The 124,255-nt window shown below is 39.4% G+C and overlaps 10 protein-coding genes across 24 annotated transcripts in view; 1 reads left to right on the top strand and 9 right to left on the bottom strand.

Annotated features, from left to right (window-relative positions):
- Positions 1-15,023: 15,023 nt before the first annotated feature.
- LOC122879282 (protein FAM181B) lies at positions 15,024-20,415 on the bottom strand. The gene is given in 3 exon segments (XM_044203211.1): positions 15,024-16,977; positions 16,980-17,050; positions 17,052-20,415. Coding segments are annotated over 3 exon segments (1,227 nt in total). The 5' UTR covers positions 17,084-20,415; the 3' UTR covers positions 15,024-15,853.
- Positions 20,416-20,564: 149 nt separating this feature from the next.
- On the bottom strand, positions 20,565-32,268 carry LOC122879281 (prolylcarboxypeptidase (angiotensinase C)). 2 transcript variants are annotated; one of them, XM_044203209.1, is made up of 10 exons: positions 32,054-32,268; positions 31,582-31,846; positions 27,720-27,860; positions 27,527-27,628; positions 27,105-27,286; positions 26,652-26,809; positions 24,989-25,161; positions 22,917-23,084; positions 22,611-22,798; positions 20,565-21,677 (listed from the first exon to the last, which is right to left on the bottom strand). In XM_044203209.1, exons 2-10 carry the CDS (start codon positions 31,759-31,761, stop codon positions 21,455-21,457), a joined length of 1,515 nt encoding a protein of 504 aa, XP_044059144.1. In that variant the 5' UTR covers positions 31,762-31,846; positions 32,054-32,268; the 3' UTR covers positions 20,565-21,454. The 2 variants fall into 2 exon arrangements, with proteins under 2 accessions (XP_044059144.1, XP_044059145.1); XM_044203210.1 differs by having other exon boundaries at positions 31,582-32,268.
- Positions 32,269-34,054: 1,786 nt separating this feature from the next.
- rab30 (RAB30, member RAS oncogene family) lies at positions 34,055-39,027 on the bottom strand. The gene is made up of 6 exons (XM_044203203.1): positions 38,891-39,027; positions 38,143-38,272; positions 36,670-36,768; positions 36,498-36,581; positions 36,213-36,396; positions 34,055-35,765 (listed from the first exon to the last, which is right to left on the bottom strand). The coding sequence occupies exons 3-6, from the start codon at positions 36,760-36,762 to the stop codon at positions 35,515-35,517; spliced, it is 612 nt and encodes a 203-aa protein (XP_044059138.1). The 5' UTR covers positions 36,763-36,768; positions 38,143-38,272; positions 38,891-39,027; the 3' UTR covers positions 34,055-35,514.
- An 85-nt stretch (positions 39,028-39,112) lies between these two features.
- On the top strand, positions 39,113-40,856 carry ndufc2 (NADH:ubiquinone oxidoreductase subunit C2). The gene is made up of 3 exons (XM_044203208.1): positions 39,113-39,359; positions 40,067-40,210; positions 40,661-40,856. The coding sequence occupies exons 1-3, from the start codon at positions 39,221-39,223 to the stop codon at positions 40,708-40,710; spliced, it is 333 nt and encodes a 110-aa protein (XP_044059143.1). The 5' UTR covers positions 39,113-39,220; the 3' UTR covers positions 40,711-40,856.
- Positions 40,857-40,954: 98 nt separating this feature from the next.
- Positions 40,955-41,674, bottom strand: LOC122879279 (thyroid hormone responsive). The gene has a single exon (XM_044203207.1). It carries the CDS (start codon positions 41,583-41,585, stop codon positions 41,166-41,168), a length of 420 nt encoding a protein of 139 aa, XP_044059142.1. The 5' UTR covers positions 41,586-41,674; the 3' UTR covers positions 40,955-41,165.
- Positions 41,675-41,763: 89 nt separating this feature from the next.
- On the bottom strand, positions 41,764-49,835 carry guca1c (guanylate cyclase activator 1C). Of its 2 annotated transcripts, XM_044203206.1 has the most exons (5): positions 48,206-49,835; positions 46,245-46,471; positions 45,564-45,713; positions 44,056-44,143; positions 41,764-43,808 (listed from the first exon to the last, which is right to left on the bottom strand). In XM_044203206.1, exons 2-5 carry the CDS (start codon positions 46,437-46,439, stop codon positions 43,672-43,674), a joined length of 570 nt encoding a protein of 189 aa, XP_044059141.1. In that variant the 5' UTR covers positions 46,440-46,471; positions 48,206-49,835; the 3' UTR covers positions 41,764-43,671. The 2 variants fall into 2 exon arrangements, with proteins under 2 accessions (XP_044059141.1, XP_044059140.1); XM_044203205.1 differs by lacking the exon at positions 48,206-49,835 and having other exon boundaries at positions 46,245-48,129.
- A 146-nt stretch (positions 49,836-49,981) lies between these two features.
- On the bottom strand, positions 49,982-53,836 carry LOC122879276 (TPA-induced transmembrane protein homolog). The gene is made up of 7 exons (XM_044203202.1): positions 53,256-53,836; positions 52,499-52,576; positions 52,132-52,218; positions 51,638-51,770; positions 51,108-51,268; positions 50,380-50,450; positions 49,982-50,272 (listed from the first exon to the last, which is right to left on the bottom strand). The coding sequence occupies exons 1-7, from the start codon at positions 53,322-53,324 to the stop codon at positions 50,077-50,079; spliced, it is 795 nt and encodes a 264-aa protein (XP_044059137.1). The 5' UTR covers positions 53,325-53,836; the 3' UTR covers positions 49,982-50,076.
- A 997-nt stretch (positions 53,837-54,833) lies between these two features.
- Positions 54,834-71,555, bottom strand: zgc:153184 (uncharacterized protein LOC751652 homolog). Of its 2 annotated transcripts, none has more exons than XM_044203201.1 (6): positions 71,382-71,555; positions 60,275-60,358; positions 60,014-60,085; positions 59,454-59,522; positions 57,931-58,134; positions 54,834-57,240 (listed from the first exon to the last, which is right to left on the bottom strand). In XM_044203201.1, the coding sequence occupies exons 1-6, from the start codon at positions 71,385-71,387 to the stop codon at positions 56,797-56,799; spliced, it is 879 nt and encodes a 292-aa protein (XP_044059136.1). In that variant the 5' UTR covers positions 71,388-71,555; the 3' UTR covers positions 54,834-56,796. The 2 variants fall into 2 exon arrangements, with proteins under 2 accessions (XP_044059136.1, XP_044059135.1); XM_044203200.1 differs by having other exon boundaries at positions 60,275-60,361; positions 71,382-71,553.
- A 3,650-nt stretch (positions 71,556-75,205) lies between these two features.
- On the bottom strand, positions 75,206-81,410 carry mlnr (motilin receptor). 2 transcript variants are annotated; one of them, XM_044203494.1, is made up of 3 exons: positions 80,860-81,410; positions 79,522-80,359; positions 75,206-76,730 (listed from the first exon to the last, which is right to left on the bottom strand). In XM_044203494.1, exons 2-3 carry the CDS (start codon positions 80,303-80,305, stop codon positions 76,423-76,425), a joined length of 1,092 nt encoding a protein of 363 aa, XP_044059429.1. In that variant the 5' UTR covers positions 80,306-80,359; positions 80,860-81,410; the 3' UTR covers positions 75,206-76,422. The 2 variants fall into 2 exon arrangements, with proteins under 2 accessions (XP_044059429.1, XP_044059430.1); XM_044203495.1 differs by lacking the exon at positions 80,860-81,410 and having other exon boundaries at positions 79,522-80,501.
- Positions 81,411-83,970: 2,560 nt separating this feature from the next.
- Positions 83,971-124,255, bottom strand: part of fndc3a (fibronectin type III domain containing 3A) — a 53,162-nt gene continuing 12,877 nt past the window's right edge. For 5 of the 11 annotated variants that reach the window (XM_044202060.1, XM_044202062.1, XM_044202064.1 and 2 more), the window contains 24 exons: positions 118,435-118,510; positions 105,786-105,862; positions 105,436-105,679; positions 104,831-105,124; positions 103,663-103,721; positions 102,223-102,389; positions 102,052-102,111; positions 101,823-101,961; positions 100,694-100,747; positions 100,452-100,576; positions 100,085-100,259; positions 99,350-99,436; positions 95,572-95,710; positions 94,831-94,899; positions 94,587-94,705; positions 93,410-93,515; positions 93,007-93,182; positions 92,746-92,859; positions 92,439-92,588; positions 90,695-91,041; positions 89,687-89,899; positions 89,211-89,377; positions 87,756-87,880; positions 83,971-86,471 (listed from right to left, as the gene is read on the bottom strand). In XM_044202060.1, coding sequence (XP_044057995.1) covers positions 86,148-86,471; positions 87,756-87,880; positions 89,211-89,377; positions 89,687-89,899; positions 90,695-91,041; positions 92,439-92,588; positions 92,746-92,859; positions 93,007-93,182; positions 93,410-93,515; positions 94,587-94,705; positions 94,831-94,899; positions 95,572-95,710; positions 99,350-99,436; positions 100,085-100,259; positions 100,452-100,576; positions 100,694-100,747; positions 101,823-101,961; positions 102,052-102,111; positions 102,223-102,389; positions 103,663-103,721; positions 104,831-105,124; positions 105,436-105,679; positions 105,786-105,862; positions 118,435-118,510 — 3,606 coding nt within the window. In that variant the 3' untranslated portion in view covers positions 83,971-86,147. Of the gene's footprint in view, positions 86,472-87,755; positions 87,881-89,210; positions 89,378-89,686; positions 89,900-90,694; positions 91,042-92,438; positions 92,589-92,745; positions 92,860-93,006; positions 93,183-93,409; positions 93,516-94,586; positions 94,706-94,830; positions 94,900-95,571; positions 95,711-99,349; positions 99,437-100,084; positions 100,260-100,451; positions 100,577-100,693; positions 100,748-101,822; positions 101,962-102,051; positions 102,112-102,222; positions 102,390-103,662; positions 103,722-104,830; positions 105,125-105,435; positions 105,680-105,785; positions 105,863-107,003; positions 107,100-110,076; positions 110,160-110,497; positions 110,602-118,434; positions 118,511-120,181; positions 120,311-120,690; positions 120,825-124,255 lie in introns of those variants that run through there. The other 6 variants (XM_044202057.1, XM_044202058.1, XM_044202056.1 and 3 more) reach the window with 6 other exon arrangements.

The following is a 124,255-nucleotide window of genomic DNA, read 5'->3' as shown; positions in this document are numbered from 1 at the left end:
TGATCATTCATTTTCATCTGCTGAGTTGATGAAGCATTATTTGTTCATGCTATTATTAGTTCACGCTTTCAGTTTCATCAGTAACTCCAAAGCTATTTCACGATAATCTCTGGGATGACATTGAGATGATGTTACACAGTGTGTTTCTTCACTTGCACATTGCCAAAGCCTCTACAGCAAAGCAGTACCAATGCATTACAGTGCATAGCATGCACAGCATGGATATCACTGAGAGATTACATTCTTATACATGTGGTTCATTAAATTGTAATTGTATATGTATGGACAATTCTTTGAAGTGAAACTGTCCACTTTTGATACTGTCTTCACCTCCTGGGGCTGAGGTTTGTGCGAGAACACTAATGGTCCGTTACTTTGATTTAAATCTGTGTGACAAAAGCACCTTTCCCATTATTACCTTTTCTAGAAATATGCAGTGCAATTGTCCTGTGTCTACTATAACTGTATAATTTCTATCAATCATGATAGCGGGAGTGTCAAGTTAGGCAAAAGAATATGAGAGAAAGGGATCAGGCAAAATCCTGGGAGGACAAAGTCATGTTCATTGTTTTTTATCTTATTTCTTTAACCCATTACATGTCAAACATCACCTGCAGTGAAATACATTACAGACATACAGCATCTGTTGAATGAATTTGTTTGTAGCGTTTAGTTTTACATTATTAATGCATGATCTTTTGATTTTCATTAAAGGAGAGGCATGTTCATTTTGCCCTGCCCACTGCATTTATCAGACAAAGAGTGATAGTGGCATGTCCCATTACAGTTTTAAAATAGCCCTTAATTAAAATCAACGCAATTCAATTAAGATGAGCTTAAGATTCATGTCTGTTAATTGCAAAATTAAACAGTATGCCAAAAAAAAGCCTCTAGTGCTATTCTGTTATCACTACCTGTACTTTGATTATTACTGGAGACATTAAATGTCATGATAACACCTACACAATACGAGAATAGTCAATGTGCAAATATCACATTATCACATATTCAAGCACAGGACAAGCCATAACAAAGGATTCCCCAGTGTTATCATTAGGAAAATGTTCTTTTTATGAGGTTGACATTTTACCAATATAATTACAATTTATCTCCAAATAATAATAGTTAAAAAGCAATCTCCGGCAAAACTGCTCAAAATGAATTGCAGTGGAATATGCTCCTTTAATACCTTTGACTATGTCTAACAGGATGCAACCGTCTCATGCAAATAACATGAATTTTATATGCATATCCAGCAAATGGTGACATAAAAACTGACTCATGCTCAAGGGTGTAGGTTTCGTTTCAACAATGGGGGGGACACATATGAAGCGAGGGGTCGGGGGGGATCCTCCCCCAGGAAATTTTGAGCATCAAACACTCAAATTTCCTGCATTCTGGTGAATTTGTATGCACCAATTTGTGCCTTTTCTGCATCAATTTATGGTGGAAATGTCTTTATTTATGTGAAGGAAAACACAAAATTCAGGCACCAGGTGACAATTCAAAATATAATGGAATGTAACAGCCCATTCACATTCCTAGGGTGTCAAATACCGGTGTTTTGTCATGCCCCTCCAGAGGCACAAGGTACCCTTTAGCGTTTGTATGAGATGCACAGGGCTGCCAGAAAGCCTTAAGGAAGTCAGGTGACGTAGTATAATGAGCGACATAAAGAGCGAGAAAGTAGGTGGATGGATGAATGAGTCAAACAACACAGGACCCAGGAGACTGGGGTTTGTGTCCTGTGCGAAAATGTAGATTCTGTAGATTTTGTATGTTCCCCACATGTCTGAATGGGTTTCTTCTCACTGTCACTGCTGTTGAATTGGAAACTGAGTGTGAGTGTGTTGGGATAGACTCGGGCCTCCTTAGATCATAACATAGAACAAGCATGTATAGCTAATGGATGGATGGTTATAAAATAAGCCTCATCACATAGTCTTCTTTTACCTCTGTGTATCATTTTAAGATCAAACTCATATATACAAGCTGTTACAACATTGTGTTTCTTTCTGAGTATATCTCTGATAGACAGGCAAATTGAAATTCATTTCATCAGCCCAAGGCTCTTCTTTCCATATTTGTATTATATTTGCCCAAACATACACCAGCAGCCTATTCAGCCACTGTTCTGCAATCAATACAAAGTCCCAGAGAAATTAATTAATAAGGTCATAGCTGGGGTTGTTTCGAGTTCAGCCTTACCTGACCAGAATTAAGTGGCTGAGGTGAGTCAGAGCTCTCAGTTTGTTCCATATATGGAGTTGTTGCAGAAGCTGACAATCTGGTGTTGGAGTTTAGATGGTGAGTCACAGCAAAACTCTCATACTCTCCAAGTTTTTAGCCTATTAATGAGTTGTAAAATCTTGCCTTTTCAAAACAATCAGGAAAACAAACTGTCGGTGAGATTATTTCACTTGTGCAGTCTTGACACTCATTTCTAGAAAAATCCTGACATGTTTCAGGATTTTTCAGGAATTCAAATATAAGGTTTCAATCGGAAATAAAAATTCTTATTTTTATAAGTCATAAATATAGTCATACATATAAGTCATGAAGGCTGAATATAAGACTGTTGACTTATTAAGATGATTCTTTTTTACAATCTATCAAGAGATAAAGCAAAACAGTACAAGGTAAAGTCTGCCTTGACTTTTATAATTCATGCCCATTTGTAGCTGCATGACTTTATTTGGCATGTAATAGTCAAAAGTGCAGTCTTAGATAACAAACATATGTTTCTGTAGAGTGTCAGCTGTATATTCTTTGTTTATGGGCCTTTCCTCACCAGCATGTTCCTAAATCCTTCCTGTAAAATCTAAATCAGAGCAGCTCACATTGTGCCATGCCTCCTCCTTAGTACAGAGAGGACACTTGCTGACCTTCTCACTGTGTTCACTATCATAATGTGATCTGAAAAGGTCACAGAGGACTACACTCATACTAATGATATTTGTCTTGATTGATATGATTGGAGCTGTAGTCACACATGAAGCTAAAATGCTATCCAGTAAATATTTAATGAGAAAAGATTATCTTTTGTTACTATTATGTACATAAAAATCTCAGGTAGGCTGTCACTTAAACTAGTCTCCATTATGGCAGTAATCGTTTATTGATAGTTTTTTAAATGTAGTGCTTTGCATGTGAATATTTAACCGGAATACTGCAGGTAGGCCTTGATTGAACCAGCATTAAATTGGCATCATTTGCATGCAAATTTGCATGTTGCGTTAATGTCAATAGAACACATTAATGCGCCCTCAGGTTGAGGATTAGATGCTGTGCGTTTGGGATTTTATTTGATTAAGCATTTGACAGATTTACTGGTTTGGGATGAAGGTTTATTGATGAGTCAATAATCTTGTTGCTGTGCATGTAAATAAATGCCTTGTCTTACTACTTATAGCCAATTTTTCCATATTCATCACACCGTAAATCCTGTGCACAGGAATGTATGAGGTCTTTGACTGGGCTGTGCTGCAAAGCTGTGCATGTTTTTATGTGACTGCAACCTTCATCCACAGAGTTTTGTTTGATGTGTTTCATCATAACAGTAAGAGCATTATAGGAAGAGGTAAAACGGGGGAGTTGAGATGAGACACACCAGTTTCATTTTCAGTTTAACTACTGCAACATCTGTTAGATTTACTATATTAAATAGAGCTGGATTATGAGGCCCGAAACATGTCACAACTGGTAGTTGTTTTACAACAATAACCTAGAATCAAATCTGACTTATTTATCTTATTACGTTTAGTTTTTCCCCATAACAGTTATCTACAAAGTGGGCATCTGGTGTCTTGTTGCTATGAAGATAAGACAAGTTTTCAAACTGAGAGTGACTTTGCATACTGGTGACAATGAGTTTCAGAGTATATACTGTATATCTGTATCTACATATGTAGATATATACCTTTGACAAGTCTACTGTTTATTTATACTTTTTTTAAAAATACTTGCTGTTGGTCATGTACTCATAACTGCAAATGTAAAGTAAATAAATAAATTAAAAAAAATTCAATTAAAAAAAGAAAGAAAACATGTTTGATTGAATTTATTTTTTTCTGGTGAGTGTGTAGTCTTGTTCTTTTGGACAGAGTTTATCATTTTTAAAACTCTCTTTTTCTTTTCAAATATTTTCCTGTGTTTTTTTATAAAACAAGCCTGCCTACTTGTCTTTTCCAAGTTGATTTCCAACCCTAGTTCTGACTGGAAGTCTATAGCTATGATGAATCAGCACAAAACGGTCCTATCAATAACAGAGACAGAGAGATATATAAAACTGTGTGAGGAAACACCCTATATCAGGGAACTGTCCTGACAGATAAACACCATTTTTATATACCTTGTCTTGTTACCACTCCAGAACCCTGAAAAAAAGCTCAGTATGCAATGAAGGCTCTGCTGAAATGAGCCCTGTTCTCGAGCTTGTTCCACTTAATACTAGCAATCAGACATTTAAGAAATATAAGTTAATTATGATGCCTGTCATTTTCAGTGCATGGTCTAAGCTCTATGATAACGATGTACAATGCAGTTGGTTGGTTTGTGTGTTGTGACTGAGCTGGTTGTGGGAGTGTTAGAGGGCAGAATGCATACTGTTGAATACAGTAGATAGATACAGTAAAAGAAGGAAATGCACCTTCTGAGAATGTGACTGCTGCTAGTAACCCAGCTGTTAGTCATTTGTCTTTGTATGGTCAATGAACCAGTATTGAATGCAGCTGCTCGAGAAGATTTCACCTATTATGCAAATCTGCTTTGGAGTTGGTCTTGCACTTTGTAAGTCAGCATAATTTCTGTGTAAGAGTTTGAGATATTTGCAAACTTTTGAGACGATGCCATTATGCACAGAGATTTCGACCTGAGGAAATTCTACCTGTTATATGACTGAAATAAAATAAATAAAGCTGATTTACTTTGCACCCCTCATGGAGAAAATAGATTCTCTTGCGAACTGTATTCCACAGCACTGAGCACTTATGAAGCATATCTTTCCAACATGTAATTGTGTTGTCGGAAACTAGTAATAATTATTGATATCGCTGTAGAATAGGCTGTCTGGTTATTTGGAAAGCCTACAATTATTTTTCGGAGGAAAGCTAATGGAACAATTTACCAGACGAGGGGGGGGGAATTGGCTGGTCTATATGATTTTTTTGGCCCCAGAAATACAATCAGTACATGCACACATCTCCTGGGACAAAGATGCTAATGGACTCTTAATCTGCATACATTAGCATATCACAAAAACGAACAAGGACATAAAGAGGCACTGTGTCTTTATAACTTCATTGCTTTAACTCTGGATGGAAATTGTGATTGACTAAATGTGACTGAACATTTATGGAAGACACATTGTTCCCTTGCAGTACACTTACAGTAGAAAAATATTATAACAAATATGTATTATTGTCATATAAAGAAGCTGTGATAGAAAATTTACTTACAGGAAAGAATTCAGATAGCATGTTAATTAAGAAGTAGCTGTGGCGTTTCTTTAATTAGTTAACATAATTATGACATAATAACCAATCCCCAATAGGTGTTGATTTGGTGATTTGGTCAAAATTGACCTAAATTTGGTTGAAAAATCTATCAGATGTAGGTTACATGTAACCTCTGTTTTAACAGCATTTAACTAACTATTTAATTTCAAAGCAGCTCCTAACTAGATGTCGAATTATAGCCATTGAAAGGCTGTTGAAATATCAATTATATATTTAACCTACTGCATGTATCTAAAAAACTTTTAAGTCAGTTTTAGCCCAGTGTTAACCTAAATGTCTAGATGTCTTTAGATCTAAAAAAACACTAATGCTTACTGTGTACCTCAGCAAATCTCCCCTAATCAAGTAACCTAAAGTTGGAGTAAAATATTTTCTGCAGGCATAAGAAATGCACAGATTACAAGAACATCATATAGCTCATTATTCAAAGCAGAGTTTATTAAGTTTGTTTCTAAATTGTTGGACTAAATTGCCTGAATTTCTTGAAGGTCAGAGTACAAATAATGTTCTTCATCAATGGACAGTAAGCATGCTATCGCTGCCAGATTTTCTGCTGCTGCAATTACACGATTTCTCCTCAATAATCACTAAACTTTATTTTATCTTAATCTGTACAGTAACACATTGAGAGATGACCTAACTTACAGGCGAGGTTACAAAACACAACTTGATACCCTCAGAGTCAATGTCTTAGCCTATCCTCCTATAAATTAATTGAGATCATTCTTCCTTTTATCTTGTATTGTTCTTTTAAAGTTTACAGAAATCACACACATTTCAAAAGAGACAAAACAAAATGTCACAAGTAGGGGTTGTCACACTCTCTCGCTGTCTTTTTATGAGCAAACATCAAACACTGCAAGCAACCAGACACAAGACAAACAGTTCATTAAAAATGGGGGCAAGCCATCATTCCCAGAGTCGCATTGCTGAACCTGCACCACGATGCAGAAGAAATAACAAGGCAAACAAACAAAGCAGTCTCATCCAAGGATACACCTGGACAGAAGAATTTCTTGGACATTAGTCAAATCAGCATTAAGGGATGAATGCCAAAAACACAACAGAAATTTGCTCCAGTAGAGGACACAAAAAATTAAAACCTAAAAAAAAGACAGTGTTGTTGCATGAAATAAGAATAAGTTGCTCAAATATGATTTACGCTACTACCATATTTAGATTTTTAGCAGCTTGATATACTGTACATTTAATACATTTGTATTCTTGTGAAGAGACTGAGGGTTATATATTGTCTGCATTAGTGGCTTATGATTCTTACATAACTTGCAGATGATTATGTTTTCATAGGCTTACTTTTTTTTCTGTTGAATTACAACCAGATCTTGTCAGGGGAAGAAAGAAAAACTAAGAGCAATTTAGTGGACAGGAAGACCCCAGGTATTTTGATACTTGTAATTGGGTTGACTTAGATGTAAAGCAGAACAAACAGAGCTGGGGGAGCAGAACAAACAACCGTCTGGGCCGTGTGATCTTTGGTGACAAAGAGTACGACATTATGTCTCTAATGTCGGTCGTGCTGCTCCTGAGGGGGATCTGTGAACCAAGGTAATTAACTTCACCTGTTTTGGCTTGGTGTGGTTAACTGTTTATTCTGTGATGTGTGGGGTTTGCTCCTTTGAAAGTTTCTTTCTGTAGTGTGTGTGTGGGTGTGAGATGCGGGCCAGTACCAAATACAATAGATGTAGCTGGGCTTGCCACTCCATGCAGCACTGGGAGTTGGCCCATCCAATCTACTTGTACTTTGTGGACTTGGAGTAGGCTTATGGCTGTGTCTCTTGGGCACCTTGCATTGTGGCACTGTAAGAATATTGGGTGAAGGTGCTACAACCTCCAACCCTCACCAAAAGGTCACCTATAGGTGACCAAAAAAGAATGAGATTGTAGACACAAGACTTGAGGCCTTCCTTGCAGGTACCTCAAATATCTTGGGCAATACCTGGAATACCATGGGCAATTACAATTAGGAGGAGACATAGCCCTCCTGGCCCAGGAACACCCAGTAGTCCCTTGGAAGAAGTTTTTGCTGAGCCTGCTCCCAGCATGACCTGGACCTAAGAAAGAATGGATAGATGGATGGATGAATAAATGGATGGAAGAATCAATGGATGGATGGATAGAGGTCCAATGCCAATATACCATACTAGAATAATATGTATTACCTTAAATCATAGCATTTCCATCTTAAAAATAATAATAAATATAATTTTTGTCAAGATAGCATTTATACGATCATATTGAACCTAAACCCAAAAAAATGAATACTGATGAAACTCATTTTGGGTTAGTGGCTCTTTAAATGACCAGTTGTCAGTTTTTGGACATTAAAATGACAGATATAATAATATATAGAATTGGAGTTCTTGACTTACAGATGTACTATCAATGCACCAAAAAACTTGGTCTATTGCCTAACTTTCAAACTAATTTCACTGATATCTTTCAACAAGTTGTTGAGATATTTCACTAAATAATACACACAAAAAACAAACAAGACCGTAAACATAACCTCTCTGGTCCAGAGAATTACAATTTTGCTTTTTTTTTTTTATTAAAGCTTCAACATATTAGTGATACATAGCAGCAACTGGCCTATGTTAAATTCTAAATCAAAGACAATGACATTAACAAACCAATATTTCAGTCTAACACTAGTTTACACATGCAAACAGTTATTGGTACACAGCCTCAAGGTTTGTGGGTCTGTAGTGTCAAATGATGATGCAGTGGTGTCATTGCAGTAATGTTTTATATCTAAACTCTTCTTCAAGGGTTGAGAAAGGCCAAACCTTACTATGGGAATGACAAGACAAAAATAGATGTCCCCTAGATTTTACCTGAAGATAGTCTGATATCAGTGTGTCTGGCGTCCTTCACCCCCCATCCCTCCCAAAGGGGAGGCTCCGGCAATTATGAGGGAATAAATTTGTGACAGGTAATGGGATTTTCTCTGCTTTTAAAGATTATTATGCTTCTCAAGGGATGTGCAGGTGGTATAATACAACTTCCTCTCCTTCAGATGATAGGCACATCATTTATATCTTTAAATCAGATCCTGCCCTCGATATGATACAAAGACAGCGAGGCTTCACAACGAACTTCCGTCCTAACATCCTTGAACATTTGCACCTGACAGTAGGTAGGGAGGAATTTTCTTTTACAGGATGTTATGAGTCACAAGTAACGACATTCAACAGAGAGATAATTGCAGCAAAAAGCTACATAACTGAACAGCTCTGTGGGCCTTGTTGGCAGCAGATTTTTGATGATTTTCACAAAGTAACATCTATTTTGAGGTGAGAATGTTACTCATGTTCCCACTTTGCATGAAGACAAGCAGAATTCATAAAAAGAAGTGTTATCATGCCATGTGCAGTGGCAGACTTGGTTGCATTAAATTACCACTGACAGACTATACATATCCAGCCCTCAGAAGATGTGTTATTCAACAATCTTGTTTCTCAAGTCTGTCGCTACCTAAAGCCAGTAAATGATAATAATGGAAATGAAATGCCGTTTTTTGTTTTGTTGTTTGCTCTAAGGTATTGGACACAACCATAAATGGATTGCATTTCAGACAAAAAACTGAAAACGGCTGCAGGGTAAGTGTCAGAGCCTGCTGATTAAGAACTCTTTTCATTGCTCAGTGTCATGGTTTGAGGGTTTATGTATGTTATTTCCTGTTTTATTTTGTAATATTCTCCTTCTCTCATGGATTTTGCCTGCTCCCTGTTGGACTTGTTTGCATCATTTGGACTGCTTCTCTGTTCTGACCACTGCCTGCCTGGTAACCTGTGTAATCCTTGTTATATTTTCATTAAGCTACTGAGCTGCACCTGCTTACGTGTCTACGTTTTAATGTTTCTTTAAAATTTTGTAATGGCAATAGTATTCTTAATTGGGTGGTGCAGGGTGTGTAACAGGCCATGCAGAGAATATCATGTAAACAATGTCAGTATAGTTCATTCCAACTCATGTTGTTTTAGAAGTATCCGGACAGAATTTGGCTCACTGAACCACTGGACATCAACTGCCACCCAAATTAATTTTGATGGGAATTAACAGCAAGCACTCCCACACGGTGCTGGAATACAGCAGAGAAACAAAACAGTCATAATTTGTTTTATTTGTAAGCACTCGGGTGAGGCAGTGCACAGTTGCTTGGACTGGATCGTATTAAGAGGCTTTGCTAATTGTTAATATATTCGAAACTATCTTTGTGCTAGCTGCTCACACCTGCTTTTGAAATGTCAAGTCATTCTGGGCAACTGTAAAGATGAAAACAAATGAACATTTCTAATGCATCAAATTACAGAGGTTATATCTTTAGTTTATAAGAATCCTGCACTGTTGGTTTATCCACAGAAAGCCAATGCCTAAGTGGTGGGGAAAGACTAATTCAAGCAATTATTAAACTTAACATTTCTGCCTTGCTTATGGAACATGGACACACTCATGAAGATAATCGTGGGCTTATGGGAATATGCAAATTCTGCTTACATGTACTTGGAGGATTTGGAAAAGGCTAATGACCATGTCCCCTGAGGTGCTGTAGGAATATGGCGTGCTGAGATCTCCAACAGTTACGCTCTGTCCCATCTCCTGTTTCTGTTATTCAAAGAAAGGAAATTGAGTTTGGGAATTCAATGCACAGCAGCAGCACATGCTCAGTTCTGTGATCAAATAATGCTGTGCTGCTGTTTTGCAGATGATGTCATCCTTCTGAAGTTAACCATCAGCATTATTGTGGACTCAAAAGTTTTGCAGCAGAAAGTCATCAAAACGATGATGCTCAGTGGTTCTCTCCCAAATAAAGGTCACCTGCCTCATCCAGGTGAGAGACCATGGAGCTGTGACAAGGCTAAGGTTTTGTAGTTTGACTGCCAGTTAGGAACACTATATTAGAAACATAATGAAGAAGCACAACGCAAGGCTCTTGATTTACCAACTGACTAACCTTCACCAGAGGTCACATGCTTTCAATAGTGACTGAATGGTAGTGGCAAATGGCAGAAGTTGAATGGATGACGGGGTCATCAATAAGAGTTGACCTCGGTAGGAAGCCAGAGTCACCACTCTTTGGAGTAGTTTCTCTCATAGTGAAAGAGCCTCAACAGACTCAGGTTAAAAAAAGCTTTTCCCAATTTTCACTTTCCTGACCTCTCAAACCTCAAAGTGGTAAATATTACTTTATTAGATCTCTTACAACTAAATTAATGGTTTTGTAGCCTGTTTAGTATAACTCCTTCACAACAGCATTGGAGTCTATCATCAGGCCCTTCCCTACAAATTTAAAACATCAGATTAAATTTACTACAGTGACATTTTTATTTGTCTTTCCTAGACCCTTGTTAATAGTTCAGGTTTCATCATTCAACCATGCTGAAGTTAAAGGAGTTGTCTTTCTTGAAGTCGTAACAGGAGCGACTGCACCTATTAAAATCTGTCATTTGAGTAGGGAATGGCTTTTAGATTGATATTTATTAATGTGATTTGCATGAGAGAGTTGTCTGTCAATATGGGTAGCATCAGCTGCATATGAAAAATCTCCAATATCTTTAATCTAGCCAAGACTTTTGTCAGCTGCGCAGCTTGCAATTGTTATCACACTGACAAAAACACACAGATGTAAGCAAGCATACCCACAACACCCTGAGGAGGAAAACAGTGCATCATAGCTGCTGAAAATGAATGCAGACTTAAATGGAAAGCGGTGAGACATGAAATGCATATGGAAAGAAATATACTGTGCTGTAAGCAAATTGTCTTTTGGGGTAATCTCACTACGAGACACAAGAAAAGGATCAGGCAGGGATACATTATTCATTTAGAATTAATGTTCACTGATACTAACTGCTGTCACTGGTTGAGGCCTTGCAAAAATGTTAGAAATGCAGGGTGTACTGTTAAGTCATAACTATTTTACAGTCCTTAAAGACCCTGCAGTAGGAGGTCCTTGAAAGGTGGGGATCAGCCTACAACACCTTTTATGATGAAATAACATTTCTGAATTTAAGGACTTTAAGTTCAGTTTGGAGTTGACAAAGGACCTATCTGAATAGGAAATCTTTGGAAGAATGTAGGAAAAAACAAAGCAATGCATAAATTGCTCTATGGGCTGAAAGGCACTATTACTAAACACAGTCGAAATTATCGGCCAATATTGGGTTATGATGACATATTACTACATATTGTATTAGCATGTATGTTAGCAAATAAACAAAAAGAAATGTCAAGTTTTGAAGATTAATGTAGTCTTATTAAGCAGATAAACTATAATCAGTAGATTGAATCATGAGCAATTCACAGCTGATTTTATTAAGTCAAGCATGACCCTGTTGTAATGTGTAATTTTACCTGCAAAGCAATTAAAGATAATGGTAAGGCCATGCTTTGATAGCCTACATGTGCATTATTTCTATCATAGCATATATTTGCCCTCCATAAAACAAACATGTAAAAATTATTCTTTGACTTGAGCTCAGAATTGCATGTCACTGAGAGAGGTTACAAAGGCTTGTGAATATCATCTGGCACGGTGCTTCGACCCCGTGGTGTTAACAAGACATGAAATCTAGCTGTGAAAGGTCAATTTCCAGTGTAAAATAATGACGCAAAACAGTCTAAAATGTATAACTTTCTGCAGTGGAGCTCATTTCAGTACTGATTGTATTTTTACCACGCTCCTGTGTTTGCATTCTATATATGCATATGCAACACATTATATCATCTGTGTGTACACATCTTTTTTGCATTATTGGATACCATGCCAGAGAAAAACTGCTGTATATTATCTAGTTTACCTAGATATCTGGCTCTTGTTATTCAGGTCTGCGCCAACGCAGCTCTTGTTAATCGCTTTGACAAACATTGCATCTCCAGTGTGCCATAAATCAAAGCAGGATACAGTTGTGGCTCCATCAGTAGGTCCTAATCTGAATGTATCAGCTGGTGTCAACTCTGGGAAAGAAAATCCATATGTCTTCTGTGTGTATGGTTTGCTGTATTGCAAATTGCCAGATATTGTTTTGTACTGCATATGACATAGGGTAGTGTTGACCAATCTGCAAACAATGTCAGCTGGTAGAGGTAAGAAAAAACCCTGGCAGACAGTCTTAGCTTCAAAGTAGAGCATATATTACAATGAATATGTACACCATCATATAATATGCTTACAGGAGTAAGCATCGTAACACTAGTGAGTGGAAATACATTTAAACAAAAAAGACTGAGAGATTAAAAATCATAGTTTCCAAGCATTCATTCCCCTCCACCTTACTAAATTCAGGACAAATTCATTTTATGGAAATACATCTGAAGAACCACTCAGTTCTTACTACATAAGGCTACAATTTCATACATAATCTCATACATCAGATACAAATGCCTTTCTGTCTGAAAGGGAGTGGTAGACATTGGGTTTTCAATGGAACATTACTGCCATCTGGTGTGTTTGTTGAGCAACTGCTTGCAGGCCTGAAGATAACATCACTGACAGGCATATTTCCATCCATATATCCTCTGCCATTTTATATTGTGTCTTGATTGAACATTGAGGAAAGGAGTAAGCTATAGGTCAATAAATCGTGGAAACTGAAAATAGCTCTTGCCTTCTTCAACAACAAGCCAAGGCACTTAACCCCCAGTAAACCTAATCTGAGCTGCCAAATGCTGAACAACTGAAGACTGCTGGTCAGATCTCAGTATGAATGTGTGTACATGGGTTACTGTAATGTGAAGGATAGGATAGTTGTATTTATAAAAGATTTGAAAAAACAGATAAGTTAAAATATATAATACTCCGGTGCAATATACTCTGTTTTCAGTTTAATTTATTGATATTTATTCATACTTCTATTACTGCTGTGCAATATCCACCGTCTCATAATAATCTTAATAAGCTACACTTAACTTGACAGTACATGCACTATTACTTATTACTTATATTATTACATTGTATTATTATACCGTACATACTTATCATCAACCGGTAAATCCACTTTGTACTTTACACTTATTTTAATTTTAGACTTATATCCACTTTATACTTAATGTATCTTGCCTATATTATAGTGTATTATATTTTGATTTGCTTCTAACTTCTATTCCTGTGTGCACTGACGTGATAGTGAGCAGCTGTAACGAAAGAGTTTCCCCTCGGGGATCAATAAAGTATTTCTGATTCTGATTCTGATTCTGATAAAGAGCGGGTTTGAGGACTTGCCTTGATTTGAAATTGAAACAGCTGGATATAACAGGAAAAGTCTCTTTGTGTCATTGGAAAATACTTAAATAATGTTCTCGTTAGAAAGGCTTTAATATGTGTAACAACAACCAGGATGTTCTCCATGCTTTTACGTGAAATGTATTCAGGTTTGCAGGCCCTAACATGCAGATTTAGTTTGACTGACCCTCCACAGTCTCATATGATGTGTATCATTTTTTCACCTACTGCGCTTTTGAGAGTTCACCATGCAGACTTTACATTGATATTTCTGCACCATGACGAGATTTCCCTCAGTGTTAGAAGGTAAATGAATTAACCTACAACAGCCAGCAGAGGGAGATAATAAAGTATACTGTTAGTAAGGTCATGGTACTCCAATCTCCAGGGAGAGATCTCCTGTGAGAAGGTTATACTGTGGGAGGTTTCAAGTTTAAATCCCCAGCCAAAAGTATGAGTTTAACTGAAATTAATGTCACACTTCCTCCATCTTTCCTCCTTAGTGGAAATAAGAACATGTTTGCTGAAAACTCGAGAAGTTAATTAAGGGTAATGATGTTAAGAGGTTTAACATTTGCATTAACTTTATTTTTTTTATCTCAGAACACTTTGATGTGTTTTACGTAGCACAGGGTGACAGCTGTCTGGCCCAGAAGAAATGTACAATTAATCATGCAGTGCTGAATTATTTTCTCCAATGTGCTAAACGGAGTGGGGGGGGGGGCAATTACATCATTGCATGTCACCACTGCAGTAAATACTACTTAAACTGTTCAGATTTTCTTGAGGGCACTATTGTTTGTGTGTTGACTCAATTCAGTCACAGTTCATTACAGGACAGTTGCATCAGATTGTATTCTAATAGTAAATAAGTAAATAAAACTTTATTTATATAGCACTTGTCAAACCCAGGGATACAAAGTGCTTCACAGTTCCAAAAAGATGATAAAAGCATTTGAATAAAAAAATACAACAAACACAAGCAAAAATTATTTAACCAATTAAGAACAAATCAGGGCACTGAAACATCAATAAAATGCCTTTGAGAATAAATAGGTTTTGAGATGAGATTTAAAACACAGAGTTTGCTGATCTGACCCCCAGAGGAGGTACGAGTTTCTATCTTTATTTATTTATTTGCATATTGCCATATGCAAATTACTTTACACCTTCTTCCATGCAGTGTTTTTGCTTTGTGCCCTCTTGTATTCTGATAATTACACATCAACATCCGTGATAAGCGATGAACACAAAAACAGGCACTGTTACAGTAATAAAGACCAGCTTTATTTTGTCTTCTTACAATAGCTAGATACATTAAAGGCTTTTCCACCAAAATGGATACAAGTGGTAAATCTGCCAGCTGAAAATTATTTCTGAGCTGTAAAATGTTGTAAAACAAACATGGCATCACACATTGTAATCATTGTTTCAGCAAAGTGAGTTTTCCCCTCTACGTCTGCACAGAACTGTTACTAACAGGAACGAAAAAGTGCCTCGCTGAGAGATTGTTGCAGCATGTTTTGTCAAATGTGACAAACAGTTCTATAATATCATTTTCTGGCAATAAGTGATGTTTAGTGGGCTTAACCAACAACTATTTCTGCACCTTGTATGTTTTCTTTTTGTAAAATGTGAAAATGATTGAATGAATTGTCTTCATTAATAAATTCCCAAATTAATAAGATACATCCTAATGAACACGTTCGCTCTGGTGGCAAAACTGAAGCATACCCAAAATCAGATGTATTTTCATTCAGAATGTCATTAGAAATTGCCTGAGATAAAGAAAATCATATCCACATGTGAAACAATTTAACAGTGTAGCAAATGAAACTGGGATGTTGAAAAGTATATGATATCCAGTTACTTGAAAAGCTTTGGACATTTTTTATGACAAAACATTTTAAGTTCCTTGTATTCTCAGGGAAAAGGACACACATTGTTGTTGAGAGGAGATGGTACAAAATGTTTCAATCCAGTCCAATGTTACTTCCACAACAGATAAACAAATATGATACAGTAATATCAAACTCTTGGACTAGTATTAAACTTGTCATGCCAATTTTATCTGCTTTTAAACAACACAGTTTTGTCATAGAGATGAATAATTAGCTCTGTTATAACCACCACTTAAATCATAAGTGACCTGAGGTATGGAGCAGTCTGTGAAGAAGTTCGGGAAGGCCAAAGTGCACAGTGCGTTGTCCTCTATGGGCCCAGCTGCTTCAGAGGGACAGTAGACAGGAGGCTGAGCTGGGCTTGTACGAAGGCTCCCCCCTAGTTTCTTAGAGGGTCCTGAGCAGCTAGTCCAGGGCTCAGAGTAGAGGAGACCACCAACTACATGGTGAGCATCGTAGGACGCAGGATCTGGGCCTCCCATCTCTGTCTGCACCCGGAGAGGCATGCTTTGATAAAGGTCCTGGTCACTGACCATGTTGCTGTAATCAGGCCCCAAGAGTTCGAAGAACTCTGCAGCCTCAGGATTGCCTCGTTCCAAGTCCTTCAGTGTCATCCCAGATGTGGAGCTGACTTTGGAGCAGTTAGCAGGCTCAGTAAAGAAAGAGGGGGGCAGATTGCGATGCCTCAGGGGTGGTTTCTTGGCTTTTTCACCCCTTATATCCTTCACAGGGCTGAAGAGGGCTGCCAAGCTCTTGCTCTGTAAGTTGGCCTGGACCCCATCACGCTTAGGTAGAGTTTTACTCTGCAAAGGGCTGGGCTGAGCCAGGGGGGAACCCTGTCTTTTAACTGGGGCTTCTGCTACGTTTCCTGGTGTTATAATGCCAGTGCACCTCTTGATCTGCTTCTGTAGATACTTCCGGTGATTGACTTTCCTCTTGGATTTCACTGGCTTGTCCAGAGCCAGCTTGATATTGCTGGAGGCTGAGTCTATGAAGCTCAGCAAGTCCCTAGTGGTCTCTTTGTAGTCCTCTTCATTTTCTGCCTCACCGAGGAGACTCCCATCCAGACTTTTCTCCATGTCGTACTCCATCACAGAACCAGGGAAGCAGAAATTCATGAACTGAGGGTTCATGATTGCAGTCTGAACAGCCATTACTCTGTTGAGCCCAGCAGCTACACCTGTGGCGTCTGCTGTGATCCCTGAACCAAAAGTTTCTTCAGAGCATGTCTTTTTTCCTCTGACAAACACTTGGTCCTGATGCTGCTCATTAAGTTCCTGTAAACATTCCAGAGTAGAAGTGACGGGCTCTGAGGAAAGCAAGGAGATCTTTCAGGGGGCTGGACTAATGATGTCAGAACATCAAAGAGGAGGGGCAAAGAGACCGCAGGACTTAACTCTTTGCTTGTGCCTGACCACCTGCATCTAAGAGGGATTTGTCTGAAATTCCCTGCTGAGTTGAAGACAATAACCTCTGTCAGAACTCTCCCCCTCTAGTTTAACTGTTTGTGTGTGCTCTGAACCAAAAACGCTTTCATGAAACTGGAGGTTATTACTGTAACAGTGAGCTGAAAAGCCTTTAAAATCCTGATAGGTCGAGTATTTTTGCTGGTCAGAATTGTTATATGAAAATGTTCTCTAAAGTGTTAAACTTAAAACAAAAATATCCTGTTTTGTTAAGCATGATTATCAGGCAAACAATATTTAAACGAAAAAAGGTTTAAGTTAAATATCCCACAAAAATCCTCAACTAATCAGTGGCATTATTCATGTGATTCCTGCTTGCTTTTCAAAACATTTTAACCACTATTCAATCATCATGCCTATGTATGTGTTTCCTGTCTGGATTACCAAATGTTCGTTAACTTGTAATCTAATTACTGTTAATTTAGGCACTGAAACAAACCCAACTATCAAATCAAGGCCATACAGTAGTGAGAAAGGCTTCTTTTCTGTGGGAAAATCTTTGTGCCCAAACAGATGCCACAATTTGGGAGGATCTCCCCAACTGCTTGCTTGTGTCTTAATCTGCTCATGGCAAAAGTTGATTTCTAGTGCATTCCCAGGCCAGTGGGAATTTCTGCCCTGGCCTGACAACTATTATGGGCTGCCTTTGACATAAAGCCCTACAGGGTCTAAATAGCCTCTATTCTTCGCCCGGCAGTGAAAGGGAGCTTTGTGCCAGAGATTCATTAAATTGCACCTCACAGCCCCTTCGTAAAATGGGTCTCAATAATGAACAGTCGATTTAACTAGAAAAGCTGCCGGAGCTGTTAAATTAAAGGGGAATAAAGTGCAGTTCAGACTCAGTGTGCCAGAAGAAATGTTGACCTTAAGAAATCCTGGGTATGAAACTTCTGTTGTAAACAATAACGTATTTACAGGAAGTTTCTTGGCCAGCAGTGAATACAATGAAGGATGTGTCCAAGAGCCAGATTGTTATGTTGCCAGCACTTATATTTAAGTGGAATTTCAAGTGAATTTTGAGTGAATGGACTGTTAGACATAGTTTAACTATACACTAAAAATGTGTAACTTACTGTTACACTCTGCACATATTTTCTATTTGTTTACCGGAGAATGCAGAAGTCTGATTACATTAAACATTCATGTATTATTCTTATTTGATGTTGAGATGCTGCAGCTGAAATATTGAAAGAAGGTCACTCCTCTTACAAAAGTGCATGTTGAGGTGAAGCAGCGACTCATTTAAGAGTTGGAGGGATGAAAAATAAAGTCTGAAGCACCGAGGGAGCGAGGCTGTTAAAAAATTCTTTCTTATGTTAATTTCTTGGGGAAAAAAGGGACAGTGAAACTGATAGCACTGATCTAATTATCTGTGGCCCAACACAAGTCTGTGACTGAAAAGAAATCCAGAAAAACTCAAATCTATGGTAACAAATGGTTACAAAACAAAGAATATCTTTCTGTTTATACAGCTGGCCATGAAAGACCTTCTGATATTACCTAGAAAAAACAAGAATCCATTTCGGGAGACTGCAGACTACAGTTGTTACTTGTTTCTCCTGGCATTACAGTCATTTATTCGTAAATTCAAAACTTTCAGTTCATTACAGTGATAACAGTTGGAGGACATAGAGGTCAGCCTCAGCCATATTACGACATCTCATGGATTCAGTGGAGGAGTACTGAGCTTTAAAACGCCTGCCCGAAGTGAATTTGCCTCCCTCTCTTTGCTAGAGGCACAATTTTGGCAAAGTGACATCATCACAGTCACAGCAGACATATCCCCCTTTTTTCCCCAGTCAAGGGGCTTTGGCTTTTGTGCTGGTGGGGTCATTCACATCCCAGAGCCTGACGCACAGATCCCGGAAACAAGTTTCTATTGTTGTATAAAAGCTGAGAGGGCGAGAGGGGATGGGCTGTGGCAGACCAGCTCGGAAAAAATGTATGAGCTGAGAGCACAACTGAGGAGCTTTTGACTTGTTTCCACTCTCATAAAATTAAGTGTGAGGTTAATTATAAGTTCTTTTTTTAAATTCCTATAATAGTATTAGTGTTTCTGTTAGCGTTAATCACAGGAGGTCAAAATATTGATTGAATTTTCAAAAACTCATTATGTTTGGACCTTTGGGGAATTTAAATTTGGAGAAAAACATTGGTAATCTGCTGTGCCTTTTCCCACAACCAGCAAGTTGTTAAGTATACAGATCCATATTGTTGAGATATTGTTAAACATTACCAGCACACCCTCTGTCCCTGAGAATTTACTTATTCAGCAGGACCCAACCACAAGGGAGAAGGGTGCTCAGTGCAATGTGATGTGACACACACAGGCTTAATCTCTTCCTACTAGTGTGTGGTCCCTGTCTGAGCAGGGACATACTCAGAGTTTGGGGTCGAGCGAATACTAATAACACCTTTGATTGATGGCCAGTGTCAGAAACTAAGAAAAGGCTAGCAAAATTAATGACCTCTCAAAGTCCTGAGAAAAGTTTAAAGACGGCATTTAGTGGCGTAGACCCCGTCCTCCCCCATGTTTATCTATGTTTCTTTCTACTGGGGTGTCTGAAATCCAGTCAAGCCTGTGACAAAATGTTGAGAAGTCAGGCTTTGTGTCTCCTGGTAGAAAATCAACCCACATACCAGTGCAGGACATGTTCCCCATCTGCTTCACAAAGTCATGTCATGTCAGGAACGCTTGCTTTAAAAGAAGAGGGGGAGAAAAAGAACTGGCCAGAATAGTTCAAAGAAAATTACAAAGCAAGATGTGTTTCCATTGCCAGTAAAAGTGTTTTAGTTTATTTTCATGACATCTGAGTCTTTTAGCTTGACATAAAAAAAAAAAAAAAAAACTGACTTCATGGTGAACTACAAAAGGCTTCTTGGTCCCTGCCGATTCCTGCATCCACTCACCACCTCACTCTTAACCTTCCATCAACCCTTCTCAACCCCTCTGGCACCCCAGGAGTTGTATTAATAATATTACTAGCAGGGGGGAACAAACCAGGCTCTATGGGCTGCCTTGGTGCCACAATTTAGAGCTTTAATGGCAGCCAGTGAATGAATGTGTGCCAGGGGGAATCCCACAGGTTGGTCCACAGGGGTGAGGTCAGCAGGCGTAGCTGCAATAACCTCCCACCACTTACTTTATTGGCCTCCTCCGATTGGGTTTTTATTAAATCTCAAGCACATGCAATTGTTCCTGCTAGGTGGAAGTAACTTAAAAGCCTCAGTCTCTCTAAAACATGACAAAGAGTCTGCTCGACAGAACAACGCTACATCCTTATATGATTAAAAGACAATTAGAAAGATTATATGACAATATCATTCGTAGCATTTTAATTAGTTTAACTGGAAGACGTGTTTCTTGGGAATGAAAGCATGTTAAATAAAAGGTGATATAAGACATAAATAGAAAACTTGAAAAGCGAGGAAGGCACTGTTCTGTGAACAATAACAAATCAAGTTTAATATTACACTCAATGCAGTGGACATTTTCAAAGGAATTGAATTTCTTTATATTTGGTGCCAAGCTTTTCTCCTGAGACTCATTTAAATCTTAAGATGCATATTACAATGTACATTAATTTTGAAAAAACAAATACACCTGAATGACAGCAATGGCTAATCAACAAGGCTGACAAAAAAAACTTAAGGGGTGTCAATTGTAATAGCAGACAGACTTTCTGGCAGAACGCCCTGAGGGCAAATTTCTCCCATGTGCAAAACTAATGACAAAATGTCCCTGATTGTAACACTGACTGAAGAGAAGAAAACAAAAGCTTGGAGGCAGAGGCCTTAATGGGTTCTGGCGAAACTTTACATGGGAGAAAAAACTAAATGAGGATGATCCGTCTTTTTATGATGATAATGTGATTATATGAATAAACAAATATATTTATACTACAACACTGTTATCAATAGCTTTTACATGACAAACAGATCAAATTTTTGCTCATAATACAGTACCTGTCTGTCTCCAAGCCCTTGGAAATGTATAGTTTGGCATAAAGAAATAGTGTGTCTCTAATTAGAAAATTGTAGTCTGATACTCCAGCACTGAGTATGGCTACATGATTAAGATTAAAAAACACTCTCAAGTGATTAATGACATTGTTATTAAAATCAAGAGCGATGTAGAAATTTTAAATAAAACATTTCATTATTTAATGTTAAAAAAATCATCTCCAACATTGATTAAAAAAGGGCCAAACTTTGGCATAATGACAGAGACAGCACCCTGTGAAATACCATGTCATACAAATTAAAGCTAGTCAATCCTGGATATCATGGATGTCCCAGTCAAGTAACATTTTGCTTTGATTTTAGGGACTAGGGAGTTGATGTAGTTTGAGGTGTCTTTTTAGCCTGCCTGATCCACTCGCGAAAATACTTCACCTCTAACGCCCGGGCTGCGCGGACTGAGGGTGGGTCATAGTCATTGCTGTAGCGGAGGTCCAAGTGATGGGCTCCATCAGGAATCATAATGGAAACCAGAGAATCTGTTATGTTATAAGTCACTCCACCAGCCGACCACGGGTCGAGGCCTCCATTACTGAAACGGACAAGACAAGACAGTGTGCAGTGAAAATGTACGATCAGACACTTGTGTACAACATATTAAGTTGTTCATTTAGGGCATGGTGTGTCAGCAAAGCAACACAGTAACATCATTGGTGACTTTTAGTATAATATTTTGTACATTCTAGTGTCAGTGCTTCAGAATTCACGGCATGCGTTCTGTGAACTGTCAATGTCTTATATTTCCATGTAAAGGCTGTGCAAACAAATTTCAAGCACTACAAGGAAAGTATTCAAATAAAGTAAAATCAATTATTGATTTATTTCTCTTTAATTGTTTTTATCTACTGGGCTACGCCAACTTTACAAGAGGTAAACATAAGCAAGTAAGTATGTTTATTTAAATAGCACCTTCCAAGACCAGAACTTCACAATAAAAATAAAGCAAAAGACATAAAATACAGACTTAAGAGTAAAAACACCATAAAATGTTCTACACAAAGTAATAAAACACTTTAAGTGACTAAACTGCAAACACTGCTACAAATGTGGGTCCTGAAGGTTGTATGTCAGTATCTGTCAATCCCCCACATGGTTTGTTAGTTTCTAATTAAAACTACTGGTGATTTTTGTCAGTTTTGTTTTGGCATTGGTTGTGATTTTTGAGACATTTTATTTGAGTTTCTTTGAAAACTCACATATTAAATTTCTGACCACCAGACCTTTTTATAGCTTGACAAAAGCTGCAAATTGGTATTTAACCTAATATGACCCACCTTCGTGTTTGTGATTAAGCTACATCAGTCAGTGCTTTTTCATTTAAGTTTTACATACTTCTGTCTACCTCCTGTGGCTAACCAGGTGGGTACTCACTTAATTTGTCTGCAATAAAAGCCAGTCAAAATCTGCACTTTAATTGCTCACACTGCACTAAACACAGGGAAGTCATATTACAAGTGATGTTTACCTGAAGATGATGTTGCTGTGAGAGGCAATGTCCTTCCCCCCGTAGACGGTGCCTGCCCAGTCAGCTCGTGGCCTGACACCAAACATGACATTACACTCATCAGAGAAGGCCTGGAAGTTCCACTCCTCTGGTTCAAACATGTCCTGGACGCCATCTGTGCACATGGGCATCACCATCTCTGTGCAGGCCTGGGGATGAGGGATTGAACACGTATTCATTATGACAGGTAACGCTGCCCACTGACACATCTGTGCAACGATTTATTCTGCATGACAAGACTGATCTCTGCGCTCTGTGTTACCGCACCTGGTAATACCAGCCGAGGAAACCGAGGCTGCCAGTTGCTGTCTGAGATGTGTTGAGACAGGAAGAGCTTCCAGTGTAGTTGTAGTAGACCTTCGCTGCTTGGGAGACACCTTGCAGCAGCTGGTAGTCAGACACAGTGGAATCGAAAGGAAGATACTTGCACACCACCTTGAAAATAGAACACATTAACAAGCAACACACAAAATAATTAACTAGAAAGTTTGTGATTGCATTACAGTTTAGGCAAGCTGTTAATAGCTTTAACAGCTTAATGCATTTTCTTTTTAGATAACATTAAAGAGACAATTTTAAATATCTAATTCCCTTATATCTGTGTTGTTTACAAGACTGAAGATTGCTTTTTTGTGGCCCATAAAGTGTTTTTCCACATAAAAAGTGGTGGCGCCTGATTTGCATATGAAATTCCCTGGAATGAACTAGAATTTATTACTCTAATCTTGGCACGAGAGGAAAAAAATCGCCCATTTACTTAAAGCCAATGATTTAAATTTAAAGGTTTTGCTCTCCATACTACTTTTGTTGTGTTTGACCACGGTTTCTCAGAATTAATAGCGTGGATGATAAATATTTGAGTTTCAGCTTTTGTTTAATTTCGCTGCTTGTTGTTATGGTTGCAGCAGCAGAGTTGGCCATGGCTGTTGTTCTGCACTCTTTGTGAGGCAGAGAAACTGGGCTTTCTTGTTTAGAGGTTGGAGGGGAGCTGCGCTAGTGTGGAGTCTGTTACTAAGGCTTTTGTCTGTGCACTGGGGAGGAGTTGGTGGTCGATGGATGAGGAGGGCCACAGACATGTCCAACCAAAGATTTATACCGTGAAAAAAAAACACTGCAATTGCTCCAAAGCATCTTCTCCTTACTTTTCAGATAGGATTAGGCTTATACATTCATCTCTGCCAACAGATTTCCCTCCTCTAAGCCCTCAATACCCCGTTCTCACACTCACTCAGATAATCACATTAGCTTTGTCATTAAAAAAGCTCCTCTTTGCACCCACTGCCTAAACCACATAAACCACCCATAGGGGTCGCATACATTAAAGGCGAGGGGCCAAAAAAAACTCAAAATGACCATTTAGTGTTTATTTCAGCCTACATGGTGCTCCTGGATCTATTCAGTGGCTAAATGCTAAAACAAATAAGAAAACAAAAAATGTATCACACTAGTAAAAGTTTTAGTATGAAACTGCTGTATGGTGCACTCGGAGGGGTGTTTAAGTACCAAGCAGTCGGGGTCAATAGCAGAGCTTGGTTTATACACGTGACATGCCAAGGTGACTGGTAGAATACACTACAGCCAAGTCAATCAGTCTCTGCAAAACAGCCGCTTTACTGTCTCAAGCTCTTGTACATGAAAACAAAGGACGTTTTGTAATGTTGGAACAGGAAAGAGAGTTTTAAAACATTTTTTGCATTAGCCACATTGCATGATTTCAGTTTTTTCCCCTATTTTGGCAAGTTATGCGATTACGTTTTCACATCAAGTGTCTAGTGAAGTATTTGTTACAGTCACATTCAAATGTGAGTGGTGAACCTTTGTTTTAATGGTCTCATGAGCTGCTCTGGGCAAATGTCCTCTTTCTGTGGTGCCATGTGAGCGTCCTAAGAGGAACACATCAGAGATCTGACGGAGTGTGCAAATGAAAGGACCATTGGTACGAGAGAAGAAAAGAATGGTGGGTTACTTGTAGCTGCTCATCTAAAGAATACTTAAAACCTAAAAGAAACTAGATCCTTATGAATATTAATGAAGTTAATTGACAGCTGTTGCAAACAAAAGCTTGGAAAACCACAACAAACACTTGTAACACAATCGGCTGGATCACACATATATTTCAATTAAGGACAGGATGTCAGGCCAAATCAGGTGCTTAACCAAAGGCAAACAAAATTTAAAGTTGCAAGAAAGTAAAAACCTTTCACAGTAAATCAATTTTGAAGTTTAACTAGAACTAAAATTTTATTGGATTTTTTTTTTTTTTTGGTCCATGCTAGAAAGAAACCACTTTCATACCTAATGAATCTTCAATACAGTATTTTACGAGTGGCTGTTTGTACCTGGATCGGCCAGCGAGGAAGTGGCTGGAGAAAATTTGCTTCATAGGGGTAGTCCACCATAGCCAGATTCACCCAAGTCTCCTGAAGCCAGTTCTTGAAGCCGATAGCATCATTCTTGTTTTTAAGAGGGGTGCATAAACTGAATTCTTCTGACAGCCACTGAAGACCAGACACTTGTCAAAAGAGAGCAAAAAATTATTAAATGTCATTACATTAGTAATTCCTTTTTCATGTGAACTGCACTGTTCATATTATCCTGCATGTCTACTATTGTATCTACTACATTAGTGGGTACTAACATTTGACATTGTTGTTTTAATCAAGTTAAAACTATGGATATTTTGTTAGCATTTATGACTACAGCTCCCACTGGTCTTCACAAGTGTGATATCAAAAGCTCATGATAGCTTTAGCTGCTAAATAATAATAAAATAATCACCATTTTATCGTGGTTAAAGTGACAGGGTGCTCAAACTTAACCGTCCAGTACAGGAGCAAGAACTCATTTAGTTTAGAATATGCACAGAAAAGCTAAGTTTCACGTTTCAGAAAAGCGTGGTGACAGAAGCCTCAGGGGGAAAAAAAACAGAGAACTGAAAGCTAGTGGAACAGAAGAAGCAAATGGCTCTGCCACCAAAATGAATTCCTGTGCAAATACTTTATACTTTAACCATCAAAGTTAAATCAAATAGCAAATGTCTACTTTTATCCCAAGTCTCTGATTGGTTCTCCAAATATCACATCTTTCTCATATCTTTTTCAACTTTTTCAGCCCTCAGAATCTCAAGTTTTCAGGACAAATGCAACCAAAAAACAGCCAACATACACAAGGTGGCATGACACTTTCTTTGTCTTTTTTGCTAACTTAAATTCATCTGAAAGTCTCCTGAAATGGACTGTTCGACCACCAAAATTCATTTATTAACAACTTACCAACATTAACTTATGTTAATGTATTAAGTGTTACACCTGGAGTGTAAGGGGTACTTCCAAATGAATTTAAGAGTTAACTAAAAAGACAAAACAACTGTTACGCTGGAGGAGGATTTTCTCTAACCTGGCACCCTGAATGTGGTCCTTATTGATAGCTTATACCTGTTCTATAAAGCATTTCTAACTTATTTTACAATTAATCAAACCATTAATTTCAGATTATAAATCCTTTATAAGGGGTGCCTTGTTAGAAAGTATCAACCTTTATTGGTATACTATTACCACTGATGGTGTGACAGGAATAAAAAGTACCACTTGGTTCAATAAAGCTTATTCCTACAGTTTAGGATTGTGACAATGGAAAAGGCACCGGGGGATCCTGTAAAGACACACTTTCTTATTCAGATCTGAGTGGAATACTAAGAAAGTCAGATTGAAGGTTGTAAATTTTATGGATCCATATTTGTCTTACAATCTCTCATCTGTGGAGAGACTCTAGACTTTATACCCAAAGTTTTAGGAACAGCTGTCTGGTTTCAGGCTTTAGTACACAGTTAATCAAATTCACAAATGTGGACCATATGGACCAATGTAGAAATTCTTAAAATCCAGGAGCCTTCCTCATAGATAATATTAAACATTGTTAAATTATTAGTCTGAATAATTAAAATACATCATATTTCCTATAATATGATAAGATAAATCAACCCATCATGACTATACAACTTACCAGTGGAAGAGACATTATTAATAGCCTTCCAAGACTTTCTGATGTTTGCATCACAGTTATACCCACTTCTGGCAAAGTCCTGTGTTACTATTTTGTAGAAGTCTCCACATGGCACCATACCATGGAACTGCCATATGGGTGCAGAGGATGCCAGAGCTCTGAAATACAATAAGAAGAGCAAAACCATTTCCACTTTTCTCTCAAAATTACACAAGCTGCACATTCATTATCCGGGGTAATCTTAATATCATTTGTGCGACATGTTTGGTGTGAAGCGATCACAGACAGGTCAGTTAGGTAATCATGAGTCCCGTTATTTGATTCCTAGGTAATGAAGCTGAAACCTTTCCTTTACTTGTTGCTCCTGTTTGGAGCTGCAAACATGCAAAGTTTCCTGATACATCTTTGGGGAAACCCAACCCGACTGTCCCCACAACTACACTCATATCTTACCCAACAACTATATTGGGGTATTTCATCCTGAACCAGGCGGAGAGCATCCCTCCATAGGAACCTCCGACAGTGATGACAGGGCTGTGCTGAGCTCCAGGTAAAGTGCTCTTCAGGTTCTGAATCAGCACTGCAAAATCTGCCAGGGCCTGCTCTGAGGTCAGGTAGTTCAGATGTTTGCTGTCCTGCAAGCAAATTACAAGTGTTGTTGTAAAATTAAAAGTGAAAAAATACACACACGTAAAATTATTTACTGGCACCGAGAGTGAAATTTATTTTGGCAAGTAATATTTTAACACCTTTAGCTACCAAATACTGGAATTTCTTACTGGCTGGGAACCCCAAAAACATGTAATGAAACATATTTAATCAGATTTTAATCAGCCTTTGATGTACTCCAAGTGTAACACTGCATCTCCACTAACACTGTAAGAGTCTTGTCCAAATGGCAGGGACTCTCCATAGTAACGATGTTCTGCAAAAACCAGCATGGCGCCCAACTCCTCCGCAATTTCCCACATGAAGCCCTACAGAGAAATCAATGACAGGTGTTGAATTAGACTGAAGATTATGTGCAGTGTAAATACAAGGTAACAGATATTACATTTATATATTTACAGTATTGTTGCAGAACCAGGTGATGTCTCCTTCATTGCCAGTGTAGAAAAAAATAGGTCCTCCGGGCTGCTGCCAGTGTTTGTCAGCCACAAGGTATCTCTGTTTGAAGGTGCCATCCTCTAGGAATCCAAAATGATCAATCTGTAACAAATAAAAAGTAAATAAAATTCATGTATAATCTTAAATGTGTTCATTTACGCAAACTGATCACAAACATCATCAACACTCTCAGTGTAGCTGAACTGTGCAGCTGTACCAGAAACGTACTTACAAAAAGGTGCAACATGTAGTGTTGTTAAACATCAAAACCTCGACACAGTTAAACAAATGAGACCATGGTTGAGAGCCTCTGTCTCTTGCCAGTACCGTAGAGAAGGCAAGATGTAATTATTACTGATGTTTTGCTTGTTTTCAACACAAAAGAATAATGTCAGCACAAAAGCTTTCATTTATTATGACTGCAGCTCTTATATGTGGTAAATGGTACTGATATTCCAGAAAATAAAGACAACATTTTCATAAGTTCTGTTGCTGAAGCTTATAATATTCAGTTTTTGTTGACAATGTATTATTAATTTAATGCCTTTTAAGGCTTTATTTTACACAATTATACTGATAAGGAGCAAGAATAACTGGTAATGCTAATCACTATTATGACTAATGAGCATTCAAAGTGCAAATTAGACTGGTCTTGATTTGACGAACAAAACAATCTCCCATTGTAACGTATAGCCGTTGAGCAAATGTTCAACAAAATCAGAGCCAGTGGCATCAGTGAGATCTGACAATCTCTAGTGCATCGGTCACACTTGTTGACAGAAAACCTAATGGCAATAATTTATTTATGTTAAAATCTACGCATAGGATGCAGTCCAGTCCACATAAACTGCTCTGAGCTGGATACCTGGCCGTGTGCCAACTAAGGCGTCGAGAAATGACAGTCCCGAGGTTGGATTCTAGGGTAATTAGCCCCAATTTGTATTAAAAAATGTTGCAGCCAGTTTATAGGATGCCACATTAGTTCCACTTTAGATGAGCTCTGAGATATCCTTTCATCAGACCTCAGGGATTCTGGGGTATCTTCCACTTTCAACAAAATTTCCTGTATTCTTTCTTAAACAAAAGCAGAAAGAAACCAACAACTTCACAGAGAAACAACCCCACGATGCTGCTGAGTTTTCCAACCCTTGAAACAGTCCCAACACTTAATACAAAATGTTTTTGTTTTGTTTTTCCCCCTTCCTCGCTCACTTCCCTTCTTGGTGGATACAAAGGAGGCAGCAATTTTATGAGCCAATGACAGCAAAAAGATTCTGGGGCCTCAATGTGGTCATTCAAGCCTCAACTCCTTAGCGCTTGGCAGTGCTTTAAGTGTGAGGGGACCGTGAGACAGTTTAAAGGAAAAGTTTAGCAGTTTGGCAGCAAAATAAGTCTGAGTAGTACTGGTCATCCAAAGCGTAACGTTAAAATTTTGTGAAAGCATTTAAGTTGTTTTATGACCTAATTTGTTCAGATTTTGTGTTATTGTTATTTTTTATTTATACCAGGGGTTTCAAATGGTAGATGTCTGATTTGGGGAATGAAACTCTTCAATTATTGAAAGCCAAATTCTCTTGCAACGCAAACAAAAATATTCCTATAAACTATGATATACTGTAAATGCCAAAACTAAAGTGGTTGGAAATATAAAGTGCTTCACGAAAAGGTCCCCTGGTGAGTACTGTATCACTTGCACCCACTCAGTATTCACATCACAAAACCTATGAGATTGGTTTTATAACAAATCCACACCCTGATAAGTAGTGCCACCATGTGGTTACTGCAGGCAGCACTTGAGCAGTTTGTTTCAATTAAAATTCAATTCACATACTGTCCATCTACTGGACCAGTACTTTAACTATTCTACAAGAAAAGAGACTTGCGTCTGTTATGTTACAATCCAGCAAATGGAGACATGAGGGAAATAACCAAAGCACATCAAGGATCCTAAAGGAAACTTCCATTCATTGTCTGGAGGCAAAAAGCAGTCAAGAGGATTTCCTCTGGACAACTGCTTGATCACTTGGTGCTCTCCTCACAGCAGCTTGTCCCACAGAGAGTGTAGAAAAGAGGCTGCATGATTGATGATTCTTTTGTAAAAAAAAAAAAAAAACAGCAGACTTGCTACTGGTACTGAAAAGTGGATAATGTGGATTTTATTTGTTGTACTTCTCAAGAAGAAGCATACAATTTCTTGTTGATTAGCCAAAAAATCCACATCAGACAAGACAATGGGCGTCAGAAGGGAGGATATGGTCTTTATCTTCTTGTCAGTGTGGCTGATTAGGCAGGATGCCGTGGGTTGGACCAGGTGTGGAGCATTGTCCCCTAATCCAAATACAGTTTAGTGCATACACACTTTTAACAGTATGTAAATGCAATACTTAGGACTGCAACTAATGGATATTTTCATTTTCAATTAATCTGATGATTATTTTCTTGATTAATCGATTAAACGTTTGGTCTATAAAACCTCAGAAAAGTGAAAAATGCTTATCACAATTTCCCAAAGTGACGTAATCAAATGGCTTGTTTTGTCTGACCAACAGTCCAAAACACAAAAGATATTTCATTTATTATAACGTAAAACAAGGAAAAGAAGCAAATCCGTTGAGAATCTGGAACCATCAAATATTTTCAAAATCGCTTCATTGATTAATCGATTATCAAAATAGCTGCAATGATCAACAAATCAATGCAGCTCTACATACTAATATTCTGTGCTTTGCTAATATACACTTTATAATAATCTGTGTATTTTTTTAAGTGTTTAGCTCATCAATCATCTCACTTTAACTCATAAACGATTAAGAAACAGCATCAGGGAGTGTTTCTTTTTACTTTCTTATGTACTGGATTGTCTTTCCCAATGTCTGCAAACATGGATCGTGGGAAGTGCTTGCAAAACTGTCCAATGTCCAATGTCTTAAATGTTCAATAGAGTTTAAAGTCTAAGGGTCAGTACAGACAGATACTGTGATGCCCAGATTTACAAACTGTCAGGTTTGACTAAACATGTTCAGTCTCTTTTAAAACTCTTCTAAGAGACTGCCTTATATGTGAAGCACATTTGAGGTAAAACTATGAAAATATAGAGCAAAGAAAAATTCTGTTACAGTTAAGTTCCCGGTGATATTTTAGACCATAGCGCTATCGACATTACAGAAAATGTAAAGGCTGAATGAAGATCTCTCAAACCCCCCTGAGGTGAAGTGTTTCACATTCACTGGGCCCTGGAGACCTTTTTAGGCAGGGAGCCAGGAGGGACAGTTACAGTTCTGCTGGCAGAGCCAATTGTGATGGTTTTCCCTTCACTACAGGAAACCAGAGGGAAGCACCTATTGTCTGCAGACACATGAACAACTTCTACAGAATGAAGTGCATTGAAAATTTTAGAAAGAGCAAGTGGTGCAGATATTAGTCAACAGCAAACAATGAAGCCAAGGGATGTAGTGGTAAATAAAAAGGTGAGCAAACTATGAGGAGCCAGTAATCATCACATAATACAGTCAGTTATATTTCAGAAAGCACTGATTTATGCTTTTTGCTTTTTAAAGACCTTTTTGTCATTATAACACCAGTCTGATCATACTCACTGTATTATTTTACACCACAAGATGTTTCAGGCCAAATATGGGGAGCAGTTTTATTTATTTGGATTATTACTCTTGTACTCTTGTAGGGTACAAACATTTAAAAGTGAAGTGAAAGAGAAAGAAGTAAAAGAGGAAGAAACCCATGTGAAGCACAGCCTACCTGTACAATACAGTTTTCATAGTTTTCAAAAAAAAAAAAAAAAAAAAAAGAGACATTTTAAACTCACCTTCTGGTCAAAATAAAATGTGTCATAGCTGATGGGCGTCTCAGTGGAGTAAGGTAACCCACCGAGCCTGGTGAAAAGTTGCGATTTGAGGGCGATCACGTGTAAGCAGCCGAGACACAGCGTTAGGATGCAGGTAGCTACAGCTCTGTTCAAACCCTCCGTCCTGACTCCAGCCTTCATTGCTGCTACTGTCAAACACAGCTCACAACAAACTGATCTTCAGCGCATGATAATGCGGTCGCATGATCTTGCACTGGGAAGAGACCTGTCCCGTAAAAGAAAGGAAGTGAGACTCGCTTGTCAGCAAATCCAGAGAGGTGTTGTCAGACAGCGTGTGGCCTATCTTTAGCAGCAGAGCAGAGGCTGCCCACTGTTGCACAGGAAGCATCAGGTTCAGCGTCTTCCCAATATTTTAACAACTTTAATTTCACAGTAGCCGGCTAGCAGCCAACAGAGAGCAGATGGTTCCTACCGTAAATACGCTCGTAAGGGTTGACCGGAGTTGCACATGTGCACCAGAATGTTTCGCTCGAAATAGACTAGCTATCTCTCAAAGCAAAAGTATACCGGAAACATGGATCGATGCCTCGCTTTAACAGGCCAAAATTACGGGCTCATCACGAGACCGTTTGCTTCGAGCGTAACTCTCCCTGTTGTGTTGCCACTGTGTATAGTCATACCTCTTCCTAAATTTAAGGTTTTATTTTAAAAGTCTACACCGGAAGTGTTACTATGCTATTATATCAGCCGTCATAGTGGCACCATAGACATAATATACGTATATATGTCTATAGTTGGCACTAGTAGAGTGATTGTTGTAATGTGTTCTTACTGGCGCTAAAAGTTGTCCATCTAATGCTACTTTATCCTGGAAACAGCTGACAATGTGTGTAATCACTGAATAGTGCAACTGTCTATATTGGACTTTTTACTTTTGAAAGTATGTACCGGAAGTATTGGTATTCTGTCATGTCTAATTTGACTAATTTAATATGGCAGTTCATCACTGTGACCACTAGAGGGAAGAAAACACTCGTGAACGTAAACATACTCAGAGCAAGTAAGCAACTAGTCAGTTTATTTGCCAGTTACCAGGTTAAACAGCTGGTTTAACACATATTTATATTTTTCATTAATATATGATTATCTATATATGATTAAGATTTTTCAAACGTAGCAGTCCCTCAGTAGTTTTTCATCTGCGTGTATGTTAGGTGGAGATGACGGTTGACCTTCAAATCACGTGTTCACTGTGAAGAACCGCATATTCAATTTAATTTAAAATACAATACAAGTGTAGTTAAGTTTATATTGTTTGATAAAAATAATTATTACCATACATTATGAATACAGATATTATTATTATTAACATATAAATATTGATACCTCTAATGCTGGGTGTCCGAAACACCGCTTTGTACGCCAGTGTTTGTTTACAGTCTAGTTGAGCGGTCTGGGACCAACGCTAGTCTGTCTTGTCTCTCGGCTAAATCACGGCAAAAATGTATGACGATAATTGCCAAATCTGACACAGTGACCATTTTAACAGACAAAAATATCGTGTAGTCTGAACACAGCATAAAGAGTACTAACAATGAGTAACTATTATTCCTACTAAATGGCGTCCAACAAGGTGACCTGGAGAAACCACCGTGCTGCAGAAGCTAAGGGCAGCCTCCGAAAGGAGAAAACGTCAACATAAATGGCCTAAACCACACCAACAACCTCTACCTCACACCTGTACCCCCACTGCCCCAGTATGTGGGTCTAGGATTGGCCTCTTCGCACACCTGAAGACCCACAAGCACAGTAACACTCGTCTACGAGTGGCCACTGAAGATGACATGTTTTATGCTGCAGTTCCTAACTGTGACCACTGTTGGGCAGTGAAACTTGTGAATTTAAATACATAGGGCAAGTTAGCAACAGGCTACTTTTATTTACTAGTTATTTAACCTCTTTTTAAAAGAGCCAATCAATTTTTAATGCTTCAAAAGCAGGATATCTACATTTATGTAAATCATATTTTGCCAACAGAATCAAATTGTTTAAAAGATATTCAACCTTTTTGTCCTGTTTAGAAATTTCAAGAACAATGTTACTATATTGGAAAGTTGAGATTTTGTTTTTGGACGGCAGGGAAAAGGAGACACATAATGACCTTATAGGTTTTTCATAATAGACATACTAAAACTTCCAGTGGAGGCTTTCAAAATGATACATGCAGTTACACACTGTGACCAGTGGAGGGCACTGAACATCTGTTTACACTCATGACAATCATGAGCTCCACAAGCGCAAACATTACAGCACACTTACACTTCCAGTGAAAACATTCAAAGTAAAACAACTAAAAAGATCTCTGTATCTGGGAATAATGTGTCCATTTTAGTAGTCTGACATTTGAACTCATTTAACTCTTTACGGTGCAATGATCAGCTATAAGCAATAATAACATGACACATACAAGATATTTAGTGTAATTATTTAATGTTATACAGAGTATTTTTTTAGGGAATATTTTACATATAAAGGAAAAGAAGCACAACATCCCAATAGTGTTTTCCTTTGTATTTGCCATATTGTGTTGACAGGAAGATGCAAGGGATTAACAATAACTGCTGTTAAATCTAAGATAAAAGGCAAAACAAAACGCTCGCCAGTTGTACAAAGGGATTACTGAAAATAAAAAGTATAAAAGCAAAGTGCCAAGATGTACTACAAGTCTGTACAACAAATTCAAAATGTTACAATAAAAAAAGTGTGCAGTATATGGCATTGTGCAATACAGTACATTACAGTTATGGCAAATATATGAAAGATAAAGTTAGACACTACAAATTATGGCAAAACATGCTGGACAATCAAGAAATTTCACAATAAAAGCATATGAAGTACAACAAGTCATACGAAACTACATGAACATACCCCTTCAAACAAATAAGAAGTGATACAATTTCATGGCTAAGCAGCAACAACAAAGGCAGAAATATTCATGTCTATGGATAAAAGAAACAGCTGACGATCAAAAAGAAAAAAGTCAATTGATTAAAATGTTTATAATTTCTACTGATGACTGACAATATCTGAGGCCTTTCCAACTGCTTCATACTATATCAACTGACTAATCGCAAGCACTGCAAGTATGCTAAAAATAATAATGGCGTCACAGAATACTGTTTCAATGTAGTATTTATACGTGTGTTTCAGTTTATGTATATATCTGACAAAAACATATTTTAGCAGCAATTAAAAATCTTCTATTGGGAACAAATATTTCACAGTTTGTAATGACAGGTGCAAATAACTACTCAGAAATGAGATTATGAAAGTTAATAAAATTGTATGCAATTCTCAGTGCAGAATAAACTAGTGGGAAATAAATGATTGTGCAACAGATTTTAGGGTAAGTTTGCAAAACTTTTTTGCAACTTGATCAGACTTGGTAATCTCAAAAACGTTCTGTATGTAAACATATTGTTACCATTTACTGATAACCTCCAATGATTGTGACACTTGTTGTCAGCTATGTGGAATCTGTAACAAAATACCTGGTAGAACTTTTTGCTCATGCAATACTGCTGGTGAATATTGATGTTTAAAAAACAGGAAAATTCTGCAATTTCAACATGAAGAGGACAAAATGGAGCCCTACTCAGATTCCTGGATGCATCAGCAGACATACTTAATATCTTGTTGCATTGTGGACAATGTTCTCCATAATGGCAGCATCTTAAAATGCTTGTTCCTGGAAGGCCAAACTAAAGTTGACTAACTCCCTTGTACAGCTTAAAAAAGGCATGGGACTAGAAACGACGGGACTAAGAAGTGGCTTTATGCCATTTTAAGAGGGACGGAGGCATTGGGGCTCGGCCATCTGCCCTCTACAGTCAATGGCTACTGAGTTACCACGGCCAGAAAGCTGAGCGCTCTCTAATTGAGGCTGCAGCAGCTTAAGTAACTGATGGTTTTACCCTCGCCGGGCATTGGGGAATTGTCATTGTTATCCAGCTTGTTCTGCTTGGCCTCTCGAATGAGTTCGCAGGCCAGGTCGAGGAAAAGTTTCTCAACGTTGTCAGACTCTTTGGCCGAGGTCTCCAGATACAGCATGCTCTGTGCCTCAGCGAAGTCTTCAGCCCTCTGTCTGAGAACCTCTCTCTTCTCTGCCAGATCTATTTTATTACCTGTAAGATATATAACATTCATCTGTCAACATATGTAACAAGTAAGAATGTGGCTTCTTGCATCACAACACAGACTGTCTTTCTGAACAGTGGTGGGTGGGTGTTGATGAGACAGATCGGAGTGGAGGTGTATGTGTGCGCATGCATGTGTGGGATGGATGTAAGCAGACAAAATTATTTTTTTCCTGAGAACATTTTCACAGAAATCACACAATAAAATGTACATTAACAAAGACAAAACTGGCTTTGTCTTTTGCAAATCTATTCAGAGACTGCCTGTGACATCAGCTCAGTAATTCATAGTCACATTTAAGTGGGCTCAGAAAACCAGGCCAGTTCCAGTAAGATATAGTGCGCACTATTATTCACAGTTTTCTCGCAATAAACGATGATGAGCCTGATAAAAGAGGTCCGCCAGTTATTAAAGTACAAAGTAAAGCTTCTTACCAACTAATATAGTCACCACTTGGTTGTTGGCATACTGCTCAATCTCCCTCAGCCACTCTGGAAGGCACCTGAAGGAGTCCTCACAGGTAATGTCATACGTGAGAATGAGGGCGTTGGCACTACGGTAATAACTCTGAGTAATGGAGCGAAATCTCTCCTGTCCAGCTGTGTCCCATATCTGCAGCTGGAAAACAGAATATTTGAAATGAGCAACTGTCCATCCAAACTATTACAAAACATAAAGGCATCTGATTTTATATCAAATAAATTTGAATCTTTGTGTACCTTGACCTTCTCCCCTTTGATTTCCACAGTTTTAATCATGAAATCTACTCCAATAGTAGCCCCTTGTCCAGGTGGGAAAAGGCCCTAAAATAAAAACAGAAATATATAGTGTGATAGTCTAATACTCTGTAAATCAATAACTCCAAACTCATAAGCTCAGACTTATACCAACCTGAGTAAAGCGCCGCACAAGACATGTCTTCCCAACTCCAGCATTTCCTATCAGAACTATTTTGAACAGGTAGTCATAATCTTCCATGCTCATGCTAAACTGTGGAAAATAAAGAACAAAAGAAAAGGGTGATAAGTAAATGTATTAACACAAAATCACTGCATTTGACTAAAGTGATCACATTTGTCTCCAGTGCATGTTGATGATACGGGCACAATTCTGAAAAGACAGACAGCGAAGATGCTGCAGAAACTACCAAACTGCTGTGAAACTGGCGTACAGGCCAGGCCCCTCAGGAGCGATCACAGCTGACATTTGACCTGAATAATCTTCACTAACACAAATCAGAGGAATTGTGAGCGAAATATGCCCTGGTTTGGATCTTCAGTGTGTAAATTTGAGTTAAGATTCAGCCTATTTGCACAAATACACTGATAGCACTGGAAACTGTATAATAAAAAGAAATGTCCATTTCGGTAACTACAAACTAGAAAAGTCGCTGTTACTCAAGTCTCAGTTTAATAACATGGTTATTAATGTTGTAGTTGCGCCTCCCTATCTCTGGTACTGATTATGAAAAAAATACATATTTTATTCAATTGTGTTTTGTCCTCGATGCTCCATCATTAAGACCTCAAACACTGACCACAGTTTGAACTTTGAGAACAACAATATATAGTTACACAGAGGAAATGATTCTTTTTCACTTCTCCACCGGATTTTCCCATTTTTACATCACATGATATGTGCACAACGTGAGATTCCTAATAATGTTGCTTAGCGCAGTTTTAGGGGGCCGTGCATCACTTTTGGGGGATAATGGAGCCACGGAGGCTCGAAACACAGTTGGAGTGAATAGTCTGCTAGATTAAGCACAAAGGTGTAGCTAATGAATCTCTGTTTGTTTTGTCAGTGTCCACACACAACACGGCGGCATGTGCAGTGCACGTCCACAGGGATGGTAACTTATAATTTTAGTATTCTCTGCAGTACCGTTACATCTGCTCCGATACCAGCATTGCGAATCGGGCCTCTACTTGCATGAAAACGAAATATCTCATTGTTGAAAAACACATTTTAAGAAATCAAACTGTTGCTTGCAAGACGACGTGAATCACTGGATGCCAACCTCGATACAATGAACCATATTTGGGGGTTTAATTCAACTGGAATCGCTTGCATATAAATGGAATTCTCCCTGTGTCGCATTTCCTTATTAAGCCCTTTTTTCTTGTTTTGTAATACAAAGTAATATTGTAGCATTCTGCACTGACTTAATCTGAGTTAACGTTACATTTCTTCCTAATAATGTTTCATTTTCAGCCTGACTTGATAGCCATTAGGGCGAAGCTAGCAACAGTAGCAACTAGCAGCTACCGTGTGACTCTAGCCATTTTGCCACTATCTACAGATGTAGGAGAGAAAAATCAAAGTCAGCCCTGCGCATCGAGCCTGGAAATAGTTTGCACTTACCAAAAACACGGGGATATCCCCGGACTTATAACCACTTGGTATGCATAGGTCACCTCATCAAATAGGTAAAGCCACTGCTGGGCAGGGCACAATTCCTCTGGCTGTGTATCTCCAGCAGCTCAGCAGCAGCCTGAGTGATAGAGGAGGAGGAGGAGGACTGCACTCAATGATGTCATCAGCTCACATGCAAAGTAACTCAGTACATCTACTCAAGTACTGCACTTCAGAAGGAGCTGCAACTTAAGTATTTCTACTTAAATGTTGCTTTTATTCCACTGAATTTCACAGAGAATACACTTTTTATTCTATAAATGCATGTATATATATGGCGGCTGTGTAGCCAGGAGTAACTCTGCGGGGTGATGACAAATAAGCTCATAATTAAGTACATTTTCTTAAAGGACCATACTCTGGTATTTTACAGCTTTTGTAACGTTATCATGAATGTTAGAAGGACACACGGGTCTAGAACATACTATAGCTAGTAGCACTATTCCATCAGACTACTACTACTACTAGTATTACTAACTTACCATTACTAACTAGCTTTACTTGTGCTACTGATTTAATAGTATTGGTACGGCTACAATAATAGCCTACAATAGCCACTGCGATGAATTAACTAGAAAGTCCTAGCGACTATATGTTACTAGCTAGCTATCAATAGCTACCAAAATTAGCTAGCTAACTATAGTGGTAACATTAGTTAGTTATACTAACATAGTAAGTTAGTGACACAGTTGCTTACAGCGAGTCTCGTTTAGTGTAAATATTATCCTTCACGTGTGTGGATACGAGTGTTTTGTGTATGATATTTTATAACGAAATCAAATCAATGTAATGTTATCCAAAAGTAACTAATCGCCTTTATCGCTAAATGTGAAGTTGTATCCTCGGGCGTTGGTTGCTAGGAAACAAAATAGGCGGAACTGAAGCGGTTCTCGTTTGTTGTGCCCGGACGTTTCATTCGGTTGCAGACCATGTCCTTGACTTCCTACGAGAGGTGATATCGGATAAGTAAAGGCAGGCAGCAGGGAGGTCACAAAAAATATCTGAATTGAAGGGGAAATTTCTCGCCATGGGGTTCATACCAGACGAGGGAAAGTCTCTCCCTCCTCCGGGAGTCGTCAACAGGAACTCGGTGTGGCTGGCCGGTGTAGGCTGGTGCTCCGCGATGCTTCATAATGCTATTAACCACAGGCCGCCGCTAAAATCAGGTTAGCATGTTTGTTAGCTGGCTTTCAGACTTGTCTTGTCTACGGAGGTGCACTTTCCCCTCAAGCGTAACGTATGCAACATTTAATCATAAAGCATCAACAACCTGCCCTGAAATGGTGCATTTAGCAAAAGAGTCAACATTTGATAGCATATGACACCCTCGTTATGATAGCTGAAAGTGTGGTTACCCATTTATTTCCTCTGGTCTCAATTTAAATAACTTAACTGTTAAATAATTACAAGCTAACTATTAAGTAATAGCTTGGTTCATATACTGTATACAGACACAGAACAGCCTACGTAATAATGTTAGTGTATATCAACTTTACTGAACACAAAATAGACGATAAATTCACCCAACAACAACATTTCCAGGGTCTGTCTTGTGCTGCTTATTTTAGTTTTAGAGCTTCTTTTTTTTTAGATCCAAACTGTATATTCCATCTGATTGTCTACTTATGCTTTTGAATATTTCTTTATTCAAGTTTTGTATTGGACATCATTTCAGTAACAGGTAACGTTAGCATTAGTAACAAGACCTAAATTGAACTTTCTGAAACTTGTTCCTCCTTATTTTGAAAAGTGTAAGGTGAAAGCACAATGAAAGCTTTTATTTGTGCTTTCAATGCAAAGTTCATATTACAGTATTGTCATGTTGTGTACTTAAAACACAATCATATCACCTGTCCTGTCTTCATTTTTTTAGGTGTTCACCGACAATTCCTGCTGGCAACAATTGGTTGGTTCATCGGCTACCACCTTACAAAATATGAAAATTACACTTATGCCAAACTTGATCGAGATATGAACGAGTATATCAGACTCCACCCAGAGGAATTTGCAGCAAAGAGTAAGTGAATTTGCAGTATTTTTGCTCTAACAGAACACACAAGAACCCAAAAATACTGCTGTTCTCATGTGTAATGTTTGATGCACATTTCTTAATATTTGTGCCCTGCCATTTTACTCCACAATGGCATTTATTTAATAGAAGCACGCAGTACTCTGTATGAATATATTTTAATATACTTTCTAATTCAGCACATTTTTATTATTTTGTTTCTGTATGTTTTGTTATTCCATTGCACATTATCCTATGTGCCTTAATACAGTTTTCATATATTTTACCAGCAATCATATGCTGATGACAGACCAGAATCTTAAAATATGGTCACTATGAGGGTGAATACCCATGCTGTGTAGTTTGTGCCATAATTTCTGTAGTGTTTGTAAGTCTTCACCGAGAAATTTAATGTACGCGTGTAATCAAATTGTTTGTCTGTTTCTTTTATCTCACCAGACAAAAAGACCTTTGCAGAGATTGTCGAGCCTTTCCATCCTGTACGCTAAGTGTCGGCGGCTGGTGAGATGGAAGAGAGAGGGAGAGAGAGAACACTTGCAGACTACCATCTGTCTTGATTGGTCTTCTTGTGAAATCTTTCTGTCATTTATTGTGTGAAATATAATTATGTAAATAAAAAAATACCCAAATTCAACATTTTCTGACTGAAGTTTTCCTGATTAATCAAAACAATAAGCATGATTCTCTATAAGGTTGGGTGTTGGGACATAAATCAAGCCTAGAACACTGTGCTGTTGTGTCATGATCATTTAATCAATCAATATTTTTGCCATATCTTTTCCAAGGGACTATTACAGTTAGCAAATTAAAAGATAAATTGATCCATTTTGGTAACACACGTTTATTTAAGTTATAAGTATGAGGTCACTGAATGTAAATAGTTCAGACATGAACACAAAAACACCAGATGTTTTTCTTGACGTCCACATATCTTATATGTTTTCTAATTTGCCACTCCAATGATGTCCATATATTTCTCAGTAAGGTCCCGAGTCTTCTTTGTGAGGACACTCATTACTGAAAACAGTCCTCTCAGGTGGAAACGGAAGAGAGCTTCAGGATCTGTGTCCAAGAGAGGCTCCAGGGTCTGGTTGAGCGCCATGTTGTTCTTGGCATTATGGTCATCCAGGGGAATCAGGCCACTCTCCGCTGTGTTTCTTATGGCCTTGAGCATCAGATACTTGTCATACAGGTCTCTGCAGGACTCTTCTGCTGTGTCACAGTCCCACACCTCATCAGAGGGCACATCTCGCAGCAGGCTTGGCAGGAGAATGGTCTGCTCCATGTCACTGACGGTTGAACTGTATCGTCTCAGAGCCAAGAGCAGGCTGTTTTTGTTGAATTTGGTCTCGGCAGACTGCATGGTTCCAGTTGGATGTGTTGGATGTTCCTGTGCTGTGGTGGCTGACAGTAGGAAGCAGTGTGCAGTGCAAAGCCATGAGAGCAGATACTGCTGAATTTATATGATGAGCACAGGTGGGTTGATCAGTGCAGTTACGTAATTGCATCATCCGATACATTTAGGAACGCTGAGTGCTGTGTGGAGTCAAACTCTTATCTTTATTTGATTTACACAACCTGCAATTTTTCCGAGGTCATAACAATGTGACCGGTGTGCACCAAAATGAACCTCTGTCAAATCATTAACCAGGCAGACCATTATGTTTGAATGGCCTCTATAAATGGATAACATGGTTTGATATTAAGTTCATAAATGAGCTGAGGGATGTCAAATGTTTACCCAAAGAAAAGAGAACTTGGATGATTAGTCTTAAAAAGAAAATGAAGGAAACCAACACTGGATTGACAGGGTCCAGATGGGCCTGGGATCAAACATTTGTTTCATGGTCAGGTTCCCCTCAAAACTAAATGATGGCTAATCATAAGGTTCTTTCATGTGTGTGACAAGCTCTGGTATTTTCTGCAGAAATGGAAATGAAAGCTCTGCAGACAGTCGGTCCCTTGGCAGACGAGCACAGAAGAGGAGCCAAGCACCAACCTGAACACGAAATACCAGTTTGCGTCACTTAAAAAGACAAAGATTGTTGTGTAGAATATGATAGCTGTGCTTAGCTGTGCTAATAAAATGTATCAACTCAGCTATAAAGCCTCACTGAAGAAGGCCCTTGAAATGTAAAAGTTGAACTTGCATTCCTCTATCCATGTCCTGCACATACTGTATGTATAATTGAACACAGGGTTGGCTCTCCTGAGCTCTTGTGCTCACAAGATGGCGTCCTTGAGCTCTTTCAGTGGTCAGGTGTCTAAACTGTGCATTCATCAGTTATTGATTAAACCCCAAATAATAGCGCTTCTACATGCTATATGTGATATTAGGGTTTTATGTACTCACTCTGTTCATAACTTTTTCTCACTATTGAATTTGCTACTGTACTATGCAAAACCATGTAGAAAACATAGTAACAGAAAATGTTAAGCCATCCATTCAAGGAAAAATAGTCCAGTTTGTGCAATGTGAATATATCACATCAAGAACTTCTACTCCTTAATCTGGAGAAAAATTGAAGAATTATACAGTAAACTGCCAGTGTGAACATTATTTTCTTTAAAAGAAAATTAACAACTTAACTGTTTTTAACTAAAACATTGTATTGATTTTTAAGGCAACATCGTAACCTTAATTATTGTAAAATATTGTAAAGCATTACATTTCATGTCAAATATGTTTTACATGCAGTCACTACATAGATCATCCAGTTTTTATACAAGCAACAGTGTAGTTTCCATACAGATTTTATAAGAGCAACAACACGAAAACAAAGAACAAACAATCTTCGTGAGTGTTTTAGATGTTAACCATACAGTGTTAACATGTAAACACCCAAATACTGTAATTGTGGCATAGATGGCAGAGGAAGTGACCGAGGTGCTTTCTGTAATGAAGTTTTGTAAGAAATTCACACAGAGTTTGGCAGTTGTCTTCAACAGAACTAATCAGTATTAAACTGTGAATTACTGTAAACTTTAAAAAAAAACTCTAAATCTTTTCAAATAAATGAGTCCCATATGATATTTCCAGCTCAATAAGCTCTTAATAAGGTAAATCAAAGTGAGTTATCCACCTTGCTTTGCGCAATCTGCTCAAACCATGATGGGAACCTAAAAAGTAAGTAGGCTCCGTTCACTGAGACTCTCCAATCACCTGTAAAACAAGTGTTTTAAACCTTAAGCAAACTGAGTGGCCACAGTTCAATAAATGTAAGAGCACAAGCAGAGGGAAGAGGACACATTCTCTGTTTCCCTCGGGTGACATACAGAGAGATCATATCTGCATGGGACTGCTCAGTCAGTTCAGTCTGTGCACTTTGAGATGGGACTTGGTTCTTCATCAATCAATCACATATACTTTTTCATCAACACTGCTGCATTCTGAAAATCTACCAAAAACGATCTTGATTCTCCACACAATCCAGCAGTTGATTATTGATTCAGTTTATAGCTTTCTTCTGCTGACCTCTAATAATGATTTCTAGGACATTGGTAAGATCCATCATCTTGGAGAGCATATCCATGATGTCGGGATGCTCCCTGGCTCCACTGATGAACTCCTCCAATGTCAGCTCACCTGAGGAGACAAGTAGCAAAGATGAAAATGGCAACTACACATTTTAAATATTAGGATTTGTCATAATGGTGATTTTATTTTATGACAATTCCTCTATTAGGAATATATTTATTGATGTGTTTATTGATGCTTCATATTCATGCAATATTGGAGTCTGGACATGGTGACATTGTTTCTAACCAAGAACACTGTTGTTCAGGGCTGATAAATCATAATATCATTACATTTGTCCTGGATTGTCCTTTACCTTCTCCGTTGACATCGATCTTCTCATATATAAGAGTTACGATCTCTTCTGGAGGGATGTCGTAGCTTCTGGTGATATCCTGAATAGCCTGATAGAGGAGTTTACACAGTTAATTGTTAGTTAAACAGACACTTGCAAAAGCCTATCATTTTAATAAAAGACTGTGCCTTTCTCATTCAGCTGCTAAATGCAAGAGCTAACTAGAAGACTTAATAAGTGACTAATATGTAAAACTAATAATCTTTTTAAAAAAAACAACTGTATACTGGTTCTACTACACCTACTACTGAACCTAAATCTACTACTACTACCACTACAACCGTGACATAAAGCAACCTGAACTGCATGGCAAATTGAAGTGCATTCCACAGTAAACAGGTCATGACTTGACTTGACTGGTGAAAAGTATTAGGTTATAAGCAAGGCCATATTTAGACTTGGGGTTAGATAAGAAGCCTAGTCCATGTCCAATTAAACCCATTTCTACTCTTTCAGAGTAGAGCAGCTAAGCTTTTAAATTCAGGAAACTGTGAGCTGCTCAGTTCCTTAGAGATTTGCTCTTTACAGGACGGGCCAGAGCCGCCTCTATTTGCCGCCTTCAACATCTGCCGGACAATGCTGAGGATGTTTATGAGTCTGTGGTGGCCAGTGCTATCCTGTATGCTGTCGCAGGCTGGGGCAGCAGGCTGAGGGTAGCGGACGCTAACAGACTCAACAAACTGATCCGTAAGGCCAGTGACATTGTGGGGGTGGAGCTGGACTCTCTGTCGGTGGTGTCAGAGTGGAGAATGCTGGCCAAACTACATGCCATCTTGGACAGTGTCTCCCACCCGCTCCATGACGTGCTGGTCAAACAAAGGAGCACCTTCAGCGGAAGACTCATCCCCCCAAAAAGCACCACAGAGCGCCACAGGAAGTCATTCCTGCCTGTGGCCATCAAACTCTTTAACTCCTCCCTCTAAGTGTCAGTCTATATGACCTCAAGTCGATAAACTAGACTTTGGACCATTAACATCATTGCAATACTTGTACAATAATTGTGTAATATTCTCTGTTTAATACTCCTGTGCAGCATACTCTGTTTTCAGATATTTATTTATTTATTCATACTTCTATTACTGCTGTGAAATATCCACCATCTCATAATTATTTTAATAAGCTACACTTAACTTGACAGTACTCATTATTGCACTATTACTTATTACTTATATTATTACATTGTATTATTATACCATGCATACTTATCAACCTATCAACCTTCAAATCCACTTTTGTACTTACACTTATTTTAGCTTTTATACTTATATCCACTTTGTACTTAATTTATCTTACCTGTATTATAGTGTATTATATTTTGATTCGCTTATAACTTCTATTCCTGTGTGCACTGACGTGACAGTGAGCAGCTGTAACAAAAGAGTTTCCCCTCAGGGATTAATAAAGCATTTCTGATTCTGATTCTGATGGGAAATTCTAATTGTGAAACATTCAAAGAAAATATACTTTACCTTAAATATAGTCTCCAGCTCATCCTTGTCAATTTTCCCATTTCCATCTTGATCAAAGAGCTTGAAGTACCACTTTAGTTTCTGGTTAATTTCTCCTTTCAGTAATAAACTTATTGCTGCAATGTATTCGACAAAGTTTATATAGCCATCCTGCAAAAGGACACATGAAAGATACAGTTAGGGGAATGACTATGAATCCATGTGCTTGCACCGCAACACCAACACATTATATTTCAATTAAGATTTTCAAAATAAGAATTGTATGATTTAGCATTTTATCATTCTATGCAAGGGGAATTCTGAGGAAACTATAGCAGATATGCACAGATACTGTAAATCATGTACTTCTAATGTTATGACCTTTGTCCTAAGCTTTGTGAAAGAGTTCAGGACTCAGAGTAGAGAAGAGTTTAGCCTCAGTTGATCCCTCTTAAAATGTCAGACAGCTCTGTAAAATCTGAACAGTCCTACACTTGTCATGTAAAACCATTTGAAATAATGCAGCGAGCCTCTTATTTTCCACTGCAAAGTTTGGTACTATGATACTAGAGAACCGATTAGATTTATTCAACAAGGTGCATGCATCAGAAATTCACCAAGCAACTGTCTCAATCAAGTCCATCTTTAATCCATTTTTGTCCTCGGCAGGGAGGAAGAAATGTGTTGCAGGAATTTTCTTACCCCATCCATGTCAAAGGTGAGGAAGACCTGGTCCACATAGCTGCTGGCCTCCTCTGTCATACCGTTCATTTCAAGCATTGTCTTGAGCTCAAAGAGCGTTATGAGCCCTGAAGGAGACTCCTTCATGAATTTGGTGTACCAGTGGTGCATGTCCTCCTCCAGGATATCATCCAGGCTAGAGCAGTTGGTGCCCATTATTCCTCCAGAGGTATGATTTTGTCCAGAAACTGGAGAGAGCCAGTGGTGAGGATGAGACAAGAGAGCAAAGTGTCTGTGCAGAGCACTGGCAGAAACGAGGTCTGAAACCTCACAACCACCTTAATCTTTAAGTCTTGGGACAGCCAAAAGCTGAGATAACCCTTTAATGGGATAACTTCAGAAGTGTTCCAGGAACCTCAGGACATTGCACGCTTCATGACTGAAGTGGTTGGTTGCCAATATCCAGGAAGTTCGGACTCTAATGTGCAACAAGGGAAGCTCCCTCAGGTTTTAACTCTTGGCTCTTAGACAAATACAGGGTTTAATTAAAAACTAGTCTGCCATGGATTTCTTGGAAGTTGCATTTCTTTTTTCTTTGTTTTCCATATTTCCATTCTAGTATTTATTTGCTTTTTTCGTTTCTTTTGTTTTCACAGTTTTTACATTGCCCTTTAGTGAGGTATTTTCATAACTACCATTATTTTGTATTCTCACCTATATAGTCACATTTCTTAATGCATGCAAATAAATAATCTAAATTTGCCCAAATAAGCCCCTTGTGAAATATTACATAAAAGTTATTATTATCGCATATTTTTCAAAAGCAAATAATTTCAATTTTTATTGAAGGCCTATCATTTCTAGGGTCTTTTGTTACCCTGTTTTTAAAGAATGACTTGTGCTTTTCAAAAATATGGCAAAATGTAAAGGAGCAAAAATGTTATCATTTTGATGGCTCAATACATTATTGACTGAGCTTACATCATTGAGGGATGCTGCAGGAGAGTGCATAACACAGCACATACTGGGATTTTGTGCTGGTTTGCAACAATTTCACAATGTGTTTGGGACAAGAAATTACATAAGAGCTAAATACACAAAGAACTTTTGATTTTTAAATGAAGTGAAGATTGTCCAATAAAAGTATACTCTAAGCATATTGCACTTTAGTTTTCCTGGTATGTTAACAAGTTAGTAACAGTTAGCAATAGCCTGGTCAGATATATTGTACCCTGGATATATTTTACTATACAGGAAAGGTAAGACAGAAAAATACATATGTGGAGGAATGAAAAATGTTCACTGACTACAATCCAGTCAGACCTCTCAGGTCATCAGGTGGTGGTTTTCTAACTGTACCAAGAATAAGATACAGATCTGGTGTGTGTGTGTTTGTCTGTCTGTCTGTCTGTGGTTTGTGTATCTGGGCTGGTTGTGTGGTTTGTTAATGTCTTTTGCAGGGTGTGTGGTTGTCAGTGTTGTTGTTTTTGTATTTAATTTATTATAATATAATTTGTTGCTGTATGCACCTTGATGTAAAGCACATTGACTTTACTGGTACTGAAATGTTCTATATAAATAAAACTGCCTTGCCTTTCCGTGACTAACATTTGGAGGAAATTCAACTATTTTCACCCCGTTCCAGCCTTAGTTCCCACAACCAGATCCAAATAACTCAAACATCTTCTGTGTGATATCAACATGCAGGGAGGCGGGGGTTCATATGTTTGTTTTTTTCTCTCGACAACAAGCAAAGAAGGTATTATGCTTAAAAACATCTTTGCCACTTTTCTATTAACGTTGAAAAATTCATTTTGACCCTAAAATAATAACAGGATTAAGCATAATGTCTTAAGATACAGTACATAATCAGCAATCTGACTCAAGCCTTAAAATAAAAATCAGTTTTACACTTTAAGAGTACATTTTATCTGTGACAGAGTTTGAGTCAATAAAGATATATAAAAATCTTGCATACACACCCCAGAAGGAGGTCGACCCATGACTGACCTCAGAGGATTATGGGCACGATAAAGGCTTGAGAGTAGTGAAGTGCTGTTTAAACCAACCAGGCTATCAAAGCTCAGAGTGCTTATTATAGTAAATCTGGCTTTAGACGATTAACAATTCTCAAAATAGGATTGAGAAAATGCACCACCAGTGACTACAGACAGCACAAGCAGCTAGTATCTATTAGCCTATAAGGTGTACATAACCAGGATCCATGCTGCTGCCCTGTGCCATGGCACAGGATCTCTCACTGCTGCCAACAGATTAAGAAAAGTGTTTACTTTAACGAAATAGAGAGACACCTGCAGAAAATACCCTCCCTAACCCTAAATACAATAAAGAACAGCTTAAGTCAACTAAAGTTATCCAGTTTGAATCAATAAATCCAGTCTAAACAGACTCTCCCAACATTTGCAATATTTGAGGGTTTCAAAGAGCAGGTGGAGTGATTTGGTTTTAAAGTAAAAAGCTTTTTGAAAAGCTTCTCTTGGATCCCACTGATGCACTGCTGAATAAACTTGACCTCTTGACCAGCATGTGACTGTCATGAAGCAAGGACGTTTGAAAACTGCATGTGAAATTCCCCTCCACGAAAAACAAGAAAAGGTGGCCCAAGAGAAAGACATGCTCAGTACTTCCTTCCATATACAGTACTATTAATAAGTCACGTCAGACACAACAGTATTTCCTTTTCAAGGGATTCTGATTTTGTCTTTTCAGAACAGCCAATATTAAGTCCTCAATAAAACCCAGCTGGTTGTGGGAATAAATCTTCTCTAATCTTGAAACAATATATTACTGAAATTGGGCACACTATGTTTTATGTGCACTGTCATCTGAATAATTTATTTCTATATAAAACCCCAAAACTTACATTCAAGTAAAATTTATATAGCAACCTAATACTTGCTTACACCATATCTTGGTATTTTGATTACTGAGTCCATTGTAAAAAGGAGGATTAACTGACTGAAGTTATACTGTAACTGAATGACTGAAATAACATTTGAGCTTCACATTAACAGCAGTTTCAGCAGTGAAAAATATTGTATCTGTAAAAAATATTCTTCATTTGAGATACACATTTTATCTTATTTTTTTAATCAAACCATTACCATCAACCTTAATAAGATCTGTTCTTACCACAAAATTGAACTCTACATGGAAATTAGTGTCTTAGTTGGCTCCATGAAGTCTTGTACCAAGTGCAACAAGCTGAAGTGAGGACTAATTACAGTAATAACCATCTGGTGGAAGAATTACATAAACATGCAATAAGATGTAATCTTATAGGACAGACATGTTGAAGTGATCACTGCCAGGAAACAGACTGCAATCTGACATACTGACACAGTTCTAGTTGATAAACATGTCATATACCACCAGTGCTATCATCTATGCTCCAGCAGGTTAATTTTCCTGTACAGTTCCCTACATCTGATTTTCCTGTTTTCATGTCTGTCGCTTTTAGGCAAATGTTCCACAGTTTTAATGTTTTAGTTTGCATGTCTGGTTTGACAGCAGGCAGATGTCTATTTTACCTGACAAGTCCTGCACTGTTGACTGATTTTATTTAAGAACAGTCTTAAAAGTCTATAAAAGAGAACACACAGTGAGATCATCCATATGACCTACAGCCATAATTTTGGTTTGTGTGACTGTGGCCATGTAGTTTCCTGTGGTAAAGATGCATCACATGCAAAATTTGTACAGAGGCATGGGAGAATCACAAAGAAAAGACAGACAAATCATAACAAATACCCACTTTACTGTAGGAGGCTTAGTGTTTAAAAAACAAGAAGAAAATAAGATACACACAAATAAGATTCTGTTCTGTTTGTCACTAGTGTTTTAAAAACATGTTTAGGGAAACTGGATCAATGTACATCCGCCCTGACTCATCTAGCTCCTGGTCGTATAGGAACTGTCTGAATACATTGTACACCATCTCCCTGCTGAGAGTAAAGTTTCTCAGCCGATCCTGCTGTTCTTCAGGCATGAGAAATGTCAGCTGGTAGTCAGTGATGACTGAACCATTCCTGTGGGGAGAGTAAAATGTAGAGTTGACAAAAGGCTAATTCCAGTGATTTCATGTAGCAGAGGAGAAAAATGTAGTTCATAACCACCGAGTGAGATGTGTGTTTACCTGAAAGCATATATCTCAGCTTTGGAGAAGTATCGTCCCAGAGCAGGGGATGATCTGTAGAGGTCAGCCAGCTGGGTGGGGCAGGTTGAGACATGCAAAAGCAAACAATGAGAGTGAAATGTTTTTGGCTGATACTACTTTCACTTCACTGTGAGCTCTATTCTGCTGCTCGAGGCTTTCAATATAAATTCTCTGTAAGAGATAAAACCAGCGGCAGAGGGCTTTCAGCTCTCGGCAACAGCACTAAATAAAACCAAATAAAACTATAGTGTAAAATGTTATTTTATAACACAGGGTTACAGTTAAACCTTGAGTAACTTAGTCAAGGTAAACGTTTTAGCAAACCGGAATTCCACCTTAATACACTTTTACATATTTTTCAAATATTTTGCATTTGTTGTAATTTCTTGTATTTTATTTATCATATTCTTCTGTATATGTTACTTGTTAATGTATGTTTTTGATGTAAAGCACATTGATGTTATTTGTAATGAAATGCGCTATATACTGTAAATAAAAATGTTTAATAAAGGTGTGGTTGCTAGGAGACAACCGATGCAACATAAAAATTAAGCCAGAAACACTGTTTATAAAATCCAATCATATAAGGTTTGTCAGCATATTCCACAGTTCATATATTTGTTCCTATATACTGAGTTATAAATACAACCAATTAATATGAATTTATCAAGTATATTATTTGAAATACAGGTCATAATTGGCCAAACCTTTTCTTCAAGGCCAGCAGCAAGTGCTTGGCTTTCACTGGAGTAAAGGGTGAAAAGTTCCTCTGTGAAGACCAGATTGGGCAGTTGGAAGCTCCCATTGAAATACAGAGGAACCTCAAACAGCGAAGAGTCAAAGTTCTCATCCACGTCCTCATGGATTGCTGCTCAAAGAGAAAATGGGTCAGAGCCTCAAAACTGAAAAAGTATCTGCTGCATTGAAATACTCACATTGTATTATCATTAGCTTTGTATTGTTTTATACTTCTGAAATAGTCTACAGGCTCATTGCACAAAGTGTTGATGTTATGTTCTAGCGTGAGCATTGCGTAATAATGTACACTTTGACCTTTAGCCGGCCATGTCCTTGTAACATTTGTGCTTTAAAGTATGATAAATTGCCTTGTTACAGATCAAAGTCATTTAAAGAAATATTAAATCTTTACCTGACTTCTCGCTCTGTTTATGCACATAATAAATGTAGCATAATTTAACACTCCTCAATATACAACACACTCGTCATAAAGCCTTACCTGAGCACACAACCAGCGAAATTAAAATAACAGCAAAGATGAGGAGAAAGATGAAGATGATGGCCATCCATAGTCTGACTTTCCAGAAGATAACCTCATTCAGCTCTCTCTTTATCCTGCACACGGAGCTAATCTAAAAGCATAATGGAAATGCTTTGTCAAGATATGGCTACAGTGTATGGGGGGTTCAAGTTTGATACTAACAGAGATTTGAGGTAGTTTATCACTTTAAGGAGACATAATTCAAGAAATAACAGAGCATAAAAACACTATCCAAAGTTACAAGAAGAGTATTATTTTGATTGATTCTGAGTACTAAGACATCCACTGAAGCTGCACTGTCCTCTTTGGTGTCCAGGGCATGGATGAGAAAATAACTCCGTGAGATATCACACGGTAGCAGAAAAGTTACACTTCCTTTATTCCAAGTGTAGGAGGAAATTCCCCAGAAACAACATCATTTTAACATTTTATGCTTCAAAAAGTCTTCATACCTCTCGAGGAGTGTATGTATTTCCCAGATTCCTTTGAGGCTCTGCTGCATAGCCAGAGGGCATTGTCTCCCCATTAGAACCGGTAGTCTGACAAAAGGCAGACAACAAACATACCGGTATGTTAGTTTTCTCCCTTTACTGTAAATGTCATCTAGGGACAGTGTGTTGATTCTTTCACATCCTGGAGAGCTGAAAATAAGTAACTGACAGAAGTTGTTGCCATGGAGTTCCTTTTTGTCTTTTACACAGAAATGGAAAATGAATGCTAAATAGAATATATGTGTTATACGTATCTCTTGAACGGACTGTAAACCTGAACAAAACCAAATACAAGATTCACAAGAGCACAACCTTGATGGAAGCTCACCTGTACAGAGAGCAGCCCATCTCTCTCTGTTGCATCAGGCATTCTGTAGATCTCACCCTCTCCATTACCTGCTGTCACCTAGGAGCAGGCAAATATTGGGGAATATTACTATGAAATGCTAAACACCACAAGAGAAATCTTTGTGCAAACTAATGATGATGTATGCTACAAAGAGCTGCGACTAAAGATTATTTTCATTATTGATTAATCTCTTGATTATGTTCTCGATTAATCGATTAGTTGTTTTGTCTATTAAACAGCAGAAATGTTTGTTTGATATGTTTGATATGTTGTTTGAATGTTTGTGAAATATGTCCATCACTGTTCACAAAGCCTGAGGTGATCATCATCCTACCAACAGTACAAACCAAAAGATATATAGTTTACTATAAGACAAAGAAAACCCTCACATTTGAAAAGCTGAAAAGAGCAAATGGTTGGCATTTTTGCTTGAAAAAATATTCAAACAAGTAATCAATAATCAATGTAGCTGCCAATAAATGTTCTGTTGAACGACTAATTGATTGATCACCAATGGTTTCAGCTCTAATGTTACCTGGGAAAAAGGAAAGGAATATACAGTATACAGATGTAGATATAGTATGCTTCTCATTATTACCATAACTGTTTTTTTTATTTTTATTCTAAGATATCATTATTATTATTATCATTATTATTATCATTATTATTATTATCATTATCATCTTTTATTAGAATTGGACTGGTCACTAAACATAAACTGACCCCATTAACTCACCCGTTCATTTGACAAATGTGCTGTTCCATCGTTCCCATTCGTAGTGATGGTCTCCAGCTCAATGTCCATGCTGGTTTACTTCCAACTCTCAGTGACAAATAGGAGTTAGCTATTACTGTTCTCCTGGCTCAGCCAACGCGGAAGTGCCTATTATTTATAATGTTTAATAATAAAGCTCAGTGCCAGCTGACCTAAACGTCCCAGATGCAGTTAAAAAAAGGCAACAGTTCCTCAAAAACAACAGGTCACTCAGCGAGTTCACACGGTTAGAGCTGACAGGTCGTGGGAAAGTTCCGTCCTCCTGAACTCGTCCTTTGCCAGCCAGCCAGGTGAGTTTCCTTCAAGTTTCGGTGCAGCTGACGTCGGAAGGCGTTGTCAAGTTAAGAAACGGGGAGGAAACGTGGACATGACGAGGGAACATGACACAACTCTAGTCTTCCTTGGAAATAACATTATTGACCGTAGCCTACTGCGATTCATAACCACCCTTACTGTTAAGATACGATATGAAGTTAAATATAACGGAAACTGCGTGTAAACACTTACTTTTATTCGTAGTGTAGCTATGTAAAGGTATCGGGATTTGAAAATATGCACGCCACAGCTTCCCCCTAAATGCCTTAATGCTTCGAGGATTTTATGATGAATAATTGCTTAACCAAATGATACGTATGATGGGTCAAGTGGCTGTTGGGGAGTGTTTACTTGCTGTATTCTTACTGAAGGAATTCTTCAGTCAAGATGCCTTTGAGGATGTGAACTAATTGCTTTTTCAGTTATTTTGTTTACATTTAGGCTGATTACATATCAAAAATCAGCCATAGTTTTCAATGGAATTAAACAGGAACCTTTGATCCAAGTATACTTTTTACAGTAAGGAACATATTTACAGTGCACAGCTCCTATAGATGTCACCTGCTGCTACACCTGCTTTTAACTCTAAAACAGATTAAAGAAGGACTTACAGTAAAAAAATAAAACATGGGCTTGTGAATGAAGAAATGAAAGGTCATTTTTGACATGAGATACACATTCAAGTTAAATTGCAATTAAAAAAAATTGGGGTAAGGTATCAATTACTGGGGACAGATAAATTTTTACCATTTTTGCAATTACTGCAAGTCTAAATGATCACCGGTAGAGGTCGACAAAGGTCAAAGGTGAAAACGAGGTTTTCAGTCCATGCTTACAATGCCCCCAGGAACACGCACATTGTGTCCTAAAAAGATCAGGTCATATGTAGAGATATCAAAGTAATTGAATTTTATAAATACTCTTATTTCTTTAAATGTTTAGTGTTTAATAGAATATTCTCTGGCTCTGCTCAGGTTGAAAATGGACAGAGCTACAGAGTGACTCCATGTACTAATAAGAATTATCAAAGTGTAATTTGTCCTACATTAACAGGTGCAATAAAGCTGCTTATCAAGCGCCGTTTGCAGGAGCGGTTCTAGGGTCAATGGAGCTGTGGGGCTTAGCCCTGAAATCTTTGAATGAGTTGGGGATCATGCTTTGATCGATAAATATCACAATATAAATAAGTGCTATATAAATAAACGATTATTATTATTGTTATAATAAACTTTAATAATAAACTTTATTTGTATAGCACATTTCATACAAGAAATGCATCTCAAAGTGCTTTACAACAAAGAAAATTACACGCACCGAGTGCTTCACATGACAGACAGAATGAACATAAAAACAGGGACAGAATGCCATAATTACTCTAAAATAAGATGGAAAATTAAACCCTCTTGATAATAATAGTAAAAATAAAATTAAAATAAAGATAAAAATAGAATACATAGAATGCATAACATAAGATGGAAAATAAAACCCACAAATAATAACAAAAAATTTAATTTAAAAAATAGATTGCATAGAACGCATACAATCACATAAAATAAAGCATTTTAAAAGAAGTGCAGCAGTGCATTAAACGGCTGCACTTCTTTTAGTGCAGAGTTTCTGGTTTGTATCAGGAAAGTCACCACTAATTAAAAGGCTAAAGGGAAGAGATATGTTTTTAGCTTGCTTTTTAAAAATATTTAGCGAGCTGGCTTCCCTGATAATAGGTAGTGATGTTCCATAGCTTTGGGGCGTAATTGACAATAATAATAATAATAATGATAATAATAATAACTTTATTTGTATAGCATATCTCATGCAAAGATGCAGGCCAAAGTGCTTCACAAGACATATCAATAATAAACAACAAAGGCAATAGAAAGAAGAAAATAAATAAACAGTTTGATAAATGATACCAGCAACATCAATCCAAATTAAAAGCCAAGTTAAAAAGATAGGTCTTTAATGTATTTTTTAAAATTATTAAAGTTATTAAAGTTATTATTATTACTACCTCAAACACAGTTAAGTGTAAAAAAAAAAATTTGGTTTGCAGGTTGACCACACAGGAGAACTGTGGCCGGCAGGGACTTTAACACTTCTGTATCATCATTATCATAATTACTTTGTGAGACATTTTAATGTCCAGAACTCACTTTCTTACACAGTGTTTATGTTTTATAATCAGTCTGCACGTTCATGTAGACACACAATGCGCTCACACACATACTGCGATGCCAAGTGCAGTTCTATGGTGAAGTTACCAATTTGAATGAACACTTTTTAAAGCTTTTTTTGCTTCTTTTTAGTGGCCTGACTGTCAGGACATGAAACCTGGTCACTGTAAACTCAACCAGCAGATGCTCCAGTGACAGGGGCTGAGCAAAGAGACTACATGGGGGAGGAAGGGGCTCTGATATCTGTTATGGCAGCGCTTCACTCCGACCATTCTGTTTAAAACACATTGCAGCTATGATCTGGGTTTAACACAAAAAATGCCACAAGTGATGAACAGTAAAATAGCCGGGGCTTTGCTTATCATCATCGACAACCTCTAACTATAAAACCTAACTTTTTTGGTCTCATCTGACTGAAGACTCTTCAGTACATTAAGTATTGTCCTTGATTGCAAACAATCTTCTTAGGAGATGACACTCAGCAGGAAGTATTTACTGACAGGCCTACCAGAATTAAGATGCTCATCAGTACTGACTCATATTGATTATTTAAACCCAAACATTTGACCAAACACATGTAACGTCAATTTTTTTCTTATATAAGAAGGAGTCTGTTTATTTTCTTAACATTTCTGTGGATAATTGCTGAGGACCCGAGCCACTCCACAGTAGCTCTGTGATTTAGATATTTTGTAGCATACAAAATAAAAGACAAGTAGACCAACATACATCAAAAGAAAACTAGATAAGCAAATTACATAATTTCAACCTAAAGTGATAGCGATTTGGTAAGCTGTCAGAACTTTTTATATATCTGCTAACATATATGTGAAGACCTGTTCTATAGACAGCCAGGAGAGGGCGACAGAGGGACTTAAAAACAGAGCAGGTACCAAGACATTTAAAACAGATGAACTTTTCTGAGGAGTATTTTTCAAAGAGTTCTCTTAATCAAAGCACTGAATAACTTATTCATATATATATATATATTTTCTTACATAAACATTCACAGCTCACACCCCGTCATTTCCTCCTTGGTGTTTCTCCTGAGGCATCTCCTCCTGCCTTCTGTCTGTCTTAACATCGCACTCTATCTGCTTGGCAGGGCAAGGCTCTGAAGGCTGCTGTTCCTCCTCGAAAGTCTTCGAGCTCTGGGCTTGTTCTGCTCCCTGCTCCTCCTCTGGTTCTCCCTTGTTGTATGGGTCACTCTTTGCCACCTCATCCTCTGTTTTTTCACAGTCCCTGTCCTTCTCTTCAGCTTCTTTCAGACTGGCCAGCTGTCCGTACTCGGCTTCCTCTGCTGGGCTGTCGAAAACCTGGTCATTGTCCCCATTTTCTTTTGGGCTGTACAGTTCACATGGGCACAGAGCACTCCCGAAGGCTCCCGCCTCCTCTCCAGCTGACCTCCTGTGCTGTCTAGTGGGCGGGCGTCTCTTGAATGATAGCCGTGCACGAGTCTGTGTGGAAAAGAGTAAGAGCCAGCAGGGAATTTAGATAATTTTTTTAAAAGCACAATTTTATTCTACAAGACAGCTAAGAATCTATATTTAATATCAATTAATTTGTATCATCAAATGATTTCTGGTAACTGTCCAAGTCTAATCAACATATGCGTGACAGCACTGCACAAAATTGTACCTAAGGACTCTAACTAGGCTAAGGGGATTACATCTTCAATCCCCCTTGCAGCAGCACTCATGCACTACAGGGGCATCTTGCTTCAGCTTATCCAAGGCCTGCTTAAACAGAAGATGCAGTACACCCAATGAGAAACACGTCAACGGGGATGGGAGCCATGTGTCCGGCTGTGGCGTCACAGCTCACTCAGCAAATAGCGTGAGAAACATTTCAGGGGGCTCAATGTGACAGCAGCTCATGTTTGTCATTTAGTGACTTAAAAGACCCACGCAAACGAATGAAACACAAGAGTACTAACTACTCAAAAATGGATGTGTTATCAGAAAAATTCTAACTGGTATAGCATGATATAGGCTGCATTTTGTTGTTCTGAAAGTCACGCTCTTCAACATGATACCTACTGTAAAACCACAAAACCTATAAGGAGATGTTGTAACAAATAGCTCAGATCTATTTGTCCTTAAGATTGTGAAGCTAATGTGCAGCTTTGCACAAGTCCATATGTTTACCTTGTTGATGCTCGGCAGCGGGGTGCCTTCAGCAGGGCTGTCGAAGCTGACTGTATCCTCCTCTTCACTGGACAGATGTGAAAGCTGCAGGGTGGGGCTCAGCGGGCTGCGGGGTGTTGTTGGGGACGACGGTGCCGGCTGGAGCTTCACCTCAGGACTCTTGGGTGAAGGCAGCAGAGCAGTGGGTGACAGAGCAAGATTGGCCTGCAGGGTGAAGGAATATCCTGAAGCCTGGACACTATAATCTCTTTAGTACATTGTGTTCTAATAAAACTTAATTGTAAAAAAAAAGGCCTAAATTTAATTAAACAGCACTTTTCAATAAATGAGTGTAAAACCTGAGATTGTCTTAGAGAACGAGCCAGGTGAAATTCTACACAAGAGTCACTCTCTCAGGAGGTCACGTGGCTCAGGTCGAATCTGTTTGGTGACGCCGGAAGTTGCTCAACATCCTCCCAGATCCATATTCTTCATATATGTTACAACCTATTTATAATTTTGTCATCCTAATTGTCCACACTGTAATTTTACTATGTTGGTCTATTCTGTACACACAACATCTGTTGCATGTCTGTCCGTCCTGGGCGAGGGATCCCTGCTCTGTTTCTCTTCCTTAGGTTTATTCCATTTTTTCCCTGTTAAAGGAAATTTTTCCTTATCCGAATCAAGGGTCAAAGGACAGAGGCTGTCTTATGCTGTACAGATTGTAAAACCCCTTGAGGAAAATTTGTGATTTGTGATATTGTGATAAGTAAAATTTACTTGATTCTATTAGGAAATATAACTAATAAGTGAAGGAAAAATTAAACAAGGGCATGTTACTTTAAACATCGGTGTGTTATTAAATACATTATATGTAAAAATTAAAAACTAATAACTGATAGTATGTCTAAATTATTCCTCCTTAAAGTTTGTAACTGTTGGTAAAATGTCATTAAGGACATAAGTATTATACACGTATAGACATAGGACGTTGCTCTGCTTGCACCTGTCACCTTCCTACTTTGAAAACTCACCTCCTAGAAGTATTTCCTGAAGTGTCACAAACAACACCTGTTAGATTCAGTCTGAGAACTAAAGTACATAAAATCTCATGTTAGTCTCCCAACCACTGTTCAAGTTTAGAGGAGAGTATCCTACCTGCACCGGGGAGAAGAGGAAGAGGGAGAAGCGGCAGCCCTTTTGTCCCATAGCTGCCCACCGTGTGAATTGCTAACTAAAGGAACGATGGTGTAGAGTTAGAGCCTCACCAGAGGCTGGGTGGCCCATGATCCCATTAGCTCATTAATCTGAGCCGATTGTGGCATCAGGGACAAGTCCTTCCCCTTTTTCTCAGCATGCAAGCAGCTCAGGCACCAGTGTTAAGTGAACAGTGGGTGGCAGTAATGCTTTAAATATCTCAATCTCCTGACGACTTCTGCCTGTATAGTACATCCTATAATAACACACCATTGGTGAGGCTAGCATTTGTTTTGTTTCCTATTTCCCTCACAAAATATTCAAATGTTGCAAGGTTCATCTACCTGAAGTTTCTCAATGATGGGGGAGTTCTTCATCTTGATTTTAAAGGGATTTGGGGAGACAATAGTTTTCTGCAAGAGAACACAGTCAGACCAATGAAAAGACAAATTCACAAAATCATCACAGCCCATTTGAAACACGGAAAGCTAATACTGACAAGTTTAGTGATACTTCCATTTTGTTTATAATGTATATTGTCATTATACAATATACTGGGACATGTCCCGGTAAGTATTAAGACTAAACAATATACAAAAAAAGAACAAAAATAACTTGTACATGCTTGTGATATATACATTTTTGTGCTTTTGTTGTTCTTTGTGCTTTCGATAGGCCATGATGCAAATATAGGTTTCTGTGGTTTGTTTGGTAGTCATTTTCAGAAGAAAACAAAGATAAATTGGCGATTTGGCAACAGTACACTGGCTACTGTGTTGATATTGTGAGGTTGCAATGAAAATGTACAGTAAACAAATCCAAGTCTGTTTTCTGGAGCTTTCCTTTGTATAGCAAGAAGACATATTTGTAGCACATGGGTTAGTAAAGGAACAAAATAACTTACATCCGATTCTTCATTATCATCTTTTTGATTTTGCAACTTTAGGGAACATGGAGGTCTTCTTCGAAATGGCAACTACAAACAAAAAGGAGGCGGAACTGTTAATAAAATCTGTAATCTCAGCAAGCAGTCCACATGTATTCACATCCACATAAGTATAATAATAAACTATGTACAGAATGTGGAGTACTATTCTGCAGCTAAAAACACTGTTCTGTGTATTTATGTATGGATACTGTAACATATAAGATATAAATAAAGTACCTCGTCATTTGAGGTGGGCATTGGTAGAATATGACCTTTGAACCTTCCAGCCAGCTCAGCCACAGATGGCTTGGATGGAGAATCCTTCTGGAAAAGAAAGACATTCAATCAAACAACTGACAAATACTTGTGTTAACAACAGTCTTGATATATTGTTTGTCACATTTTAAAATTCTGTAATACCTCCCAAGAGTTGAGGGCATTACTGGCAAATACAGTAAACGTGAAATAGAAGAGCAGACCAGATATAAACACTTAATTTGAAGGATTCTTTGAATGACCTTGCTTTTTTCACTTCCTTGATACAAGTTCCCAATCCTGGGAAACACAGCTTGAGGTCTGAGCACTATCAGAACCTCGGCTCATATAGATTAGAAAACATTAATTCACTGAATGAGGCCAATGGTTTTATTTGAAGTATATAAATCACATACAATTAAAATAGACATCAAATATTAGTGATCATTCCACAATTATCACACAAAACAAACAATAATAAATATTAAGTGTTCTGTGTACATGTATCTTAAAATCGAAATTAACTGTTCTTTGACATGCTTGCTTTCATCCTTGCACACTGAATGTGCATTTTGATCACCACCTTGAACACTTTTTTTAGATGGTGAAAGATAAGATTTTAAACAGCATCATCAGAAATGGACCACAACTCAGTCACAGCAAAGAAACACTAGTCAAACTATTTTGTGTAAATTTGTTACTAACAATAACTCGATCACCTTGTCAAATCTGGTTTGTTTTTACTCCTGGAAGTGTAAAACTTTGAAACAGTTTCATGTAGGAACTATTGGTAGAAAGAAAATAGTTCCTACATGAAACTGCTCACAACAAATCTGTGGATTATCTTGAGTAACCGGGTCATGATTTCTGGAAAAAGAGACATTGCTGTTGAGTTTTTCAGATGTATTTCTTTGGCATTTTGAGCACCACTGCCATATAGTTCCATTATATTCAAAAAAGGCAGACATCTCTACGGCCGATACCTCCAAAACTCTGCAAATCACACAAAAACAATCTAGATAATCTGGATAAATAGCACTACAATATGTATTTTTGATTTTGGGATGAACCGTCTCTTTAAGATACATGCATGGCATGCCTTTGCCCTGTTAGTTGAGACAAAAAACTGAATGTTATTTAGGGCAGTGACTTGCTGAACAAAGACAGCTAAAAAGAACAATACATTCTCATTAAGCATGAGAGCCATTTTGCAGCTGAGCAAGGAGATGTTCTAAGATAAAGAACATGTTTCACTTCCTTCTTCTCAACAGGAAAATGCAGACTGGGAGGGTGAATGCGCAAAGTAAAAAACGACTCCACCAGTGTGTTGCTTTCAGTGCTGTCCTTGGAGGAAGTTCTCCTGCTAAAGAGCGTATTTTGTGAGTTTGGACACAGGAAGTGAGCCCCTCTCTCCACAGCTGTTCAGCATCACGCCGCAGCCTGTGACAGGAGGGACTTGTCCTTGCAGCCTCACACTGTTATCACTTCTTAGGCCCTTTGCTTTCAGTCTCTCCCACTATTCCCAAGCTGATTGCTAAACTTCCCTCCTCCGCGCTGCCCTTTCATGACCATTTACTCATATCTGTGGCCTAAGTGATAAGTTGGCTGATGGCTGGAATGTGCACGGACGTAAGCCTAGAAAACAACACTGCAGTATTACTCTGTTTTCCAGGTTCTAGTCATTTGGACTGTGAGTGAGTCGAGGCATTTGTTTACAACATGACGGCAGCCTGAGCGGTGCCAGGACTGTGCAGATTCTCACGCATCACGTCGCCATTTAATGATTTGTATTGTACAGTCACTGCTTGTGGTGCGCCTCCCTTTCTCTTTCTGGCTTTCATACTACATCTCATTTCCATCTACTTTTATTGACCACTAAAAAGCTCATGCCTCTCCTCACAGCTGCCAATTCATTCTGTCACATTTCCTGGGTGTGCCCTCTCAGTTCCCTCCCTCTCTGCACAGTTTAAGCCGTAGCCCATGGAAACATGGAACTCCCAAGCTTCACAGATACACACATTCCACATTTTAATCACACACTTTATTTTCCTTTTTCCCCTTGTTCTTAACATGACTTCACCACCTTGCTCCCTCCACCCAAACGTATTACAGCATCCACTAGCTCCGCAGTGCCTCTGTTAATGCTTCCCTGTGCCGCCTGTGTCCTAATCCACATCCCAACCCTTTTCCTGAGTTGTCTTTTCTCATCCGTGATAAATAGTAATCACCAGGGACCACCCACCATCCACACCATTATTTTGTAATCTCTAATTGTTTAACCCTTTCCTGTCCTTCAAAAACAAACGCCTCCTTCAGAGCACAAACTCTAGTCACAAAAGTGCAGGCAAAGGAAGTGGGGCTTTGTTTGTTTAAATCGCTGCTCAGAAGTTTTGGGTGAAAAAAAAATCAAGGTTTCAGTTTTTCAATTGTCTTTTTAAATGACACACAGGAGGAATGTCTATCAGCCACATAAAACATACAATCAATAATTTCTTGGTTCTTTCCAGTGAGTTAATTCTATTCCTCATATATGGTATAATCATTTTTAAAAAGTTATTTTGAAGTAAAAACATCTACTTTCTACATATATGTTGAGGGGCATCTTACTGTTATTTTGATTATTTTATAAATTATCAGTTGCAAAAGTGCCTCAAATAAAATGTGAGACCTATATGAAGATTTAAAAGGCTTCAGCAGCATTAACTATTCAACAACTTTCTAGTTTTAGAAGTCATTTCAGACCCATTAATATCCTTCAATGCGTCTTTTCACAGCGAGCCCTTATCTTTAATGAGCTTCTTCATGCAGAATAAAAATAACGTCAGACTCAATGCAAATACCACCCTTAAAATACACTGACCACGCAGTTTTATTCATGTTTAAAGTGTCGTAGGAATGTATTACAAGGATCCAAACTTCCACTGTTACCTACAGTCTAGCATACTTTGTTGTAAGCTTTTTCTCTGCTATGATTTAAACAAGAACCATTTACAGAGGTATTGTCAGCAGACTTATGCAAAATATATACTATATACAAATCTTGAACTAACTCTTAATTTAATAATTTGCCTGTTGTCTTTTTCTCTCAGTTAAACTCAAATGATTTCACTTTCTGTGTCATTGAGATGAAAAGAAACAATATTATTTCATTGAGCCATGCAAGGCCTCTGGTTGGTTGTCAGTATTGCACATGGTTAACTCAGCTGGGACCCCAAGCTCTGTGGAAGAGTGGGAAACTTTGCTTCACTGCAGGAGAGAGCAGGGAAAACTCTATTTCTGGGGCTCCAGGCCTGGGAAAAAGCCCCAGAGCTGTGTAGGAAGCTTGGATCATAGTTCTGCTCTGTAACCCCTCAGCTCCTAAGAGAGAGTGTCCCTGGATATGCTATACCACATCTGAAACATACTGTAATCTAGCATACAGAGCAATTGAGCATGTCTAAACAAGGAAACGATGAAAAAAAGCTTCTTACAGCAGTGCCTTACCCATGTGATTAAAGTTTTTTTTTCCAAAAACGGGCCTGGGTCAACGCTAAAAAGAAACAAGCTATTTCTGAACTCTGACTTCCCTAGGAACAGCTCATTTAGATGTTGCTTGCTTTACAGTTACACATACAGTACAGTACAAACTTAACAAAAACATTTTTACTCTGAAAAATCAGCAGCTTTTCCATTATTTAATAGTATTATTTAAAAAATAAACTGATAATACTTCATTTGCAGTGCAGGACATGGACAATGCTTGTATGACAAATCTTTTCTTATATTGTTTTTCCTCCCCAGGAACATTTACTACTGTTGAGGTACATTTGAGCAATGCAGTGGAGCTGCTGAGTGGCTAACAAGCATAGACTGATCAATGACACATATTCCTAAATTAATTTTACTGTATTGCAGTAATCTGTGTTGTTTTGTGAATGTTTCAAGCTTTGGTTTCTAATCCAAAATTCAAAATTGTAGCTTGAGAAAAGTCAGTTCAGTTACTGTACCTTGCATAAATAGTTGAATGTTTACTGTGTATGTTAACTACTAAGAATGCTAAATTAGCAGCGCAATGTATTGTAATGGTAGTTCTCAATGGTAGTCAACTTAAATTAACACTGTATTCCATATTGTTTAGACAGCTAACTAGTAAGAGTGGGTAATATTGAATAAGTCTTCTATCATGGTACATGTACATTTATATTGTGATGGAAATGTATATCACAATTTACTAGACTTTCTGGAAATTCAGCTGAAAAACATTTGTGAAAAAAATACAACTAGCTGTGTGTAAAATTTGCAAAAGTTTGACTTTGGCATCCCTGTAGTGGTGGTAGCAATGCAGAGAGCAATGCATGCCTCTTCCCCACCTATGCCACTAGAATAATGCTGCTATAATCACATTAGAAGTGTCTCTAAATACCTGACAAATCAAGGTACTTCATCACACTTGTGCACCATTTATGTAAACTAAAATACTACCATGAAGCAGTCCTTCTCATTACTTAGCAACACTGCCCACAATGACCTTATACAATGTGAAATATTAAATGGATAGATACCTTGGAATGGGTGGACAAATCTCTCTAATTTTATGGTATATATCACCCAGCCCTACTGAAACTGCTTAAAGATGTCATCAGCTGTTTTGAGTCATTGTTGCCAAAAGAACGGATGACCTCCAATATGGCTGACATTTCAGTGTGAATATGAAGCGGAGTGTTGCAGGAAAAGTGCATGCATCCTCAGTGAGCTATGTTTGGATAAACAGAGGTTAATCCCAACCAGCGTATTTATTTCCAGGTTGTGGATGGAGACACGAGGTTTACTGTATGACCAGCAGATATGGAAAGAGAACACGGAGACAAATAGATCACACAAAGCCTGCTATTGTCTGTTCCTGTGAATCCTATTTCCAGAGGCAGGGAGAAGAAGCACATGATATTAGTCTCAGTAAATCCTAACATATCTGTTTGATATAACAGCGGTGGTTAGAGAGCAACAGGCCATGTAATCTACCATGCAGCTGATAAAGATGATGTCTGGCACAGGATCTTTAACCCTTTCACTAGGAATGACTTTGCTTTTTAATTCTCAATTCTCATAAGCGCTTGCTGGTGAGCCCCACACAGTGGAACTCTGTGACAGTGAAGATAAATAAAGCACACCAAAGCACAGCTGTTCTGCAAGATCTTGCTCAATAAGCTCACCAAGCGTAATGGCTTCAGTTTGAGTCTGCAGACTGTTTTCACAAGTCAGCGTGTTCTGCCAGGGGGAAAACCACCACAGTGAGCAGCTCCCTTCTGCCTACACTTGTTAAGTGGTAAGAGAGCAGACAGGCACCTTCTTGCTCACTGCCTTTCCAGGAAAACATGATGTGTTTTTGGACTGGACCTCATCTGAATATCTCACTTTTCCACTGCCCTCACTGGCACTGTGTTTGTGTGTTTTCACATGGGTTGTATGTGTGTAGAAGTACACTAGAAAGTCCCTCAGCCAGAGGGATGAGGTAAATGGACACACTCATCTATGAGCCATTGCTGCCACTGCCGCTGCTGCTGCCTCAAGGGAAATGGGAGATGCTGAAGACACAGACCAGCACTGTGGGGTGGGGAAACAAATATGAAATAAAATAATAAGCATCCAGTGCGAAGGAATATAAATCCAGATGATCTGAGAACAGAAAGCTGCTGATAGTTATATTCCCCAAGCAAGACCAAAATATGTCTCTTCCTTAAATGTGATAAATGCAATGACAAACAAGTCAAGACTCCAAGAAGCTTTTGAATTAAGCTATTTAAATGCATTTTGACTGGCAAATTATGAAGATATGAGAACAGATGATAGAGTCAGGCTTGTTCATGGAATGTACCATGATATTTCAATATGATAACTACAGTGGCCTGCTTAAAATAATCTGAACTGTTGTGCAATGACAAGGCGGGGTAATGGAGAGTGAATGAAGAGTAAGAAAAGCTATCCAAAATGTAAACAGCTCACAGCAGACACTACTTCCTCCAAATGTTTGAGTCTGAACCTTGATACAAGCATCTGTTGGGGATTCTACATGGTGTTCTGGTATTCTCATCCACTCTGATCCAGCAATCACGACGACAAAAACCATCTGGACAGTGGATCAGATAGTTGACGTGGAGGCTGAGTAGCACAGACATGGGATGACTTCATTCAGTGAAGCCCTGCACCTTCCCCACTACAACTTTGTGTAGCTCCTGCAAAGATCCAGCGCCACAGGGTTTGGCATCCATTCATCCGTGGCAGACTTGGGACATCGCATACTTTAGGATCAAATAATCTGCTGCATTATGGGAATGGGAAGTGACACATGTGGAAGGTTATGGTTTTCATACAGGGGAGAGCCAAGGTGAATAGATTCAGTGGTGGAAAGTACTCACTCACAGTGAGTTTACTCACTTTATTTAACATCTTAAGTTACTGGGTATTTTGCACATAAAGAGTTTACATATGATTAATTAGTTTATAAAATCTGATGCAGATTAAGCTACCCAACAATTTTAAAAGTAAAGGTGGGGTATGTGATTCTAATCCAATACACATCTTTTTGTCAAATTCAGCGAATATCTCCTCATGGTCCGCTAGCTGTCCGTTCTGTGTGTGCGCTGAAAAAAACCTCAGATGTTTGTACACAGCCCTGGCTCTGTAAATGGGAAATAAACAAAGGGGCTCACACCGAGCCACACAACGCTATTCCAGCCATTACAGCCATGATTTGTTTGTCAGGTAACGTTAAGTGACTTGCCCACGGACATTCAACTTACTTTCTAGTTTTTAAGTTTACTTTCTGCCAAGATATGCTGTTGTTGTGATGTTAGCTATAGTAGCAGGAGAGTTGTGAGTATCGCTGTCTGGAGCTGGTGTGCTGGCTCTGGGAAACCTTCTTGTCCTCTCTGGCTTTTCGCTTCACAGCAGCAACTGTAGCGACAGTTTGCTAACCCACAACCCAGCTAACGTTAGATGTAATACTTTTTGTGTCACTGTTCGCTCTATATCATGGTATTTGTCATGGTATTGGACTTCTCCAGAATTGCATACCCCACCTTTAATGCATCAGTAATAATATAGTAATTTAACACTCTAACACCGTAAGGAGTAGTTTTACTTTTGATACATTTTGCTAATAATATTTCTGTCCTTTTACTTTTTTTTTACATTTTTGAATGCAAGACTTTTACTTGCAATGGAGTATTTTTACACTATTATGTTGTTGCTCTTACTTAAGTAAAAGATCTGGTTAGATTGGTCGTCCTATAATGGAAAGGTCACAGGTCACATTCCAGTTTCAAAGCCACTCTAATGACATTGTGGCCTTGTCTCTATTGTCTCTATTCTGATACTGAATTGTTTTGGTTTCAGCCAGCAGTTAATGTTAATTAGATTTTATACCTGGTCCTTCCAAAAGTTTAATGGGTTTGTAAACATGCTCAAACTTGGAGTGTGCAGCTGTCTTCTAAGCTACAAAAACCTAAAAATCTCAATATTTTCCCCACTTTTTCCCCTTGTATTGCCAATTTAATCGTCACACATTAAATCATGATGCACAGAAGAGGAAATCATAAATATTCATAATCTATTAGGTTGAGACAAATATTGACAACAGCTGCCTTAAGTAAAAATGCAAAACTTGACTTGAAAAAATGGCACTTGCGAAAGTTCAAGCAGCTTGCAGCACTTATTGTGTTTGCACTCCTTTCTGCCACAAAAGGAAATACAGAGCTTGGCTAGATGCCAAATGTAGAAGTGGGGGTTTGAGGAGGTGCAGGCAGTATGGGTTAACTGTTTTGAGATTTGAAAATAATATTATATTGTCATGATGATAATGTTTTGGGTTTTTTTTTTAGAGTTTCCACTTCCTCTGCCTGACTCACTGTTCTCAAAATCCGCCTGCATGTATCTCACATTTGAAGCTTTATACTGACTAAATTCAACATGTTTGACAATCTGCAGATGTCTGAGACAGCTTAAAGCCTGACTCAGGCTGCCTCTCTGACCTGCTCAAACATAGCCAGCTTTCATGGCAATAACAGGTATTGCCTCAAGTCGGTTCTCGGAACAACTAAACTGGGACAGAGGTTGTGCAGTGTGGAAAGCTGAACCTTCCATATTTCAAGGAATTCCACTCAGTCTATATGTATCCATTCATGACATAACTTCCTTGAAAGCCAAAAGCATGTTTGTTTTTCTTTTACAGATCACAGTGTCCTCCTCACTATCTTCTCTGTAGTTCCCACCCGGCTATCTCTCTGCCCCACGCACTGCTTCAGACTGAAAGTCTGAGGGGAAGGGCCTGAGTCCTGTTATCAGGGATGAGGTTGCAGCAGAGTAAAACACACTTCACGTATAGCTTGAGGGCCTGAAATGGCAGCAAATAATAACAATGTTTAAAAAAAGAACAACCACTCTGCAATAAAAAGCAGCTAAAATAGCTAAGGGATTATGAGGCTTTATGAACCATTTGAGTGGTCGTAAAGGTGCAAATATCCTCCAACGAGCCAACTTCCACACAACTACTTGAAAAGAGAAGTCAGCATGGAGATGTAAATAAAAGACAACAAGCCAGAGAGTAAAACTATCCCACATGACAACACAACAAATATGATATTTTAAAAATTATATTTTAGATTAACTTCAGGCGATAACACATCTACTGCAAACAATTTAAATGCTTCAGTTAGCACGTCGGGGCACACTGCAATCTCCAAAGACAGTAAGCTGCTCATTTTTTTAAGCTAATATATCTTCTGTTTTTAAGATCTTTCTGAAAATGTTCCAGCTGACACTGTATGTCATTGCCTTCAGGGTACACAGCGCTGCAGAACCACATTAAAGTTACCAGTTTGAGTTTTCATTGAGACCTATAAACATTCTTTACATTCAACGTTTGTCAACCAAAACACATTTTGTGTGTATCCTGCAGGCCTGACAAACATGTGCAACATTTGCAAAGCCATATTTTGAATGTCTTGAAACCAGCATTGTTTTACATCGACTGCTGTTTTCTTCTCCTCATCTTTAATTAGTGCATTGCACATTTTGCGTCACATTATCGCTGCTAACTGTCGATATGCATTAACGCCTGCTGCAGTCAACAGAAATGAATATCACCTCACTCGTTCTAAGCATGCATTTGCATCCTCATCTGGGTGCTGACAGAACATGCACTACTAATTACAGTATTTCTAAACAGTGCCATAAGTCATCAAAAACTCCACAAGGAGTTTAAGTTACTTTTATGATGAGTGTCGCCTAACTCACATGGCCAACAACAGTTAATATTTCCAAACAAGTTCAATTATCACCGGGGAAACTGAATATGTTGTGAAACAGGGAAGACAAACTGCAGTAACTATAGGGAAAATATGAAGATTCTGCAAAAACTCTGCACTTCCTGCTGTTTGCAGTTTTTGCAATTACAACATTTTTGGCATTGGAAAGTGCTGGTTTCAAAAGACAATAGAGTTAAAATATGTGGACAGAAGATAGAAAACATGCTAATAATACAATATTAGAGAAAGCTGATGTGGTTTGCAGGATATTATAAAAACAGGAAGCATCAGTGGAATCTGAGTTTTTAGTCACATGAGATGCTGGTGGTTTGTCCTATCATCACTATGTGCTCTTCATCCAGCTCATCTTATCATGGCTGAACCATGATAAGCCCTTTAATCACTGAACTTTAATGAATTGTATAAGCTGTCAAATCAGGAAACATTTATACATTTTATATACACTCCACTGTGCAGTGTGATCTGAACAGCGATCCAACCATAACAACACTCTGACTTAGAGAACGGGCTAAAGTTTCGCAGGCTTTCCTTGATGCTGATACTTTACATTCCACTAAGCTTCACGGTCAGTTAGGTGTCTGTTTTATGTTCAGGACAGAGTGAACCATTCATCCTGCACTGAAACACATACAGCTTAATATACAGCCTCAGCAAACACCTCAAACTGCATCTGTCACTGATAATGTCCAGTTCTGACAAGCTCTGAACATAATACCAGTGGATGCTTTTACCCTGTGTCAGAATCACACAAAGCTTCAAAGGATGCTACAGTATTCTCTTTTTTACCATGTCAACCGCTGGACTATATACTGGTTCTAGTGGTAGTGACTGTAGTGCACGTAGTAGTTGTTGTATAGGGATAGAAGTATTAGTTCATAATAATAATAATAGTGTGACAGTATTTAAATGATATACTGGTGTAAAGCAAAAAGGGGGGAAAGTAACTCATTAGCAAATGTCTGGCTGGTAGAGTTCCTGTGTTATTGGTCTCTTAACTTTACTATGGATTACATAATAAATGTGCACACCATATGGTTGGTAAGGCAATGCCAAATACTCACTCCTCCAGCTGTGTGTTGTTTTTCCATCAAAGGAAAACCACCACTCCCCAACACACAACCCAACACACACATACAGTACAAATCCTCAGGTGCATGTACACACACACACGTAGACACGTACACACGAGTGCACAACATTTCCAGTTTGTCTACTGTGTTGTCGTTCAAATACGAAAACAGAAAACTTATGAATTTCCTAAGTTAATTTCCTCTTAAGACTTGCTCGAGGCAGTTGATGTAAATCAATGTGTGCGAACATGAACAGCTCTTTCCTAAAGCTAGAAATGCACAGCAGAGTTTAAAGTAATGTGTGATGGCATCAAAGCGCAAAGCTGAAGCAGTTTAAAAGCGGAAAGCGTCCCATTCCCAACAGCTAACATCTGGGAGAACTGATCCATTTTGCCCAAATTCATTTCAGGTGTCAGATTGTTTACTGGTAGAAATTCTCAGCAAACGGAAAGTGACAAATCAAAAATTCTGAACAAAACTCAATATTATTTTTTTGTTAAATACTTGCACAGACAGACCCTAGTCCCTCCAGAAATATCACAGTAATAACACATTAAAATACTATAAAGTCACTCACTGAGCTCCTATGATGTAATGGTTTAATTTCAACCACATATGGCTGCACAAAACCACATTAAATGTTAAAAACATCTGCTCAAGTGGCCTAAAAGTACAGGCTACAACAGAAAACTACGTTCAGAGTCGTATAGTTGTTACCTCCATCCTGGGGAATGTGCCAGAGATCGTCGCCTCCTGCTTTTTTTTTTGTTTTTCGGCCTCTTGGAGCAAGCTGCCTGCTAGTTGTGGGGAGACTGAGCAGCGCAACGGGGACAGAGAGGAGCTCTGTGTTTATATCTGGAGCCAAATCAGCCTCATGGACGAGAAGGAGTGGACAACTTTTACGCATGTTTGGCTCCCTCAGCGCTGTCAAGTTCTGTCAGGTTACTTCTGCTAAAGACTTTCAAAATAAAACACACCTTTTGGAGGTTTTTCAACAAACTGATGCTGGAGGCAGAGCAGAGAAAATGGAATGGTTGCCTGAATTATCAAACCTCTCGGGCTACATACAAATTCTTTTTTCCCCCCTATAGGTTGGTCGGTTTGGCAGATGCAAACTGGATTTAGAAATTATCCACATGCTGTAGGTGCAACCCAACAAGCAAAGTTTTGTAAATCTTTTACAAAACTTACCAATCAATCAGTGCTGCAGACCTGTGTTCAATGAGCCAAAACATGCAGGCAACCAACAGAGTACAGGCTACATGTCTTTTGCCTTTACCAGCGGATGGAAAACACCTGCTGTGACATCAGTGATTGAAATGTGGCCAGATGGGCAACATTTTGAAAGTTTTAATCCACAGAGTGCAGTGTACAAACAAACGTCTCTATTTACCCTTTTAAACCTTAAATGTACTTTCACCTGGAAAGTACATGTATATTATACCCATTTTATAGCTAGAATTTCCCACCATGCTTTTTAATATTTACACTTTTATTTTGAAGGCAGTATTTTCTAACATCTGACTGTCTCTGTCTTGACTCGGCTGTGTGACATGGGGCATCACCAACCACAACAGTGTGTATAATTGTGCTGTGCAAAAGAAACCAATTGGGGTGGAGTTTAGCTATTTAGCTGGTCCACCCACAGTATGTTCGCCCTGATAAAAAAATCTCTTTAATATTCCTATAAGCACTACAGTAATGGTTGGTTTATAGAACTCTATCTTTCATATTTTAAGGTATCATTATAATCATCCTACAATTCCTCCAGGGTCTCTAAAACTTAATTTGACTTAATTACAAAAATTAGACAAATTTAAAAACATAACATCTACATCTTCAATATCTACAAGCAAAAAACAGGAATTTAAAGGTCAGACATTCAGCCTTAACAGTAGTTAGATGCAACTCATTCCTGTCAAGTATAATTTAATGGAACAAAAGTATCAAGTATTCAAGTATCTGTTGGCTGGATAATGAATTGCACTTCATGCATGGACTATAGGCTGCAGGTCCAAGCCTTAATGTGCACGTCTGAAACGCCTGCAGTTGAAGCCTCACCTCCGTCCGCAACTATCATGTGCAGAAGCTTTGCTTGGACTGTTGCACATTTGTAATTCTGTTTGTTCTCTTCTGAATGTACTGCATTTTGCATGTTCTCTGGTTTTCCTATGATGCAAGTCCAGGACACTCACCGCTGGCAAGCATGTAAATATTACTATTGCTTTTCAGTCAATTATTCTCATTTTGAGTTTTCATGTAAGGTTGAAAGATCTGGGAGTAACTCCTGCTTGGGGCCAACAAGGAGAGTCAGTCACTCAAGTGGTTTGTGGTGTGGAAATGTAGAGAAGCTATCTAATGGACTGGTTTCTAACTCAACAACAACACACATCACACAACTGCAGGAGAGGTTGTTTCTCCTGCTGGTATACTGACCACACAATATTCCTTACATTATCTTGGTCCACAGTCATGGTGGAAATAAATAACATTATTGTTATATTCAGTTTGGTAAATGAACTGCTGAATCTGCTCACATGAAAAATGCATTCTGATCATCATCAAAACCTAAAATGTTTATTTTACATCACTTACATCTTTTGTACTTTTTGTTTACATGTCAAATAGACAAAAGCAAGTTATGATCACGGGTTTAATATTGACAGACAAACAGATTCTGTTGTCTAGAGAGTTTACATTTTTCTCTCAGTAGGCCTGAACACTGCTCACGAACACTTCACAGATACCAAGTAGATATAAATTAGCCTCCAAATTGTAGGTAACTCTACTAATTTGGAGAAAAAAACAGGGCATCGACTCTTCTGTGTGTAACTTGGTTCATTAAACAATGGAAAGTGTTTACTAAAAGCTTTAGAAGAAGGTGATTAGTGCTTTATAAATGAAGCTTATTATCATTATTACTGCCATTAAAGGCATTTGAAAGCGCTATGGGAGTGCCTGGTGGTTTGTAAAAGGCTAAGACACATTTGTGTTTGTTGTCTTACTGTCACCCAGCTGTGACAACAAGAGCACAGAGTGAGGTGGCACTGGCACATGTCTGGCTCTTTGTGGCAGATGGACGTGATTGCCAATGGGTGAACTAGATTAACCATTCCAGGCTTTTACGTTCGCACTTCTAAAGACGTGGTCACCAAATTCCCTGGGCTCTCCATTATAGCAGCTTTCACAACAGACACTTTCAGTGTTACAGATGATTGACCTCACAGTCAGCTTGGAGTGGGAAAAGCTTTGGGTTTGGGGTGGAGGAGAGAGGAGATGGCACCAGAGGCCACGAGGAGAGCAGCCTGGCTATAGAAACCAGCAGCTTTTAACTGAATAGTGAAAATAGTTTTAAAGCAATGTTTGACCAATTGAAATCCCAGGAAATGTTTGATATTGCTGTAATTTGTCTTTACACATGCATCCATACACAGCATGACTCACCTGACAGCAGTATTCTTTGGCTCCCCCCTCTGGTGAAAAGGGCATTACATTGGAATGATGTCAGCCTGTGGAGCTGTGTCAGAAAACATTCATTTCCCAGAAGAGATAAACTTAGATTGCTGTAAGTTTCATTAGGAGATGAATGTAAATGGAAAAACACATACTGCAGAGCAGTGTGGCATGGCACTACAAGATAATATATGTGTAAATCCATGTAGTTTCTGCCAATTCAGTACATTCAATAAGCCCCTGTCTTTTTTGTGGTTTAGTATTGAATTAAGTTCTTTTATCTCTGAAGGCTGGCATATTTCTTTAACAATACCAAAACAATCATAAAACACTTTCCAAATATCAAATGTAGGCAAACACAGCCATCCAAACCTTTTTTTCTTGAAAATCAGTTTAAATATATTTTGTGCATGAATTAATAACATACATTTTTATCTCAGTTGCTTAATAACAGGTCTTGGGACCAATACATTTTCGTAAAAAGCCTTGGGATGAGGGAAACAGCAGCAGCAGTAATATAATATCATTGTAGTAACTGTTTGAAATAATAGTATTTTGCTCAGGAATTTTAGTCCTCAGGAAATATGTCATCATATTTTATCTACATTTAGAATTATTTTTATGACTCAAATAAAGGACCATATATTACAGATCGATAAGAGGTGTGTGCAGTATGCTGGAGGTCTGCTGATGGAGCAGAAGTCATGGCCTAAAAAGTAGAGTCAAAACAAACAAACTGTATATTTCTAAAGCTGAATGATTTGAGGTGGTGTGAAGAAGGCCTGTGGGAGGCGTTGACAGCTCTCAACGAGCCACTTGCAGACACTCTCTTCATTATCAGTAAAGAAAATAACCAACAGAGGAGTCGTGCTACTTGCTGATCTTTCCCCAGGCGATGAGAGAAAGGTCTGTGGGATATAAGCTTTTATCCGCTGCTTCAGCTCCGCTGGCAGAGATGAATGGCTCGATGAAAAAAGTGTCATGAGGATGAGTCAGCCCAGAGCAACTTTGTCTCTTTATATTTGTGCAAACCAAGGCCCGATGATTCATGGGCAAAATCACGACAGTTCCTGTTAAACAACAAGATGTATGGTAGACAGAACATGGAAAACTCTAGGTTTATTTTAGGATTAGACATTGTTCAGGTTAAAAATACACAATTTTAACGTTACCTTTCTTGCCAGAGTGCACGAGGTACAAAAGTGTATAATTTCTAATCCAAATCTCAACATCAAAGAAGACTTGTACAATGGCGTCAAGATTATGCAAGTGGAAGCAATAAAAGCGATAAGCTCTGCCGCTGCTGACAACCTAATATCTTTTTTCCCACTTTGAAATGCACTTAGAGCAGCCATTACTTTAAATATGGTGATGCAGGGACAGTGGCTGCCAGCGTAAATCTAACTCAGGGCCCAGGTAATATAATAGCCGTGTCAGATTACATGTGATGGTCGGCACGTACACAGCCCCAAAACCTCAGGCCTCAGGTGGCCTCCGTAACACACACACAGACGACAACTGTCCCATTTTCATAGTAATCTGCTTTTATCAAGTTTATGTTCCACCTATTCACTGGAGAGATGGTACACAGCCCTGCAAACACTCACAGACACACACACACACACATACACCAGAATACCCAATTTCAGATCTGAACAACTAATGGCCCACAGCTAATAGGTTTAGTTGTTTTGTTTTTCTTGGTTTATGAGAACAACCAACAAACAGTATGATAACAATTGTTCAGCATACATTGAAAAAAATTCAATCTTACAACAGAATTGTAGCTGAGACTACAATTAAACATTATAAAGAACAGGTAAATGTTGCAAACTTAATCTTTCATTAACAAAGAGGAATCACTTATTAAACGGTGCTGTGGATTGATGGTAACTGTGAACTGAAATGGTGCATGTGTTCAATAAGCACTGACACCAAGCAAGAAAAACATGTAGCAGAACAAAATGTAGAGGTAAATACTTCTGCATAACACTGAAACAGAAAAATGTAAATGACGACTTGTCTTGGAATCCAATGAATTCCTATTTTCATGACAAAAACTTCTAAATTTGACATGGTCGAAAATACTCATCCAGTCTCTACGAACAAAATGCCACTGAGTAATAGTAAATCTTATTTTGCATTTAAGTGCAGTGGAGTTCTCAGCCCTGCTTTCCCCCTACACATATTCAACAAGTTTCCTCTTTAGCTGCAACTCCTGCACTTTAAAGAAGCCTGCAAACTCTCCATCGGTGATGAAGTCAAACAAGTGTGTAAAACACTGCTCAGAGTGTGCTGAGGCCCCTCAGACCCCAGTCAGGCTTTCATTCAGGGTGGCGTTGTGATCAATCACACAGAGCTGTCTCTGGCCACGTTGGGCTTGTCTGGGCTGCTGGTGGAGCAGGAAGAGGCGTTTGGCTGCAGCCCTGTATTTCCGAGACATGAGGTTGTAGACGACAGGGTTGATTGAGGCGCTGAGGTAGCAGAGCACCATGGAGGCCATGTTGAAGTTCTGGCTCAGCATGGCCGTGTAGTAGTCATCCACCTGGGCAAAGAGGTTCCTGCCGATGTGATAGGGCAGCCAGCAGATGATGAAGGCCAGCACCACCACCACTGAGGGTGAGAATCAGAGGTAAAAATTAATTTCATTTAAAAGGGCATTTAATGAATAGCTCGACATTTTGGAAAATATGCTTATTCCCTTTCTTGCTGAGAGTTACATGAGAAGATTGATGCCACTCTCATGTCTGTACAGCAAATATATAAGCTACAGCCAAAGCAAAGTCCAAAGGTAACAAAATCCACCTACCAGCACAGCTAAAGCTCACTAATTAACACACTCTGTTTTGTTTGTGTAATCTATACAAAAAAACGAAGTGTGAAAACGACACGCAGTCACTTCGTGTCTTGTCATCACCATGAGGTTGCCAGGCAACCAGCGGACCCCAGGAAGTCACTGCACCCGGCCAAGAAATAGCCCAGCACATAACCCTGTGTAAAACCATAAACTGACGTTTTTACACTTTGGGTTTTGTACATATTAAACAAACAAGATATAACATGTTAATGTTTATAGTCTTTATGCTAAGCTAAGCTAGCATGGCTGCTGGCGGTAGCTTGTTTTCCTTTAATGTTGCATTCAATGCCTTTTAGTAAAACGACAGTTTACAAAACAGAAAAAACAAAAGATTCACATTACCTGTTCTGGTATCTAGCTAGGCAGGGAGTTTGGTGTTAACTACCAAGATTTTCCATACATTTTCTGTCTCCACTTCAATACACTAGAAGTGAAAAGCATAGCTAGATATCTCTAGAAGTGGGTGCAAGAATATGTTTTTTTGGGTGAACAGACCGTTTGAGTATTTGTGATTGAATAAGCAACAATTAGAGTTAAGGTTAGAAAAGAAAAAAATATCAGTTCTAAAATTAATAAGAGTTTCATAAACACTGAGCTAAACTGCTTCATTAGGACTGTGTGTGGGTGGTTTGATCAGATTTGATTGACAGCAACATCTTTCTAACAACAACCAATTCTGTTTCTTAGACATTCATTTAAATAAATTCATTCTTTCTGTTCTTTAAATTTAGATTGGCGTGCGGAAATACCTGACTTTTTTCAGCAGAGCCCTGTCTGCCTCAAGAAGATCAGTACACACAAATATAAAAATCTCACATGTGAAATAACCTTGACAGATAATAGTGTATTCATGTTGGGATTGTTTCTAATAACAAGCTGATTAAGAAAATTATTTTTTTAGGATCTTTAAGTAACCTATGATCTATGGTCCATGGTCACCCTTGACATTTATTAATGACCAATTGCAATGATGCAATTAACATCAAAAGAATTTCTTCTTAAGCCCACGCACAAACACACACACTCACTTGGAGAACCTCTCTTGTTCTCTTAAGTGACGGTGGCCTGTAATTGGCTCCAGCAATGAAGTCACATTTTCACAATACAGGCAAGTAAGTGAGCTAATTGGAGCATATATGCAGAAACACCACCGAGTAGAAAACATGTCACAAATCAAAAAAGAACAAAGCTTTACTGAGCTTTTGAAAGCCAGAAATCTCAGTGCTGGGTGAGGTCATCACTGAGTCACTGGTATTGATCAAGAAGACCCTGCAGATAAAATTACCATCAATTTGTCTGATGGAGGTAGTAATTTCTGTAAGGATACTAAATGTCAATTCAATAATTAAAAGAGAAATATATCTCGCCAACATAAGCTTAAGTAGTGGGAATTAACAATAACAGTTATCCATAAATTGAAGACCTACATTGTGGATTCACAGAATGAGCAGATGCCACAGTTCCAGAGTTGATCAAGTCCATGTACCGGAACAGCGATCATTAAGTGACTCCTGAGATGTGTGACACTGGCAGATGAAAAAGGAGCCCAGGACTGTGGGAGCGTGTAAATTTCCATTAAGGTTGATTAATGGAAGCCTCTCATGACAATCCAATTTGGGATTCAACAAATGTGGCCACAAGTCTGACAACATGAGCTCTGTGCAGTGTGTGCTCAGCTAATGAAGAGCATTAATATCTTAATGGCTGCATCATGATTAAATATTTGGTTGATACAAATTGGCCTGGCCACGGTCTTTTACTGTAAAACAGGGTTTCCTGCGCAATATGCCAGAGCTGCAAATCAGTAGTCAATCAGTATGTGTAGTGGAAGGACATGATTAGCTTCAGACAAAACAGAATAATTAACCAGCTGATATCAACAACAACGCACGTGTTAACAGCTTTTTCTTCCTCAAACTTGCAGGATAAAAGCAACACAATGCCCTGTGATAGCATTTACAGAGAGCTGGATTTAACTGAATCGGTGAAACTACTTCACGTTTTAAATGGAGTACAAATCAGTTCTTTAAATATGTGTGAAAACAAAAGTTCACTTTGCTAAAGCAAACACACACAACAGAGCCAGTGCAGAAAACCAGAAATCCTAGATTCTACGGTATTCTGTCACCCTGGTTCTTTGCCTCAGCATCAATGAAAGGCAGACTGTGAAAAAACAGATGGATTTCTGGTTTAAGCTTTTTTTAATCTACAAAGAGAGTTTTATATGCTGTCACTAACTGAATTGTCTGTCTTTTTAGTTTCTGGCAATGAAAAGCAGAGAAAGGTTTTAGAAAGCAGAATCAGACTTTGTAATTCTGTATAATAAAACCTGCTTTCTGATGTGTTTATTTGTACAGAAAGTAATACTTTTACACTGGACTAAAAAGGGCAAAATATTATCTCAGGGCTGACACTCAGTGGTAGAGGTTTACATGTGTGTTCTTTCTATTTTTGACCATGGATGTGTCCTGATTGCTGCCTGATATCAGCAAAAAAGAAACATACATCTGTCTGCAGAGATGAAAAAATATATATATACCCACTCACCCAGGATCTTGACTGTTTGCCTGTGTGACCTTTCACGGGCCAAAGCACAGGGGCCTTGTAGGTCATTCTTGCTTTTCCACAATTTGCACCCAATGGAGCCGTAGAGGAAGATGAGGCAGAGCATCGGGCAGAAAAAGTAGGTGGTGGACACCCAGAGCATGATGTGCAGCTTCCCGGAGCTGATGGCGTAGCTGGTGTGCTTGCACTGCCCTGTATTGTAGTTTGGGTGTGTGTCATTGTCGTACTCCACCGCAACCAGGAACAGTGTGGGAGCTGCAGAAACCAGGGCGAAAACCCACAGGGCGAGGATGATGTACTGGACCCTGCGTCTGGTCACCACCACCTTGCTCCTGAGGGGGAAGCTGATGGCCAGGTAGCGTTCAATGCTCAGGGCCGTGATGTGAAGGATGGTGGCTGAGGTGCAGCCCTCAAAGATGTAGTGATAGAGGCGACACACCGCCTCCCCAAACAGCCAGGGCACGTACTTCCATAGGCGGTAGAGGTCAAAGGGCAGGCAGAGGAAGATGATGAGGTCAGACACTGCCATGCTGGACAGGTAGAGGTTGGTGGTGGTCTTCATGTCCTTAAAGTGCTGGATGATAAGGATGGTCATGGTGTTGCCCGTCACCCCGATGATGAAGATGAGGATGCAGATGACAGTGATAGGGATGAGGGTGGAGGTGGGGAATAGGGAGCCCTCATAGTGGTGGTCTTCTATGTTGTACTGGTCCATGGCCTCTGCTCCACCAGCATGAAGGTCCACCTGGGGTCTGGTCCAGGGCATGCCAGCATCCACTAAGTGCTGGCACAGTAAGGTGTGAAATCAAGCCTCAAGCAGCTGAGGAGGGAAAAAAAAGATTTTTCAAGTTTAATCTCTCTTAACTACAAATTATGTATATTATGTTTTTGTATGTTTTAATTCCAGGCAACTGTAGGTTTCTATCAATTTAAGTGCATTATAAACATCTGCTAGCAGCATCTTTATTATTTTTTTGTTGTGAGTTTAATTATTGTTGCAAGGTAATTAAGGTAATTATCGCACTGCATTTCCTTGTAGCAATAATGTAGATTCCGACAAAGATGAATGAACACTTTATTATTACGAATTATTACAACTCAACTGTCTGCTAATTTACTTTCAGAAATGAATAGAAACCAGTGGATGGAAAAATAGATTCAAAAATGTGAAACACAACCACAACCGCTTGAAATTAAAGTAAAAGCAGTTTGTAGGAAAAGGGCTAACACATGCAAAATCACTGGTATCATCCTTTAACTTCAACTCTAAAAGCAGAAATAACATCCTGGTGTAAAAGAAATCTTTGTTGGTGACTTTACCTTTAAAACAGGTGTTGGATCTCTCAACCTTTTAACTTTTTCTTGGTCTCTGTTGTGTTGCTGTGTGTCGACGGAAAGCAGCAGCAACAGGAGAATCTCATGAAGTGGCAGAGCCGGTCCTTGATGCTCAATAACCAGTTGAGCTCTGGTGAGAGATAAAGAAAGGAGCACCTCCTTCACAGTACCCCGAGGAGTCAGAGAGCAACAGTGAGGTTGTCTGCTGTGTGTGTGTCTTAGTAATCTTCGTAATCAAATGATGACGGGACAGATGACGGTAAAAGGCATTAGATGCAGGGAATAAGGTTTGAGGGAACCCCCACCACTGCTGCTCCTCTGGGAGAATAAATGCAGATTAAGGATCATACTAATCTGAACTGAGCATAAATACATAAGAAGTATACATATGAAGAGGGCTATAACTTTATTAATTAATGCATCAATCACTGAAATCCCAGCGTGTTTGCCAAGCCGTCTGGAAGTAGTCACTGAAAAATTAGTTCTGAGTTTGCTTCATTGTCCACCAGCCCCATCTGTCTCTCCGTTTGGCTTCATCACTCCACACACCCACCAGCTCATCTCTTCCTCTTCACCCTCTAGTTACCTGTCAGGCTTGTTATAATAAACCTAACTTCATTAGTGCTGGTTAAAGAGGAATGCCATTTTAAGAACTAAAATAAAGTTTGGTCAGTACTTTGAGGTGTAACCAGGGCATAAAAAAGTCAAAAGACTACAAAAATCTTGATGTCATTTGAGTGGAAAATCTGGCTGTGCTCCATAGACAACGAATGACTGAATGGGGGGGAATCAATATTAGAATAGAAGCTTTGATTTAGTGTGACCTCCAACAAGTCACTGCACAGCTGTTCTTAACTTCACATCCCACTAATCCACAAATTCAGTTCAGGTTTTCAGTCTGATTGAAAGTTTTTTAATGAGAGAAAGTGTTGCATGCTCTGCAGATCAATATGACACTGAAATTGAAATTATTTGTTGCCTCTGTGCTCTGTTGGTTCAGAACCACCATATCCATTAGTTCTAAATGAACCTTTGTAGGGTATATTTGTATTTTTGCGCTTGACCCACACCCGCATGCACCACTTGGAGTATTTGTCATGTTCGCAGCAGGAACTACTCCTCCGTCATTGTTTACTCCTGTCAAAGCAGCGCTACAAGGAAAGCTTGTTTGCCCATTTTTTGTTTTATTTTTAAAAAAGGCTTCCAGTCTGTCTTTCACCATGAGCCAATGTTGTACACAGAATGGTGAGTGAGACAAATAAGCCCACTTTCACCATCATTAATCATGGCTCACTTACTTACACCACTTAGGTGTGCTTGTGCAGTGAACAGGAACTCTTATATCATACTCCAGAAGCTTTCATTCAACGGTGTCTCTCACATACACACACCCTCACACACAATACCATGAGGTGTAGCAGCAGTGCTGAATTCTGAGGTCATCACAAAATAAAGACCAGACAGAAGAAGCATTCCTGAATTCTTAATATTCTGTGCTCAATTGGTAATTGATCATATTCTTCTAAATGCTTTGGACATTAAGTTTGCTTATCTTCTTAGACAGAATGAAAGAGGAGAAAAGGAGGGGAAAGGGGAGCAGACGTGAGGGAAGAAAAAGATAGAAGCTTTTTCCATTCAGATTTTGTAGTTATCTGTCAGCTGACAGAATGAGCAGACAGCCTTGTATCTCATGGCTCCTTTGATTGGACAAATAGCTGTCAAGACTGACTCACCATTACAGATCTTTCAGATTTTGAACCATCTGTATTTTAATCTTGGTTTAGGGGGATGTTGTTGCGACCACCTGTCTTAATCAGTCTGTGAAAATACAATAGCAGTATTCCAGCAATGTAGATTTTCTTAATAAAAAGAAAGCAGCTGACAGGGTCAGTCCTTTTGTTTACTTTCTGAAGTAAACGTCTGAAGACTGAAAGTGTACTGACACATTGGGTCCATAATGTGGCGCTCCTCTGATTCGTGTTGCTTTTTGTTTTAATGTCCCTTTGTTAAACTAAAATCATTTCTTTTCCCACAACTATGTTTCTTGCTTGGATGTGAGGTTTTTAATTGCTAGTCAAACTTCATGTTTTTGAGACAGTGGCTGGACCATACAACTGTCAACTTGGCCATAGTCACTGAAGATTTTAAAGAGAGACTTCACACCATGAAACACTGCAACAGGAAATGACATGTTATGACTTGGAGGAGGAGGTTTAGTTTTTTTTTTTTCAGATCATTTAAACTGTTTCCAAAGTTATTAAGACAAGAAAATGATTAAGTACCATTTCTGCTAATGGTCACAGTCTTTCCAGACCTGTGTAGGAATTTGTTCTCAGCCAGATGTTATTTATATATAGTGTATGAAAATAATTAACAAGGCAGAAGCCCACCATGGTGCAGGTTATCCTCGTTAATTATTTTCTAAATCCATACACCTCTGAGTGTATTATTGCACTTATTCCATGGCCACCTGCCATCTGAGATGCTGTGGTCCCTATTTGTTCTCCTTTCCAAGTTTGTTTCTGGTCAGTTTAACCCACGGTTAGGTCTGTTTCACCAGAGTATGTTAGCAAGTCTTAGCAAGTAGCAGCTGAGGCAAGTACTGTTGCTATCAATTAGGGCTGCAACTAACCATTATTTTGATAATCAAAAAATAATGGACAGATTATTTGATAAAGTGAAAGTCTACAAATCATGAGAAATTTGTGAAAAATGTCCATCACAGTTTCCCAGAGCCTGAGGCATCTCCTGACATTGTTTTGTCTGACCAACAGGTCTAAAGAATATTTAATTTACAATGATAAAAGACAGCAAAAAGCACCAAATCCTCGCATTTGAGAAGCTGGAAGCAGTGAATGTTTGGTGTTTTTGATGAATTACTTAAACAATTAATGAATTATCAGAATATTATAGCTGAGAATTATTTTTCTGTTATTGATATAGAGAGGTGGTTAAACTGTTAATTGGAACTATGTTTGAAGTTTCCTGGTATACAATTTTAACAGACACCTGTCAGCCAATCAAAAACAAGTATTTTCATGCCTATGTTATACTGAGTAATTCAAAGACAAATATATGTCCAAACTTCAAACATGATTAAGAATTATAAATCTTTTATTGTGCATGGATCCTTTGTAGATATCATGGCTATACAGATACACTTTAAATACATATCTATGATTATACATTTTTCCCATAACGAACATTTTAAAGTGATATGTCTGGTAGTATGTATAGTATAACAAATTTTCATTTTGGAATGTACGGTGTATGAGGTAACTGCAAACATTAAAATTACATAAAAATGGTCTCTATTTTTGTGCATATTTTACTCATTTTTGTAGCATTTTGTTAATCTCTCCATCCAAAGGTAGTAAGCCCAGGGTGAAGAGGTGTTAAAATGGCACACGTTGCAATTGCTATCAAAAATAGGAATTTGAATTTTTTAAATGACAAAGAGAAGACATTTGCAGAATGTCTGAAAGACCAAATCATGTAATTATCCAAGATGTTTTGCAAGGTACCTGTATTTCATTTTTACAGTTGCAACAGCAGTTTTCTGCCCAAAACCAAACAACACTAGACCCTACAGTCAGATTACCACTGAAAACTCAGCGTTAGCAATCTGTTACGAATACTCAACACACAGAGAGAAAAGGCAAATTTAGATTCACAGGAAGTACATGATATAACACATTTTGTATCTGCCATTTGCGTTCCATGATTCATGAGTACTCAGGATTTATTATTTTCTCTGGAGAGTATTAACTTATATTACTTCAATATTATAAAAAAATATACTTCACACACGTATGACCTGACAAAAGAAATCACAAGTAATACATATAACTACTTTCCATTGCTCTCTTGATTCCGTATGTTTACTAACATCAAATAAATGTTGCAAAAATAAAACTAAATAAAACACATTTTAGTGTTTTCTAACACTAAAAGAAAAACATCAAAACTTAAAGAGAAATTAAGAAAATTCTCCCAAGATTTTTCCCTCTCCAATTAAGGCCTCTGAAACAACTGGTACATACTTTTTTTCTGGGGTTTTTTCCTGTTTTTTTTTTTTTGTTTTGTTGTTTTTTTTGCTGAGATAGATCAGCTGTTTCAGTGACACATTATGTGGTACTACAACTTTTAAAACACCCAAAACACAAGTAGGGCTTGCACAATCTCAAAGTATGTTCTATAAAATGCATCACAAGACCAAGACGCAGTCAGTCAAGGTTTTCTTTCACTAAGGTGCAAAAATCAATTACTGGGGAAAAACAAAATAAAACAAAACATACAGGTAAGCATACATTTTTTGTGCTGAACAACAATATTTCAGAGTAAAGCAGCAGTATAACTATATGATAGTAAAAATAATTAGAATTCACTGTTAGTTTGGTTTTTGTTTGTTTTCTAACTTTATACTGAGCATTTGTTTTCTCAAACTTACAGGTCCTTGTGTCTTCACTGTACAAAAATATACTAACATTTCATTTTTGCATCCTTAAACATTCTGAACATCAAAAAGGTTGGAAAGTGCTAAATGAACGTTCTATAATGTGAACAAGATTTTCATTTCTGTTTCTTCTCTCACTAGACCCCTTAAACTCCAGCAGGGGGGTTAAGTCCCTTCATCTGGCCCTGAAGCCCTCCCAGCCGTGTACCTCTGTGGCACTAACTCCATACAGTATACACATCTGGACACACACACCCCACTGTGCAAACACTGGCCCACCAGGTCCCAGGATCAAATAGCACATAGGCTAATGACACACCTACATACTATTTTTGGAACACATCTATCAAAAACAGTTTCATACTGGACACATAAATGGAAATATAAATAATGACTATTTCTATACACACACATCAACAAGTAAATGAGTTGAAGCGTCCCTTCCCCCCGACCCTCTCCCCAGAATAAACCATATGAAACCATATACCCCTGCTCTTTCTGAGTTCCTTTCGCGCAGGAAGCTGATCTGATGGAACAGAAAACTGAACAAAATATACTACAAAGTTGGGGCGAGGTGACAAAGGCAGGAGAGTCAGGAAGGTTATCACAGGTGCCAAATTAGGTGTTACATCCTCAATTTTTAACTGCTATTCAGCTCTCACTCACCAGCCCTCCATCCTGCTGCAACCCAATGCGGCTAATGTGATTACTCTGTTGACAACAGAAAACAAGGAGTACAAAATGAAGAAAACAAAACAACAGAGAGAGAGGGGGAAAGAATAAAGCTATAACCCTGCAGCTGGGTGGCACAAACTGCTCATTTAATGACAAAGTATTGGATGACAAAAGCGATGAGGATGGCAATGATGGCAAAAACCATGAGGAGGAGGAAAGCGCACTGCTCGTCCGTCAGGCTCCGTCTGGCTCGGTTGGACTCTGTGCCGGCCCTGAACCCTGAGCCGGCTGCACCGCCGCCCACCGCCACCTCGTTCCGCTGGGGGGAGAGGGTAACTGTGGGGCTATAGGGACCGCTCAGCTCAGGGGCGTCCTGGCACTGCCTGATAGCACACACCCGGAAACGGTAGTCGCTGTTGGGCTGCAGGTTCTGGACATGGAAGGATGTGGCAGAGCCTTTGTAAGCCTGTGAAGGAGGGAAGAGGAGAAGAAGTGTGATTCAAAACTGAAGATAAGACATTTTTGTTTGTTTTTGTATTTTGCTGTGAAGTGAGATATTGCGGATTTTCTTAACTGCACAAATACATTATTTGCGTCTTTTTTATCTTTCCTTGCATTTCATCACCATGTTTATAATATATCACTGAGAGAATACTACCAATATTGGTAAAATTAGGTTGGTTTGTTGAATTGTATTAAACTTGTAACAGTAAAGCTGACAAAATCCTTCACATCTTACTGCTTCTGACCAACTGGATGAAGTTGACTTTCAGCTCAGTGTCAGGCATAATGGAAAAATTTATATAATGTGTCATGTATCCCTCTTTCAGCTTTGACTATTTTCAATTTACAGACTATTTTCTGATTTATTTGTTGGAGTTTTGTTGTTTGTTGCTTTGGATGAAGTGGGAAGCCATCTGCCTTAGCTGTCTGCCCAGCTGACACACCCACAAGTTTTTAGAGAGCCTTGAGAACCTGATCTGTTTGGTTGCTAGAGTGCCACTTTTTTGGTTCTCTTTACTGAGTGACCTAACTTTTCATTTCAACTGTGAGCGTAAGCCTAAAATTGAATTCAACACATTCCCAGTTTTTCTTGTTTATAAATTGGGAAAGTATGAAAAAACTATTGGAGACAAAGGCTATTGGAGGAGGGTACGAGCAGTTTTTATATTGGGTTTCAAACTAGCAGAAGTATAAAAATGACTGAACTGTCCATTATACACCAGCCAAACTACACTAGCCTGGTTAATGCAAAGACTGAAGCATACTGCATCAATCAAACTCCTATCTTCAGCAAATAAATAATTCCTCTTTCTTAAACATGGGCTTTCGAGTCTAGGCCACTGAGACTGACGATAAGGATGGAAACAAACTCATGTGGGATGGCAACCACATATTTAAACTCCCTGATTCAATTGCCATGTATGATGTGGTGAGATTAGCATAAGCATGTAGTGGCTATTACTCCACGTTAACATGGCTGGAGGCCACAGAGGGATGAATGTGCTGGCAGGGGGCTAGACACCTGGGATATCTTATGGATCAATGACCTTTGCATAATGGACAATTTAAAGCCAGCGGTGACGAACACAGAATGCTGGAACAGTCACGGTGAAAACATTGAAGCCCTGGATCCATCTGTATCCTGATCTGCATAAAAAGGCCACTGTGATGAATGGTAGGTCATCCGCAAGTAAGGACACTACATACAAGGAGGGAGTATCAAACCTTCACACAACAATGTCAGTACCTGTTTAAACTCAGAGTTTCCTATCATGCACTGCAAGGTGTAGATGATCGGATCCCCCTTCATGGGTGGCAGGGCCTCCCATGTGACTTCGCAGGAGTTGTCATCCAGACGCTCCACTTTAGGGGCTGGAGGGTGGAGGAAGAGAGCGCAGATGTAATGAAAGGTACACTCAAGGTTGGCAATATCTGCAAAACTGAACTTCTGCCACTGGATATCAAATTTAAAACAAGAGATGAACCAATCTGATCAAGAAAGGATTGAGGGGGAATATGAGTTACTGTAGATTTACTTAATGTATCATAATATTAACAAGTGGAAATGCTAATAAAACCAACAGCTCTGCCAACAACAGCTCATGTTAGGCATCATTGACACCATTTGAAAAGTTTGACATTGTGTAAGTGGTACATACAATGGCTCATTGACCTCTCTGCCTTCTACCCATTTGTTAAACTGACCTATAATCCAACACACAAGGAAACTGAACTTCCATTTATTTTAGGTTCTCTGTGAAGGGCAGTACCACATTACTGCCATTGAGATGCGTGAAAGACTACTTTGGTTTGAACTCATGCAGTATAATCTACAAAACCTCAATTCAGAACAAACCACATCTGCTAAAGCTGGTTGTAGCTTTCAATTATTTAATATTAAAAAGCCAAAATAGACATCAAACCATATGTGCTGTGAACTTTCAGTATGAAGCAGAGCTTTTGGGGGGGGGGGGCTGCTACAGAAACCATTTGCTTTAATACAAGGAGGCATTTCAAGGCAAGTTCTTGCACAGTGACTCAGCTGAAAGGGAATTCTAGACAACTACATGTAACGTTTCCTCATTAGGTAAGTGGCATTTTAAGTAAAAACAATACAAATAAACGGCTGTTTTTGACTGGTAAAGTGCCCTGGTAATCATGAAAAAATACAGTGGCAAGGAGGATTGTAATTCTTTGTGCCGTTGTGATATTATTTAAACTTAATGTTGAAATTGTTAGTGAATTCAAACAGTTAATGGTTAAGAGTCCACTTCACTGTGTGGGGACTGAGGAGACAAACAGTGTTAAGTAACACTGACAAACTGGCACACGACTGCCTGATTTAAAAGAGGTGCTGCATTGAGAATAAAACCCACGTCCTCATTACTGACTTCAACGTGTAGGATCAAAAGAGGCTTTGCAGAGGCTGGTTGAAACCAGACCGCAGTGCTGAACAAACCGACTCATGATGACAGCCGACAAGTGAATCTCAGGCTGCTGGGTCGTAATCAAATGCAATTCAAACTCGGGTCAAGTGAGGTTAAAAGCTGAGCACACTGGCTGTCTATATGTCAGCAGTGAGTGTAAAGTTAACAAGAGCTGATCCACATAGATAGAGAGAGATATACAGAGAGAGCGAGCGAGAGAGATAGAGAAAGAAAAAGAAAGAAAGCTAAATAGAAAGAAAGGGCTGCCACTGTACCTTTCACAGGGGCTGGAGGAGAGCGTGGGGTGGTGAATGTGTAAACATTGGAGAAGGGCCCTTCGCCCGCCTCATTAAAGGCCTGGATGCGGAACGTATAAGAGGTAGACTCATTAAGCCTCTGGACTTTGTGTGTGTGGCATGGTCCTTTATACAAGGATATAAATCTGCAATGACAAGAACATGAAAAGAGAGAGAGAGAGAGAGAGAGAGAGAAAGGATTTAATGAGCAAAGGGTAAAGATGACAAAAAGCAAACAAGACGAGAGTCTCTGTCAAAAAATATACAGTGTCATAAAGCAGATCATCCGTTCCTATCTCCTTATAAAAAGGTACTCTGTCTGGTGCATTACTTTCTATGTACCCTGCCCCCCTCGATACAGTTATCTGAAGCTTTTGCTCAAACACTAGTCTCCTCTCTTATCGGTTTATCTCTTGTCAGGTCACTTCCCCTCGCCTGACTAATGGGCCACTGACCTGCCGCTCTTGTCCCCCATCTGCAGCTGATACTGGAGGGCGTCTGAGGTGGCGGCTTTGGCTGGGCCGTCGCCCCACTTGAGCCTGAGGGTCTGGTGGCTGAAGGCGGTGCACTCCAGGCGGGGTGGCTGTGGGGGCAGGGGCTTCGTCTTCAGCTTAAAGGTGTGACTAAAGGGGCCTGCTCCCAGGCTGTTCAGGGCTTGGATTCGGAGCCTGAGGAAGAAGATGAGAGATCAACATCAAAGAGCTGCAAGGACTGAGCTGATCTGAGGAGAAACACTGCAGTGACTATCAAAGTGGCATTAAAAGTATTTGATCTCATTGGCAGATGTTGATGTTCAGTCGGTGTTAATGTACAGTCTCTAAGCAGTCATTTTATGTTATTTTGGCCCTGTATCTGGTTCTGAACACACAAACACTGACTAAAAGCTGAAAGTGAACACTTTAAATGAAATGCAGTCTTTGTTTCATTACAAGTCCAATGTATAGAGCCAAAACATGGAAAAATACACTGTCCTACATCTTGCAGACTGCACTGTAATACTGCAACAGTTCTGTGTGGGCATAACATAAACTGCTAATAATTAAACCAGTGTGTGGATGATATTTCAGATAAATAATAAGAATTTCTTAAAATACTAATCCAAGAATGATATTTTAAGTAATTTAACTCTACATAACTTGAGTTTCCTGCACAAAATACACCTTTTATAATCCTGAATCACAAATAAATACAGACAAGCAACCAGCCTGATACTAGTTGAACCATGGTAGGTTTGTGAAAACAAAACTTTTGTTGTCCGGTCTGGACACCTCAACAGTTTCTTAAACAGCTGCTAGCCCTGTCCAGAATAACCGGGATTTACAATTGTAACTAATTACATTTGCTTCAGTTTTTCCCGTTTGACATCTTTTGGTACAAAGTATCACAGGTGTATCAAAGCTGTCTAGTACAAGCGTATTGCAACATTTTGCAACCCTTTGAGTTTAAGATGAGGAAGCACCAACCTGTAGCTGGTGTCAGGCTGCAGATGCTGAATGATGTGTTTGGTGACGGGTCCAACAACAATGGGCTGGCGCTCTCCAAGGTCAATCAGGTAGGAAGTGATCTCAGAACCGTGATCACATGGGGGGTCCCAGGAAATACCCAGGCAAGTGGACGGAGAGTAGAGTGGGGGTGGCCGGGAATCGCTATCCTCATCTTCCTCGTCTTCATCCGCGTCCACTGGAGTCTCGAACCTTTGCAGCTCGGACTCCTTCAGCGCGTAGATGTTGCTGATGGCTGCAGGCACAGAGCAGGGCGTCTGGCACAACACTGCCTCGCTGAAGGGTCCCACGCCAGCCACATTCACAGCCTGCACAACAGCAAGATTCAAGAGTCACCTAATCAAGTCAACGTCATCTCTCACTTGTGACGTTAAAGGACACAAGTGTAACGTTTATGTTTGACCACAAGGTGGAGTTCCAATGTAAACATAACCCAACAAATCCCAACAAGTATGTGGTTTTTATTTTCTAGCCAAGCCACAAAGTGAATAAAATTACATATCTGGAAAACTAGGACCATATGGGTTAAGTTTTTAATCAACTATTATAATGAAAGTCTGGTATTATAGCCTGACCAGAGTGTAAAATTTAGGGATGGTCTTGTACTTGTGCCTGTACTGTGGACCAATAGTGGCAGTGGGGAAAAGAAACACAACAACCAGTGTCCCTCCCTTAGTCCCCTGTTAGACCACAAAAGGGTCTACAAGAGTACAGCGCAGTCTGAAATTTCAGCCTGAAACAGACCCAAAGGACAAAACCAATGTTTTAATGCCAGAATCTGTCTCTTCTTTAACACAAACGCTGGCTTCATTGGTCACAGTCTAAAAATGCATTCAGTGCAACAACTGATCTGAGAAGAACATCGTGTCAAAAATCAAGTTCACAAATGTTCTCTAAAATCATCGCCAATCAACTAAACCCACAAAGAAGGAATCTTCAAAACCGGAGACTTAAAATTGGTCTCTTACCCATTGTAGTAAAATTGTATATTATCCATAATAATCATCCAAAACACAGCTGCAACCTGTTGGAATGATGTAATTTACCATGGTTGCAACATTTTTGGACCATTACAAAACACAATTACTGAGGTGTCATGTGGATTTATGAGCAATGTATTTCCTACTCGTGATGAAGGTATGTCCACGAAGCAACCTACCGGAAGCTTAAACCGGTGCCTCAACTAACAGGACAACTGAGGCAGGACTGCTCCAGATCTCATCTTTCTAGATGTTTCCTCAGCACAGGACTAGTAACAATCCACATAGTTTAAATGAGGGCTTCACAAACATTGTCATGGCTTAGTGGGCTTGGACCCCCTAACCCTGACAGTGTTAGAATCACGCTTTATCCACAGACAGAGAAAGAAATGGTGGGACAGTGTTTTTAAGTTTAAGAGTAGGTCTAAAATCATTTACTGATCCGTGAGGTGTGCTAGTTGGGATAACTGGTACCAATCAAATTATTGTGAAATTAAACTATTCTTCATTTTATTGGGAGGGCCCTGGATTCTTACCAAGTCTTCCCAAAAACAAATCATACTGAAATTCATCAAACAAGGTTTGTAAGGCAAGATATTATTCTTTACTCATTGTAAGGCGAGATCGGATTAAATCTTTAGGGTGTCTTTTTATTTTAACAGCGGGAACAGATGAAAATTAGCCTAGCCCTTCAGAAAATAAATAAAGTGTTTATTAGTGCTCACCTGTACCCGGCAGAAGTAGTTGGTTGCCGGCAGCAGCCCCTTCATTTCATGGCTGAGCCCTGGTCCACTGTAACACACCTGCATGCTGCCCTCAGCAGCTCCCCACTCTAGACGAAACTCTGTCACCGGAGCTCCGTTGCAAGGAGGGGCCTAGAAGACAAAAACCATTGAGAATTCCCATCAGCATTTAAACAGATGACACAGTTGTGCAGTTATATGTTAGTTTTCCGATATATTCTCAGAATGGCGCATGTGATATTATAATTTATGTACATCAGTGGGGGAATGGAAGTGGAGCTGGTCTTACCTCCCAGCTCACAACAACACAGCTGGGGGATTTGCATGTGGTGGAAGGAGCCTTGCACTGCTCAGGGGCCCCGGGGCCAGTTGTAACCTCACAGCGCTCCGAAAGAGATCCAAACTAACCGTGCAAAAGAACAAAAACAATTTTATACAACTGAAAATGTTCATATTAGGCTTTTAAAATCATATTTAGTGAGAGGGGGTTGCATGTAGAAGAAAAAAAAAACAATCCCTCCTGTTATTGATAGATCACAGTCTTTCTCACCCCAGCCTTGTTCGCTGCCTTGAGCCGGAAGCTGTAGGTTTTGCCAGGCATTAAGCCTCCCACAGAGCAGTCCAGCTCTGGACCCTGGTAAACCTCTCTGCTCTCCTCAGACTGCGGCCCACTCACTTCTACACTGTAGCAGGACACTGGGCTGCCTCCGTCTACCTGAGGGGGACCTAGGAAATATGTGCGACCAGTGTTTATAAATCAATATACTTTAAAAAGGGTTTTCCAAGAAAAAAATAATACAGTATATACACAAAGATAAATGTACAAATAGCAAAATAATACAACCTGCATAATCAAAGCTCACTGCTCTGAGGTAGTTCACTAGACAAATAAATGCATCAACAGAAGCTAGAATACATCCCACACAGATCTGAGTTGGAGAGGAATGACTCACCCCAGCGCAGTTGCACCTCCCTGGCTTTGGGCTTGCCCACCAGCCGAGGGGGCTGGCAGGGCCCTGGGGGCACTGCGGGAGTCTGGACCTGCAGGGTCTCCGACAGCTTGCAAGGGAAGACAACACACCAATTAAGACCCAGAGAAAAAAGCAAATTGACAATCTCACACCCCCTCTCTCTCTCTCTCTCTCTCTCACACACACACACACACACACACACACACACACACACAGTACAAACACACTGGATACAGTGATGATTGTCATTTTCACCAGCTTACCAGACTCAGGCTACAACAGACCAGAAAGGAGACAAATGTGAATGCATAGTTCAAAGGTACACCAGCATACAGAGAAATATGCTGTATTCCTTCCAAAGCTGTGGATTACGTTAGGCAGGTTGTCTGGCGTGCGAAAAAATGTGTCTTTTTCAGGCTCTCAACTTCTGTGACAAAAGGCAAACATGTGAGTGTTATGTCACATTGTGCTGCACCAAAAGGCAGGATCTCGCCACCATGAGTCATGTTTCTTTACAAGCCCCATCATGAATAAATGCATGCACTAACAGCTGATGAAGAAATTAATGAAGAGTGCCTGTGAACTGAACTAATTAAGAAAAACATCCTCTGACACATGCAGGGAGGGTTAATCGATTAGCGGGCTTTGTCTTGTACTTACACACCAGGAATCATAGTCTAATCTCCCAACATAGGACACTGGCTGAATGACAATTTCCTATTAAAACTCACCATAAATTGTGAGTGCATATCTAGAATTATTCATGTAAAATTTATCAGATCAACCGTGGGATGTGGTGAGATTAATGACTGCCAGCCCGAACAATTACAGTATATGTAGCAGCCGAGAAATGTATCAATAATAAGAAAGCCAATAGAAAAACAGTGCACAATAATCAGGTTTTATACTGTATAGCTACATTGTTATGTGGACTGCAGCAGCAAATACGAGTCTCTGTTTACATATTGGATGTCTGGAGTGATCATGTAGTTTGTAGTGTAGTTAGAAATCTGTGTGTAATAACATCTGTGTATATATATATATATATATATGTATATATATATATATATATATATATATATCAGTTTTTTTTTTAAAAACAGGTGAAATTTTGTGCATACATGACTGAGTGCACGTGTGCTGATGCTGAATCACTCACCGGGCTCTGGCCCCCCTCGCTCATGCAGTAAACTCGCGTCTGGTACGAGCAGCCGGGCTTCAAGCCTTCACACACGTGCTCCATAGCTGGCCCTGAGTACACCAGCTCCCATGACAAACCTAAGTACAAACACAATGCAAATATATTTTAATTATTTCAAATCAACTAATGTTTCCAATGTTCACATCATTTTCACTTGAACTTAAATTATTAAACATTTTTATTATCACCAGTTGCAACTTACCGCTTAAGCCCTCAGACAGCTCCACAACATATTTTGTGACTTCTGCTCCACCATTATCTTTCGGGGGATCTAAATGGCAAAACAAACAAACAAAAAAATCATTATCAAACTGCACTAACCAAGTTCTTCAACTAGGTAGCCTGGCAACGTCAGCAAGCTCAGTTTTCACTATGCTATGTCTGGAAATCTATTCGAGAATTGATTCATTCCGGTAAGATGTGTACTAAAGCAAATCAACAAACTATGAAATTTGGAGAGTGACTTGATATTAGAGGAAAATGCTGGATCTCATAACTCCAAAAGCTCATTAATAAGTATTTTAAGTAAGAAATGTAAATGTAGCTAAAGCATGAATCGCCAATGGCCTTTTTTGCCCCTCAAATTTCTTCAGAAACTCATTTTGGTAGAAAGAAATTTGACATGTTTTCAGAGCTTCAGATATGTTTTTGGGTTTTTTTTTCCCATTTTGAAAACTGAAAGCAGAGACCAAGTACAGCAGTGAGTGATGTGTTTGTCCAGTGAGGTGTAGGAAGGATTCATGCTGATGTCTGAATAAAGGAGAGAACTGTCAGTCATCTACTGGTTAGACTACTTGGAATGTCATCTGTCTCAGATTCATCTATGGTCAGACAGAGCTCAGTGAGAAAACTGAAATTAGAAACTGGCCCTTCCACGCTGTCAACTACATGCAAGACTGAAGGGTTTTGATAAGGGAAAGGGCAATTGGTAGGAAATGCTCACCCCAGGCCATCTTGAAGCTGTTGGGCAGGACTCTTCCTCTGATGACAGGCCTGCAGGGACTGCTGGGTCTATCTGGGTTCGTGATGAACTCCACCACCTGGCTAGGGTTACTCTTCCCTTCTGAGTTGTATGCCGCCACCTGGAGGAAGTGCATGAGTACAGGCAGTGAGGAGTCATTATTCCTGTCAGAATATGGTCTACTGTTTGCATAGATACTAGTCAATGAGGAAGTGTACAAAGGTCATTATGTTTCTGGATACAAAGCACTGACTAGACTCAGAGAAGGGTAATAAAACCATCTAAGAGAGTGAGCATAACACTCTCTGCTTGCAACTAAAATGGCCACAGACAAATACCACATTATCAAAAAGATTCAGCTCCTTACATCTACAGATATATTTCAACAAAACTATTTAGCCATCACAAGCATTCAAATAAAAAAACGAGGCAATAAGCTTTGGTGGCATTTGCATTTCAGTGTTGCACATCTGCGATAATATGGAAATCTCTGTGAGCCTGCTGAGTACAGCTCATCCACATATTGTACCAAGACAAACCTGCACAGCAGCCAGCCACCCCTCACACTGCGCAGCTGGATAATTGGAAATGAGGGAGGGAGGGAGTCTTGAAAATGACTAATGAACATTTCTATCACTTTGGCATATGGTGGTTTGTTTGGGTAATACAATACCTTTCTGTCAGTATCATGTTTAGGAACGCTGTAGTGCAGATTTTTCTGGCTATGTTAGTAAAGCTTCTTAATTCTCTTATCAGTCTATGCATTAATATGATTTCGTCATTTTTCCACTGCAACTCTTATTACTACAGGAGGCGCTCAACATTGAACTTTTTCTAAGGAAGGTCTTAACTCGTTGGACGAGCGACAGACTGTTTTGTGTTTGCTGAAACACTTTTTGGATCCCGATTGTTATACCCCACATAACAATCTTTGCCTGCAGAAGGAAGACACAGATTTACCATTTTCTACACGGAGAGAAGGACCGCCGTTGAGCCTCTCTTTCTCCACACTAAAAAGTCGACTACTGCTCCCTCCATTGCCCCCGAAGGAACAGTTTCGCTGTTGACCCGCCGACAGGGCGGACCCGGCTCCGTCAGTGTCCGAGCCTGAGAGGACTCCGGCGGACAAATCCATACGGACTGACGCGTTAAATCGCTATCAAGAGCGATGTCAAGTAAGAGGCTAGTGTCTGGGCAGAGACAGATTTTGTAACTGCGCGTTATTTCATCTAAGCTTCATTTCTTGTGAATTGTGCTTTGTATTATTGTGGAAAGTAGTTTTGCTGTGTGTTTTTCATGCTTAGCATTGTTACATTGTGTATCTATTGGACCGTTTAAATGTGTTAGTTTTTAGCCACTGTGGAAATAATAACTGTGCTTTATCAGACCAAAGTCCAGTAACACAGCTGCTGAATGAAAGTTAGCTGCCGGGTTCCTGTGTGATAAAGGGAGGCTATTGTGCTTTGCCACCGCATCCCTTGTGCTTTACTCTATGTGCTTTTCTTTCTCTCTCCTTTTTACTAACCTACACGTACCTACACCTACACCTACACACACACACACACACACACACACAACTCAAACGACCCAGATAGCCTGGTAGCATAACTAGCAACGCTCCACATTATCTTGAGGACAAATAGAGTGTGTCCTCCATTTTGGCTCTCCCCTTTGTTGAGTTTCGCGGGGCTGCCCGCCATTTTGGATATGTGCGTGATGACCACCCACATGGTCACGTCCGCTGTCTTTCTCGCACCCCTCCTCTCTATTGTCCCACACACACACACACACACACACACACACACAAACACACGCATCCACACCTCTACACACAAGCACACACACACACTTTACATGCTTGCCGACTGTTGTATGCTTATTGTGTTTAGAATAAACGATAGTGGTTGTTGGCTGAAGTTATTGATTGATCAGTGCTAAGGTTAAATAAACTCTATTGTAGCTTTAAAGAGCAGTTGCCTGTGGTTATTTTGTTCACGTGTTGTAATAACAGCTGGTTGCGATGGTCAGTGCTCGGATTCACCCTTCACTGTTCACCATTATTAATGTAAGATAGTACTTTAAATATCGGCATTTTTAAGTGGACAGCCACCTTTTGAGACTGTTTTTCACTTTTGGTTATTGGTCCCTGGTCCCAGGGTGGTGCCCCGTAATTATTAATCCATATTAATAAGTTTGATAATATTAATAATTGTATTAATATTCATAAATATCTCTGAAATTTTGCTAATAACCAAACCTGCTCTTCATGAATCCCAACAGTCAACATATCCCATAAAAAGATGAAAACCAACAATGCATTAGACCGTCACTCAATACTTTATATACTCAATAACTGACTTTCCTACCCTGTCTGTAGCACTCAGCCCCAAGCCCATTGGTTCCTACTTAAGACATACATCTTTAAAAAAGGGTTATAAATATATAGTTTAATTTTGTTGAAAGGGCTAAGAGATTTCCTAAAACAGCTAGGCACCGTAGTTTGTACTGTTACTCAAAACAGGAGTTAATAGTGTATCTGTTGGGGACTATTTTACTAAACTACTAAGTATATATGGCAGCAGGATGGTATGTGGAATCTTCAAAAACAAAAAACAAAAACTGTGGTCTTCGTCGTAACAAAGGAACATCTCATCCAGTGCAAAGGTGCGACTCACTGATGCGTTTTAAACAGTTTTTGGACAGAGATCTACGGCACAGAGGCTACACACAGGCAATACATGTTAATAGGACCAATTTATTATTTGTTTTGTTCTTTCTATGGGATTTACTGACAATGAGAAAAATATAGAATATTACCAGCCTTATTCTTTAAAAGACAATAATGTTTTGTTTTTTTCCAGTTGTAATATATAATAATTATATTACAGGCCAAAGCCCTAGTATGAACAAATTGGCTCAAACTCTGAATATACCCTCCAGAGCTGCCAGCTGCAGACAGAATTGCGAACCTCAAGGTAATTTTATCCTATGTGCCTTAGAGTATTATGACTGCATATGTACTTAGCATTATTGGCCTTAGAGGGAATTGAACCACGGCACTGTCAGACTCACATTTCTGAGAGTAGGTTTGGTCTCCGGCCCAAAGATTTGCAAGCTTCTAAAATTATTAACTGATCTGTCATGAGATGTGTTGTGTTTTTTTCCCTTTTGTTCTCAGCGAGTCAAACTCTGATTGCAGACACATTACACAGAGGCTATCTGCAGCTTTCACAAAGCCAAATTTAAGACGTTCAACATCTTTATAATGGATCCCATGTACCTGTGATGGCTCCCGTGACTGATTTAAAAACCAAAAGGAGCAAAACTGTCAAAACCAGTTCATCATCAGGAGCATCATGTGTCCTTGCAATGGTCTCTGTCTATAACAGGTGAAGGATGGTGAAATGAGGGAGAGATAAAAAGAGAAATACAGTGACATGGAGAGAAAGACACTTGTCTGTCCCTAAACTTGGTCACATTACTGCCAGCCAAAAAGCCACTGTGGCTCAAATGCTTTACTTGACTAGCTTCTCACTGGGGTCCCGCATGTGATGAGCAGTGGAGTCCTCCTGTTTATGCTGTTAGTTGCCCACCGCCCTGCTAGCAGAATCCTGCAAACAGATGAGTCATAGGGCCACTGTAGGCCTCAGCACCCTTCCTGCCTAACGCCAGTCCCCACCACACATACACACTCCACCACAGCCTAAATTAAACCTGTGGATCACCAGCTTTGACTTCAAACATCACAGGGCTCCCTTACTCTGAACTTGTACTTGGTACTCCTGTGGAGATTCCTGATGGTGCAGGAGAGCTCGTCACCATCGTAGCTTGGCTGGAAGCCATATCCCTGGGACAAAGACAAATGACAAAGGGAGAAAGAAAACAACCAGGTGAGCAATGACTTACAAGAAAACCATTGTAGCACAGAAAACAAAGTGGTCTGCAGGAGACAAACAGCTACAGGGGATAAGGGAACTTTTTTGTGTCTTCCCTGGCAGGCACTATGTCTGCAGGTAGCTGCTTGAGGCGGCGCAGGCAGAGGTGACAGTAACTATAAATGTCAAGTAACTTTTAGAGCAAACTGTTTAAGTGTCGCAAAAAATTATGAATTCGAGTTTTTCTTTTGCCTGGGTTAAAATGAATAACAGAGTAATTGAATATACTAAGTAGCTACACGAGGTTGCACATCAACCAGGAAAATTAATGTCTATAATTAACTGATTATAACAGAAAACTGTAAGTGTACTTTGTTAATGGTGTACATATTTCATGCTGTCTGAAGATGAACTAAAGTCAAAGCAATGCACTTGGCAATACTGCCCTCTAAGAAGTAATAGCCCTGCAACTGCAGCAAGCACCTTACATAGAAGGGAAACAATGTGTATAATATTTTACAGAAAACCTTTAGTTGGAGATATTGCTGTGTCATTTATGCGTATCGATCTCAAATGACCAGGTGATTTCTCTATTTAAAAAGATACTGTGAGAGACATACCAAGCCTTCCTCCTCCATCTCCAAAATATAGTAGATGTCATCCTCCTTTGGAGAGCTAGTGGGCCTCTGCCACTTCAGACACAGCCAGGTCACCCCCGCCATCTCCAGCTCTGGAGGGAAGGGTGGCAATGGCACACTGCATGAGGTGAACAGGTCCACCACTTCACTGAACTCGCTGGGGAGGGCAGAGAGAGACAGAGGATGGGAGAGAATGGGAGAAAGAGACAGGAGAGACAGAGGGAGAGAGAGAGTGAGAGACACACATGCGCACAGAGATGGAGACAGTAAATGGAAGAAACAGTAACATAAAAATGGACAACAGGGAGGGAGCCATCCACAAAATAATCTAGCATGTTAAGGCGCCTACCTTACACCCATGTCATTTTTGGCTGCAAGGCGGAAGGAGTATCTTGAAGCTGGTGAAAGCTTGGTCACTCTGTACTGCTTCTGAGGTCCATAGTAGCACTGTTCATAAATTCCAGTGCCCTTGCCCTTCAGAGGACAAAGTCTTTAGTTTTAAGAACATGTAACTCGAAATCTCAGTTGCACATAAAACATGGGAGTGCGGTGCAGTGTTCAACATTTCTTTCATGATGAATACAAAATTACCTCATCCCATTGAAGAACATAGTTTTGGATTTTGGAACCGTTGTCACATGGAGCCTGCCGATAAACCATACATGGTTTGATTATTATATCTCAATCAGATGCATATATAAAATACACATACCACTAATATATACGCACCAGTGCCCAGTAATTCATTTGACTTTGTATGCATACAGAGTGAAAATGATAACATTTCATAGACAAACTAAAATGTTTAGATGGCTTAAGCTCCACCATCCTTCATTCAAAATCTAGTGCTAAACATTTCCTATAACTGCTATATTAATTACAAAGAAGCAATCTTCAGCACTACTAATAACAAATAAGGTGCATCCAAGTGTACAAACCTTTCTATGGTTGAATTAATTCAGTGAAGTTTGCATGGTCGTTCTTGAAGTACCTCACTAAAGTCTCACACATTTACACTCACACCTGGGAGGTGATCTGTGCAACCACTACCTTTTACTACTAGCAATAGAGTAACTTTAATGAAGCCACAGAAGGTACCCAAGTAACACACTGGAGGGGATCTCAGCTGTTGAGGAAGGGGAGATTGTTTCTGAATCACTTTGTCTCTTTCTCCCAGCCAGTTTGGGGATTTTAATTGGGTGACCTTTTAGTCATTAACCCATTTCTCCTACCATAAAGCTACTTAAGATCCGCAGCACCATTGAGTCTGGTTCTGTCCAAGGTTTCTGCCTCTTAAAGGAAGTTTTTCCTTGCCACTGTCGCCAAATGCTTGCTCATGGTGGGATTTGTTGGGTCTCTGTAAATACGTAGTAGTACGGTCTAGACCTGCTCTATAGGAAAAGTGCAATGAGATAACTTCTGTTATGAATTGGCGCTATATAAATAAAACTGAATTGAATTAAGTTGACAAATATACGTGTGGCAGGTATCACACATAAAACCTGTATTAAAAAGGTGCTATGGCTACCACTTACAGTACACAAAATTCATTGTAACACATAAGTATTATTACTGTATACAAATGAGACAATTGTCTAAATGTATGGTTAATCTATGTTTCACATTTTTAATAAATCCTTGCTTTCTGTCACATAGATGCTGTTGCTACTTGTCCTCCACTTTTAAATCCCAACTCCATCAATCATCCTACTGTTTTTACCTTCCACTGGAGTACAAGTGTGTTCTTGGTCCCGCTGGCCTTCCTGGGAGGATTGGGAGGATCCGGCTCACAGCTTAAAGTGGTGAAGCTCACAGCCTCCGACGGGCTTCCCTGTAAACAGTTGCACATGGCCTGGACCCTGAGGAAGGAAGAACAAAGTGGTTACAAAATGTTCCTCTGTGCATTAACACTGTAGTTAAATCAAAAGCAGGTTGAGGGTTATGCAAACCTGACATGATAGTCCGTTGCTGGTCGAAGGTCTTCTAAAGTAGCACTTAGTTCTTCCCCACTGCAAAGGAGAACAGAAAAAAAAAAATCTTTAGTGTTAAATAATTGTCTACGTAAAATCTCTCACAACAGTTGGTGTTCAGCCTTATAGCATCTTGCTGCTAGTGCTTACCAGTACATGCTCTTGTACTTCCCATCTTTGCCGCTAAATGAAATGGAGACCTCGTAGCTGAGGGGCTCCAGGGGGCTGCAGTCATCCGCCACACTGCCGTTCTCACTCTCTGGGCTGGTGGGCGTACTCCAGGTCACTACTGCTCCTCTGGCTTGGATGTCTGACACCTATCATATGAAAGATTCAAGGGTCACTAGCAAGTCTATACAACACCATCAAACCTGGACATGGGCAGAAATCTTTTACTCCTCTAACCACAGCACCGGCCAAATCTTAAATACAGTCACTTTTCCAAGTCCAAAGAGGATCACGTCCTGTACCATGTATTCAAGTGTTATACATTTATAATTTTCTGAAAATGTATGATTCTTAAATTTCCAAAACCAACACGAAAATCACATTGCTTGGTAGAGGAAAAGACAGGCAGGGATCAAAATATTCAAATATTCAAGCTGATGCCATTTTGGGAAAAGGTTTTCAGCACTTGGCAGGGATGTGCTGTGCAACCCTAAGATTTTTCATTCTGTTTTGAGGAGGTTTAAAAATAGCCTGGGCTACACTGCAGGGGGGATTCATATGTGGAAGAACTCTATCAGGTCAAGTCTGCGCCTCCTTCTTCCCTCTGCCCTCAGGGCCCACCTTACTCCTTTACTTCCCACAGTTAGATTCTCAGTCTTTTTAACAAACTGCTGTGGCAGCAAAGATGGAAAAAATCCACTTTTCATTGAAGCTGAACCTTCCCTGTGTTAGACATCCTCCCTTAACTTTATCCATCATCTTTCCAATAGACTTGTTTTGCTGCTTTTACAGGGAGTTCAGACCTTAGAGACAGTGTATGACAAATCCTATCTTATATGAGTTCAAGGAAATGTTATTTCTAGTTCTACTGATTCCCATCCAGCTGCTGTTAAAACAGCTATTCTGCTCTTCATGTATCCACACTGCTGCTGTGAGCCCAGGGCCTTTCAAGGGTTATTTCAAAGAATAAAAAAACATGATTTTTGCATATATGTATATTTCTATCTCATTATTTCCCAAAGTCTGTAATGTTATATTTTGGGACAAAATAAATGGTTGTCTACGATCCACCACCAAGCATAGTACCAAGAAGATGTGAGAGGTTGGTTAGTGTTTAATTAAAAATCAGTACTTCTTTCAAAGCAAACCTCAAGCCTTTTAGTAACTGCTAGCATAGATGTTTGGTGGCACATTTGGGAATAGAAATCCCCACATGGATGCTAGTCAGCAGGTCTGACTCCATTAGCAAGATGTCAGCAAGAATTAATCATGGATGTTAATAGAATGTTTAATGACGCAACACATTTGTATCATTACGAGTTTTCATGAACACAGCGCTAACAGAGTCACATAAAATCATGCAAATTGAATTAATTAGATTAAGGAAAAAAATGCAATAAGATAGCAGAAGTGAATACTAACCACTGGTTTACTGATGGTACTCAATAGTGCGTGCAGGGCCTGAGCTTCCTCGTCCAACTCTGTGGAGAGAAATATAGGTAAATATGGCTATAAAACACCATCGTCTGTATGAAATGAAGACAAAATTGAGAAGAAATATTTAAGGCATGTGACAAATAATGTGTCCGTTTCTATTTAAATAGGTAGTACTGACTTATTGTGCCTGTAATTGTTTCTGCTGGATTTGTGTGCACTGTAATATCTATCTCACTATTGTAACATGTCTGTGTGCTTCTTGGAAAGTGTAGTAATGGGTGTAACTCATATCATCTAGCCAATATGTTCTCTGGTGGTTTAACTACCTTTTGCATGCTGAACTAACACCGAGAATATTTCGATGCATCTACAATAACTCTCATGGCTAAAAATAACAAAATAAAAATCACCTATGTAAAGCAAATCAAATGTTTTAGAGGCCGATGTGAAATTTCTTTATAAATTCACCATTACAGATCAAAATTTAGATTCAGCAGGTTTATTGAAGGTTTTATTGTGGAAAAAGTAATGGTAAGAAGCACTGACAGCAGCCTCAGTAGATCTGAATCCAATGCATTGCAGCTAGAAGAAATTATGTAATCATGGGAGGGCTGCTACCACAGTTATAGACATTTCCAAGTTCAGAAACTAGTATGCTAATTAAATACATTTGTGTGCTTGTATGTCCACCTCTAACAGAATGGAACAACTTCATCCCCCTTCTCTCTAGGAATTATAGTTTTTAGGTTAAAAACTTAATTATGGTACATAACGGCATGATTTTTTTTAAAACACCCCATTACATTTTAGTGATAGATTGCTCATATTTCAGTATTCCTAGATTTCAGCAATCTTCATGAGGTCATAAGGTGAAATTATTTTTCCCTCCACTTTCAAAATTGACAGTAATTCCTTAATTATGCACTGGTGTCGCCAAGTAGCAGTGTTAAACTCCATGATTAATGAGCAGTCAGAGTTCATGTAATCAAGAATAATGTTGGCCGTGTTGCTGATCCCTCACTGCCACCAGCTGCTGCAGCTAATGAGGCACTATTCTCAGTGTCTAAACACAACACACTCCTAATATCCAGAAAATGATGTGTGTCAGCCCAATTGTAAACCTCAACAAACCTCAACCCTTTAACCTCCTTACCCCCTGACTCTCCATTTTTTCCCCTTCCTGTCTGCTTGTCGGGGCCGGCCACTGCATGGCTGAGCTGCCCCTGCTCCGCCTCCAGCCCCTTCCCTCCGACGCCGTTGTGAATGTCCACTGTTGGGGGGCTGCTGCAAGTCTTCTGTGGCGAAAGGGGAGGGCTGTCCTTCACCTGCCCTCCTCCTCCCTGACGGTCCTTCAGTTTCTTCTGCAGACGTTCGTATGTTTTGCTAGTTCTGTCGTCTCTGTGAACAAACGGGGGGCGTCCATGTTGAGAGTGAGAATCTGTAGAGACTGAAGGAACAAAAAGGCAACATTTGTGAGTTTGTACAGAGACAGGAGTACAAAAAAAATACCTGTCTGGCAGCCAGAGAAGCAGGTCATAAAATGGCAAATTCACAGGTTACAATGAAAGGGCATACTAATAACAGGGCGGTAGTGAGGTAGACCCCCTAAGATTAAGAAACTGAAAGACTAAACAGCAGTTTGACTCAGGCCTTGATTGTATAACTCAACTGTGCAAATTAAGTGCTGAGGACAAATAAATAACATATATAACAACACAATATAACAATACAGCCCAGACACTGCTGGCTCCAACTCACCCTGCTCTGAATAGATGGATGGATGGTATTGGGAGATGTACTGAGAGCTCATGTCGCCCACACCCCCCGCCATGCCCGTGTACAGGTGGGGTGGCGGGGGCATCATGGCGGGGTGTGGGATGAAGGCAGGCAGGTGGGCATGGGGTGGAGGTGGAGGGTGGTGGAGAGGGGAGTGGCCCCCTGGGTGGAACTCTGGTTGCTGAGGTAAAACCAGAACCCGCCGCACTCCGTTCTCTTCTATGATCTAAGAGGAAACAAACAAGAGCACGAAAAGCAGATATCAACGCTGCTCTGAGTTTGACAAGATGCCAATCAGAAACATTTTACTGGAAATAGCATAGAATGAATACCTGTGAAACATATCCAGGAGGCACATAGATTGGAGGCACTGAACCATTTGGAGACATCATGGGAACCTGAGCAGGACCTGTGAAGCAGGAAGGAGCAAGATCAAACACTTTCCCTCAGGGCAAACAGCTGTTTCATCTATGGTAAATGTGTTGAGAGTAGTGCACAGGTCTGAAATTTCAGCCTCACTCTGACCCGATTCATTTAAGCTCTAGCCTGGGCCCAACAGCTAACAAATGTGTGTCAAAAACAGTCTCTCTCGCACACACGAATACATAAACACAAACATAAACAGAGCTACTTTTGAAGCTCACACCACCATTTGAAAGTTTTGTTTAAAATCATAACCTCAATGTGGCTCAACATAGTAGATGCTTGAATAATAACCGTTACTTTAGGTTTATGTTAAAGCCATCAGTTACACATATATCAGGGAAAAACAAATATTTTTTCCATCAGTTTAGTACAGCAATTGACTCTGAATACTATTAGTACTCAGTGGTTGTTGCTATGGAGCCAGAAGCACAAACCAGAACTATAGCAAATTCAGAACACATCAAAACACCACACAATAGTTAATTAATTGATCCAAAATTAACCCAGAATCCCAAATTTGCAACAGATTTTTGAACTTGGTGATCAGATGAGGCCTTATTGACTTCTCTCCGTTTTGTTGTACTGTCCATCCAAGCCTTGAAAGTGCTCCAACTGCCAGTCACCTTAAACCTTCTGTGCAGATAATTAATTGACTACTTGTGTAACCCCGGACAATCATAATAACTCATCCCATTTTGCCACCTATGGCATATGAACTCTTTTATATAGAGCCAATCTCAAACGTTACCTCATGTAGTTGATTCACTCTTCTAAACCAGCTTCATTTTCAATTACTATTTCATTTTTTAAATACCTATGAGTAAGAAAAAGCAGAGAAATGCATTTTTTAAAATACTGGCAAATGCAAGAAGACCACTTTACAAAAGTGCTGAGAAACAACAAAGTTTCCTGCGTGGCTCTGTTGTAGGGGCCAGTGCAGTGGCTTAGCTCAGCTCAGAGAAGTGACAGCTCAGCAGAAAGTCTGGGAGAGAGAAAGAGTGAGGTACCTCTGTGCCAAGTTTGCACACTCGCACATTTCTCTTCTTACAAACCTAAGACATAAACACTAGGGCCCCAATGCCAGATATCATGCAGGAGAGCAAAAAGATCCACAACACACTGACCTCCCAGTAGCCTGCTTGAGAAAGAGTTTTCCTTCATTTTGTGAGAGCTGGTGTTAGCAGAGATAAGGCACTTCTTAAATAAGCAGCCATAATGGGCCCATGACTACAGAGGCTGGCCTGTGTAATGATACATTGAAACCTCCCACTCATAACCTTTAGCACCACCCCTTCAGGTGCTGAAGTCCAGGCTCCACCTCTCAGGGGAGAATAACAGCAAGTGACTGTTGATATACAGACAGCTGCCTGTTTGTTGGGAAAACCTAGTTAAACAAATACAGTCTAACACAACAGCCCTTCAATAAATCCCACATTCATGAAGGTATTATTGTTGAAGCTGTTTAAAAGAGGTGTTGATTCAACTTTATGGTCTTTTCGGAGGAGGCAGTTTGTGGTGCTGTTGGATTGTATTGTCTTAAACTGAGAGGTGTTTCTAATATTTTGGCCACCCCATTTAAACCAAGAGTCGACTAAATAGTTTTGCTATGTTATGCTTTCAGTATTTTTATAGCTCCTGTGTAATGTACTGTAAGAGTCTCTGTGGTTTGCAGATTTCTTCCATTCCTGCATTCTTGTTCTTGTTTTCAGAAGCCACACTGTTTTCTGATTGGCTCTCCTACTCCTTGTGTTAAGTTAGTCTCCAAGGTTGGCACAAAATGCTAATTTAATAGTAGCTTATAGTTAGGGTTGGCTCAGGTGAGCCCTGAACTATCCCTTAGTTATGCTGCTATAGGCCTAGACTGGCGGGAGACTTCCCATGATGCACTGAGCTCCTCCTCTCCATCTGTATGCATTCTTATCCCATTAATGCATGTTACTAACTCGACATCTTCTCTCTCCCGTAGTTTTGTGCTTTCTCGTCTCTCTCCTCCTGTCACTATCTGCAGGTATTTCTACCTCCGGAGATTATTAGATTTTATACAATTATTATTATTATTATTATTATTATTACTTTACATCTCCATGTGGAACTTTCATTGTGCTACGGTATGGGTATCTTTTCCTTTTCCTTGTCACTATCACCAAGTGCTTGCTCATGGTGGGAATTGTTGGGTCTCTGTAAATAATATTATTAAGAGTAAGGTCTAGACCTGCTCTATATGAAAAGTGCCCTGAGATAACGTCTGTTATGATTTGGCGCTATATAAATAAAAATGAATAAAAAAAGAATCTATACAATAAGATATGGACATTTCTCTGCCATTCTTTATCAGAGGACCATTTTTAAATATGTTAAGGGAGGAATGGATAAGAAGCAGCCACAGTGAACTGGTAGATGAAGAGCTGCGAGTGACAGGCGTTTACTGCAGTTTGTGCAAACCAGAAAACCTTCAACACTTCATCAAGGTAAGTAACATCTTTTACTATGCTACTGCCTGGTTTAATTGATCACGACTCGCACCATGTTCATTTCACTGGCTCTGATCACTATTGCTCACTTCATGACTCTGCACAGGTATCCCAACCATACAGACAATGCCTTTATTGAACTACAATGCCCATAATCTATTATTTACTAGATTAATGGTACAGTGGTTGGCATTGGTCAAGTGTGAATTAGGCTGACAGAGCTGACCTGAAGTAAACAGAGATGAAATGTTTGACCTGATGTATTTGTAAGCAGCAGTTATAGTAGTAATATTTACTATTTTAGGTTTTCATGAAAATAGCAATAATTAAATGTAATTAAACAAATTGTCTCAGAAATTCAAAAATGAACAAGGTTTAGGTTGGCACAGGCCTGGATTAGATATTAAAACTGGATTTCATTTCGAAATAAATTAGCCAAGGAGACATTTCCCAAAACTGTCATGGGAGCACTCTAGTCATTGTGTACTCTTGGCTGGAAACTTCTTTTAACTACCATCTAATGCCAGACAGTCTCACAATTTATTACTTTCTGTTGGTAGAACAATCATTGGGAACATACTGCATTAGTCTACCTACTAATAAACTCCATTGGAAGAGATAGATAGCAGGTAGGCCTCTTCTACTGAAATCAAAAAGGGCCAAGAGCTTTGAAGCCCCTCTCAGTGCACTGAGCCAGCAGACTGATAGGCAGTGAGTCATTTCTCTACCTAAGAACAACAGCGTGTGCTAGGACAAAAATCTTAATTCAGGGAGCATGGAGAGCTCAGCCTGAATGAAGGCAGTCACACTGGCTCAGCCCACATTGATTTCAGATTACAATATAATTTGAGTGGGAGTTCAAAGTGTGTACTGTTAACTCCACTCACTTTTAAGACTAATAAATCATGTCGTGCTTATGCCAAGAGCTGCTGTGCACCTGCGTGATGACTGATTGGCGGCAATGCTGACTAAAGGTTCTGACACACCAAACTGATGTCAAAAGAACTAGCGCCGACAAAAGCCAACTGCTGCGTCACCTCATATTGCCTGTGTCTTGGCCAAAAAGTGTCACTAGAACACACCGCACCGACTACAGCGAACGTCCAACTAGCATGTACGTTTGTACGTGAGAGGTAATAAATCTCCATACCAGCAGGTGGCGGTCGTCTACATTCACCATTTAAAAAAAGAACACCAGAAGACCCAGGACTGCAGATATAAACAAAAGCAGCCCCATAGATGTAGGTTTGCCTGCTCTCGCTCAGACGGTTTCGTAAAACAGCTGCTTCTAATTGAAAATGTCTGATTTCCTGTCTGATCTCCTGTCCTGTCTGTTTTCACTGCATGACGGATTCAAGACGCTAGTTAGCCAGCTAGCATTAGCACAATAGCAAACAACACAAATGAATAATATATTTATCTTCTCGTGCACCGATTTGCTTAAGCTGAACAGCCAATCAGAGTGATTTCTCTCACTGATGGCCTCCACCACCAATTCAACATGCTCAGTTGGCCATAAAGGCCGCAGATGAGGGGGGACGAAGGCCAATGGTGCAGAACACTACAACAACTAGGGCTACAGACGCCCACCGATGACAGAACATTGGACGACAGCCGACTGTCGGCTGGGTGTGTCAGGGCCTAAACGGGAAATCTGATTAATCACATTAGCATTCAATATGCCATTGTTTGTCAGTTTAGAATGAAAGGCTTTGTGTGTACTGACTTGGAGAATGTAGGGAGAAGAAGACCAGCAGAAAGCATAGGGTGAGAGAGGTAGGATGAGGGATGGATGAGGGCCACACATATCTAAGAGAAAGAGAGAGAAGAGAGGTAGGGTGGAGAATGGGGAACACCCACTCTCTTACATCAGACTGACGCACGAATGCTGACAGAGATCAGATAGAAAAGGCCACATCCTCCTCCCCCTCCCCTCCCCTCCCCTCCCCCTGAGTCAACTGGAGCATTGGTTGTGCTGACGTGGCCGTGGAGTGCCAGCCTTCCAGGCCACGGGAAAAACATCAGTCCTCCTCCACAAAACGGCAGGCTGCCACTGAGCCAAGAATAGCCACAAACAAGCTGCACATTCTGGCAGTGTAAACAGAGGCTAGGCTACACTTTGGTAACACCATCCAACATCATATAACCTGTCTTCACCTCCCCGCCTCCTGGGACAGGCGGACGGGATCAACTGGTGCGGCGTGTCTGAGTCGAAAGGGGGCTGGAGGTTACCAAGGGGAGGTGGTGATAACTGTTCAGGTTGGGTGAAAAAGCAGAGGGAGACACTTGTCAAAGGTCAGACACATGTCCACATACATACACAAACATACAAGCAAGGGTGGTAAGGCCCCACCTGTTTCCTTGTCTGAAAATGGATAGAGATCATAAAAAACACACTCAAGTGGGGCTTCACGCAGGTCCTCTAAAAGGCACACTGCAAATAGAGGAAACTTGGCAGACGTGGCTCTGAAATAACGGCAACAATCCAAGCAAACTGTCAGGTTTAATCAGATGTACAAATGAACCCTCAATTAGATACGGTGAATAAAAAGAAGCAGAGAAGACAACTAGAGCCTGGTTAAGAGATGGGTGTGAAAATCAAGAATGGCACACAGAGTGGACAAGAGTGAGACAGGTAGAAAGACTGAGACGGAGTGGTTTCATATGGGAGCTCTCAATAAGCTCTCAATGGCAACATGATGAAATGTGAGCCTATAAAGATGAAGCGGGCTTGATTATTAATTAGAGCTAATAAATTGCCTTCATCCACAAATAAAGAGGAGAGAAAGGATAGGCAAGGGAAGGCAAGCTGACTAACTGACAGAGGTTAAAAATTACAGCCAAGCAGGGGAAAGAGGCTAAGTACTGAACTGTCAATAAAACAAAAAAGTACGAATAAGTACTAAGTTAAAACCCTAATCTTGATTTTAAGTGATGAGGTGTCAAATGGTTCTCTTTTTGCATGGCATGGCACATTTTTCTTGCAGGCAGGAAAGACCTTCCATCAATTAAGAGGGTGGTAATTTACGTTAAGCGTAACTTTCTATTAGAAGATTACGAAGCCACAGTGTACGCTCGTCCTTGGCCTGGCTACTTCACAACATGCCAGTTAGCATCCAACCACCACCAATCCATGCACATAGAGGAGGGGAGCAAGTGGGAAAAAGAGGAAAAGGGCATTCTGCATTGATCTATGTGCAAACCAGAGCCTGAAGGAGGAACCTGTACAGTAAACAACGGAACAACTCAATAAGAATAGCCAATTTTTTTAGGTGCTAGTAGTGTTACTTTGTCTGAATTCCTGATATTTTAAGGCATCCGCATGGTTCTTGCAACCCCACTGGCATGAATGACGTGTACAGTGGAGGGAATCAGTAACCTTCATGCTTGTGCTTATTACAGAACATCACACTGCTGCTGCTGCTCTCAGCCAGACAAACACAGCACGAGAGAAGGGCCATGACCACAGAGGCCGGATTTTTTAAAATAATGAATTATTTGGCTCAGTTCAGGATATGAAGATTCCATTTTATAACCACTGTCTCGTTCTGTAACAAGAAGCTAACCTCACAAACACAGTGATGTTGATAATTTAAATGTACAAAAACAGCTGAGTGAACATGGAATTGCCCTTCTCCGGACATCCCACCCCTGACTAAACTTAGAAGAAAAACAAAAGGGTTCTTTTGAACACCCCTCCCCCTCTCATCATCTTCTATCATCCTCTTTACCCTCTCTCCCTCCCCCTTGGTATCAACGCAGCAATGGGAGAATGAGTCACAAGCTCAGTCATTCTGAGAGTTACTCACCGCAGAAGCTGTGAATGAACCACGCCTGTGTGTGCGTCCACACACATATGTTTGTGTACATGTAGTTGCAGTTAGGTGGGGGTGGTGAGTATAAAAATAATGTGCTAATGTGTCTGATGTTTGTGGTCCAATTAGGTGAACCATATGTGACAAGTTTTTTTTTGTTTTGTTTTTGTTTTTGTTTTGTTTTGTTTTTTTTTTTGGGGGGGGGGGTAAAACATGCACACTACCCCACAATTGTGTGCATTGGTTTTAATTTGAATGGATACGATCATGCAAGCCCATGCAATTTTATATGCTGTCTATTCCCTGTAAAAAATAATGGACTGACCACTGGACAGCACAATACCTGTGCCACCATCACCCTAGTGCAAGCCCACTCTTTCATGATGGTTTCATGTCTTTGCTGCCCACTCACCAGCCACAATGTAAACTCAATGGATGGCTTTGAATAAATAGAGGGGTGGGAAATAAGGAAAGGCATGGGGAGAGAGAGTATGTCAAAGAACAGGATGAAAAAAGGAGGGACATGGTTTTTGGAATCTGATACTGATATTTATTCTAGTGAAGCTGCTTATATTTACCAACTTTAAATCTGGTCATTTAGTTAGAAATAAAAGTGAAATAAAGTAAAAATTCCTGCCTGATGTGAAATGTAAGGATATTGAAAGGATGACCAGGTATTAGGCATATCATATTATTTATCCTAAAGACGGTACAGGTACAAAATGTCTCCGGTTGGGGTGATTTTGCATCTGAAATGTATTTTGAATCTTTGTCTTTAGTAAGAATTAAGACTTTTAGGATATTTAGGAGGAGCTATTGGCAGAAATGGAATATTTATAAGTATGTTTTAATTTGTGTATAATTACTCGAAAATAAGAATCTTTGTGTTTTCATTACCTTAGAATAAGCAGTTTCTATATAAATAGGGAGCGGGTCCCCTTCCACGGAGATCACCATGTTGCACTACCATGTTTCTACAGTAGCCCAAGATGGATAAACCAAACACTGGCTCTAGATTGGGCCTTTTGCATTTTTCGCAAGTTTCATGGCCACTGTAGTTTCTCCTACACGCTTGGAAGGGGAGGGTGATGTGAGCAGTATTCAAATGGCAATTTCACCGCTAGATGCTACTAAATCACCACTGATTTCCAAACGACACTATCATCTAGATTCTTCCCGTCACTTTACTTCCTACTGAGAATGTTTCAAATACTGATACAGCACTGTCCACGTAATTTACTTCTAAAAAGGTGCCAGTATAGTCCATTAAATCTGCCCCCCAATTTGATGGTACCACTTTAACTGTTTTCACTCAATCCTGAAAACTCAAACTTGTCTTGAACAGACAAATTATGGAAAATGTCTATTGTAGCAGTAGAGCTTCTTAAAAGTAAATTCCAGTGGAATTTCTCTCAAGACAGACTATAGTAGTGTATTGACAGTACGGATACCCAGTCATCGCAGTGTCAGATGTTCAACAGTGCACATCCTGGCTCCGTTTCAGGCACAGGGGGCATGACAGCCTCAAGTCCCTCTGATAGAAAATAGACTAAGCACATCTGCAGCACCATCAGGAATGAGATGAGGTGTTTCAAAGCTATGGCATCAGAGATAAGGGTCAAGAAGACAGAAGGGCTGACAGACCAACCAGTATCTAACAGACAGAAAAGACAGAGGACACTGGCAACATGGCTACAAACTGAATCAGGTGTATGCACACACACACACACACACATCCTTGTACTTCTATCTTTGTGAGGACCGTCATTGACATAATCCATTCCCTAGCTCCTTACCCTAACCACCACAACTAAATTCCTAACCCCAACCCTTACCCTAACCATAACCTAATTCTAACCTAACCCTTAAAACGAAGTCTTAACCTTCACACAGCCCTCTGAAGTTTCCAAAAATGTCCTCACTCTGTAGGTAAAAAAACATGTTTGTTCTCACTATGGACAAACACATACAAGTACAAGTACTCACTCACTCACTCAGGCTCCCTGTCGAGATGCCAGAATGGCTGTCTTGGCTTTTGTGGGAGAAGGCACATCTCTATCAGACTCAATAAGCCCAGTGGAACTAGACGATGCTTTCAGCCATCAACCAAAGACTGAATCATCCAAAGTGATGTGAATCACCGGCAGGCTAAGTCAGACCATTGGATCTAATCAACCCAATGGTCTTGATGCTGACTTGCCTCATCAGTCACCAAGCTTATCAGGTGGTCTATCACTTGGTGCCAATGATACAGCCCTCACATCTAAAGTGGCAGACGCTGTGAAAAGCCGAACAAGGGAGCACGCTGAAGCTATGAGGGCATGTCAGTCGCATACAGAACTCTCCTTATGGCAAGGAGGATAGCGAACAGAAAGATGCCAAATGGCCACTCTCATTAGCCTCCATTACTAAAAGGCCCCTCCTTTAAGGCAGATATCCAAAAATAAATAAATAAATAACAGCCTTCTATAAACTGCTTTTTACAAGATTGTCTGTTCATATTAAGCAGGCTGTCATGCACTAACACGTAGCACATCCAGCTGCTAAAAATACATGATTGAATACACAAATTGGTGTGGGATGGAACAAATCCTGAAAAATACGTGTAAATCAGATCATCCTGGCTTTGTAACTGTGTCACGCCGTTCCTGTCAGTATATATGAGGGTTAAAGGTGAAAGCATGCATATGCGCAACAGACACTTAAGATAACAGGGCTAGTCTGTTGTTGTGAACATACAACAAACCAAACCAACCAACCACATGCGCATACATGAATGCATGCCCGTACGCACACTCTTTTTCCTCCCTCCTTGCACCGCAAGCGGTGAGTCATCCCTCTATTCACGTCACAGAGAGATGAGTGCACCCTGTGACAGGCCAGTTAGTAGCAGTCACACTGATCTATGTGGCACCTCTCAGCTCTTTGTTTCTCCTCTGATGGAGAGACTATGTATGCTCGCTCCCTATTAGGAAGGTTTACTCAGCTCGTAATGGGGGGCCGGTGTGGGAGCTCAGTCAGACAGGAGTAGGGAGAAGTGCCCCTGCGTGAGCAAACTGTATGATGGCTTTCTGCCTTGGCAGCATCACTATATCACTGCTTTTGCTCCTTTGTCATCTAAACCTGGATGCCTGAGGCCTATTGCACATGTCTATTGTCCCATTGTTATTCATATACGTCACATGGCATAGTCAAAGGCTACAGACAAGAAATACCAGTGTCTTTCAACAGTGAGATAGTAAGCACTGGTCTATTTAAGCTAAAGTGCCCGCCTGCTGTGGTCACAAAGGGTAGCTAACATTATTCACTCACAAACCTTTATCATGTTTTCATCCTTTAGTTTTCTTTATTAAATCAAATTCAATATTTAAAGTTTCTACAAGTTTTTAACTAGTTACAATTTAATACTGATGCCTCTATATGACCTACATAAGCAAACGAGATCAGCAGCAAGAAGATTGGCTATTTCTATTTCTATATCTAGTTATTCTTAATGCCTGTCACCGGGACAGATTCCCTGTGAAATCAGAACTAAACAATTTAGGGCATGCAGACCGGAGGAGCTTATGTTTACATTTTCCCAGGCAAAGTTTTGCAGTGAGTAGTACATTAGCCAGTTAAAAAGGAAGCAGGAGGAGATTTTTCTTTAGAAAATTTTATTTTTTCCGTTATATTTTGTGGTTATGGCTGATACTGGGGCAGGATTAGCAAAGAGAAAAGGAAAATAATTGACCAAAGAACAAAATGAAAAGCTAAAAAGGGACAGTGATAGAGCACGGGCGAAAACACGTGTCAACCTTGGTCAGTTATTCAACAGATGGAGAGAATTGCAGGATTTGAAAGGATTCAAAACTGATCCTGAATTGGCCCTCTTTGTTTCACCATCGTCATCTTACATAGCCACAAAAGATACATTACCTCATCGCTATGCATCCTGAAAACAGCTGTCTTTAAAAAAGAAAAATAGTATTAAAAATAAGTTGCGTCTTTTTTCCGCTTCCAAAACAAATGCACACGCTCACCAGATCAAGATCTTTACGACACGAGGCGGTGGAAACACTACCACCTTTGTCTGCAGGGGCTGCCAGAATCAAAGAATCAACACAAAATGAAAGTTCCTTTTAGTAACTTTAAGAGGAAAAAGAGTGCCCTGTGAGCTCACAGAAATGTTAATCCAGGAGGGATGTCCGTGGAGCAAGCCATCAACAGAGCAAATCATTTTCAGATCTATGCTTTCCCAGGCAACTACATTTTATCATAATCGTTTACAATTATGGACCCACAGCTCTACCTCCTACAACTACTCCAGCTGTCTTCTGTTCACAATGTCAGTGACGTGTTGGAGCCAGACTTCATTGTTGCTGTCACAAAGCCAGCGCAATCACCAACAATTGAGGAAAAGGAAATGACTGCCATCAGGACAAATAAGAATGTGTAACACATCTTCCTCAAATACCACCTTTCTGCCCTAACTCTGCCAACACACTAAGTATACCACATGCTTCTTTTACATTATGATAAGAGCAAGATGGATGCATTTATGTGCACACAACATCGCAGTTACAGAATTCAAGAATGAAGGGGATGGTACATTTTCTGGGTCAGGCAGAATTCTGTGTCTGTTTTTAATCTGTTATCTTTCATGTGCATTGCCTATTATTCATCATGTAAGGACACATAATTCTTTTAACTCGTTTTTGTTTAGTTACTATGCATATTAAGCATGTGTAATGTGAATCAATGTGATCAAGTTTGATCAGCTCAGTGCCTCTTAAAAAAACAATTTTGTAAAAACATATTGATGCAATTACATAACACATTATTTCATGCTGTACTTTTCTTTATATTGCCTGGAACCATAAGATGCAATTATGTCATTGCGCACGATGGGAGCTGTGAGACATGACTGACTCTGTCATTTCTGTAAAAATACGTCAATGAATCCTGGCCAACCCCCTCCTTTTTTCACAGCACACACTGGAAAAAGCCGAATGAATTCAGGTGAAGGTGAATGCTAGAAATAAAGAGGTTAAGTTAGACTATAGCTCTGTTAATTAGATTATGTTTACACCTATTATAATCTGACACTTGTTAAGCATCTACATGAAAGTCGCTGTTAACTACATCCCTTAGCAATCTCTCTTGAGTTGTCATAATATAAATATTATAAAGAGTACGGTCTAGACCTGCTCTATAAGAAAAGTGAGATAACTTCTGTTATGAATTGGTGCTATATAAATAAAATTGAATTATTATCTATATGTATAGGCACAGAGATTCTAAACTCTCATTTGAATTTTTTTTGCCTTTATTTTTACAAATGACCAAATTAAATGTCCGAATGAATGATTCCAATCGAATTTCTAGTTTAAGTATCCGTTTTGCACATGTGAAGAGTTATCTGATGTTATGCTTAACAGAAGAAAAAATTATTGCACTGAACATCAGTTTGATTTTCTTTCCATGTGATTTTGCATGTTTGCATATTATCGCACTATATGTCAATATTAGGAACATTTTGTTATTAATACTGAGATATTCATTTCAACTATATTGCCCAGCCCAAGATATTTTCCATATCTGCTGTATTAATTAATTTAGACAAGTCTCTTAGCTATCCATAGATGTCAGGGTATAAGCAGAGTACTAAGCATTTTAAATGAGCCATACATTTCCTGGAGCTTTTCCAGCAGCCAAGGGGAAATAGTGTAGAGAAGACATTTGTCTTGTTGTCACAATGCCCTGAAACTCACACGGTGACAATATGTTGTCTTCTCTCACTGGAGCAGTCTCTGCTGGAGCAGTAGTGCCTGGCCCACTGAATATACTGTACTTCTTGCAGCATTTCTCTTCATATTTAGGAGGTAATGCTTGTTTTTATTCATCTTGTTGCTTTTGGGGTTGGCATGTCTAAACCATATGTTTCGATATGGTTTAACTGTATAAAAATATATGGTCAAACCATATGACTAACCAACACCTTTTAAAATTTTTGTGGAAAGGGTGTGCTCTAAAAATGGACTAAAAGATGTCATTATAAATTTAATAAATTTGTTTTGTTTGTTCAAGGCTAGAAACACATGGTGTGCCACAAAAGGAGAAATTTACCATTTTTTTCTCCTTGTACGAAGGGGTTAATGGGTCCAAATATATCCATATGTATCATATTATAAAATGTATATTTTTTTACAACTGGATTAATAGACAACATGCATTCAAATCCAGAATCACACTGAAAGGATATACATGTAACAGAACAGCTTTCTTACCTGTGATACACTGAAACTGACCATCCTCTCGTCGAATAGTGAAGGCCTCACCTGGGTTTACCTGCACCAGGATTACCTGTGGGGAAACAAAGCAACATTCATTTGACTAAGTTAACTTTCATGCTTGTTCTACAGTGACTAGTTAATTAAAACTGAAGCCCCTTTTGTACATGGACAATTACACGTTTGTATTTGTGTAAACAGAAGCCACAGTTGATTTTTTGTAAAAGTCGCTCTGGCATTGTACAAACACAAAATCTTGTTCAATTTCTGCAAATTTACCTCCACGGCTCTAATGTGAATAACAGCAGCAAAATGTCTGTGAAAAGCATGGTCTTAACACGAATGGTGTTTGGTGTTACACTGACGATACGGTCACCTAAAAATCAAAGTGGGAAAAAATCAAATCCTATCTCTCCATTGAGAGCATTTCTGCGATGCCTAACATGTAGGTGACACTGACAGGCAGGTCCAATCAAAAGAAATAACACAGCATCATTAAGAACAAAAAAAAGCACAAAGCTGTCTGCTATGGGACAGTGCTCCAGCCTGTTTAAAATGTGTACAGTAGACAATCAAACTTCAGACAGGTCTCCATTAACTTTCAATCACGCCAATTGTTTTCAGGACAAAAACCCAACAAAACAGGTATTAGCTACGAAATCAACAGGAGAAATTAACTGAGAGCAAGACTGACAGACTGTGGGACTAAGATGGCAGCAAGCCTTTCTCCAGTGTTGACTGTGGTCCTCAATTTAGTGTGAATACCAATAACCACTGCCATACCTGGACAACTGAACCAATTGAATCAATTGCACAATTTATGTTAGTGAAAGGGGGTGTTGAATGTAACACACGCAATCAATAAAATGAAATTGTGTCTTTCACAAGACAATATATTTAAACAGCTGCTCATTTTGTAAATCAATCAGATGAAATGCTTGAATTTTCAACTTGTGCTTGATAACTTTTAAAGTATGTGTTAACGCAATGTCAATTTACTTTTATCTTTTACAAGTGATTTATTACAAGAGTCAGTGTCATTTTCCCGACTGTACATATGACATAAAAACAAGAACAACCTGTAAATTTCAGGAACATTCAACAGACGTTGCCTAAAGATGAAACACAAAAAAACCAGGAAGCAAAGGAAGTGGTTATTATTTCAACATAGTAAAAAATAACAATTAGCCTCTCCTGATTTGTATTTGAACTGTTTCTCCCCATACCAAAAAAAACTTTCCTCTTCTTGAGTTATCAGGATTTACATGCATTTTTTAAGCTTTAACCATAAACTGAACAATTTTAAACTGTTAATATCTCATAACATGCATGGAGCTCATCATGGTTGTTGGAAATATCAGGTACACACTGCTACCCTACACTGAGTCATGTTGCTTCTGTCATTCCAAAAGAATTGAGCATCAGAACTGAACGAGAAAAAGCCATGAAAAAGGTGTACTTTATCCAAGGAACAAACTTTTTAAATCATTTCAACATTTCTGACAATGTCACCCTCTTTAGACAACAGCCAAATGGAAGTAAAATTATTAACAGAACTGAAGACTAACAGTTTTTTTTTCCATTTACTTAATCAACAGGTCATATTATGTTAATAAAATCCCTGCAACTTCTCACTCTGAATAATCTCAAATTCAACATTCTCTTAAGTTATTCTTATAAACTCAAACAGAATACACATAACTAGCTTTTTTTTGCCCCGGCAATGTGAGTGGGCGCTAGTTACCTCACTCTTGTGGAAGTCGCTGTCATAGAATCTACACTCCCCTGGCAAAGGGCTTTGGCTATGGTTCTCTTCAAGCACAGAAATCAGCACCTCCATCTCTGACACTGCTCCCATTCGTGTGCTCAGCAGGGAGAGGAAAGAGCCCTTTGATTGCCACACACAAGAAGCTCATATGTTCATACACACCCACACAGGCAGCGTCAGCAGCAAGTGTAGATGGTGGGGGCTGGGGGGTTGGGGGGTTGGGGTGGGAGGCTGGGAGGACGGTGCAGGGGCAAGGGAGGTCTAATTGAATCAAAGTCTAGGCACTTCACAGTCAGGTGCATATGTATGTTTTTCATCCATCCCCTTCTGTGTGAAGCAAACACCCCTCCTAGGATGATTTCTCCCTTTTCCAATTTAATCCTAACATTGTTACATTTGAAATCAATACTGAGAGACGTTCATTGCATGTTCATAAAATCAAAAGGAAGGAAATTTTGCTTGCAAAAGATCTGACTGCTACTTACTGTTGCCCGCATTGCTTTTTCTCATTCAGGCGTCGCTATTCACGCAGTCACAGAGAAAAGAAAAGATGCTCCAGGGTCTACCAGACCCTCCACCACTTCACCCAACCCTCATGAGAAATCACATGACCTGCGATGCTAACACATCTGGCTGGGCTGATCCTTTACACCCTGCACTTTCATCAACTCCTGCACAAAATCCAGGAAGAAACTGGCGAGAGGCAAGGAGTGCAGCAGGAGCTATGTAGGCGGATGGGGCTTAGTCTCTTGCGCTGGATGTAGCCTTCACAGAAAGTGTGGCGTGAATCTCATGTTTGCTTAGCCTGGTTCAGCCTCATCTGCTCCGTAGCGGCACACTCTGCAGCATGCAGCTTGTTCACTCTTGCTTCTGGCTCCAGTGCAGCCTCCCTACCGTCAGTATCCACAGCAACCCCTTCAACAAATAAGCCACAGCTATGTCCGCACCAAACCTTCAGAGAAGGGATTGAAACCTTATCAGCAGTGGCCACTCTCCGGAAAAGGAGGCGGATGAACCCAAGAAAACATGACCAAATATGAGGAGGACAGGATGATGCCTCAGTTTGCAATTCAGTTTCCTTCTTGCCTCTGTCACTGACTGTGTGCCAGCTCAGTTAACGCCTGCTGTGCTCCTTAATATGGTTAATTTCAATAGCATTCCATCAGGGTGTGATCATTGCACAGCTGAGCCGGCAAAGGTATAAGGGTTCCATAGCGTGGGGAGTCCTTTGTTCTGCCTTTTTTCACAACAACAACAATGGCGTGAGGGAGCTGAGCGACCCACGCAGCTTCTGAGGCTGACATATACGACTACGCTACAGTCCCTCTCCCTCCCTCCCTGCCTCCCTTCTCTCCCTCCCCCTCATACTCTCTCTGGCTCTTTCTCCCATTCACAGAGCGACATGTCATACACCCTCTCTTAATACTCCGATCGATGTGAGAGGAGATGAGGTGGTGGGAGTTCAATGGCAGAGCTCCAGCGCTGGCGACAATTGCACCCTCGTGTTCTCTACTGTTTTCAAAGATCACAAAGCAGCCCACTGACAGTCAAAACAGAGACGCTATTTGTACAGCGACACAATAAACAGAGCTTGCAAGTATTCACTGCTTCTGTAACATCTGTCCTCATTCATTCTAAATGGATCATTCCTTAAAGCGACAGTGCAGATCACTTGATCAGCATGTGCCAAGTAAACAGATACTCTGCGTCACTGATACTGCTGCACAAGGGGTACACCTATGACACATCCTCCACAAAATGAAATCCTACGGTTCGTTTTACTCTGTGTAAAAAGGAAAAAAGCTGGATTTAAGGAGTTAGATAAATATGGTCTCTAGTAGCAATGGCCAAGGTTCAAGTACAATAGGCTTATGAAGTGAAATGACTTTAGGGAAATATGAACATTTATTTTGGAAGAAGAAGAATGGTAAGAAAAAGAAACAAAACACTTTACACAGCACACACAGTAATAAGGGGTTACAATTTTGCACTGATCAAATCAATCTGTTATGGTCATTATACTGAGAATCTGTTGAAATAAGGAACTACAATCAAGGAGTTATGGATGTGAAATCAGGATAGCGCCCCCTTTAGGCTGATTTTAAGTTTCTATACATCTAAAATACCTGCATCAGTAAACCAAACATGCCATTTTTAGACATGCTGCTTTTCTGTCTTTTTGGCAGGGCAAATAACACATAACAATTATGGACAAATGCTATCTAATTTGATAATCACATTTTTTTTACTAAAAAAAACAAAAAAAAAAAAAAAACACAGCAAAACCTAAATAAGTAACTAGATAAACAACTAGATAAACAAAATAAAATAAAACCTAAACCTTTAACGCTGCACTACCAAAACAAGCAACCTGATGCAGCAAGGAATTTTTTGTTCCTTGTTGCCATTCCCCACATATTTACTGCAAAAATGGAGGCTGATGTTATAGAACAATTTGTATAAACAGCCTGGAATTAGAATCAGGTCTTGGCCAAAATGTTTCCAAGTTACAACTGCATAATATTGTGCTGTGATTAGTGTTTTGGGGTTTAGAATATGGACGGGTTACTAAGATATTTACAGGAATTTTCAATAATTTACACTTAGACTGGTAATATTCACTATTTAGCTTTGAGTTTCAAAGGATTGCCTCATAATGCTACATCAATGTCTACAGACACAAAACCTCTAGTAGCATTGTCTACAACATATTTAGTACAAAAACTGATTGTTTTGCAAATAGCAAAACACATATGTATAATTGCCAGGAAAAAGGACACAGTAAAAAATTAATACATTTTAGATTAGTCAAGTACCTCTTCTGATAACTCCACTTGCTTGAGGCAACTGCCAATCAGATACCCTTATCCATACACAAACTAATCTCTTGCATTCTCCCGAAGCTCAGCTCTAACAAACCTAGGAATGCTGAATTTACAGTGCTGTTTTTAATACATTCAAGTCCCAGCGATAGAATGAATGTATCACTGAATGTTTAGCTGCCAACTGTATGATGACTTCATTTGGAAGTGGATAGACTCTGAAACAGCGTTAGGATAATGCAAAGGTTACTTTTCACACAGATGACTAGGCACTGTAATGTGCAATGGTTCCCTGGTCACATTCACAACAGGAATAATCTTTTTAACAGCACTGGATGGAAACCATGCATTAAGAGAACAGGAACAAAGAAAACCAGATACACCGGCACAAATACATAGAACAGCATGTCAGAAAGTTAAACAATACATTATATCTTGTTCCCACCACTGTAAAGATTTGTGTCCATGTATGAACCCTATGCCAAGAGAGTGTGGCTCAGTTAGCACACACTGTCACACAGGTGGCCACTGCTGTGTTTTATTACCCCAGAGAATGGACCTGCTCTGGGTGTTCATGGTTGTTAGCTCTGACGTTTCTAAGCCGTTGGTGACTCAGTGCAGGTTTCTCACTATTTGTTCCTCTTAATTGTTTACTGTGCGTTGATGTGACATAGCAGCTGGGTGGACAGGAAACAGGAGCCAAATGACACAGGGAAAATCTTGCCAGTGTCGGAACTAGCCAGGAACTAAAGCAGTCTCACTGCAGCTGATGGCATACGCTTACGTGTGCAATGATAATTCAAGGCAATTTGATGATCCTCAGCCCTCCAGGATCCCCTGGATACGTTGAAAGTAGAAACAGACAAGGAAAAAAATCTTTCCAAGTGGTGTTCATACTGTAGCCAGTCCTTGTAAATATTAGTTATCCTCTTAGCAATTATAAAATCACAGAGGTGATAATCTGTTATATTTACTTATCAGAGGAACAACATTATCAATGCACACAGTCAAGCATATACATCCATGTATTATCTGGTACGTCAATTAATGGTACTAAGAACAAAAGAAGAAAAACTCAAATTTTTGACAAAATGACATCTGTCATTTAAATTTTTTCCAATAACTATTCAACCACTGATGAAGTCTGTGTACACCGGTACTTCGTCATGTCTCCACTTCTTTCTACTGTAAATTTGGTGAGACTTCATTGAACTATTTTTAAATATGA

The sequence above is a fragment of the Siniperca chuatsi genome, linkage group LG7 (genome assembly GCF_020085105.1).
Source record: "Siniperca chuatsi isolate FFG_IHB_CAS linkage group LG7, ASM2008510v1, whole genome shotgun sequence".
Lineage (NCBI taxonomy): Eukaryota > Metazoa > Chordata > Actinopteri > Centrarchiformes > Sinipercidae > Siniperca > Siniperca chuatsi.
Note: the sequence above shows the minus strand (reverse complement) of the source record. Positions and strands in the feature narration are given on the sequence as shown.

Bases quoted from the DNA above. Each gene is read 5' to 3' on its own strand.
- LOC122879281 (XM_044203210.1), bottom strand. From the start codon at position 31,761: ATGAAGGCTGGAGTCAGGACGGAGGGTTTGAACAGAGCTGTAGCTACC. The intron at 26,810-27,104 runs GTAAGATATGAG...ATTGTATTTCAG, and splicing joins TACCCCAATATAGTTGTTGG to AGCTCTGGCATCCTCTGCAC. The intron at 25,162-26,651 runs GTAAGTTGTATA...TCTTTTGACAAG, and splicing joins TAATAATGTCTCTTCCACTG to TGTCTGGTCTTCAGTGGCTG.
- rab30 (XM_044203203.1), bottom strand. From the start codon at position 36,762: ATGAGCATGGAAGATTATGACTACCTGTTCAAAATAGTTCTGATAGGA. The intron at 36,582-36,669 runs GTTGGTATAAGT...TTTTTATTTTAG, and splicing joins TTGTGCGGCGCTTTACTCAG to GGCCTTTTCCCACCTGGACA. The intron at 35,766-36,212 runs GTAAGAAGCTTT...TATATCTTACAG, and splicing joins AGTGGTGACTATATTAGTTG to GTAATAAAATAGATCTGGCA.
- zgc:153184 (XM_044203200.1), bottom strand. The intron at 58,135-59,453 runs GTAGATGAACCT...TTCACCCTGCAG, and splicing joins CCATCATTGAGAAACTTCAG to GCCAATCTTGCTCTGTCACC. The intron at 57,241-57,930 runs GTAAACATATGG...TTTTCCACACAG, and splicing joins CGCTGCCGAGCATCAACAAG to ACTCGTGCACGGCTATCATT.
- LOC122879276 (XM_044203202.1), bottom strand. From the start codon at position 53,324: ATGGACATTGAGCTGGAGACCATCACTACGAATGGGAACGATGGAACA. The intron at 52,577-53,255 runs GTGAGTTAATGG...GCCTGCTCCTAG, and splicing joins CACATTTGTCAAATGAACGG to GTGACAGCAGGTAATGGAGA. The intron at 52,219-52,498 runs GTGAGCTTCCAT...GCCTTTTGTCAG, and splicing joins ATGGGCTGCTCTCTGTACAG to ACTACCGGTTCTAATGGGGA.
- LOC122879279 (XM_044203207.1), bottom strand. From the start codon at position 41,585: ATGCAGTCTGCCGAGACCAAATTCAACAAAAACAGCCTGCTCTTGGCT.
- guca1c (XM_044203206.1), bottom strand. From the start codon at position 46,439: ATGGGCACCAACTGCTCTAGCCTGGATGATATCCTGGAGGAGGACATG. The intron at 45,714-46,244 runs GTAAGAAAATTC...GTCCTTTTGCAG, and splicing joins TCACCTTTGACATGGATGGG to GATGGCTATATAAACTTTGT. The intron at 44,144-45,563 runs GTAAAGTATATT...CTCCTCTATCAG, and splicing joins AGCTGGAGACTATATTTAAG to GCTATTCAGGATATCACCAG.
- mlnr (XM_044203494.1), bottom strand. From the start codon at position 80,305: ATGCCCTGGACCAGACCCCAGGTGGACCTTCATGCTGGTGGAGCAGAG. The intron at 76,731-79,521 runs GTGAGTGGGTAT...TCTCACCCTCAG, and splicing joins GCAAACAGTCAAGATCCTGG to TGGTGGTGGTGCTGGCCTTC.
- ndufc2 (XM_044203208.1), top strand. From the start codon at position 39,221: ATGGGGTTCATACCAGACGAGGGAAAGTCTCTCCCTCCTCCGGGAGTC. The intron at 39,360-40,066 runs GTTAGCATGTTT...TCATTTTTTTAG, and splicing joins CAGGCCGCCGCTAAAATCAG to GTGTTCACCGACAATTCCTG. The intron at 40,211-40,660 runs GTAAGTGAATTT...TTATCTCACCAG, and splicing joins AGAGGAATTTGCAGCAAAGA to ACAAAAAGACCTTTGCAGAG.